Genomic DNA, 144,179 nt, shown 5'->3' on the forward strand with positions numbered 1-144,179 from the left:
TCTCTCAGATACCTACAGATCGGGAGATATTTGCCCTTTCAAAAATTGACTTTCGAATAATCTCGAAAAATTAAAATATCTCTATCCTCCAAACCCTTGGACATACATTGACGTGACTCTGACATGAAGTTGACATATACGTTCCCTCAAAGTGACATAAGTTTTGTCTCTCAGATTCCTACAGATCGGAAGATATTTGCTTCTTAAAAAATTGACTTTCGAATAATCTCGAAAAATTAAAATATCTCTATCCTCCAAACCCTTGGACATACATTGACGTGACTCTGACATGAAGTTGACATATACGTTCCCTCAATGTGACATAAGTGTTGTCTCTCAGATTCCTACAGATCGGGATATATTTGCCTTTTCAGAAATTGACTTTCGAATAATCTCGAAAAATTAAAATATATCTATCCTCCAAACCCTTGGACATACATTAACGTGACTCTGACATGAAGTTGACATATACGTTCCTTCAAAGTGACATAAGTTTTGTCTCTCAGATTCCAACAGATCGGGAGATATTTGCCTTTTCAAAAATTGACTTTCGAATAATCTCGCAAAATTAAAATGCCTCTGTCCTCCAAACACTTGGACATACATTGACGTGAATCTGACATGAAGTTGACATATACGTTCCCTCAAAGTGACATAAGTTTTGTCTCTCAGATTCCTACAGATCGGGAGATATTTGAATTTTCAAAAATTGACTTTCGAATAATCTCGAAAAATTAAAATATCTCTATCCTCCAAACCTTTGGACATACATTGACGTGACTCTGACATGAAGTTGACATATACGTTCCCTCAAAGCGACATAAGTGTTGTCTCTCAGATTCCTTCAGATCGGGAGATAATTGAATTTTCAAAAATTGACTTTCCAATAATCTCGCAAAATTAAAATGCCTCAGTCCTCCAAACCCTTGGACATACATTGACGTGACTCTGACATGAAGTTGACATATACATTCCCTCAAAGTGACATAAGTTTTGTCTCTCAGATTCCAACAGATCGGGAGATATTTCCCTTTTGAAAAATTGACTTTATAATAATTTCGAAACATTAAAATGTCTCTATCCTCCAAACCCTTCGACATACATTGACGTGACTCTGACATGAAGTTGACATATACGTTACCTCAAAGTGACATAAGTTTTGCCTCTCAAATTCCTACAGATCGGGAGATATTTGCCTTTTACAAAAATTTACTTTCGAATAATCTCGAAAAATTTAAATGTCTCTATCCTCCAAACCCTTGGACATACATTGACGTGACTCTGACATGAAGTTGACATATACGTTCCCTCAAAGTGACATAAGGTTTGTCTTTCAGATTCCTACAGATCGGAGGATATTTGCCTTTTCAGAAATTGACTTTCGAATAATCTCGAAAAAGTAAAATGTCTCTCTCCTCGAAACCCTTGGACATACATTGACGTGACTCTGACATGAAGTTAACATATACGTTACGTCAAAGTGACATACGTTTTGCCTCTCAAATTCCTACAGATCGGGAGATATTTGCCTTTTACAAAAATTGACTTTCGAATAATCTCGAAAAATTTAAATCTCTATTCTCCAAACCCTTGGACATACATTGACGTGACTCTGACATGAAGTTGACATATACGTTCCCTCAAAGTGACACAAGGTTTGTCTTTCAGATTCCTACAGATCGGAGGATATTTGCCTTTTCATAAATTGACTTTCGAATAATCTCGAAAAATTTAAATGTCTCTATCCTCCAAACCCTTGGACATACATTGACGTGACTCTGACATGAAGTTGACATATACGTTCCCTCAAAGTGACATAAGTGTTGTCTCTCAGATTCCTACAGATCGGGAGATATTTGCCTTTTCAAAAATTGACTTTCAAATAATCTCGAAAAATTAAAATATCTCTATCCTCCAAACCCTTGGACATACATTGACGTGCCTCTGACCTGAAGTTGACATATACGTTACCTCAAAGTGACATAAGTTTTGTCTCTCAGATTCCTACAGATCGGGAGATATTTGCCTTTTCAAAAATTGACTTTCGAATAATCTCGAAAAATTAAAATATCTCTATCCTCCAAACCCTTGGACATACATTGACGTGACTCTGACATGAAGTTGACATATACGTTCCCTCAAAGTGACATTAGTGTTGTCTCTCAGATTCCTACAGATCGGGATATATTTGCCTTTTCAAAAATTGATTTTCGAATAATCTCAAAAAATTAAAATGCCTCTATCCTCCAAACACTTGGACATACTTTGACGAGAATCTGACATGAAGTTGACATATACGTTCCCTCAAAGTGACATAAGTTTTGTCTCTCAGATACCTACAGATCGGGAGATATTTGCCCTTTCAAAAATTGACTTTCGAATAATCTCGAAAAATTAAAATATCTCTATCCTCCAAACCCTTGGACATACATTGACGTGACTCTGACATGAAGTTGACATATACGTTCCCTCAAAGTGACATAAGTTTTGTCTCTCAGATTCCTACAGATCGGAAGATATTTGCTTCTTAAAAAATTGACTTTCGAATAATCTCGAAAAATTAAAATATCTCTATCCTCCAAACCCTTGGACATACATTGACGTGACTCTGACATGAAGTTGACATATACGTTCCCTCAATGTGACATAAGTGTTGTCTCTCAGATTCCTACAGATCGGGATATATTTGCCTTTTCAGAAATTGACTTTCGAATAATCTCGAAAAATTAAAATATATCTATCCTCCAAACCCTTGGACATACATTAACGTGACTCTGACATGAAGTTGACATATACGTTCCTTCAAAGTGACATAAGTTTTGTCTCTCAGATTCCAACAGATCGGGAGATATTTGCCTTTTCAAAAATTGACTTTCGAATAATCTCGCAAAATTAAAATGCCTCTGTCCTCCAAACACTTGGACATACATTGACGTGAATCTGACATGAAGTTGACATATACGTTCCCTCAAAGTGACATAAGTTTTGTCTCTCAGATTCCTACAGATCGGGAGATATTTGAATTTTCAAAAATTGACTTTCGAATAATCTCGAAAAATTAAAATATCTCTATCCTCCAAACCTTTGGACATACATTGACGTGACTCTGACATGAAGTTGACATATACGTTCCCTCAAAGCGACATAAGTGTTGTCTCTCAGATTCCTTCAGATCGGGAGATAATTGAATTTTCAAAAATTGACATTCCAATAATCTCGCAAAATTAAAATGCCTCAGTCCTCCAAACCCTTGGACATACATTGACGTGACTCTGACATGAAGTTGACATATACATTCCCTCAAAGTGACATAAGTTTTGTCTCTCAGATTCCAACAGATCGGGAGATATTTCCCTTTTGAAAAATTGACTTTATAATAATTTCGAAACATTAAAATGTCTCTATCCTCCAAACCCTTCGACATACATTGACGTGACTCTGACATGAAGTTGACATATACGTTACCTCAAAGTGACATAAGTTTTGCCTCTCAAATTCCTACAGATCGGGAGATATTTGCCTTTTACAAAAATTTACTTTCGAATAATCTCGAAAAATTTAAATGTCTCTATCCTCCAAACCCTTGGACATACATTGACGTGACTCTGACATGAAGTTGACATATACGTTCCCTCAAAGTGACATAAGGTTTGTCTTTCAGATTCCTACAGATCGGAGGATATTTGCCTTTTCAGAAATTGACTTTCGAATAATCTCGAAAAAGTAAAATGTCTCTCTCCTCGAAACCCTTGGACATACATTGACGTGACTCTGACATGAAGTTGACATATACGTTACCTCAAAGTGACATATGGTTTGTCTCTCAGATTCTTACAGATCGGGAGATATTTGCCTTTCCAAAAATTGACTTTCGAATAATCTCGATAAATTAAAATGTCTCTATCCTCCAAACCCTTGGACATACATTGACGTGACTCTGACATAAAGTTGACATATACGTACCCTCAAAATGACATAAGTGTTGTGTCTCAGATTCCTACAGATCGGGAGATATTTGCCTTTTCAAAAATTGACTTTCAAATAATCTCGAAAAATTAAAATATCTCTATCCTCCAAACCCTTGGACATACATTGACGTGCCTCTGACGAGAAGTTGACATATACGTTACCTCAAAGGGACATAAGTTTTGTCTCTCAGATTCCTACAGATCGGGAGATATTTGCCTTTTCAAAAATTGACTTTCGAATAATCTCGAAAAATTAAAATATCTCTATCCTCCAAACCCTTGGAAGAACATTGACGTGACTTTGACATGAAGTTAACATATACGTTCCTTCAAAGTGACATTAGTGTTGTCTCTCAGATTCCTACAGATCGGGATATATTTGCCTTTTCAAAAATTGACTTTCGTATAATCTCAAAAAATTAAAATGCCTCTATCCTCCAAACCCTTGGACATACTTTGATGTGAATCTGACATGAAGTTGACATATACGTTCCCTCAAAGTGACATAAGTTTTGTCTCTCAGATACCTACAGATCGGGAGATATTTGCCTTTTCATAAATTGACTTTCGAATAATCTCGAAAAATTAAAATATCTCTATCCTCCAAACCCTTGGACATACATTGACGTGACTCTGACATGAAGTTGACATATACGTTCCTTCAAAGTGACATAAGTTTTGTCTCTCAGATTCCTACAGATCGGGAGATATTTGCCTTTTGAAAAATTGACTTTCGAATAATCTCGAAAAATTAAAATGTCTCTATCCTCCAAACCCTTGGATATACATTGACGTGACTCTGACATGAAGTTGACATATACGTTCCCTCAAAGTGACATAAGTTTTGTCTCTGAGATTATAGAGATCGGGAGATATTTGCCTTTTCAAAATTGACTTTCGAATAATCTCGAAACATTTAAATGTCTCTATCCTCCAAACTCTTGGACATACATTGACGTGACTCTGACATGAAGTTGACATATACGTTCCCTCAAAGTGACATAAGTTTTGTCTCTCAGATTCCTACAGATCGGAAGATATTTGCTTTTTAAAAAATTGACTTTCGAATAATCTCGAAAAATTAAAATATCTCTATCCTCCAAACCCTTGGACATACATTGACGTGACTCTGACATGAAGTTGACATATACGTTCCCTCAAAGTGACATAAGGTTTGTCTTTCAGATTCCTACAGTTCGGAGGATATTTGCCTTTTCAGAAATTGACTTTCGAATAATCTCGAAAAAGTAAAATGTCTCTCTCCTCGAAACCCTTGGACATACATTGACGTGACTCTGACATGAAGTTGACATATACGTTACCTCAAAGTGACATATGGTTTGTCTCTCAGATTCTTACAGATCGGGAGATATTTGCCTTTCCAAAAATTGACTTTCGAATAATCTCGATAAATTAAAATGTCTCTATCCTCCAAACCCTTGGACATACATTGACGTGACTCTGACATAAAGTTGACATATACGTACCCTCAAAATGACATAAGTGTTGTGTCTCAGATTCCTACAGATCGGGAGATATTTGCCTTTTCAAAAATTGACTTTCAAATAATCTCGAAAAATTAAAATATCTCTATCCTCCAAACCCTTGGACATACATTGACGTGCCTCTGACGAGAAGTTGACATATACGTTACCTCAAAGTGACATAAGTTTTGTCTCTCAGATTCCTACAGATCGGGAGATATTTGCCTTTTCAAAAATTGACTTTCGAATAATCTCGAAAAATTAAAATATCTCTATCCTCCAAACCCTTGGAAGAACATTGACGTGACTTTGACATGAAGTTAACATATACGTTCCTTCAAAGTGACATTAGTGTTGTCTCTCAGATTCCTACAGATCGGGATATATTTGCCTTTTCAAAAATTGACTTTCGTATAATCTCAAAAAATTAAAATGCCTCTATCCTCCAAACCCTTGGACATACTATGATGTGAATCTGACATGAAGTTGACATATACGTTCCCTCAAAGTGAAATAAGTTTTGTCTCTCAGATACCTACAGATCGGGAGATATTTGCCTTTCATAAATTGACTTTCGAATAATCTCGAAAAATTAAAATATCTCTATCCTCCAAACCCTTGGACATACATTGACGTGACTCTGACATGAAGTTGACATATACGTTCCTTCAAAGTGACATAAGTTTTGTCTCTCAGATTCCTACAGATCGGGAGATATTTGCCTTTTGAAAAATTGACTTTCGAATAATCTCGAAAAATTAAAATGTCTCTATCCTCCAAACCCTTGGACATACATTGACGTGACTCTGACATGAAGTTGACATATACGTTCCCTCAAAGTGACATAAGTTTTGTCTCTGAGATTATACAGATCGGGAGATATTTGCCTTTTCAAAATTGACTTTCGAATAATCTCGAAACATTTAAATGTCTCTATCCTCCAAACTCTTGGACATACATTGACGTGACTCTGACATGAAGTTGACATATACGTTCCTTCAAAGTGACATAAGTTTTGTCTCTCAGATTCCAACAGATCGGGAGATATTTGCCTTTTCAAAAATTGACTTTCGAATAATCTCGAAAAATTAAAATTTCTCTATCCTCCAAACTCTTGGACATACATTGACGTGACTCTGACATGAAGTTGACATATACGTTCCCTCAAAGTGACATAAGTTTTGTCTCTCAGATTCCTACAGATCGGAAGATATTTGCTTTTTAAAAAATTGACTTTCGAATAATCTCGAAAAATTAAAATATCTCTATCCTCCAAACCCTTGGACATACATTGACGTGACTCTGACATGAAGTTGACATATACGTTCCCTCAAAGTGACATAAGTGATGTCTCTCAGATTCCTACAGATCGGGATATATTTGCCTTTTCAAAAATTGACTTTGGAATAATATCGAAAAATTAAAATGTGTTTATCCTCTAAACCCTTGGACATACATTGACGTGACTCTGACATGAAGTTGGCATATACGTTCCCTCAAAGTGACATAAGTTTTGTCTCTCAGATTCCTACAGATCGGGAGATATTTGCCTTTTCAGAAATTGACTTTCGAATAATCTCGAAAAATTAAAATGCCTCTATCCTCCAAACCCTTGGACATACTTTGACGTGAATCTGACATGAAGTTGACATATACGTTTCCTCAAAGTGACATAAGTTTTGTCTCTCAGATACCTACAGATCGGGAGATATTTGCCTTTTCAAAAATTGACTTTCGAATAATCTCGAAAAATTAAAATATATCTATCCTCCAAACCCTTGGACATACATTCACGTGACTCTGACATGAAGTTGACATATATGTTCCTTCAAAGTGACATAAGTTTTGTCTCTCAGATTCCAACAGATCGGGAGATATTTGCCTTTTCAAAAATTGACTTTCGAATAATCTCGAAAAATTAAAATATCTCACTCCTCCAAACCCTTGGACATACATTGACGTGACTCTGACATGAAGTTGACATATACGTTCCCTCAAAGTGACATAAGTTTTGTCTCTCAGATTCCTACAGATCGGGAGATATTTGATTTTTCATAAATTGACTTTCGAATAATCTCGAAAATTTAAATGTCTCTATCCTCCAAACCCTTGGACATACATTGACGTGACTCTGACATGAAGTTGACATATACGTTCCCTCAAAGTGACATAAGTGTTGTCTCTCACGTTCCTACAGATCGGGAGATATTTGCCTTTTCAAAAATTGACTTTCGAATAATCTCGCAAAATTAAAATGCCTCTGTCCTCCAAACACTTGGACATACATTGACGTGAATCTGACATGAAGTTGACATATACGTTTCCTCAAAGTGACATATTGTTTGCCTCTCAGTTTCCTACAGATCGGGAGATATTTGCCTTTTCAATAATTGACTATCAAATAATCTCGAAGAATTAAAATATCTCTTTCCTCCAACCCCTTGGACATACATTGACGTGACTTTGACATGAAGTTGACATATACGTTCCCTCAAAGTGACATAAGTTTTGTCTCTCAGATTCCTACAGATCGGGAGATATTTGAATTTTCAAAAATTGACTTTGGAATAATATCGAAAAATTAAAATGTGTTTATCCTCTAAACCCTTGGACATACATTGACGTGACTCTGACATGAAGTTGGCATATACGTTCCCTCAAAGTGACATAAGTTTTGTCTCTCAGATTCCTACAGATCGGGAGATATTTGCCTTTTCAGAAATTGACTTTCGAATAATCTCGAAAAATTAAAATGCCTCTATCCTCCAAACCCTTGGACATACTTTGACGTGAATCTGACATGAAGTTGACATATACGTTTCCTCAAAGTGACATAAGTTTTGTCTCTCAGATACCTACAGATCGGGAGATATTTGCCTTTTCAAAAATTGACTTTCGAATAATCTCGAAAAATTAAAATATATCTATCCTCCAAACCCTTGGACATACATTCACGTGACTCTGACATCAAGTTGACATATATGTTCCTTCAAAGTGACATAAGTTTTGTCTCTCAGATTCCAACAGATCGGGAGATATTTGCCTTTTCAAAAATTGACTTTCGAATAATCTCGAAAAATTAAAATATCTCACTCCTCCAAACCCTTGGACATACATTGACGTGACTCTGACATGAAGTTGACATATACGTTCCCTCAAAGTGACATAAGTTTTGTCTCTCAGATTCCTACAGATCGGGAGATATTTGATTTTTCATAAATTGACTTTCGAATAATCTCGAAAATTTAAATGTCTCTATCCTCCAAACCCTTGGACATACATTGACGTGACTCTGACATGAAGTTGACATATACGTTCCCTCAAAGTGACATAAGTGTTGTCTCTCACGTTCCTACAGATCGGGAGATATTTGCCTTTTCAAAAATTGACTTTCGAATAATCTCGCAAAATTAAAATGCCTCTGTCCTCCAAACACTTGGACATACATTGACGTGAATCTGACATGAAGTTGACATATACGTTTCCTCAAAGTGACATATTGTTTGCCTCTCAGTTTCCTACAGATCGGGAGATATTTGCCTTTTCAATAATTGACTATCAAATAATCTCGAAGAATTAAAATATCTCTTTCCTCCAACCCCTTGGACATACATTGACGTGACTTTGACATGAAGTTGACATATACGTTCCCTCAAAGTGACATAAGTTTTGTCTCTCAGATTCCTACAGATCGGGAGATATTTGAATTTTCAAAAATTGACTTTCGAATAATCTCGAAAAATTAAAATATCTCTATCCTCCAAACCTTGGGACATGCATTGATGTGACTCTGACATGAAGTTGACATATACGTTCCCTCAAAGTGACATAAGTGTTGTCTCTCAGATTCCTTCAGATCGGGAGATAATTGAATTTTCAAAAATTGACTTTCCAATAATCTCGCAAAATTAAAATGCCTCAGTCCTCCAAACCCTTGGACATACATTGACGTGACTCTGACATGAAGTTGACATATACATTCCCTCAAAGTGACATAAGTTTTGTCTCTCAGATTCCTACAGATCGGGAGATATTTGCCTTTTGAAAAATTGACTTTAGAATAATTTCGAAAAATTAAAATGTCTCTATCCTCCAAACCCTTCGACATACATTGACGTGACTCTGACATGAAGTTGACATATACGTTACCTCAAAGTGACATAAGTTTTGCCTCTCAAATTCCTACAGATCAGGAGATATTTGCCTTTTACAAAAATTGACTTTCGAATAATCTCGAAAAATTTAAATCTCTATTCTCCAAACCCTTGGACATACATTGACGTGACTCTGGCATGAAGTTGACATATACGTTCCCTCAAAGTGACATAAGGTTTGTCTTTCAGATTCCTACAGATCGGAGGATATTTGCCTTTTCAGAAATTGACTTTCGAATAATCTCGAAAAATTAAAATGTCCCTCTCCTCGAAACCCTTGGACATACATTGACGTGACTCTGACATGAAGTTGACATATACGTTACCTCAAAGTGAAATATGGTTTGTCTCTCAGATTCTTACAGATCGGGAGATATTTGCCTTTTCAAAAATTGACTTTCGAATAATCTCGAAAAATTAAAATGTCTCTATAGTCCAAACCCTTTGACATACATTGACGTGACTCTGACATAAAGTTGACATATACGTACCCTCAAAATGACATAAGTTTTGTCTCTCAGATTCCTACAGATCGGGAGATATTTGCCTTTTCAAAAATTGACTTTCGAATAATCTCGAAAATTTAAAATATCTCTATCCTCCAAACCCTTGGACATACATTGACGTGACTCTGACATGAAGTTGACATATACGTTCCCTCAAAGTGACATTAGTGTTGTCTCTCAGATTCCTACAGATCGGGATATATTTGCCTTTTCAAAAATTGACTCTCGAATAATCTCAAAAAATTAAAATGCCTCTATCCTCCAAACCCTTGGACATACTTTGACGTGAATCTGACATGAAGTTGACATATAAGTTCCCTCAAAGTGACATAAGTTTTGTCTCTCAGATCCCTACAGATCGGGAGATATTTGCCTTTTCAAAAATTGACTTTCGAATAATCTCGAAGAATTAAAATATCTCTATCCTCCAAACCCTTGGACATACATTGACGTGACTCTGACATGAAGTTGACATATACGTTCCTTCAAAGTTACATAAGTTTTGTCTCTCAGATTCCAACAGATCGGGAGATATTTGCCTTTTCAAAAATTGACTTTCGAATAATCTCGAAAAATTAAAATGTCTCACTCCTCCAAACGCTTGGACATACATTGACATGACTCTGACATGAAGTTGACATATACGTTCCCTCAGAGTGACATCAGGTTTACTCTCAGATTCCTACAGATCGGGAGATATTTGCCTTTTCAAAAAAAGACTTTCGAATAAACTCGAAAAATTAAAATATATCTATCCTCCAAACCCTTGGACACACATTGACGTGCCTCTGACATGAAGTTGACATATACGTTCCCTCAAAGTGACATAAGTTTTGTCTCTCAGATTCCTACAGATCGGGAGATATTTGCCTTTTGAAAAATTGACTTTCGAATAATCTCGAAAAATTAAAATGTCTCTATTCTCCAAACCCTTGGACATACATTGACGTGACTCTGACATGAAGTTGACATATACGTTCCCTCAAAGTGACATAAGTTTTGTCTCTCAGATTATACAGATCGGGAGATATTTGCCTTTTCAAAAATTAACTTTCGAAAAATCTCGAAAAATTTAACTGTCTCTATCCTCCAAACTCTTGGACATACATTGACGTGACTCTGATATGAAGGTGGCATATACGTTCCCTCAAAGTGACATAAGTTTTGTCTCTCAGATTCCTACAGATCGGGAGATATTTGAATTTTCAAAAATTGACTTTCTATAATCTCGAAAAATTAAAATGTGTTTATCCTCCAAACTCTTCGACATACATTGACGTGACTCTGACACGAAATTGACATTTACGTTCCCTGAAAGTGACATAAGTTTTGTCTCTCAGATTCCTACAGATCGGGAGATATTTGCCTTTTCAGAAATTGACTTTCGAATAATCTTGAAAAATTAAAATGTCTCTATACTCCAAACCCTTTGACATACATTGACGTGCCTCTGACTTGAAGTTGACATATACGTTACCTCAAAGTGACATAAGTTTTGTCTCTCAGATTCCAACAGATCGGGAGATATTTGCCTTTTCAAAAATTGACTTTCGAATAATCTCGAAAAATTAAAATGTCTCTATCCTCCAAACTCTTGGACATACATTGACGTGACTCTGACATGAAGTTGACATATACGTTCCCTCAAAGTGACATAAGTTTTGTCTCTCAGATTCCTACAGATCGGGAGATATTTGCCTTTTCAAAAATTGACTTTCGAATAATATCGAAAAATTAAAAAGTCTCTATCCTCCAAACTCTTGGACATACATTGACGTGACTCTGACATGAAGTTGACATATACGTTCCCTCAAAGTGACATAAGTGTTGTCTCTCAGATTCCTACAGATCGGGATATATTTGCCTTTTCAAAAATTGACTTTGGAATAATATCGAAAAATTAAAATGTGTTTATCCTCTAAACCCTTGGACATACATTGACGTGACTCTGACATGAAGTTGACATATACGTTCCCTCAAAGTGACATAAGTTTTGTCTCTCAGATTCCTACAGATCGGGAGATATTTTTGCCTTTTCAGAAATTGACTTTCGAATAATCTCGAAAAATTAAAATGATTCTATCCTCCAAACCCTTGGACATACTTTGACGTGAATCTGACATGAAGTTTACATATACGTTCCCTCAAAGTGACATAAGTTTTGTCTCTCAGATACCTACAGATCGGGAGATATTTGCCTTTTCAAAAATTGACTTTCGAATAATCTCGAAAAATTAAAATATCTCTATCCTCCAAACCCTTGGACATACATTGACGTGACTCTGACATGAAGTTGACATATACGTTCCTTCAAAGTGACATAAGTTTTGTCTCTAAGATTCCAACAGATCGGGAGATATTTGCCTTTTCATAAATTGACTTTCGAATAATCTCGAAAAATTAAAATGTCTCTATCCTCCAAACCCTTGGACATACAATGACGTGACTCTGATATGAAGTTGACATATACGTTCCCTCAAAGTGACATAAGTGTTGTCTCTCAGATTCCTACAGATCGGGAGATATTTGCTTTTTCAAAAATTGACTATCAAATAATCTCGAAAAATTAAAATATCTCTTTCCTCCAACCCCTTGGACATACATTGACGTGACTCTGACATGAAGTTGACATATACGTTCCCTCAGAGTGACATCAGGTTTGTTCTCAGATTCCTACAGATCGGGAGATATTTGTCTTTTCAAAAATTGACTTTCGAATAAACTCGAAAAATTAAAATATATCTATCCTCCAAACCCTTGGACATACATTGACGTGCCTCTGACATGAAGTTGACATATACGTTCCCTCAAAGTGACATAAGTTTTGTCTCTCAGATTCCTACAGATCGGGAGATATTTGCCTTTTGAAAAATTGACTTTCGAATAATCTCGAAAAATTAAAATGTCTCTATTCTCCAAACCCTTTGACATACATTGACGTGACTCTGACATGAAGTTGACATATACGTTCCCTCAAAGTGACATAAGTTTTGTCTCTCAGATTATACAGATCGGGAGATATTTGCCTTTTCAAGTATTGACTTTCGAAAAATCTCGAAAAATTTAAATGTCTCTATCCTCCAAACTCTTTTACATACATTGACGTGACTCTGATATGAAGGTCACATATACGTTCCCTCAAAGTGACATAAGTTTTGTCTCTCAGATTCCTACAGATCGGGAGATATTTGAATTTTCAAAAATTGACTTTCTATAATCTCGAAAAATTAAAATTTGTTTATCCTCCATACCCTTCGACATACATTGACGTGACTCTGACATGAAGTTGACATATACGTTCCCTCAAAGTGACATAAGGTTTGTCTCTCAGATACCTACAGATCGGGAGATATTTGACTTTTCAGAAATTGACTTTCGAATAATCTCGAAAAATTAAAATGTCTCTATACTCCAAACCCTTGGACATACATTGACAAAATCTGACATGAAGTTGACATATACGTTCCCTCAAAGTGACATAAGTTTTGTCTCTCAGATTCCTACAGATCGGGAGTTATTTGCCTTTTCAGAAATTGACTTTCAAATAATCTCGAAAAAATAAAATATCTCTATTCTCCAAACCCTTGGACATACATTGACGTGCCTCTGACTTGAAGTTGACATATACGTTACCTCAAAGTGACATAAGTTTTGTCTCTCAGATTCCAACAGATCGGGAGATACTTGCCTTTTCAAAAATTGACTTTTTAATAATCTCGAAAAATTTAAATGTCTCTATCCTCCAAACTCTTGGACATACATTGATGTGACTCTGACATGAAGTTGACATATACGTTCCCTCAAAGTGACATAAGTTTTGTCTTTCAGATTCCTACAAGTCGGGAGATATTTGCCTTTTAAAAAATTGACTTTCGAATAATCTCGAAAAATTAAAATATCTCTATCCTCCAAACCCTTGGACATACATTGACGTGCCTCTGACGAGAAGTTGACATATACGTTACCTCAAAGTGACATAAGTTTTGTCTCTCAGATTCCTACAGATCGGGAGATATTTGCCTTTTCAAAAATTGACTTTCGAATAATCTCGAAAAATTAAAATATCTCTATCCTCCAAACCCTTGGACATACTTTGACGTGACTCTGACATGAAGTTGACATATACGTTCCCTCAAAGTGACATTAGTGTTGTCTCTCAGATTCCTACAGATCGGGATATATTTGCCTTTTCAAAAATTGACTTTCGAATAATCTCAAAAAATTAAAATGCCTCTATCCTCCAAACCCTTGGACATACTTTGACGTGAATCTGACAAGAAGTTGACATATACGTTCCCTCAAAGTGACATAAGTTTTGTCTCTCAGATACCTACAGATCGGGAGATATTTCCTTTTCAAAAATTGACTTTCGAATAATCTCGAAAAATTAAAATATCTCTATCCTCCAAACCCTAGGACATACATTGCTGTGACTCTGACATGAAGTTGACATATACGTTCCTTCAAAGTGACATAAGTTTTGTCTCTCAGATTCCAACAGATCGGGAGATATTTGCCTTTTCAAAAATTGACTTTCGAATAATCTCGAAAAATTAAAATGTCTCACTCCTCCAAACGCTTGGACATACATTGACATGACTCTGACATGAAGTTGACATATACGTTCCCTCAAAGTGACATATTGTTTGTCTCTCAGTATCCTACAGATCGGGAGATATTTGCCTTTTCAAAAATTGACTATCAAATAATATCGAAAAATTAAAATGTGTTTATCCTCTAAACCCTTGGACATACATTGACGTGAATCTGACATGAAGTTGACATATACGTTCCCTCAGAGTGACATAAGTTTTGTCTCTCAGATTCCTACAGATCGAGAGATATTTGCCTTTTGAAAAATTGACTTTCGAATAATCTCGAAAAATTAAAAAGTCTCTATCCTCCAAACCCTTGGACATACATTTACGTGACTCTGACATGAAGTTGACATATACGTTCCCTCAAAGTGACATAAGTTTTGTCTCTCAGATTATACAGATCGGGAGATATTTGCCTTTTCAAAAATTGACTTTCGAATAATCTCGAAACATTTAAATGTCTCTATCCTCCAAACTCTTGGACATACATTGACGTGACTCTGACATGAAGGTGACATATACGTTCCCTCAAAGTTACATAAGTTTTGTCTCTCAGATTCCTACAGATCGGGAGATATTTGAATTTTCAAAAATTGACTTTCTATAATCTCGAAAAATTTAAATGTGTGTATCCTCCAAACCCTTGGACATACATTGACGTGACTCTGACATGAAGTTGACATATACGTTCCCTCAAAGTGACATAAGTTTTGTCTCTCAGATTCCTACAGATCGGGAGATATTTGCCTTTTCAGAAATTGACTTTCGAATAATCTTGAAAAATTAAAATGTCTCTATACTCCAAACCCTTGGACATACATTGACGTGCCCTGACTTGAAGATGACATATACGTTACCTCAAAGTGACATAAGTTTTGTCTCTCAGATTCCAACAGATCGGGAGATATTTGCCTTTTCATAAATTGACTTTCGAATAATCTCGAAAAATTAAAATGTCTCACTCCTCCAAACCCTTGGACATACATTGACGTGACTCTGACATGAAGTTGACATATACGTTCCCTCAAAGTGACATAAGTTTTGTCTCTCAGATTCCTACAGATCGGGAGATATTTTCCTTTTCATAAATTGACTTTCGAATAATCTCGAAAAATTAAAATGTCTCTATCCTCCAAACCCTTGGACATACATTGACGTGACTCTGATATGAAGTTGACATATACGTTCCCTCAAAGTGACATAAGTGTTGTCTCTCAGATTCCTACAGATCGGGAGATATTTGCCTTTTTAAAAATTGACTATCAAATAATCTCGAAAAATTAAAATATCTCTTTCCTCCAACCCCTTGGACATAAATTGACGTGACTCTGACATGAAGTTGACATATACGTTCCCTCAAAGTGACATAAGTTTTGTCTCTGAGATTATAGAGATCGGGAGATATTTGCCTTTTCAAAATTGACTTTCGAATAATCTCGAAAAATTAAAATATCTCTATCCTCCAAACCCTTGGACATTCATTGACGTGACTCTGACATGAAGTTGACATATACGTTCCTTCAAAGTGACATAAGTTTTGTCTCTCAGATTCCTACAGATCGGGAGATATTTGCCTTTTGAAAAATTGACTTTCGAATAATCTCGAAAAATTAAAATGTCTCTATCCTCCAAACCCTTGGATATACATTGACGTGACTCTGACATGAAGTTGACATATACGTTCCCTCAAAGTGACATAAGTTTTGTCTCTGAGATTATAGAGATCGGGAGATATTTGCCTTTTCAAAATTGACTTTCGAATAATCTCGAAACATTTAAATGTCTCTATCCTCCAAACTCTTGGACATACATTGACGTGACTCTGACATGAAGTTGACATATACGTTCCCTCAAAGTGACATAAGTTTTGTCTCTCAGATTCCTACAGATCGGAAGATATTTGCTTTTTAAAAAATTGACTTTCGAATAATCTCGAAAAATTAAAATATCTCTATCCTCCAAACCCTTGGACATACATTGACGTGACTCTGACATGAAGTTGACATATACGTTCCCTCAAAGTGACATAAGGTTTGTCTTTCAGATTCCTACAGTTCGGAGGATATTTGCCTTTTCAGAAATTGACTTTCGAATAATCTCGAAAAAGTAAAATGTCTCTCTCCTCGAAACCCTTGGACATACATTGACGTGACTCTGACATGAAGTTGACATATACGTTACCTCAAAGTGACATATGGTTTGTCTCTCAGATTCTTACAGATCGGGAGATATTTGCCTTTCCAAAAATTGACTTTCGAATAATCTCGATAAATTAAAATGTCTCTATCCTCCAAACCCTTGGACATACATTGACGTGACTCTGACATAAAGTTGACATATACGTACCCTCAAAATGACATAAGTGTTGTGTCTCAGATTCCTACAGATCGGGAGATATTTGCCTTTTCAAAAATTGACTTTCAAATAATCTCGAAAAATTAAAATATCTCTATCCTCCAAACCCTTGGACATACATTGACGTGCCTCTGACGAGAAGTTGACATATACGTTACCTCAAAGTGACATAAGTTTTGTCTCTCAGATTCCTACAGATCGGGAGATATTTGCCTTTTCAAAAATTGACTTTCGAATAATCTCGAAAAATTAAAATATCTCTATCCTCCAAACCCTTGGAAGAACATTGACGTGACTTTGACATGAAGTTAACATATACGTTCCTTCAAAGTGACATTAGTGTTGTCTCTCAGATTCCTACAGATCGGGATATATTTGCCTTTTCAAAAATTGACTTTCGTATAATCTCAAAAAATTAAAATGCCTCTATCCTCCAAACCCTTGGACATACTATGATGTGAATCTGACATGAAGTTGACATATACGTTCCCTCAAAGTGAAATAAGTTTTGTCTCTCAGATACCTACAGATCGGGAGATATTTGCCTTTCATAAATTGACTTTCGAATAATCTCGAAAAATTAAAATATCTCTATCCTCCAAACCCTTGGACATACATTGACGTGACTCTGACATGAAGTTGACATATACGTTCCTTCAAAGTGACATAAGTTTTGTCTCTCAGATTCCTACAGATCGGGAGATATTTGCCTTTTGAAAAATTGACTTTCGAATAATCTCGAAAAATTAAAATGTCTCTATCCTCCAAACCCTTGGACATACATTGACGTGACTCTGACATGAAGTTGACATATACGTTCCCTCAAAGTGACATAAGTTTTGTCTCTGAGATTATACAGATCGGGAGATATTTGCCTTTTCAAAATTGACTTTCGAATAATCTCGAAACATTTAAATGTCTCTATCCTCCAAACTCTTGGACATACATTGACGTGACTCTGACATGAAGTTGACATATACGTTCCTTCAAAGTGACATAAGTTTTGTCTCTCAGATTCCAACAGATCGGGAGATATTTGCCTTTTCAAAAATTGACTTTCGAATAATCTCGAAAAATTAAAATTTCTCTATCCTCCAAACTCTTGGACATACATTGACGTGACTCTGACATGAAGTTGACATATACGTTCCCTCAAAGTGACATAAGTTTTGTCTCTCAGATTCCTACAGATCGGAAGATATTTGCTTTTTAAAAAATTGACTTTCGAATAATCTCGAAAAATTAAAATATCTCTATCCTCCAAACCCTTGGACATACATTGACGTGACTCTGACATGAAGTTGACATATACGTTCCCTCAAAGTGACATAAGTGATGTCTCTCAGATTCCTACAGATCGGGATATATTTGCCTTTTCAAAAATTGACTTTGGAATAATATCGAAAAATTAAAATGTGTTTATCCTCTAAACCCTTGGACATACATTGACGTGACTCTGACATGAAGTTGGCATATACGTTCCCTCAAAGTGACATAAGTTTTGCCTCTAAAATTCCTACAGATCGGGAGATATTTGCCTTTTACAAAAATTTACTTTCGAATAATCTTGAAAAATTTAAATCTCTATTCTTCAAACCCTTGGACATACATTGACGTGACTTTGACATGAAGTTGACAAATACGTTTCCTCAAAGTGACATAAGTTTTGTCTCTCAGATACCTACAGATCGGGAGATATTTGCCTTTTCAAAAATTGACTTTCGAATAATCTCGAAAAATTAAAATATATCTATCCTCCAAACCCTTGGACATACATTCACGTGACTCTGACATGAAGTTGACATATATGTTCCTTCAAAGTGACATAAGTTTTGTCTCTCAGATTCCAGCAGATCGGGAGATATTTGCCTTTTCAAAAATTGACTTTCGAATAATCTCGAAAAATTAAAATATCTCACTCCTCCAAACCCTTGGACATACATTGACGTGACTCTGACATGAAGTTGACATATACGTTCCCTCAAAGTGACATAAGTTTTGTCTCTCAGATTCCTACAGATCGGGAGATATTTGATTTTTCATAAATTGACTTTCGAATAATCTCGAAAATTTAAATGTCTCTATCCTCCAAACCCTTGGACATACATTGACGTGACTCTGACATGAAGTTGACATATACGTTCCCTCAAAGTGACATAAGTGTTGTCTCTCACGTTCCTACAGATCGGGAGATATTTGCCTTTTCAAAAATTGACTTTCGAATAATCTCGCAAAATTAAAATGCCTCTGTCCTCCAAACACTTGGACATACATTGACGTGAATCTGACATGAAGTTGACATATACGTTTCCTCAAAGTGACATATTGTTTGCCTCTCAGTTTCCTACAGATCGGGAGATATTTGCCTTTTCAATAATTGACTATCAAATAATCTCGAAGAATTAAAATATCTCTTTCCTCCAACCCCTTGGACATACATTGACGTGACTTTGACATGAAGTTGACATATACGTTCCCTCAAAGTGACATAAGTTTTGTCTCTCAGATTCCTACAGATCGGGAGATATTTGAATTTTCAAAAATTGACTTTCGAATAATCTCGAAAAATTAAAATATCTCTATCCTCCAAACCTTGGGACATGCATTGATGTGACTCTGACATGAAGTTGACATATACGTTCCCTCAAAGTGACATAAGTGTTGTCTCTCAGATTCCTTCAGATCGGGAGATAATTGAATTTTCAAAAATTGACTTTCCAATAATCTCGCAAAATTAAAATGCCTCAGTCCTCCAAACCCTTGGACATACATTGACGTGACTCTGACATGAAGTTGACATATACATTCCCTCAAAGTGACATAAGTTTTGTCTCTCAGATTCCTACAGATCGGGAGATATTTGCCTTTTGAAAAATTGACTTTAGAATAATTTCGAAAAATTAAAATGTCTCTATCCTCCAAACCCTTCGACATACATTGACGTGACTCTGACATGAAGTTGACATATACGTTACCTCAAAGTGACATAAGTTTTGCCTCTCAAATTCCTACAGATCAGGAGATATTTGCCTTTTACAAAAATTGACTTTCGAATAATCTCGAAAAATTTAAATCTCTATTCTCCAAACCCTTGGACATACATTGACGTGACTCTGGCATGAAGTTGACATATACGTTCCCTCAAAGTGACATAAGGTTTGTCTTTCAGATTCCTACAGATCGGAGGATATTTGCCTTTTCAGAAATTGACTTTCGAATAATCTCGAAAAATTAAAATGTCCCTCTCCTCGAAACCCTTGGACATACATTGACGTGACTCTGACATGAAGTTGACATATACGTTACCTCAAAGTGAAATATGGTTTGTCTCTCAGATTCTTACAGATCGGGAGATATTTGCCTTTTCAAAAATTGACTTTCGAATAATCTCGAAAAATTAAAATGTCTCTATAGTCCAAACCCTTTGACATACATTGACGTGACTCTGACATAAAGTTGACATATACGTACCCTCAAAATGACATAAGTTTTGTCTCTCAGATTCCTACAGATCGGGAGATATTTGCCTTTTCAAAAATTGACTTTCGAATAATCTCGAAAATTTAAAATATCTCTATCCTCCAAACCCTTGGACATACATTGACGTGACTCTGACATGAAGTTGACATATACGTTCCCTCAAAGTGACATTAGTGTTGTCTCTCAGATTCCTACAGATCGGGATATATTTGCCTTTTCAAAAATTGACTCTCGAATAATCTCAAAAAATTAAAATGCCTCTATCCTCCAAACCCTTGGACATACTTTGACGTGAATCTGACATGAAGTTGACATATAAGTTCCCTCAAAGTGACATAAGTTTTGTCTCTCAGATCCCTACAGATCGGGAGATATTTGCCTTTTCAAAAATTGACTTTCGAATAATCTCGAAGAATTAAAATATCTCTATCCTCCAAACCCTTGGACATACATTGACGTGACTCTGACATGAAGTTGACATATACGTTCCTTCAAAGTTACATAAGTTTTGTCTCTCAGATTCCAACAGATCGGGAGATATTTGCCTTTTCAAAAATTGACTTTCGAATAATCTCGAAAAATTAAAATGTCTCACTCCTCCAAACGCTTGGACATACATTGACATGACTCTGACATGAAGTTGACATATACGTTCCCTCAGAGTGACATCAGGTTTACTCTCAGATTCCTACAGATCGGGAGATATTTGCCTTTTCAAAAAAAGACTTTCGAATAAACTCGAAAAATTAAAATATATCTATCCTCCAAACCCTTGGACACACATTGACGTGCCTCTGACATGAAGTTGACATATACGTTCCCTCAAAGTGACATAAGTTTTGTCTCTCAGATTCCTACAGATCGGGAGATATTTGCCTTTTGAAAAATTGACTTTCGAATAATCTCGAAAAATTAAAATGTCTCTATTCTCCAAATCCTTGGACATACATTGACGTGACTCTGACATGAAGTTGACATATACGTTCCCTCAAAGTGACATAAGTTTTGTCTCTCAGATTATACAGATCGGGAGATATTTGCCTTTTCAAAAATTAACTTTCGAAAAATCTCGAAAAATTTAACTGTCTCTATCCTCCAAACTCTTGGACATACATTGACGTGACTCTGATATGAAGGTGGCATATACGTTCCCTCAAAGTGACATAAGTTTTGTCTCTCAGATTCCTACAGATCGGGAGATATTTGAATTTTCAAAAATTGACTTTCTATAATCTCGAAAAATTAAAATGTGTTTATCCTCCAAACTCTTCGACATACATTGACGTGACTCTGACACGAAATTGACATATACGTTCCCTGAAAGTGACATAAGTTTTGTCTCTCAGATTCCTACAGATCGGGAGATATTTGCCTTTTCAGAAATTGACTTTCGAATAATCTTGAAAAATTAAAATGTCTCTATACTCCAAACCCTTTGACATACATTGACGTGCCTCTGACTTGAAGTTGACATATACGTTACCTCAAAGTGACATAAGTTTTGTCTCTCAGATTCCAACAGATCGGGAGATATTTGCCTTTTCAAAAATTGACTTTCGAATAATCTCGAAAAATTAAAATGTCTCTATCCTCCAAACTCTTGGACATACATTGACGTGACTCTGACATGAAGTTGACATATACGTTCCCTCAAAGTGACATAAGTTTTGTCTCTCAGATTCCTACAGATCGGTAGATATTTGCCTTTTCAAAAATTGACTTTCGAATAATCTCGAAAAATTTAAATGTCTCTATTCTCCAAACTCTTGGACATACATTGACGTGACTCTGACATGAAGTTGACGTATACGTTCCCTCAAAGTGACATAAGTTTTGTATCTCAGATTCCTACAGATCGGGAGATATTTGCCTTTTCAAAAATTGACTTTCGAATAATCTCGAAAAATTAAAATGTCTCACTACTCCAAACCCTTGGACATACATTGACGTGACTCTGACATGAAGTTGACATATACGTTCCCTCAAAGTGACATAAGTTTTGTCTCTCAGATTCCTACAGATCGGGAGATATTTTTGCCTTTTCAGAAATTGACTTTCGAATAATCTCGAAAAATTAAAATGATTCTATCCTCCAAACCCTTGGACATACTTTGACGTGAATCTGACATGAAGTTTACATATACGTTCCCTCAAAGTGACATAAGTTTTGTCTCTCAGATACCTACAGATCGGGAGATATTTGCCTTTTCAAAAATTGACTTTCGAATAATCTCGAAAAATTAAAATATCTCTATCCTCCAAACCCTTGGACATACATTGACGTGACTCTGACATGAAGTTGACATATACGTTCCTTCAAAGTGACATAAGTTTTGTCTCTAAGATTCCAACAGATCGGGAGATATTTGCCTTTTCATAAATTGACTTTCGAATAATCTCGAAAAATTAAAATGTCTCTATCCTCCAAACCCTTGGACATACAATGACGTGACTCTGATATGAAGTTGACATATACGTTCCCTCAAAGTGACATAAGTGTTGTCTCTCAGATTCCTACAGATCGGGAGATATTTGCTTTTTCAAAAATTGACTATCAAATAATCTCGAAAAATTAAAATATCTCTTTCCTCCAACCCCTTGGACATACATTGACGTGACTCTGACATGAAGTTGACATATACGTTCCCTCAGAGTGACATCAGGTTTGTTCTCAGATTCCTACAGATCGGGAGATATTTGTCTTTTCAAAAATTGACTTTCGAATAAACTCGAAAAATTAAAATATATCTATCCTCCAAACCCTTGGACATACATTGACGTGCCTCTGACATGAAGTTGACATATACGTTCCCTCAAAGTGACATAAGTTTTGTCTCTCAGATTCCTACAGATCGGGAGATATTTGCCTTTTGAAAAATTGACTTTCGAATAATCTCGAAAAATTAAAATGTCTCTATTCTCCAAACCCTTTGACATACATTGACGTGACTCTGACATGAAGTTGACATATACGTTCCCTCAAAGTGACATAAGTTTTGTCTCTCAGATTATACAGATCGGGAGATATTTGCCTTTTCAAGTATTGACTTTCGAAAAATCTCGAAAAATTTAAATGTCTCTATCCTCCAAACTCTTTTACATACATTGACGTGACTCTGATATGAAGGTCACATATACGTTCCCTCAAAGTGACATAAGTTTTGTCTCTCAGATTCCTACAGATCGGGAGATATTTGAATTTTCAAAAATTGACTTTCTATAATCTCGAAAAATTAAAATTTGTTTATCCTCCATACCCTTCGACATACATTGACGTGACTCTGACATGAAGTTGACATATACGTTCCCTCAAAGTGACATAAGGTTTGTCTCTCAGATACCTACAGATCGGGAGATATTTGACTTTTCAGAAATTGACTTTCGAATAATCTCGAAAAATTAAAATGTCTCTATACTCCAAACCCTTGGACATACATTGACAAAATCTGACATGAAGTTGACATATACGTTCCCTCAAAGTGACATAAGTTTTGTCTCTCAGATTCCTACAGATCGGGAGTTATTTGCCTTTTCAGAAATTGACTTTCAAATAATCTCGAAAAAATAAAATATCTCTATTCTCCAAACCCTTGGACATACATTGACGTGCCTCTGACTTGAAGTTGACATATACGTTACCTCAAAGTGACATAAGTTTTGTCTCTCAGATTCCAACAGATCGGGAGATACTTGCCTTTTCAAAAATTGACTTTTTAATAATCTCGAAAAATTTAAATGTCTCTATCCTCCAAACTCTTGGACATACATTGATGTGACTCTGACATGAAGTTGACATATACGTTCCCTCAAAGTGACATAAGTTTTGTCTTTCAGATTCCTACAAGTCGGGAGATATTTGCCTTTTAAAAAATTGACTTTCGAATAATCTCGAAAAATTAAAATATCTCTATCCTCCAAACCCTTGGACATACATTGACGTGCCTCTGACGAGAAGTTGACATATACGTTACCTCAAAGTGACATAAGTTTTGTCTCTCAGATTCCTACAGATCGGGAGATATTTGCCTTTTCAAAAATTGACTTTCGAATAATCTCGAAAAATTAAAATATCTCTATCCTCCAAACCCTTGGACATACTTTGACGTGACTCTGACATGAAGTTGACATATACGTTCCCTCAAAGTGACATTAGTGTTGTCTCTCAGATTCCTACAGATCGGGATATATTTGCCTTTTCAAAAATTGACTTTCGAATAATCTCAAAAAATTAAAATGCCTCTATCCTCCAAACCCTTGGACATACTTTGACGTGAATCTGACAAGAAGTTGACATATACGTTCCCTCAAAGTGACATAAGTTTTGTCTCTCAGATACCTACAGATCGGGAGATATTTCCTTTTCAAAAATTGACTTTCGAATAATCTCGAAAAATTAAAATATCTCTATCCTCCAAACCCTAGGACATACATTGCTGTGACTCTGACATGAAGTTGACATATACGTTCCTTCAAAGTAACATAAGTTTTGTCTCTCAGATTCCAACAGATCGGGAGATATTTGCCTTTTCAAAAATTGACTTTCGAATAATCTCGAAAAATTAAAATGTCTCACTCCTCCAAACGCTTGGACATACATTGACATGACTCTGACATGAAGTTGACATATACGTTCCCTCAAAGTGACATATTGTTTGTCTCTCAGTATCCTACAGATCGGGAGATATTTGCCTTTTCAAAAATTGACTATCAAATAATATCGAAAAATTAAAATGTGTTTATCCTCTAAACCCTTGGACATACATTGACGTGAATCTGACATGAAGTTGACATATACGTTCCCTCAGAGTGACATAAGTTTTGTCTCTCAGATTCCTACAGATCGAGAGATATTTGCCTTTTGAAAAATTGACTTTCGAATAATCTCGAAAAATTAAAAAGTCTCTATCCTCCAAACCCTTGGACATACATTTACGTGACTCTGACATGAAGTTGACATATACGTTCCCTCAAAGTGACATAAGTTTTGTCTCTCAGATTATACAGATCGGGAGATATTTGCCTTTTCAAAAATTGACTTTCGAATAATCTCGAAACATTTAAATGTCTCTATCCTCCAAACTCTTGGACATACATTGACGTGACTCTGACATGAAGGTGACATATACGTTCCCTCAAAGTTACATAAGTTTTGTCTCTCAGATTCCTACAGATCGGGAGATATTTGAATTTTCAAAAATTGACTTTCTATAATCTCGAAAAATTTAAATGTGTGTATCCTCCAAACCCTTGGACATACATTGACGTGACTCTGACATGAAGTTGACATATACGTTCCCTCAAAGTGACATAAGTTTTGTCTCTCAGATTCCTACAGATCGGGAGATATTTGCCTTTTCAGAAATTGACTTTCGAATAATCTTGAAAAATTAAAATGTCTCTATACTCCAAACCCTTGGACATACATTGACGTGCCCTGACTTGAAGATGACATATACGTTACCTCAAAGTGACATAAGTTTTGTCTCTCAGATTCCAACAGATCGGGAGATATTTGCCTTTTCATAAATTGACTTTCGAATAATCTCGAAAAATTAAAATGTCTCACTCCTCCAAACCCTTGGACATACATTGACGTGACTCTGACATGAAGTTGACATATACGTTCCCTCAAAGTGACATAAGTTTTGTCTCTCAGATTCCTACAGATCGGGAGATATTTTCCTTTTCATAAATTGACTTTCGAATAATCTCGAAAAATTAAAATGTCTCTATCCTCCAAACCCTTGGACATACATTGACGTGACTCTGATATGAAGTTGACATATACGTTCCCTCAAAGTGACATAAGTGTTGTCTCTCAGATTCCTACAGATCGGGAGATATTTGCCTTTTTAAAAATTGACTATCAAATAATCTCGAAAAATTAAAATATCTCTTTCCTCCAACCCCTTGGACATAAATTGACGTGACTCTGACATGAAGTTGACATATACGTTCCCTCAGAGTGACATCAGGTTTGTTCTCAGATTCCTACAGATCGGGAGATATTTGCCTTTTCAAAAATTGACTTTCGAATAATCTCTAAAAATTTAAATGTCTCTATCCTCCAAACCCTTGGACATACATTGACGTGCCTCTGACAGCAAGTTGACATATACGTTCCCTCAAAGTGACATAAGTTTTGTCTCTCAGATTCCTACAGATCGGCAGATATTTGCCTTTTGAAAAATTGACTTTCGAATAATCTCGAAAAATTAAAATGTCTCTATTCTCCAAACCCTTGGACATACATTGACGTGACTCTGACATGAAGTTGACATATACGTTCCCTCAAAGTGATATAAGTTTTGTCTCTCAGATTATACAGATCGGGAGATAATTGACTTTTCAAAAATTGACTTTCGAATAATCTCGAAAATTTAAAATATCTCTATCCTCCAAACCCTTGGACATACATTGACGTGACTCTGACATGAAGTTGACATATACGTTCCCTCAAAGTGACATTAGTGTTGTCTCTCAGATTCCTACAGATCGGGATATATTTGCCTTTTCAAAAATTGTCTCTCGAATAATCTCAAAAAATTAAAATGCCTCTATCCTCCAAACCCTTGGACATACTTTGACGTGAATCTGACATGAAGTTGACATATAAGTTCCCTCAAAGTGACATAAGTTTTGTCTCTCAGATCCCTACAGATCGGGAGATATTTGCCTTTTCAAAAATTGACTTTCGAATAATCTCGAAGAATTAAGATATCTCTATCCTCCAAACCCTTGGACATACATTGACGTGACTCTGACATGAAGTTGACATATACGTTCCTTCAAAGTTACATAAGTTTTGTCTCTCAGATTCCTACAGATCGGGAGATATTTGCCTTTTCAAAAATTGACTTTCGAAAAATCTCGAAAAATTAAAATGTCTCACTCCTCCAAAAGCTTGGACATACATTGACATGACTCTGACATGAAGTTGACATATACGTTCCCTCAAAGTGACATAAGTGTTGTCTCTCAGATTCCTACAGATCGGGAGATATTTGCCTTTTGAAAAATTGACTTTCGAATAATCTCGAAAAATTAAAATGTCTCTATCCTCCAAACCCTTGGACATACATTGACGTGACTCTGACATGAAGGTGACATATACGTTCCCTCAAAGTGACATAAGTTTTGTCTCTCAGGTTATACAGATCGGGAGATATTTGCCTTTTCAAAAATTGACTTTCGAATAATCTCGAAACATTTAAATGTCTCTATCCTCCAAACTCTTGGACATACATTGACGTGACTCTGACATGAAGTTGACATATACGTTCCCTCAGAGTGACATCAGGTTTACTCTCAGATTCCTACAGATCGGGAGATATTTGCCTTTTCAAAAAAAGGCTTTCGAATAAACTCGAAAAATTAAAATATATCTATCCTCCAAACCCTTGGACATACATTGACGTGCCTCTGACATGAAGTTGACATATACGTTCCCTCAAAGTGACATAAGTTTTGTCTCTCAGATTCCTACAGATCGGGAGATATTTGCCTTTTGAAAAATTGACTTTCGAATAATCTCGAAAAATTAAAATATCTCTATTCTCCAAACCCTTGGACATACATTGACGTGACTCTGACATGAAGTTGACATATACGTTCCCTCAAAGTGACATAAGTTTTGTCTCTCAGATTATACAGATCGGGAGATATTTGCCTTTTCAAAAATTGACTTTCGAAAAATCTCGAAAAATTTAAATGTCTCTATCCTCCAAACTCTTGGACATACACTGACGTGACTCTGATATGAAGGTGGCATATACGTTCCCTCAAAGTGACATAAGTTTTGTCTCTCAGATTCCTACAGATCGGGAGATATTTGAATTTTCAAAAATTGACTTTCTATAATCTCGAAAAATTTAAATGTGTTTATCCTCCAAACCCTTTGACATACATTGACGTGACTCTGACATGAAGTTGACATATACGTTCCCTGAAAGTGACATAAGTTTTGTCACTCAGATTCCTACAGATCGGGAGTTATTTGCCTTTTCAGAAATTGACTTTCGAATAATCTTGAAAAATTAAAATGTCTCTATACTCCAAACCCTTTGACATACATTGACGTGCCTCTGACTTGAAGTTGACATATACGTTACCTCAAAGTGACATAAGTTTTGTCTCTCAGATTTCTACAGATCGGGAGATATTTGCCTTTTCAAAAATTGACTTTCGAATAATCTCGAAAAATTAAAATGTCTCTATCCTCCAAACTCTTGGACATACATTGACGTGACTCTGACATGAAGTTGACATATACGTTCCCTCAAAGTGACATAAGTTTTGTCTCTCAGATTCCTACAGATCGGGAGATATTTGCCTTTTCAAAAATTGACTTTCGAATAATATCGAAAAATTAAAAAGTCTCTATCCTCCAAACTCTTGGACATACATTGACGTGACTCTGACATGAAGTTGACATATACGTTCCCTCAAAGTGACATAAGTGTTGTCTCTCAGATTCCTACAGATCGGGATATATTTGCCTTTTCAAAAATTGACTTTGGAATAATATCGAAAAATTAAAATGTGTTTATCCTCTAAACCCTTGGACATACATTGACGTGACTCTGACATGAAGTTGACATATACGTTCCCTCAAAGTGACATAAGTTTTGTCTCTCAGATTCCTACAGATCGGGAGATATTTATGCCTTTTCAGAAATTGACTTTCGGATAATCTCGAAAAATTAAAATGCCTCTTTCCTCCAAACCCTTGGACATACTTTGACGTGAATCTGACATGAAGTTTACATATACGTTCCCTCAAAGTGACATAAGTGTTGTCTCTCAGATTCCTACAGATCGGGAGATATTTGCCTTTTTAAAAATTGACTATCAAATAATCTCGAAAAATTAAAATATCTCTTTCCTCCAACCCCTTGGACATAAATTGACGTGACTCTGACATGAAGTTGACATATACGTTCCCTCAGAGTGACATCAGGTTTGTTCTCAGATTCCTACAGATCGGGAGATATTTGCCTTTTCAAAAATTGACTTTCGAATAAACTCGAAAAATTAAAATATAACTATCCTCCAAACCCTTGGACATACATTGACGTGCCACTGACATGAAGTTGACATATACGTTCCCTCAAAGTGACATAAGTTTTGTCTCTCAGATTCCTACAGATCGGCAGATATTTGCCTTTTGAAAAATTGACTTTCGAATAATCTCGAAAAATTAAAATGTCTCTATTCTCCAAACCCTTGGACATACATTGACGTGACTCTGACATGAAGTTGACATATACGTTCCCTCAAAGTGACATAAGTGTTGTCTCTCAGATTCCTACAGATCGGGAGATATTTGCCTTTTTATAAATTGACTATCAAATAATCTCGAAAAATTAAAATATCTCTTTCCTCCAACCCCTTGGACATAAATTGACGTGACTCTGACATGAAGTTGACATATACGTTCCCTCAGAGTGACATCAGGTTTGTTCTCAGATTCCTACAGATCGGGAGATATTTGCCTTTTCAAAAATTGACTTTCGAATAAACTCGAAAAATTAAAATATATCTATCCTCCAAACCCTTGGACATACATTGACGTGCCACTGACATGAAGTTGACATATACGTTCCCTCAAAGTGACATAAGTTTTGTCTCTCAGATTCCTACAGATCGGCAGATATTTGCCTTTTGAAAAATTGACTTTCGAATAATCTCGAAAATTTAAAATATCTCTATCCTCCAAACCCTTGGACATACATTGACGTGACTCTGACATGAAGTTGACATATACGTTCCCTCAAAGTGACATTAGTGTTGTCTCTCAGATTCCTACAGATCGGGATATATTTGCCTTTTCAAAAATTGTCTCTCGAATAATCTCAAAAAATTAAAATGCCTCTATCCTCCAAACCCTTGGACATACTTTGACGTGAATCTGACATGAAGTTGACATATAAGTTCCCTCAAAGTGACATAAGTTTTGTCTCTCAGATCCCTACAGATCGGGAGATATTTGCCTTTTCAAAAATTGACTTTCGAATAATCTCGAAGAATTAAGATATCTCTATCCTCCAAACCCTTGGACATACATTGACGTGACTCTGACATGAAGTTGACATATACGTTCCTTCAAAGTTACATAAGTTTTGTCTCTCAGATTCCAACAGATCGGGAGATATTTGCCTTTTCAAAAATTGACTTTCGAAAAATCTCGAAAAATTAAAATGTCTCACTCCTCCAAAAGCTTGGACATACATTGACATGACTCTGACATGAAGTTGACATATACGTTCCCTCAAAGTGACATAAGTGTTGTCTCTCAGATTCCTACAGATCGGGAGATATTTGCCTTTTGAAAAATTGACTTTCGAATAATCTCGAAAAATTAAAATGTCTCTATCCTCCAAACCCTTGGACATACATTGACGTGACTCTGACATGAAGTTGACATATACGTTCCCTCAAAGTGACATAAGTTTTGTCTCTCAGGTTATACAGATCGGGAGATATTTGCCTTTTCAAAAATTGACTTTCGAATAATCTCGAAACATTTAAATGTCTCTATCCTCCAAACTCTTGGACATACATTGACGTGACTCTGACATGAAGTTGACATATACGTTCCCTCAGAGTGACATCAGGTTTACTCTCAGATTCCTACAGATCGGGAGATATTTGCCTTTTCAAAAAAAGGGTTTCGAATAAACTCGAAAAATTAAAATATATCTATCCTCCAAACCCTTGGACATACATTGACGTGCCTCTGACATGAAGTTGACATATACGTTCCCTCAAAGTGACATAAGTTTTGTCTCTCAGATTCCTACAGATCGGGAGATATTTGCCTTTTGAAAAATTGACTTTCGAATAATCTCGAAAAATTAAAATATCTCTATTCTCCAAACCCTTGGACATACATTGACGTGACTCTGACATGAAGTTGACATATACGTTCCCTCAAAGTGACATAAGTTTTGTCTCTCAGATTATACAGATCGGGAGATATTTGCCTTTTCAAAAATTGACTTTCGAAAAATCTCGAAAAATTTAAATGTCTCTATCCTCCAAACTCTTGGACATACACTGACGTGACTCTGATATGAAGGTGGCATATACGTTCCCTCAAAGTGACATAAGTTTTGTCTCTCAGATTCCTACAGATCGGGAGATATTTGAATTTTCAAAAATTGACTTTCTATAATCTCGAAAAATTTAAATGTGTTTATCCTCCAAACCCTTTGACATACATTGACGTGACTCTGACATGAAGTTGACATATACGTTCCCTGAAAGTGACATAAGTTTTGTCACTCAGATTCCTACAGATCGGGAGTTATTTGCCTTTTCAGAAATTGACTTTCGAATAATCTTGAAAAATTAAAATGTCTCTATACTCCAAACCCTTTGACATACATTGACGTGCCTCTGACTTGAAGTTGACATATACGTTACCTCAAAGTGACATAAGTTTTGTCTCTCAGATTTCTACAGATCGGGAGATATTTGCCTTTTCAAAAATTGACTTTCGAATAATCTCGAAAAATTAAAATGTCTCTATCCTCCAAACTCTTGGACATACATTGACGTGACTCTGACATGAAGTTGACATATACGTTCCCTCAAAGTGACATAAGTTTTGTCTCTCAGATTCCTACAGATCGGGAGATATTTGCCTTTTCAAAAATTGACTTTCGAATAATATCGAAAAATTAAAAAGTCTCTATCCTCCAAACTCTTGGACATACATTGACGTGACTCTGACATGAAGTTGACATATACGTTCCCTCAAAGTGACATAAGTGTTGTCTCTCAGATTCCTACAGATCGGGATATATTTGCCTTTTCAAAAATTGACTTTGGAATAATATCGAAAAATTAAAATGTGTTTATCCTCTAAACCCTTGGACATACATTGACGTGACTCTGACATGAAGTTGACATATACGTTCCCTCAAAGTGACATAAGTTTTGTCTCTCAGATTCCTACAGATCGGGAGATATTTATGCCTTTTCAGAAATTGACTTTCGGATAATCTCGAAAAATTAAAATGCCTCTTTCCTCCAAACCCTTGGACATACTTTGACGTGAATCTGACATGAAGTTTACATATACGTTCCCTCAAAGTGACATAAGTGTTGTCTCTCAGATTCCTACAGATCGGGAGATATTTGCCTTTTTAAAAATTGACTATCAAATAATCTCGAAAAATTAAAATATCTCTTTCCTCCAACCCCTTGGACATAAATTGACGTGACTCTGACATGAAGTTGACATATACGTTCCCTCAGAGTGACATCAGGTTTGTTCTCAGATTCCTACAGATCGGGAGATATTTGCCTTTTCAAAAATTGACTTTCGAATAAACTCGAAAAATTAAAATATAACTATCCTCCAAACCCTTGGACATACATTGACGTGCCACTGACATGAAGTTGACATATACGTTCCCTCAAAGTGACATAAGTTTTGTCTCTCAGATTCCTACAGATCGGCAGATATTTGCCTTTTGAAAAATTGACTTTCGAATAATCTCGAAAAATTAAAATGTCTCTATTCTCCAAACCCTTGGACATACATTGACGTGACTCTGACATGAAGTTGACATATACGTTCCCTCAAAGTGACATAAGTGTTGTCTCTCAGATTCCTACAGATCGGGAGATATTTGCCTTTTTATAAATTGACTATCAAATAATCTCGAAAAATTAAAATATCTCTTTCCTCCAACCCCTTGGACATAAATTGACGTGACTCTGACATGAAGTTGACATATACGTTCCCTCAGAGTGACATCAGGTTTGTTCTCAGATTCCTACAGATCGGGAGATATTTGCCTTTTCAAAAATTGACTTTCGAATAAACTCGAAAAATTAAAATATATCTATCCTCCAAACCCTTGGACATACATTGACGTGCCACTGACATGAAGTTGACATATACGTTCCCTCAAAGTGACATAAGTTTTGTCTCTCAGATTCCTACAGATCGGCAGATATTTGCCTTTTGAAAAATTGACTTTCGAATAATCTCGAAAAATTAAAATGTCTCTATTCTCCAAACCCTTGGACATACATTGACGTGACTCTGACATGAAGTTGACATATACGTTCCCTCAAAGTGATATAAGTTTTGTCTCTCAGATTATACAGATCGGGAGATAATTGACTTTTCAAAAATTGACTTTCGAATAATCTCGAAAATTTAAAATATCTCTATCCTCCAAACCCTTGGACATACATTGACGTGACTCTGACATGAAGTTGACATATACGTTCCCTCAAAGTGACATTAGTGTTGTCTCTCAGATTCCTACAGATCGGGATATATTTGCCTTTTCAAAAATTGTCTCTCGAATAATCTCAAAAAATTAAAATGCCTCTATCCTCCAAACCCTTGGACATACTTTGACGTGAATCTGACATGAAGTTGACATATAAGTTCCCTCAAAGTGACATAAGTTTTGTCTCTCAGATCCCTACAGATCGGGAGATATTTGCCTTTTCAAAAATTGACTTTCGAATAATCTCGAAGAATTAAGATATCTCTATCCTCCAAACCCTTGGACATACATTGACGTGACTCTGACATGAAGTTGACATATACGTTCCTTCAAAGTTACATAAGTTTTGTCTCTCAGATTCCAACAGATCGGGAGATATTTGCCTTTTCAAAAATTGACTTTCGAAAAATCTCGAAAAATTAAAATGTCTCACTCCTCCAAAAGCTTGGACATACATTGACATGACTCTGACATGAAGTTGACATATACGTTCCCTCAAAGTGACATAAGTGTTGTCTCTCAGATTCCTACAGATCGGGAGATATTTGCCTTTTGAAAAATTGACTTTCGAATAATCTCGAAAAATTAAAATGTCTCTATCCTCCAAACCCTTGGACATACATTGACGTGACTCTGACATGAAGTTGACATATACGTTCCCTCAAAGTGACATAAGTTTTGTCTCTCAGGTTATACAGATCGGGAGATATTTGCCTTTTCAAAAATTGACTTTCGAATAATCTCGAAACATTTAAATGTCTCTATCCTCCAAACTCTTGGACATACATTGACGTGACTCTGACATGAAGTTGACATATACGTTCCCTCAGAGTGACATCAGGTTTACTCTCAGATTCCTACAGATCGGGAGATATTTGCCTTTTCAAAAAAAGGGTTTCGAATAAACTCGAAAAATTAAAATATATCTATCCTCCAAACCCTTGGACATACATTGACGTGCCTCTGACATGAAGTTGACATATACGTTCCCTCAAAGTGACATAAGTTTTGTCTCTCAGATTCCTACAGATCGGGAGATATTTGCCTTTTGAAAAATTGACTTTCGAATAATCTCGAAAAATTAAAATATCTCTATTCTCCAAACCCTTGGACATACATTGACGTGACTCTGACATGAAGTTGACATATACGTTCCCTCAAAGTGACATAAGTTTTGTCTCTCAGATTATACAGATCGGGAGATATTTGCCTTTTCAAAAATTGACTTTCGAAAAATCTCGAAAAATTTAAATGTCTCTATCCTCCAAACTCTTGGACATACACTGACGTGACTCTGATATGAAGGTGGCATATACGTTCCCTCAAAGTGACATAAGTTTTGTCTCTCAGATTCCTACAGATCGGGAGATATTTGAATTTTCAAAAATTGACTTTCTATAATCTCGAAAAATTTAAATGTGTTTATCCTCCAAACCCTTTGACATACATTGACGTGACTCTGACATGAAGTTGACATATACGTTCCCTGAAAGTGACATAAGTTTTGTCACTCAGATTCCTACAGATCGGGAGTTATTTGCCTTTTCAGAAATTGACTTTCGAATAATCTTGAAAAATTAAAATGTCTCTATACTCCAAACCCTTTGACATACATTGACGTGCCTCTGACTTGAAGTTGACATATACGTTACCTCAAAGTGACATAAGTTTTGTCTCTCAGATTTCTACAGATCGGGAGATATTTGCCTTTTCAAAAATTGACTTTCGAATAATCTCGAAAAATTAAAATGTCTCTATCCTCCAAACTCTTGGACATACATTGACGTGACTCTGACATGAAGTTGACATATACGTTCCCTCAAAGTGACATAAGTTTTGTCTCTCAGATTCCTACAGATCGGGAGATATTTGCCTTTTCAAAAATTGACTTTCGAATAATATCGAAAAATTAAAAAGTCTCTATCCTCCAAACTCTTGGACATACATTGACGTGACTCTGACATGAAGTTGACATATACGTTCCCTCAAAGTGACATAAGTGTTGTCTCTCAGATTCCTACAGATCGGGATATATTTGCCTTTTCAAAAATTGACTTTGGAATAATATCGAAAAATTAAAATGTGTTTATCCTCTAAACCCTTGGACATACATTGACGTGACTCTGACATGAAGTTGACATATACGTTCCCTCAAAGTGACATAAGTTTTGTCTCTCAGATTCCTACAGATCGGGAGATATTTATGCCTTTTCAGAAATTGACTTTCGGATAATCTCGAAAAATTAAAATGCCTCTTTCCTCCAAACCCTTGGACATACTTTGACGTGAATCTGACATGAAGTTTACATATACGTTCCCTCAAAGTGACATAAGTGTTGTCTCTCAGATTCCTATAGATCGGGAGATATTTGCCTTTTTAAAAATTGACTATCAAATAATCTCGAAAAATTAAAATATCTCTTTCCTCCAACCCCTTGGACATAAATTGACGTGACTCTGACATGAAGTTGACATATACGTTCCCTCAGAGTGACATCAGGTTTGTTCTCAGATTCCTACAGATCGGGAGATATTTGCCTTTTCAAAAATTGACTTTCGAATAAACTCGAAAAATTAAAATATAACTATCCTCCAAACCCTTGGACATACATTGACGTGCCACTGACATGAAGTTGACATATACGTTCCCTCAAAGTGACATAAGTTTTGTCTCTCAGATTCCTACAGATCGGCAGATATTTGCCTTTTGAAAAATTGACTTTCGAATAATCTCGAAAAATTAAAATGTCTCTATTCTCCAAACCCTTGGACATACATTGACGTGACTCTGACATGAAGTTGACATATACGTTCCCTCAAAGTGATATAAGTTTTGTCTCTCAGATTATACAGATCGGGAGATAATTGACTTTTCAAAAATTGACTTTCGAATAATCTCGAAAATTTAAAATATCTCTATCCTCCAAACCCTTGGACATACATTGACGTGACTCTGACATGAAGTTGACATATACGTTCCCTCAAAGTGACATTAGTGTTGTCTCTCAGATTCCTACAGATCGGGATATATTTGCCTTTTCAAAAATTGTCTCTCGAATAATCTCAAAAAATTAAAATGCCTCTATCCTCCAAACCCTTGGACATACTTTGACGTGAATCTGACATGAAGTTGACATATAAGTTCCCTCAAAGTGACATAAGTTTTGTCTCTCAGATCCCTACAGATCGGGAGATATTTGCCTTTTCATAAATTGACTTTCGAATAATCTCGAAGAATTAAGATATCTCTATCCTCCAAACCCTTGGACATACATTGACGTGACTCTGACATGAAGTTGACATAAACGTTCCTTCAAAGTTACATAAGTTTTGTCTCTCAGATTCCAACAGATCGGGAGATATTTGCCTTTTCAAAAATTGACTTTCGAAAAATCTCGAAAAATTAAAATGTCTCACTCCTCCAAAAGCTTGGACATACATTGACATGACTCTGACATGAAGTTGACATATACGTTCCCTCAAAGTGACATAAGTGTTGTCTCTCAGATTCCTACAGATCGGGAGATATTTGCCTTTTGAAAAATTGACTTTCGAATAATCTCGAAAAATTAAAATGTCTCTATCCTCCAAACCCTTGGACATACATTGACGTGACTCTGACATGAAGTTGACATATACGTTCCCTCAAAGTGACATAAGTTTTGTCTCTCAGGTTATACAGATCGGGAGATATTTGCCTTTTCAAAAATTGACTTTCGAATAATCTCGAAACATTTAAATGTCTCTATCCTCCAAACTCTTGGACATACATTGACGTGACTCTGACATGAAGTTGACATATACGTTCCCTCAGAGTGACATCAGGTTTACTCTCAGATTCCTACAGATCGGGAGATATTTGCCTTTTCAAAAAAAGGGTTTCGAATAAACTCGAAAAATTAAAATATATCTATCCTCCAAACCCTTGGACATACATTGACGTGCCTCTGACATGAAGTTGACATATACGTTCCCTCAAAGTGACATAAGTTTTGTCTCTCAGATTCCTACAGATCGGGAGATATTTGCCTTTTGAAAAATTGACTTTCGAATAATCTCGAAAAATTAAAATATCTCTATTCTCCAAACCCTTGGACATACATTGACGTGACTCTGACATGAAGTTGACATATACGTTCCCTCAAAGTGACATAAGTTTTGTCTCTCAGATTATACAGATCGGGAGATATTTGCCTTTTCAAAAATTGACTTTCGAAAAATCTCGAAAAATTTAAATGTCTCTATCCTCCAAACTCTTGGACATACACTGACGTGACTCTGATATGAAGGTGGCATATACGTTCCCTCAAAGTGACATAAGTTTTGTCTCTCAGATTCCTACAGATCGGGAGATATTTGAATTTTCAAAAATTGACTTTCTATAATCTCGAAAAATTTAAATGTGTTTATCCTCCAAACCCTTTGACATACATTGACGTGACTCTGACATGAAGTTGACATATACGTTCCCTGAAAGTGACATAAGTTTTGTCACTCAGATTCCTACAGATCGGGAGTTATTTGCCTTTTCAGAAATTGACTTTCGAATAATCTTGAAAAATTAAAATGTCTCTATACTCCAAACCCTTTGACATACATTGACGTGCCTCTGACTTGAAGTTGACATATACGTTACCTCAAAGTGACATAAGTTTTGTCTCTCAGATTTCTACAGATCGGGAGATATTTGCCTTTTCAAAAATTGACTTTCGAATAATCTCGAAAAATTAAAATGTCTCTATCCTCCAAACTCTTGGACATACATTGACGTGACTCTGACATGAAGTTGACATATACGTTCCCTCAAAGTGACATAAGTTTTGTCTCTCAGATTCCTACAGATCGGGAGATATTTGCCTTTTCAAAAATTGACTTTCGAATAATATCGAAAAATTAAAAAGTCTCTATCCTCCAAACTCTTGGACATACATTGACGTGACTCTGACATGAAGTTGACATATACGTTCCCTCAAAGTGACATAAGTGTTGTCTCTCAGATTCCTACAGATCGGGATATATTTGCCTTTTCAAAAATTGACTTTGGAATAATATCGAAAAATTAAAATGTGTTTATCCTCTAAACCCTTGGACATACATTGACGTGACCTTGACATGAAGTTGACATATACGTTCCCTCAAAGTGACATAAGTTTTGTCTCTCAGATTCCTACAGATCGGGAGATATTTATGCCTTTTCAGAAATTGACTTTCGGATAATCTCGAAAAATTAAAATGCCTCTTTCCTCCAAACCCTTGGACATACTTTGACGTGAATCTGACATGAAGTTTACATATACGTTCCCTCAAAGTGACATAAGTGTTGTCTCTCAGATTCCTACAGATCGGGAGATATTTGCCTTTTTAAAAATTGACTATCAAATAATCTCGAAAAATTAAAATATCTCTTTCCTCCAACCCCTTGGACATAAATTGACGTGACTCTGACATGAAGTTGACATATACGTTCCCTCAGAGTGACATCAGGTTTGTTCTCAGATTCCTACAGATCGGGAGATATTTGCCTTTTCAAAAATTGACTTTCGAATAAACTCGAAAAATTAAAATATAACTATCCTCCAAACCCTTGGACATACATTGACGTGCCACTGACATGAAGTTGACATATACGTTCCCTCAAAGTGACATAAGTTTTGTCTCTCAGATTCCTACAGATCGGCAGATATTTGTCTTTTGAAAAATTGACTTTCGAATAATCTCGAAAAATTAAAATGTCTCTATTCTCCAAACCCTTGGACATACATTGACGTGACTCTGACATGAAGTTGACATATACGTTCCCTCAAAGTGACATAAGTGTTGTCTCTCAGATTCCTACAGATCGGGAGATATTTGCCTTTTTATAAATTGACTATCAAATAATCTCGAAAAATTAAAATATCTCTTTCCTCCAACCCCTTGGACATAAATTGACGTGACTCTGACATGAAGTTGACATATACGTTCCCTCAGAGTGACATCAGGTTTGTTCTCAGATTCCTACAGATCGGGAGATATTTGCCTTTTCAAAAATTGACTTTCGAATAAACTCGAAAAATTAAAATATATCTATCCTCCAAACCCTTGGACATACATTGACGTGCCACTGACATGAAGTTGACATATACGTTCCCTCAAAGTGACATAAGTTTTGTCTCTCAGATTCCTACAGATCGGCAGATATTTGCCTTTTGAAAAATTGACTTTCGAATAATCTCGAAAAATTAAAATGTCTCTATTCTCCAAACCCTTGGACATACATTGACGTGACTCTGACATGAAGTTGACATATACGTTCCCTCAAAGTGATATAAGTTTTGTCTCTCAGATTATACAGATCGGGAGATAATTGACTTTTCAAAAATTGACTTTCGAATAATCTCGAAAATTTAAAATATCTCTATCCTCCAAACCCTTGGACATACATTGACGTGACTCTGACATGAAGTTGACATATACGTTCCCTCAAAGTGACATTAGTGTTGTCTCTCAGATTCCTACAGATCGGGATATATTTGCCTTTTCAAAAATTGTCTCTCGAATAATCTCAAAAAATTAAAATGCCTCTATCCTCCAAACCCTTGGACATACTTTGACGTGAATCTGACATGAAGTTGACATATAAGTTCCCTCAAAGTGACATAAGTTTTGTCTCTCAGATCCCTACAGATCGGGAGATATTTGCCTTTTCAAAAATTGACTTTCGAATAATCTCGAAGAATTAAGATATCTCTATCCTCCAAACCCTTGGACATACATTGACGTGACTCTGACATGAAGTTGACATATACGTTCCTTCAAAGTTACATAAGTTTTGTCTCTCAGATTCCAACAGATCGGGAGATATTTGCCTTTTCAAAAATTGACTTTCGAAAAATCTCGAAAAATTAAAATGTCTCACTCCTCCAAAAGCTTGGACATACATTGACATGACTCTGACATGAAGTTGACATATACGTTCCCTCAAAGTGACATAAGTGTTGTCTCTCAGATTCCTACAGATCGGGAGATATTTGCCTTTTGAAAAATTGACTTTCGAATAATCTCGAAAAATTAAAATGTCTCTATCCTCCAAACCCTTGGACATACATTGACGTGACTCTGACATGAAGTTGACATATACGTTCCCTCAAAGTGACATAAGTTTTGTCTCTCAGGTTATACAGATCGGGAGATATTTGCCTTTTCAAAAATTGACTTTCGAATAATCTCGAAACATTTAAATGTCTCTATCCTCCAAACTCTTGGACATACATTGACGTGACTCTGACATGAAGTTGACATATACGTTCCCTCAGAGTGACATCAGGTTTACTCTCAGATTCCTACAGATCGGGAGATATTTGCCTTTTCAAAAAAAGGGTTTCGAATAAACTCGAAAAATTAAAATATATCTATCCTCCAAACCCTTGGACATACATTGACGTGCCTCTGACATGAAGTTGACATATACGTTCCCTCAAAGTGACATAAGTTTTGTCTCTCAGATTCCTACAGATCGGGAGATATTTGCCTTTTGAAAAATTGACTTTCGAATAATCTCGAAAAATTAAAATATCTCTATTCTCCAAACCCTTGGACATACATTGACGTGACTCTGACATGAAGTTGACATATACGTTCCCTCAAAGTGACATAAGTTTTGTCTCTCAGATTATACAGATCGGGAGATATTTGCCTTTTCAAAAATTGACTTTCGAAAAATCTCGAAAAATTTAAATGTCTCTATCCTCCAAACTCTTGGACATACACTGACGTGACTCTGATATGAAGGTGGCATATACGTTCCCTCAAAGTGACATAAGTTTTGTCTCTCAGATTCCTACAGATCGGGAGATATTTGAATTTTCAAAAATTGACTTTCTATAATCTCGAAAAATTTAAATGTGTTTATCCTCCAAACCCTTTGACATACATTGACGTGACTCTGACATGAAGTTGACATATACGTTCCCTGAAAGTGACATAAGTTTTGTCACTCAGATTCCTACAGATCGGGAGTTATTTGCCTTTTCAGAAATTGACTTTCGAATAATCTTGAAAAATTAAAATGTCTCTATACTCCAAACCCTTTGACATACATTGACGTGCCTCTGACTTGAAGTTGACATATACGTTACCTCAAAGTGACATAAGTTTTGTCTCTCAGATTTCTACAGATCGGGAGATATTTGCCTTTTCAAAAATTGACTTTCGAATAATCTCGAAAAATTAAAATGTCTCTATCCTCCAAACTCTTGGACATACATTGACGTGACTCTGACATGAAGTTGACATATACGTTCCCTCAAAGTGACATAAGTTTTGTCTCTCAGATTCCTACAGATCGGGAGATATTTGCCTTTTCAAAAATTGACTTTCGAATAATATCGAAAAATTAAAAAGTCTCTATCCTCCAAACTCTTGGACATACATTGACGTGACTCTGACATGAAGTTGACATATACGTTCCCTCAAAGTGACATAAGTGTTGTCTCTCAGATTCCTACAGATCGGGATATATTTGCCTTTTCAAAAATTGACTTTGGAATAATATCGAAAAATTAAAATGTGTTTATCCTCTAAACCCTTGGACATACATTGACGTGACTCTGACATGAAGTTGACATATACGTTCCCTCAAAGTGACATAAGTTTTGTCTCTCAGATTCCTACAGATCGGGAGATATTTATGCCTTTTCAGAAATTGACTTTCGGATAATCTCGAAAAATTAAAATGCCTCTTTCCTCCAAACCCTTGGACATACTTTGACGTGAATCTGACATGAAGTTTACATATACGTTCCCTCAAAGTGACATAAGTGTTGTCTCTCAGATTCCTACAGATCGGGAGATATTTGCCTTTTTAAAAATTGACTATCAAATAATCTCGAAAAATTAAAATATCTCTTTCCTCCAACCCCTTGGACATAAATTGACGTGACTCTGACATGAAGTTGACATATACGTTCCCTCAGAGTGACATCAGGTTTGTTCTCAGATTCCTACAGATCGGGAGATATTTGCCTTTTCAAAAATTGACTTTCGAATAAACTCGAAAAATTAAAATATAACTATCCTCCAAACCCTTGGACATACATTGACGTGCCACTGACATGAAGTTGACATATACGTTCCCTCAAAGTGACATAAGTTTTGTCTCTCAGATTCCTACAGATCGGCAGATATTTGCCTTTTGAAAAATTGACTTTCGAATAATCTCGAAAAATTAAAATGTCTCTATTCTCCAAACCCTTGGACATACATTGACGTGACTCTGACATGAAGTTGACATATACGTTCCCTCAAAGTGATATAAGTTTTGTCTCTCAGATTATACAGATCGGGAGATAATTGACTTTTCAAAAATTGACTTTCGAATAATCTCGAAAATTTAAAATATCTCTATCCTCCAAACCCTTGGACATACATTGACGTGACTCTGACATGAAGTTGACATATACGTTCCCTCAAAGTGACATTAGTGTTGTCTCTCAGATTCCTACAGATCGGGATATATTTGCCTTTTCAAAAATTGTCTCTCGAATAATCTCAAAAAATTAAAATGCCTCTATCCTCCAAACCCTTGGACATACTTTGACGTGAATCTGACATGAAGTTGACATATAAGTTCCCTCAAAGTGACATAAGTTTTGTCTCTCAGATCCCTACAGATCGGGAGATATTTGCCTTTTCATAAATTGACTTTCGAATAATCTCGAAGAATTAAGATATCTCTATCCTCCAAACCCTTGGACATACATTGACGTGACTCTGACATGAAGTTGACATAAACGTTCCTTCAAAGTTACATAAGTTTTGTCTCTCAGATTCCAACAGATCGGGAGATATTTGCCTTTTCAAAAATTGACTTTCGAAAAATCTCGAAAAATTAAAATGTCTCACTCCTCCAAAAGCTTGGACATACATTGACATGACTCTGACATGAAGTTGACATATACGTTCCCTCAAAGTGACATAAGTGTTGTCTCTCAGATTCCTACAGATCGGGAGATATTTGCCTTTTGAAAAATTGACTTTCGAATAATCTCGAAAAATTAAAATGTCTCTATCCTCCAAACCCTTGGACATACATTGACGTGACTCTGACATGAAGTTGACATATACGTTCCCTCAAAGTGACATAAGTTTTGTCTCTCAGGTTATACAGATCGGGAGATATTTGCCTTTTCAAAAATTGACTTTCGAATAATCTCGAAACATTTAAATGTCTCTATCCTCCAAACTCTTGGACATACATTGACGTGACTCTGACATGAAGTTGACATATACGTTCCCTCAGAGTGACATCAGGTTTACTCTCAGATTCCTACAGATCGGGAGATATTTGCCTTTTCAAAAAAAGGCTTTCGAATAAACTCGAAAAATTAAAATATATCTATCCTCCAAACCCTTGGATATACATTGACGTGCCTCTGACATGAAGTTGACATATACGTTCCCTCAAAGTGACATAAGTTTTGTCTCTCAGATTCCTACAGATCGGGAGATATTTGCCTTTTGAAAAACTGACTTTCGAATAATCTCGAAAAATTAAAATATCTCTATTCTCCAAACCCTTGGACATACATTGACGTGACTCTGACATGAAGTTGACATATACGTTCCCTCAAAGTGACATAAGTTTTGTCTCTCAGATTATACAGATCGGGAGATATTTGAATTTTCAAAAATTGACTTTCTATAATCTCGAAAAATTAAAATGTGTTTATCCTCCAAACCCTTTGACATACATTGACGTGACTCTGACATGAAGTTGACATATACGTTCCCTGAAAGTGACATAAGTTTTGTCTCTCAGATTCCTACAGATCGGGAGTTATTTGCCTTTTCAGAAATTGACTTTCGAATAATCTTGAAAAATTAAAATGTCTCTATACTCCAAACCCTTTGACATACATTGACGTGCCTCTGACTTGAAGTTGACATATACGTTACCTCAAAGTGACATAAGTTTTGTCTCTCAGATTCCTACAGATCGGGAGATATTTGCCTTTTCAAAAATTGGCTTTAGAATAATCTCGAAAAATTAAAATGTCTCTATCCTCCAAACTCTTGGACATACATTGACGTGACTCTGACATGAAGTTGACATATACGTTCCCTCAAAGTGACATAAGTGTTGTCTCTCAGATTCCTACAGATCGGGATATATTTGCCTTTTCAAAAATTGACTTTGGAATAATATCGAAAAATTAAAATGTGTTTATCCTCTAAACCCTTGGACATACATTGACGTGACTCTGACATGAAGTTGACATATACGTTCCCTCAAAGTGACATAAGTTTTGTCTCTCAGATTCCTACAGATCGGGAGATATTTATGCCTTTTCAGAAATTGACTTTCGGATAATCTCGAAAAATTAAAATGCCTCTTTCCTCCAAACCCTTGGACATACTTTGACGTGAATCTGACATGAAGTTTACATATACGTTCCCTCAAAGTGACATAAGTTTTGTCTCTCAGATACCTACAGATCGGGAGATATTTGAATTTTCAAAAATTGACTTTCGAATAATCTCGAAAAATTAAAATATCTCTATCCTCCAAACCCTTGGACATACATTGACGTGACTCTGACATGAAGTTGACATATACGTTCCTTCAAAGTGACATAAGTTTTGTCTCTAAGATTCCAACAGATCGGGAGATATTTGCCTTTTCATAAATTGACTTTCGAATAATCTCGAAAAATTAAAATGTCTCATTCCTCCAAACCCTTGGACATACATTGACGTGACTCTGACATGAAGTTGACATATACGTTCCCTCAAAGTGACATAAGTTTTGTCTCTCAGATTCCTACAGATCGGGAGATATTTGCCTTTTCATAAATTGACTTTCGAATAATCTCGAAAAATTAAAATGTCTCTATCCTCCAAACCCTTGGACATACATTGACGTGACTCTGATATGAAGTTGACATATACGTTCCCTCAAAGTGACATAAGTGTTGTCTCTCAGATTCCTACAGATCGGGAGATATTTGCCTTTTCAAAAATTGACTTTCGAATAATCTCGCAAAATTAAAATGCCTCTGTCCTCCAAACACTTGGACATACATTGACGAGAATCTGACATGAAGTTGACATATACATTCCCTCAAAGTGCCATTTTGTTTGTCTCTCAGTTTCCTACAAATCGGGAGATATTTGCCTTTTCAAAAATTGACTATCAAATAATCTCGAAAAATTAAAATATCTCTTTCCTCCAACCCCTTGGACATACATTGACGTGACTCTGACATGAAGTTGACATATACGTTCCCTCAGAGTGACATCAGGTTTGTTCTCAGATTCCTACAGATCGGGAGATATTTGTCTATTCAAAAATTGACTTTCGAATAAACTCGAAAAATTAAAATATATCTATCCTCCAAACCCTTGGACATACATTGACCTGCCTCTGACATGAAGTTGACATATACGTTCCCTCAAAGTGACATAAGTTTTGTCTCTCAGATTCCTACAGATCGGGAGATATTTGCCTTTTGAAAAATTGACTTTCGAATAATCTCGAAAAATTAAAATGTCTCTATTCTCCAAACCCTTTGACATACATTGACGTGACTCTGACATGAAGTTGACATATACGTTCCCTCAAAGTGACATAAGTTTTGTCTCTCAGATTATACAGATCGGGAGATATTTGCCTTTTCAAATATTGACTTTCGAAAAATCTCGAAAAATTTAAATGTCTCTATCCTCCAAACTCTTTTACATACATTGACGTGACTCTGATATGAAGGTCACATATACGTTCCCTCAAAGTGACATAAGTTTTGTCTCTCAGATTCCTACAGATCGGGAGATATTTGAATTTTCAAAAATTGACTTTCTATAATCTCGAAAAATTAAAATTTGTTTATCCTCCATACCCTTCGACATACATTGACGTGACTCTGACATGAAGTTGACATATACGTTCCCTCAAAGTGACATAAGGTTTGTCTCTCAGATACCTACAGATCGGGAGATATTTGACTTTTCAGAAATTGACTTTCGAATAATCTCGAAAAATTAAAATGTCTCTATACTCCAAACCCTTGGACATACATTGACGTGAATCTGACATGAAGTTGACATATACGTTCCTTCAAAGTGACATAAGTTTTGTCTCTAAGATTCCAACAGATCGGGAGATATTTGCCTTTTCATAAATTGACTTTCGAATAATCTCGAAAAATTAAAATGTCTCATTCCTCCAAACCCTTGGACATACATTGACGTGACTCTGACATGAAGTTGACATATACGTTCCCTCAAAGTGACATAAGTTTTGTCTCTCAGATTCCTACAGATCGGGAGATATTTGCCTTTTCATAAATTGACTTTCGAATAATCTCGAAAAATTAAAATGTCTCTATCCTCCAAACCCTTGGACATACATTGACGTGACTCTGATATGAAGTTGACATATACGTTCCCTCAAAGTGACATAAGTGTTGTCTCTCAGATTCCTACAGATCGGGAGATATTTGCCTTTTCAAAAATTGACTTTCGAATAATCTCGCAAAATTAAAATGCCTCTGTCCTCCAAACACTTGGACATACATTGACGAGAATCTGACATGAAGTTGACATATACATTCCCTCAAAGTGCCATTTTGTTTGTCTCTCAGTTTCCTACAAATCGGGAGATATTTGCCTTTTCAAAAATTGACTATCAAATAATCTCGAAAAATTAAAATATCTCTTTCCTCCAACCCCTTGGACATACATTGACGTGACTCTGACATGAAGTTGACATATACGTTCCCTCAGAGTGACATCAGGTTTGTTCTCAGATTCCTACAGATCGGGAGATATTTGTCTATTCAAAAATTGACTTTCGAATAAACTCGAAAAATTAAAATATATCTATCCTCCAAACCCTTGGACATACATTGACCTGCCTCTGACATGAAGTTGACATATACGTTCCCTCAAAGTGACATAAGTTTTGTCTCTCAGATTCCTACAGATCGGGAGATATTTGCCTTTTGAAAAATTGACTTTCGAATAATCTCGAAAAATTAAAATGTCTCTATTCTCCAAACCCTTTGACATACATTGACGTGACTCTGACATGAAGTTGACATATACGTTCCCTCAAAGTGACATAAGTTTTGTCTCTCAGATTATACAGATCGGGAGATATTTGCCTTTTCAAATATTGACTTTCGAAAAATCTCGAAAAATTTAAATGTCTCTATCCTCCAAACTCTTTTACATACATTGACGTGACTCTGATATGAAGGTCACATATACGTTCCCTCAAAGTGACATAAGTTTTGTCTCTCAGATTCCTACAGATCGGGAGATATTTGAATTTTCAAAAATTGACTTTCTATAATCTCGAAAAATTAAAATTTGTTTATCCTCCATACCCTTCGACATACATTGACGTGACTCTGACATGAAGTTGACATATACGTTCCCTCAAAGTGACATAAGGTTTGTCTTTCAGATACCTACAGATCGGGAGATATTTGACTTTTCAGAAATTGACTTTCGAATAATCTCGAAAAATTAAAATGTCTCTATACTCCAAACCCTTGGACATACATTGACGTGAATCTGACATGAAGTTGACATATACGTTCCCTCAAAGTGACATAAGTTTTGTCTCTCAGATTCCTACAGATCGGGAGTTATTTGCCTTTTCAGAAATTGACTTTCAAATAATCTCGAAAAAATAAAATATCTCTATTCTCCAAACCCTTGGACATACATTGACGTGCCTCTGACTTGAAGTTGACATATACGTTACCTCAAAGTGACATAAGTTTTGTCTCTCAGATTCCTACAGATCGGGAGATACTTGCCTTTTCAAAAATTGACTTTTTAATAATCTCGAAAAATTTAAATGTCTCTATCCTCCAAACTCTTGGACATACATTGACGTGACTCTGACATGAAGTTGACATATACGTTCCCTCAAAGTGACATAAGTTTTGTCTTTCAGATTCCTACAAGTCGGGAGATATTTGCCTTTTAAAAAATTGACTTTCGAATAATCTCGAAAAATTTAAATATCTCTATCCTCCAAACCCTTGGACATACATTGACGTGCCTCTGACGAGAAGTTGACATATACGTTACCTCAAAGTGACATAAGTTTTGTCTCTCAGATTCCTACAGATCGGGAGATATTTGCCTTTTCAAAAATTGACTTTCGAATAATCTCGAAAAATTAAAATATCTCTATCCTCCAAACCCTTGGACATACTTTGACGTGACTCTGACATGAAGTTGACATATACGTTCCCTCAAAGTGACATTAGTGTTGTCTCTCAGATTCCTACAGATCGGGATATATTTGCCTTTTCAAAAATTGACTTTCGAAAAATCTCGAAAAATTTAAATGTCTCTATCCTCCAAACTCTTTTACATACTTTGACGTGAATCTGACATGAAGTTGACATATACGTTCCCTCAAAGTGACATAAGTTTTGTCTCTCAGATACCTACAGATCGGGAGATATTTCCTTTTCAAAAATTGACTTTCGAATAATCTCGAAAAATTAAAATATCTCTATCCTCCAAACCCTAGGACATACATTGACGTGACTATGACATGAAGTTGACATATACGTTCCTTCAAAGTGACATAAGTTTTGTCTCTCAGATTCCTACAGATCGGGAGATATTTGCCTTTTCAAAAATTGACTTTCGAATAATCTCGAAAAATTAAAATGTCTCACTCCTCCAAACGCTTGGACATTCATTGACATGACTCTGACATGAAGTTGACATATACGTTCCCTCAAAGTGACATATTGTTTGTCTCTCAGTTTCCTACAGATCGGGAGATATTTGCCTTTTCAAAAATTGACTATCAAATAATATCGAAAAATTAAAAAGTGTTTATCCTCTAAACCCTTGGACATACATTGACGTGACTCTGACATGAAGTTGACATATACGTTCCCTCAGAGTGACATAAGTTTTGTCTCTCAGATTCCTACAGATCGGGAGATATTTGCCTTTTCATAAATTGACTTTCGAATAATCTCGAAAAATTAAAATGTCTCTATCCTCCAAACCCTTGGACATACATTGACGTGACTCTGATATGAAGTTGACATATACGTTCCCTCAAAGTGACATAAGTGTTGTCTCTCAGATTCCTACAGATCGGGAGATATTTGCCTTTTCAAAAATTGACTTTCGAATAATCTCGCAAAATTAAAATGCCTCTGTCCTCCAAACACTTGGACATACATTGACGAGAATCTGACATGAAGTTGACATATACATTCCCTCAAAGTGCCATTTTGTTTGTCTCTCAGTTTCCTACAAATCGGGAGATATTTGCCTTTTCAAAAATTGACTATCAAATAATCTCGAAAAATTAAAATATCTCTTTCCTCCAACCCCTTGGACATACATTGACGTGACTCTGACATGAAGTTGACATATACGTTCCCTCAGAGTGACATCAGGTTTGTTCTCAGATTCCTACAGATCGGGAGATATTTGTCTATTCAAAAATTGACTTTCGAATAAACTCGAAAAATTAAAATATATCTATCCTCCAAACCCTTGGACATACATTGACGTGCCTCTGACATGAAGTTGACATATACGTTCCCTCAAAGTGACATAAGTTTTGTCTCTCAGATTCCTACAGATCGGGAGATATTTGCCTTTTGAAAAATTGACTTTCGAATAATCTCGAAAAATTAAAATGTCTCTATTCTCCAAACCCTTTGACATACATTGACGTGACTCTGACATGAAGTTGACATATACGTTCCCTCAAAGTGACATAAGTTTTGTCTCTCAGATTATACAGATCGGGAGATATTTGCCTTTTCAAATATTGACTTTCGAAAAATCTCGAAAAATTTAAATGTCTCTATCCTCCAAACTCTTTTACATACATTGACGTGACTCTGATATGAAGGTCACATATACGTTCCCTCAAAGTGACATAAGTTTTGTCTCTCAGATTCCTACAGATCGGGAGATATTTGAATTTTCAAAAATTGACTTTCTATAATCTCGAAAAATTAAAATTTGTTTATCCTCCATACCCTTGGACATACATTGACGTGACTCTGACATGAAGTTGACATATACGTTCCCTCAAAGTGACATAAGGTTTGTCTCTCAGATACCTACAGATCGGGAGATATTTGACTTTTCAGAAATTGACTTTCGAATAATCTCGAAAAATTAAAATGTCTCTATCCTCCAAACCCTTGGACATACATTGACGTGAATCTGACATGAAGTTGACATATACGTTCCCTCAAAGTGACATAAGTTTTGTCTCTCAGATTCCTACAGATCGGGAGTTATTTGCCTTTTCAGAAATTGACTTTCAAATAATCTCGAAAAAATAAAATATCTCTATTCTCCAAACCCTTGGACATACATTGACGTGCCTCTGACTTGAAGTTGACATATACGTTACCTCAAAGTGACATAAGTTTTGTCTCTCAGATTCCAACAGATCGGGAGATACTTGCCTTTTCAAAAATTGACTTTTTAATAATCTCGAAAAATTTAAATGTCTCTATCCTCCAAACTCTTGGACATACATTGACGTGACTCTGACATGAAGTTGACATATACGTTCCCTCAAAGTGACATAAGTTTTGTCTTTCAGATTCCTACAAGTCGGGAGATATTTGCCTTTTAAAAAATTGACTTTCGAATAATCTCGAAAAATTAAAATATCTCTATCCTCCAAACCCTTGGACATACATTGACGTGCCTCTGACGAGAAGTTGACATATACGTTACCTCAAAGTGACATAAGTTTTGTCTCTCAGATTCCTACAGATCGGGAGATATTTGCCTTTTCAAAAATTGACTTTCGAATAATCTCGAAAAATTAAAATATCTCTATCCTCCAAACCCTTGGACATACTTTGACGTGACTCTGACATGAAGTTGACATATACGTTCCCTCAAAGTGACATTAGTGTTGTCTCTCAGATTCCTACAGATCGGGATATATTTGCCTTTTCAAAAATTGACTTTCGAAAAATCTCGAAAAATTTAAATGTCTCTATCCTCCAAACTCTTTTACATACTTTGACGTGAATCTGACATGAAGTTGACATATACGTTCCCTCAAAGTGACATAAGTTTTGTCTCTCAGATACCTACAGATCGGGAGATATTTCCTTTTCAAAAATTGACTTTCGAATAATCTCGAAAAATTAAAATATCTCTATCCTCCAAACCCTAGGACATACATTGACGTGACTATGACATGAAATTGACATATACGTTCCTTCAAAGTGACATAAGTTTTGTCTCTCAGATTCCTACAGATCGGGAGATATTTGCCTTTTCAAAAATTGACTTTCGAATAATCTCGAAAAATTAAAATGTCTCACTCCTCCAAACGCTTGGACATTCATTGACATGACTCTGACATGAAGTTGACATATACGTTCCCTCAAAGTGACATATTGTTTGTCTCTCAGTTTCCTACAGATCGGGAGATATTTGCCTTTTCAAAAATTGACTATCAAATAATATCGAAAAATTAAAAAGTGTTTATCCTCTAAACCCTTGGACATACATTGACGTGACTCTGACATGAAGTTGACATATACGTTCCCTCAGAGTGACATAAGTTTTGTCTCTCAGATTCCTACAGATCGGGAGATATTTGCCTTTTGAAAAATTGACTTTCGAATAATCTCGAAAAATTAAAATGTCTCTATCCTCCAAACCCTTGGACATACATTTACGTGACTCTGACATGAAGTTGACATATACGTTCCCTCAAAGTGACATAAGTTTTGTCTCTCAGATTATACAGATCGGGAGATATTTGCCTTTTCAAAAATTGACTTTCGAATAATCTCGAAACATTTAAATGTCTCTATCCTCCAAACTCTTGGACATACATTGACGTGACTCTGACATGAAGGTGACATATACGTTCCCTCAAAGTTACATAAGTTTTGTCTCTCAGATTTCTACAGATCGGGAGATATTTGAATTTTCAAAAATTGACTTTCTATAATCTCGAAAAATTAAAATGTGTTTATCCTCCAAACCCTTGGACATACATTGACGTGACTCTGACATGAAGTTGACATATACGTTCCCTGAAAGTGACATAAGTTTTGTCTCTCAGATTCCTACAGATCGGGAGATATTTGCCTTTTCAAAAATTGACTTTCGAATAATCTTGAAAAATTAAAATGTCTCTATACTCCAAACCCTTGGACATACATTGACGTGCCTCTGACTTGAAGATGACATATACGTTACCTCAAAGTGACATAAGTTTTGTCTCTCAGATTCCAACAGATCGGGAGATATTTGCCTTTTCAAAAATTGACTTTCGAATAATCTCGAAAAATTAAAATATATCTATTCTCCAAACCCTTGGACATACATTGACGTGACTCTCACATGAAGTTGACATATACGTTCCTTCGAAGTGACATAAGTTTTGTCTCTCAGATTCCTACAGATCGGGAGATATTTTCCTTTTCATAAATTGACTTTCGAATAATCTCGAAAAATTAAAATGTCTCTATCCTCCAAACCCTTGGACATACATTGACGTGACTCTGATATGAAGTTGACATATACGTTCCCTCAAAGTGACATAAGTGTTGTCTCTCAGATTCCTACAGATCGGGAGATATTTGCCTTTTCAAAAATTGACTATCAAATAATCTCGAAAAATTAAAATATCTCTTTCCTCCAACCCCTTGGACATAAATTGACGTGACTCTGACATGAAGTTGACATATACGTTCCCTCAGAGTGACATCAGGTTTGTTTTCAGATTCCTACAGATCGGGAAATATTTGCCTTTTCAAAAATTGACTTTCGAATAAACTCGAAAAAATAAAATATATCTATCCTCCAAACCCTTGGACATACATTGACGTGCCACTGACATGAAGTTGACATATACGTTCCCTCAAAGTGACATAAGTTTTGTCTCTCAGATTCCTACAGATCGGGAGATATTTGCCTTTTGAAAAATTGACTTTCGAATAATCTCGAAAAATTAAAATGTCTCTATTCTCCAAACCCTTGGACATACATTGACGTGACTCTGACATGAAGTTGACATATACGTTCCCTCAAAGTGACATAAGTTTTGTCTCTCAGATTATACAGATCGGGAGATAATTGACTTTTCAAAAATTGACTTTCGAAAAATCTCGAAAAATTTAAATGTCTCTATCCTCCAAACTCTTGGACATACATTGACGTGACTCTGATATGAAGGTGACATATACGTTCCCTCAAAGTGACATAAGTTTTGTCTCTCAGATTCCTACAGATCGGGAGATATTTAAATTTTCAAAAATTGACTTTCAATAATCTCGAAAAATTAAAATGTGTTTATCCTCCAAACCCTTCGACATACATTGACGTGAATCTGACATGAAGTTGAAATATACGTTCCCTCAAAGTGACATAAGCTTTGTCTCTCAGATTCCTACAGATCGGGAGATATTTGCCTTTTCAGAAATTGACTTTCGAATAATCTTGAAAAATTTAAATGTCTCTATACTCCAAACCCTTGGACATACATTGGCGTGCCTCTGACTTGAAGTTGACATATACGTTACCTCAAAGTGACATAAGTTTTGTCTCTCAGATTCTTACAGATCGGGAGATATTTGCCTTTTCAAAAATTGACTTTCGAATAATCTGGAAAAATTAAAATATCTCTATCCTCCAAACCCTTGGACATACATTGACGTGACTCTGACATGAAGTTGACATATACGTTCCCTCAAAGTGACATAAGTGTTGCCTCTCAGATTCCTACAGATCGGGATATATTTGCCTTTTCAAAAATTGGCTTTGGAATAATATCGAAAAATTAAAATGTATTTATCCTCTAAACCCTTGGACATACATTGACGTGACTCTGACATGAAGTTGACATATACGTTCCCTCAAAGTGACATAAGTTTTGTCTCTCAGATTCCTACAGATCGGGAGATATTTGCCTTTTCAGAAATTGACTTTCGAATAATCTCGAAAAATTAAAATGCCTATATCCTCCAAACCCTTGGACATACTTTGACGTGAATCTGACATGAAGTTGACATATACGTTCCCTCAAAGTGACATAAGTTTTGTCTCTCAGATACCTACAGATCGGGAGATATTTGCCTTTTCAAAAATTGACTATCGAATAATCTCGAATAATTTAAATGTCTCATTCCTCCAAACGCTTGGACATACATTGACGTGACTCTGACATGAAGTTGACACATACGTTCCCTCAAAGTGACATAAGTTTTGTCTCTCAGATTTCTACAGATCGGGAGATATTTGCCTTTTCATAAATTGACTTTCGAATAATCTCGAAAAATTTAAATGTCTCTATCCTCCAAACCCTTGGGCATACATTGACGTGACTCTGACATGAAGTTGACATATACGTTCCCTCAACGTGACATATTGTTTGCCTCTCAGTTTGATACAGATCGGGAGATATTTGCCTATTCAATAATTGACTATCAAATAATCTCGAAAAATTAAAATATCTCTTTCCTCCAACCCCTTGGACATACATTGACGTGACTTTGACATGAAGTTGACATATACGTTCCCTCAAAGTGACATAAGTTTTGTCTCTCAGATTCCTACAGATCGGGAGATATTTGAATTTTCTAAAATTGACTTTCGAATAATCTCGAAAAATTAAAATATCTCTATCCTCCAAACCTTGGGACATACATTGACGTGACTCTGACATGAAGTTGACATATACGATCCCTCAAAGTGACATAAGTGTTGTCTCTCAGATTCCTTCAGATCGGGAGATAATTGAATTTTCAAAAATTGACTTTCCAATAATCTCGCAAAATTAAAATGTCTCTATCCTCCAAACCCTTCGACATACATTGACGTGACTCTGACATGAAGTTGAAATATACGTTACCTCAAAGTGACATAAGTTTTGCCTCTCAAATTCCTACAGATCGGGAGATTTTGCCTTTTACAAAAATTGACTTTCGAATAATCTCGAAAAATTTAAATCTCTATTCCCCAAACCCTTGGACATACATTGACGTGACTCTGACATGAAGTTGACATATACGTTCCCTCAAAGTGACATAAGGTTTGTCTTTCAGATTCCTACAGATCGGAGGATATTTGCCTTTTCATAAATTGACTTTCGAATAATCTCGAAAAATTTAAATGTCTCTATCCTCCAAACCCTTGGACATACATTGACGTGACTCTGACATGAAGTTGACATATACGTTCCCTCAAAGTGACATAAGGTTTGTCTCTCAGATTCCTACAGATCGGGAGATATTTGCCTTTTCAAAAATTGACTTTTTAATAATCTCGAAAAATTAAAATGTCTCTATCCTCGAAACCCTTGGACATACATTGACGTGACTCTGACATGAAGTTGACATATACGTTACCTCAAAGTGACATAAGGTTTGTCTCTCAGATTCTTACAGATCGGGAGATATTTGCCTTTTCAAAAATTGATTTTCGAAGAATCTCGAAAAATTAAAATGTCTCTATCCTTCAAACCCTTGGACATACATTGACGTGACTCTGACATGAAGTTGACATGTACGTACCCTCAAAGTGACATAAGTGTTGTCTCACAAATTCTTACAGATCGGGAGATATTTGCCTTTTCAAAAATTGACTTTCAAATAATCTCGAAAAATTAAAATATCTCTATCCTCCAAACACTTGGACATACCTTGACGTGCCTCTGACTTGAAGTTGACATATACGTTCCCTCAAAGTGACATAAGTTTTGTCTCTCAGATTCCTACAGATCGGGAGATATTTGCCTTTTCAAAAATTGACTTTCGAATAATCTCTAAGAATTAAAATATCTCTATCCTCCAAACCCTTGGACATACATTGACGTGACTCTGACATGAAGTTGACATATACGTTCCCTCAAAGTGACATAAGTGTTGTCTCTCAGATTCCTACAGATCGGGATATATTTACCTTTTCAAAAATTGACTTTGGAATAATATCGAAAAATTAAAATGTGTTTATCCTCTAAACCCTTGGACGTACATTGACGTGACTCTGACATGAAGTTTACATATACGTTCCCTCAAAGTGACATACGTTTTGTCTCTCAGATTCCTACAGATCGAGAGATATTTGCCTTTTCAAAAATTGACTTTCGAATAATCTCGAAACATTTAAATGCCTTTATCCTCCAAACCCTTGGACATACTTTGACGTGAATCTGACATGAAGTTGACATATACGTTCCCTGAAAGTGGCATAAGTTTTGTCTCTCAGATTCCTACAGATCGGGAGATATTTGCCTTTTCAGAAATGGACTTTCGAATAATCTTGAAAAATTAAAATGTCTCTATACTCCAAACCCTTATACATACATTGACGTGCCTCTGACTTGAAGATGACATATACGTTACCTCAAAGTGACATAAGTTTTGTCTCTCAGATTCCAACAGATCGGGAGATATTTGCCTTTTCAAAAATTGACTATCAAATAATCTCGAAAAATTAAAATATCTCTTTCCTCCAACCCCTTGGACATAAATTGACGTGACTCTGACATGAAGTTGACATATACGTTCCCTCAGAGTGACATCAGGTTTGTTCTCAGATTCCTACAGATCGGGAGATATTTGCCTTTTCAAAAATTGACTTTCGAATAAACTCGAAAAAATAAAATATATCTATCCTCCAAACCCTTGGACATACATTGACGTGCCACTGACATGAAGTTGACATATACGTTCCCTCAAAGTGACATAAGTTTTGTCTCTCAGATTCCTACAGATCGGGAGATATTTGCCTTTTGAAAAATTGACTTTCGAATAATCTCGAAAAATTAAAATGTCTCTATTCTCCAAACCCTTGGACATACATTGACGTGACTCTGACATAAAGTTGACATATACGTTCCCTCAAAGTGACATAAGTTTTGTCTCTCAGATTATACAGATCGGGAGATAATTGAATTTTCAAAAATTGACTTTCGAAAAATCTCGAAAAATTTAAATGTCTCTATCCTCCAAACTCTTGGACATACATTGACGTGACTCTGATATGAAGGTGACATATACGTTCCCTCAAAGTGACATAAGTTTTGTCTCTCAGATTCCTACAGATCGGGAGATATTTAAATTTTCAAAAATTGACTTTCTATAATCTCGAAAAATTTAAATGTGTTTATCCTCCAAACCCTTCGACATACATTGACGTGACTCTGACATGAAGTTGAAATATACGTTCCCTCAAAGTGACATAAGCTTTGTCTCTCAGATTCCTACAGATCGGGAGATATTTGCCTTTTCAGAAATTGACTTTCGAATAATCTTGAAAAATTTAAATGTCTCTATACTCCAAACCCTTGGACATACATTGGCGTGCCTCTGACTTGAAGTTGACATATACGTTCCCTCAAAGTGACATAAGTTTTGTCTCTCAGATTCCTACAGATCGGGAGATATTTGCCTTTTCAAAAATTGACTTTCGAATAATCTCGAAAAATTAAAATGCCTATATCCTCCAAACCCTTGGACATACTTTGACGTGAATCTGACATGAAGTTGACATATACGTTCCCTCAAAGTGACATAAGTTTTGTCTCTCAGATACCTACAGATCGGGAGATATTTGCCTTTTCAAAAATTGACTATCGAATAATCTCGAATAATTTAAATGTCTCATTCCTCCAAACCCTTGGACATACATTGACGTGACTTTGACATGAAGTTGACACATAAGTTCCCTCAAAGTGACATAAGTTTTGTCTCTCAGATTTCTACAGATCGGGAGATATTTGCCTTTTCATAAATTGACTTTCGAATAATCTCGAAAAATTTAAATGTCTCTATCCTCCAAACCCTTGGACATACATTGACGTGACTCTGACATGAAGTTGACATATACGTTCCCTCAACGTGACATATTGTTTGCCTCTCAGTTTGATACAGATCGGGAGATATTTGCCTTTTCAATAATTGACTATCAAATAATCTCGAAAAATTAAAATATCTCTTTCCTTCAACCCCTTGGACATACATTGACGTGACTTTGACATGAAGTTGACATATACGTTCCCTCAAAGTGACATAAGTTTTGTCTCTCAGATTCCTACAGATCGGGAGATATTTGAATTTTCTAAAATTGACTTTCGAATAATCTCGAAAAATTAAAATATCTCTATCCTCCAAACCTTGGGACATACATTGACGTGACTCTGACATGAAGTTGACATATACGTTCCCTCAAAGTGACATAAGTGTTGTCTCTCAGATTCCTTCAGATCGGGAGATAATTGAATTTTCAAAAATTGACCTTCCAATAATCTCGCAAAATTAAAATGCCTCATTCCTCCAAACCCTTGGACATACATTGACGTGACTCTGACATGAAGTTGACATATACATTCCCTCAAAGTGACATAAGTTTTGTCTCTCAGATTCCTACAGATCGGGAGATATTTGCCTTTTGAAAAATTGACTTCAGAATAATTTCGAAAAATTAAAATGTCTCTATCCTCCAAACCCTTCGACATACATTGACGTGACTCTGACATGAAGTTGACATATACGTTACCTCAAAGTGACATAAGTTTTGCCTCTCAAATTCCTACAGATCGGGAGATTTTGCCTTTTACAAAAATTGACTTTCGAATAATCTCGAAAAATTTAAATCTCTATTCCCCAAACCCTTGGACATACATTGACGTGACTCTGACATGAAGTTGACATATACGTTCCCTCAAAGTGACATAAGGTTTGTCTTTCAGATTCCTACAGATCGGAGGATATTTGCCTTTTCATAAATTGACTTTCGAATAATCTCGAAAAATTTAAATGTCTCTATCCTCCAAACCCTTGGACATACATTGACGAGACTCTGACATGAAGTTGACATATACGTTCCCTCAAAGTGACATAAGGTTTGTCTCTCAGATTCCTACAGATCGGGAGATATTTGCCTTTTCAAAAATTGACTTTTTAATAATCTCGAAAAATTAAAATGTCTCTATCCTCGAAACCCTTGGACATACATTGACGTGACTCTGACATGAAGTTGACATATACGTTACCTCAAAGTGACATAAGGTTTGTCTCTCAGATTCTTACAGATCGGGAGATATTTGCCTTTTCAAAAATTGATTTTCGAAGAATCTCGAAAAATTAAAATGTCTCTATCCTTCAAACCCTTGGACATACATTGACGTGAATCTGACATGAAGTTGACATGTACGTACCCTCAAAGTGACATAAGTGTTGTCTCACAAATTCTTACAGATCGGGAGATATTTGCCTTTTCAAAAATTGACTTTCAAATAATCTCGAAAAATTAAAATATCTCTATCCTCCAAACCCTTGGACATACCTTGACGTGCCTCAGACTTGAAGTTGACATATACGTTCCCTCAAAGTGACATAAGTTTTGTCTCTCAGATTCCTACAGATCGGGAGATATTTGCCTTTTCAAAAATTGACTTTCGAATAATCTCGAAGAATTAAAATATCTCTATCCTCCAAACCCTTGGACATACATTGACGTGACTCTGACATGAAGTTGACATATACGTTCCCTCAAAGTGACATAAGTGTTGTCTCTCAGATTCCTACAGATCGGGATATATTTACCTTTTCAAAAATTGACTTTGGAATAATATCGAAAAATTAAAATGTGTTTATCCTCTAAACCCTTGGACGTACATTGACGTGACTCTGACATGAAGTTTACATATACGTTCCCTCAAAGTGACATAAGTTTTGTCTCTCAGATTAATACAGATCGAGAGATATTTGCCTTTTCAAAAATTGACTTTCGAATAATCTCGAAACATTTAAATGCCTTTATCCTCCAAACCCTTGGACATACTTTGACGTGAATCTGACATGAAGTTGACATATACGTTCCCTGAAAGTGACATAAGTTTTGTCTCTCAGATTCCTACAGATCGGGAGATATTTGCCTTTTCAGAAATTGACTTTCGAATAATCTTGAAAAATTAAAATGTCTCTATACTCCAAACCCTTATACATACATTGACGTGCCTCTGACTTGAAGATGACATATACGTTACCTCAAAGTGACATAAGTTTTGTCTCTCAGATTCCAACAGATCGGGAGATATTTGCCTTTCCAAAAATTGACTATCGAATAATCTCGAAAAATTAAAATGTCTCTATCCTCCAAACTCTTGGACATACATTGACGTGACTCTGACATGAAGTTGACATATCGTTCCCTCAAAGTGACATAAGTTTTGTCTCTCAGATTCCTACAGATCGGGAGATATTTGCCGTTTCAAAAATTGACTTTCGAATAATCTCGAAAAATTAAAATATCTCTATCCTCCAAACCCTTGGACATACATTGACGTGACTCTGACATGAAGTTGACGTATACGTTCCCTCAAAGTGACATAAGTTTTGTCTCTCAGATTCCTACAGATCGGGATATATTTGCCTTTTCAAAAATTGACTTTGGAATAATATCGAAAAATTAAAATGTGTTTATCCTCTAAACCCTTGGACATACATTGACGTGACTCTGACATAAAGTTGACATATACGTTCCCTCAAAGTGACATAAGTTTTGTCTCTCAGATACCTACAGATCGGGAGATATTTCCCTTTTCAAAAATTGACTTTCGAATAATCTCGAAAAATTAAAATATCTCTATCCTCCAAACCCTTGGACATACATTGACGTGACTCTGACATGAAGTTGACATATACGTTCCTTCAAAGTGACATAAGTTTTGTCTCTAAGATTCCAACAGATCGGGAGATATTTGCCTTTTCAAAAATTGACTTTCGAATAATCTCGAAAAATTAAAATGTCTCACTCCTCCAAACCCTTGGACATACATTGACGTGGCTCTGACATGAAGTTGACATATACGTTCCCTCAAAGTGACATAAGTTTTGTCTCTCAGATTCCTACAGATCGGGAGATATTTTCCCTTTTCATAAATTGACTTTCGAATAATCTCGAAAAATTAAAATGTCTCTATCCTCCAAACCCTTGGACATACATTGACGTGACTCTGATATGAAGTTGACATATACGTTCCCTCAAAGTGACATAAGTGTTGTCTCTCAGATTCCTACAGATCGGGAGATATTTGCCTTTTCAAAAATTGACTTTCGAATAATCTCGCAAAATTAAAATGCCTCTGTCCTCCAAACACTTCTACATACATTGACGTGAATCTGACATGAAGTTGACATATACATTCCCTCAAAGTGACATATTGTTTGTCTCTCAGTTTCCTACAGATCGGGAGATATTTGCCTTTTCAAAAATTGACTATCAAATAATCTCGAAAAATTAAAATATCTCTTTCCTCCAACCCCTAGGACATACATTGACGTGACTCTGACATGAAGTTGACATATACGTTCCCTCAGAGTGACATCAGGTTTGTTCTCAATTTCCTACAGATCGGGAGATATTTGCCTTTTCAAAAATTGACTTTCGAATAAACTCGAAAAATTAAAATATATCTATCCTCCAAACCCTTGGACATACATTGACGTGCCACTGACATGAAGTTGACATATACGTTCCCTCAAAGTGACATAAGTTTTGTCTCTCAGATTCCTACAGATCGGGAGATATTTTCCTTTTCATAAATTGACTTTCGAATAATCTCGAAAAATTAAAATGTCTCTATCCTCCAAACCCTTGGACATACATTGACGTGACTCTGATATGAAGTTGACATATACGTTCCCTCAAAGTGACATAAGTGTTGTCTCTCAGATTCCTACAGATCGGGAGATATTTGCCTTTTCAAAAATTGACTATCAAATAATCTCGAAAAATTAAAATATCTCTTTCCTCCAACCCCTTGGACATAAATTGACGTGACTCTGACATGAAGTTGACATATACGTTCCCTCAGAGTGACATCAGGTTTGTTCTCAGATTCCTACAGATCGGGAGATATTTGCCTTTTCAAAAATTGACTTTCGAATAAACTCGAAAAATTAAAATATATTTATCCTCCAAACCCTTGGACATACATTGACGTGCCACTGACATGAAGTTGACATATACGTTCCCTCAAAGTGACATAAGTTTTGTCTCTCAGATTCATACAGATCGGGAGATATTTGCCTTTTGAAAAATTGACTTTCGAATAATCTCGAAAAATTAAAATGTCTCTATTCTCCAAACCCTTGGACATACATTGACGTGACTCTGACATGAAGTTGACATATACGTTCCCTCAAAGTGACATAAGTTTTGTCTCTCAGATTATACAGATCGGGAGATATTTGACTTTTCAAAAATTGACTTTCGAAAAATCTCGAAAAATTTAAATGTCTCTATCCTCCAAACTCTTGGACATACATTGACGTGACTCTGATATGAAGGTGACATATACGATCCCTCAAAGTGACATAAGTTTTGTCTCTCAGATTCCTACAGATCGGGAGATATTTAAATTTTCAAAAATTTACTTTCTATAATCTCGAAAAATTAAAATGTGTTTATCCTCCAAACCCTTCGACATACATTGACGTGACTCTGACATGAAGTTGACATATACGTTCCCTCAAAGTGACATAAGCTTTGTCTTTCAGATTCCTACAGATCGGGAGACATTTGCCTTTTCAGAAATTGACTTTCGAATAATCTTGAAAAATTTAAATGTCTCTATACTCCAAACCCTTGGACATACATTGGCGTGCCTCTGTCTTGAAGTTGACATATACGTTACCTCAAAGTGACATAAGTTTTGTCTCTCAGATTCCTACAGATCGGGAGATATTTGCCTTTTCAAAAATTGACTTTCGAATAATCTCGAAAAATTAAAATATCTCTATCCTCCAAACCCTTGGACATACATTGACGTGACTCTGACATGAAGTTGACATATACGTTCCCTCAAAGTGACATAAGTGTTGTCTCTCAGATTCCTACAGATCGGGAGATATTTGAATTTTCTGAAATTGACTTTCGAATAATCTCGAAAAATTAAAATATCTCTATCCTCCAAACCTTGGGACATACATTGACGTGACTCTGACATGAAGTTGACATATACGTTCCCTCAAAGTGACATAAGTGTTGTCTCTCAGATTCCTTCAGATCGGGAGATAATTGAATTTTCAAAAATTGACTTTCCAATAATCTCGCAAAATTAAAATGCCTCATTCCTCCAAACCCTTGGACATACATTGACGTGACTCTGACATGAAGTTGACATATACATTCCCTCAAAGTGACATAAGTTTTGTCTCTCAGATTCCTACAGATCGGGAGATATTTGCCTTTTGAAAAATTGACTTTCGAATAATCTCGAAAAATTAAAATATCTCTATCCTCCAAACCCTTGGACATACATTGACGTGACTCTGACATGAAGTTGACATATACGTTCCCTCAAAGTGACATAAGTGTTGTCTCTCAGATTCCTTCAGATCGGGAGATAATTGAATTTTCAAAAATTGACTTTCCAATAATCTCGCAAAATTAAAATGCCTCATTCCTCCAAACCCTTGGACATACATTGACGTGACTCTGACATGAAGTTGACATATACATTCCCTCAAAGTGACATAAGTGTTGTCTCTCAGATTCCTACAGATCGGGATATATTTGCCTTTTCAAAAATTGGCTTTGCAATAATATCGAAAAATTAAAATGTATTTATCCTCTAAACCCTTGGACATACATTGACGTGACTCTGACATGAAGTTGACATATACGTTCCCTCAAAGTGACATAAGTTTTGTCTCTCAGATTCCTACAGATCGGGAGATATTTGCCTTTTCAGAAATTGACTTTCGAATAATCTCGAAAAATTAAAATGCCTATATCCTCCAAACCCTTGGACATACTTTCACGTGAATCTGACATGAAGTTGACATATACGTTCCCTCAAAGTGACATAAGTTTTGTCTCTCAGATTCCTTCAGATCGGGAGATAATTGAATTTTCAAAAATTGACTTTCCAATAATCTCGCAAAATTAAAATGCCTCATTCCTCCAAACCCTTGGACATACATTGACGTGACTCTGACATGAAGTTGACATATACATTCCCTCAAAGTGACATAAGTGTTGTCTCTCAGATTCCTTCAGATCGGGAGATAATTGAATTTTCAAAAATTGACTTTCCAATAATCTCGCAAAATTAAAATGCCTCATTCCTCCAAACCCTTGGACATACATTGACGTGACTCTGACATGAAGTTGACATATACATTCCCTCAAAGTGACATAAGTGTTGTCTCTCAGATTCCTACAGATCGGGATATATTTGCCTTTTCAAAAATTGGCTTTGCAATAATATCGAAAAATTAAAATGTATTTATCCTCTAAACCCTTGGACATACATTGACGTGACTCTGACATGAAGTTGACATATACGTTCCCTCAAAGTGACATAAGTTTTGTCTCTCAGATTCCTACAGATCGGGAGATATTTGCCTTTTCAGAAATTGACTTTCGAATAATCTCGAAAAATTAAAATGCCTATATCCTCCAAACCCTTGGACATACTTTCACGTGAATCTGACATGAAGTTGACATATACGTTCCCTCAAAGTGACATAAGTTTTGTCTCTCAGATACCTACAGATCGGGAGATATTTGCCTTTTCAAAAATTGACTATCGAATAATCTCGAATAATTTAAATGTCTCATTCCTCCAAACCCTTGGACATACATTGACGTGACTTTGACATGAAGTTGACACATAAGTTCCCTCAAAGTGACATAAGGTTTGTCTCTCAGATTTCTACAGATCGGGAGATATTTGCCTTTTCATAAATTGACTTTCGAATAATCTCGAAAAATTTAAATGTCTCTATCCTCCAAACCCTTGGACATACATTGACGTGACTCTGACATGAAGTTGACATATACGTTCCCTCAACGTGACATATTGTTTGCCTCTCAGTTTGATACAGATCGGGAGATATTTGCCTTTTCAATAATTGACTATCAAATAATCTCGAAAAATTAAAATATCTCTTTCCTTCAACCCCTTGGACATACATTGACGTGACTTTGACATGAAGTTGACATATACGTTCCCTCAAAGTGACATAAGTTTTGTCTCTCAGATTCCTACAGATCGGGAGATATTTGAATTTTCTAAAATTGACTTTCGAATAATCTCGAAAAATTAAAATATCTCTATCCTCCAAACCTTGGGACATACATTGACGTGACTCTGACATGAAGTTGACATATACGTTCCCTCAAAGTGACATAAGTGTTGTCTCTCAGATTCCTTCAGATCGGGAGATAATTGAATTTTCAAAAATTGACCTTCCAATAATCTCGCAAAATTAAAATGCCTCATTCCTCCAAACCCTTGGACATACATTGACGTGACTCTGACATGAAGTTGACATATACGTTACCTCAAAGTGACATAAGTTTTGCCTCTCAAATTCCTACAGATCGGGAGATTTTGCCTTTTACAAAAATTGACTTTCGAATAATCTCGAAAAATTTAAATCTCTATTCCCCAAACCCTTGGACATACATTGACGTGACTCTGACATGAAGTTGACATATACGTTCCCTCAAAGTGACATAAGGTTTGTCTTTCAGATTCCTACAGATCGGAGGATATTTGCCTTTTCATAAATTGACTTTCGAATAATCTCGAAAAATTTAAATGTCTCTATCCTCCAAACCCTTGGACATACATTGACGTGACTCTGACATGAAGTTGACATATACGTTCCCTCAAAGTGACATAAGGTTTGTCTCTCAGATTCCTACAGATCGGGAGATATTTGCCTTTTCAAAAATTGACTTTTTAATAATCTCGAAAAATTAAAATGTCTCTATCCTCGAAACCCTTGGACATACATTGACGTGACTCTGACATGAAGTTGACATATACGTTACCTCAAAGTGACATAAGGTTTGTCTCTCAGATTCTTACAGATCGGGAGATATTTGCCTTTTCAAAAATTGATTTTCGAAGAATCTCGAAAAATTAAAATGTCTCTATCCTTCAAACCCTTGGACATACATTGACGTGAATCTGACATGAAGTTGACATGTACGTACCCTCAAAGTGACATAAGTGTTGTCTCACAAATTCTTACAGATCGGGAGATATTTGCCTTTTCAAAAATTGACTTTCAAATAATCTCGAAAAATTAAAATATCTCTATCCTCCAAACCCTTGGACATACCTTGACGTGCCTCTGACTTGAAGTTGACATATACGTTCCCTCAAAGTGACATAAGTTTTGTCTCTCAGATTCCTACAGATCGGGAGATATTTGCCTTTTCAAAAATTGACTTTCGAATAATCTCTAAGAATTAAAATATCTCTATCCTCCAAACCCTTGGACATACATTGACGTGACTCTGACATGAAGTTGACATATACGTTCCCTCAAAGTGACATAAGTGCTGTCTCTCAGATTCCTACAGATCGGGATATATTTACCTTTTCAAAAATTGACTTTGGAATAATATCGAAAAATTAAAATGTGTTTATCCTCTAAACCCTTGGACGTACATTGACGTGACTCTGACATGAAGTTTACATATACGTTCCCTCAAAGTGACATAAGTTTTGTCTCTCAGATTAATACAGATCGAGAGATATTTGCCTTTTCAAAAATTGACTTTCGAATAATCTCGAAACATTTAAATGCCTTTATCCTCCAAACCCTTGGACATACTTTGACGTGAATCTGACATGAAGTTGACATATACGTTCCCTGAAAGTGACATAAGTTTTGTCTCTCAGATTCCTACAGATCGGGAGATATTTGCCTTTTCAGAAATTGACTTTCGAATAATCTTGAAAAATTAAAATGTCTCTATACTCCAAACCCTTATACATACATTGACGTGCCTCTGACTTGAAGATGACATATACGTTACCTCAAAGTGACATAAGTTTTGTCTCTCAGATTCCAACAGATCGGGAGATATTTGCCTTTCCAAAAATTGACTATCGAATAATCTCGAAAAATTAAAATGTCTCTATCCTCCAAACTCTTGGACATACATTGACGTGACTCTGACATGAAGTTGACATATCGTTCCCTCAAAGTGACATAAGTTTTGTCTCTCAGATTCCTACAGATCGGGAGATATTTGCCGTTTCAAAAATTGACTTTCGAATAATCTCGAAAAATTAAAATATCTCTATCCTCCAAACCCTTGGACATACATTGACGTGACTCTGACATGAAGTTGACGTATACGTTCCCTCAAAGTGACATAAGTTTTGTCTCTCAGATTCCTACAGATCGGGATATATTTGCCTTTTCAAAAATTGACTTTGGAATAATATCGAAAAATTAAAATGTGTTTATCCTCTAAACCCTTGGACATACATTGACGTGACTCTGACATAAAGTTGACATATACGTTCCCTCAAAGTGACATAAGTTTTGTCTCTCAGATACCTACAGATCGGGAGATATTTCCCTTTTCAAAAATTGACTTTCGAATAATCTCGAAAAATTAAAATATCTCTATCCTCCAAACCCTTGGACATACATTGACGTGACTCTGACATGAAGTTGACATATACGTTCCTTCAAAGTGACATAAGTTTTGTCTCTAAGATTCCAACAGATCGGGAGATATTTGCCTTTTCAAAAATTGACTTTCGAATAATTTCGAAAAATTAAAATGTCTCACTCCTCCAAACCCTTGGACATACATTGACGTGGCTCTGACATGAAGTTGACATATACGTTCCCTCAAAGTGACATAAGTTTTGTCTCTCAGATTCCTACAGATCGGGAGATATTTTCCCTTTTCATAAATTGACTTTCGAATAATCTCGAAAAATTAAAATGTCTCTATCCTCCAAACCCTTGGACATACATTGACGTGACTCTGATATGAAGTTGACATATACGTTCCCTCAAAGTGACATAAGTTTTGTCTCTCAGATTCCTACAGATCGGGAGATATTTGCCTTTTCAAAAATTGACTTTCGAATAATCTCGCAAAATTAAAATGCCTCTGTCCTCCAAACACTTCTACATACATTGACGTGAATCTGACATGAAGTTGACATATACATTCCCTCAAAGTGACATATTGTTTGTCTCTCAGTTTCCTACAGATCGGGAGATATTTGCCTTTTCAAAAATTGACTATCAAATAATCTCGAAAAATTAAAATATTTCTTTCCTCCAACCCCTAGGACATACATTGACGTGACTCTGACATGAAGTTGACATATACGTTCCCTCAGAGTGACATCAGGTTTGTTCTCAATTTCCTACAGATCGGGAGATATTTGCCTTTTCAAAAATTGATTTTCGAATAAACTCGAAAAATTAAAATATATCTATCCTCCAAACCCTTGGACATACATTGACGTGCCACTGACATGAAGTTGACATATACGTTCCCTCAAAGTGACATAAGTTTTGTCTCTCAGATTCCTACAGATCGGGAGATATTTTCCTTTTCATAAATTGACTTTCGAATAATCTCGAAAAATTAAAATGTCTCTATCCTCCAAACCCTTGGACATACGTTGACGTGACTCTGATATGAAGTTGACATATACGTTCCCTCAAAGTGACATAAGTGTTGTCTCTCAGATTCCTACAGATCGGGAGATATTTGCCTTTTCAAAAATTGACTATCAAATAATCTCGAAAAATTAAAATATCTCTTTCCTCCAACCCCTTGGACATAAATTGACGTGACTCTGACATGAAGTTGACATATACGTTCCCTCAGAGTGACATCAGGTTTGTTCTCAGATTCCTACAGATCGGGAGATATTTCCCTTTTCAAAAATTGACTTTCGAATAAACTCGAAAAATTAAAATATATTTATCCTCCAAACCCTTGGACATACATTGACGTGCCACTGACATGAAGTTGACATATACGTTCCCTCAAAGTGACATAAGTTTTGTCTCTCAGATTCATACAGATCGGGAGATATTTGCCTTTTGAAAAATTGACTTTCGAATAATCTCGAAAAATTAAAATGTCTCTATTCTCCAAACCCTTGGACATACATTGACGTGACTCTGACATGAAGTTGACATATACGTTCCCTCAAAGTGACATAAGTTTTGTCTCTCAGATTATACAGATCGGGAGATATTTGACTTTTCAAAAATTGACTTTCGAAAAATCTCGAAAAATTTAAATGTCTCTATCCTCCAAACTCTTGGACATACATTGACGTGACTCTGATATGAAGGTGACATATACGATCCCTCAAAGTGACATAAGTTTTGTCTCTCAGATTCCTACAGATCGGGAGATATTTAAATTTTCATAAATTGACTTTCTATAATCTCGAAAAATTAAAATGTGTTTATCCTCCAAACCCTTCGACATACATTGACGTGACTCTGACATGAAGTTGACATATACGTTCCCTCAAAGTGACATAAGCTTTGTCTTTCAGATTCCTACAGATCGGGAGATATTTGCCTTTTCAGAAATTGACTTTCGAATAATCTTGAAAAATTTAAATGTCTCTATACTCCAAACCCTTGGACATACATTGGCGTGCCTCTGACTTGAAGTTGATATATACGTTACCTCAAAGTGACATAAGTTTTGTCTCTCAGATTCCTACAGATCGGGAGATATTTGCCTTTTCAAAAATTGACTTTCGAATAATCTCGAAAAATTAAAATATCTTTATCCTCCAAACCCTTGGACATACATTGACGTGACTCTGACATGAAGTTGACATATACGTTCCCTCAAAGTGACATAAGTGTTGTCTCTCAGATTCCTACAGATCGGGAGATATTTGAATTTTCTAAAATTGACTTTCGAATAATCTCGAAAAATTAAAATATCTCTATCCTCCAAACCTTGGGACATACATTGACGTGACTCTGACATGAAGTTGACATATACGTTCCCTCAAAGTGACATAAGTGTTGTCTCTCAGATTCCTTCAGATCGGGAGATAATTGAATTTTCAAAAATTGACTTTCCAATAATCTCGCAAAATTAAAATGCCTCATTCCTCCAAACCCTTGGACATACATTGACGTGACTCTGACATGAAGTTGACATATACATTCCCTCAAAGTGACATAAGTTTTGTCTCTCAGATTCCTACAGATCGGGAGATATTTGCCTTTTGAAAAATTGACTTTAGAATAATTTCGAAAAATTAAAATGTCTCTATCCTCCAAACCCTTCGACATACATTGACGTGACTCTGACATGAAGTTGACATATACGTTACCTCAAAGTGACATAAGTTTTGCCTCTCAAATTCCTACAGATCGGGAGATATTTGCCTTTTACAAAAATTGACTTTCGAATAATCTCGAAAAATTTAAATCTCTATTCCCCAAACCCTTGGACATACATTGACGTGCCTCTGACCTGAAGTTCACATATACGTTACCTCAAAGTGACATAAGTTTTGTCTCTCAGATTCCTACAGATCGGGAGATATTTGCCTTTTCAAAAATTGACTTTCGAATAATCTCGAAAAATTAAAATATCTCTATCCTCCAAACCCTTGGAAATACATTGACGTGACTCTGACATGAAGTTGACATATACGTTCCCTCAAAGTGACATTAGTGTTGTCTCTCAGATTCCTACAGATCGGGATATATTTGCCTTTTCAAAAATTGACTTTCGAATAATCTCAAAAAATTAAAATGCCTCTATCCTCCAAACCCTTGGACATACTTTGACGTGAATCTGACATGAAGTTGACATATACGTTCCCTCAAAGTGACATAAGTTTTGTCTCTCAGATTAATACAGATCGGAAGATATTTGCTTTTTAAAAAATTGACTTTCGAATATTCTCGAAAAATTAAAATATCTCTATCCTCCAAACCCTTGGACATACATTGACGTGACTCTGACATGAAGTTGACATATACGTTCCCTCAAAGTGACATAAGTGTTGTCTCTCAGATTCCTACAGATCGGGATATATTTGCCTTTTCAAGAATTGACTTTCGAATAATCTCGAAAAATTAAAATGTCTCTATCCTCCAAACTCTTGGACATACATTGACGTGACTCTGACATGAAGTTGACATATACGTTCCCTCAAAGTGACATAAGTTTTGTCTCTCAGATTCCTACAGATCGGGAGATATTTGCCTTTTCAAAAATTGACTTTAGATTAATTTCGAAAAATTGAAATGTCTCTATCCTCCAAACCCTTCGACATACATTGACGTGACTCTGACATGAAGTTGACATATACGTTACCTCAAAGTGACATAAGATTTGTCTCTCAGATTCTTACAGATCGGGAGATATTTGCCTTTTCAAAAATTGACTTTCGAATAATCTCGAAAAATTTAAATGTCTCTATCCTCCAAACCCTTGGACATACATTGACGTGACTCTGAAATGAAGTTGACATATACGTTCCCTCAAAGTGACATAAGGTTTGTCTCTCAGATTCCTACAGATCGGGAGATATTTGCCTTTTCAAAAATTGACTTTTTAATAATCTCGAAAAATTAAAATGTCTCTATCCTCGAAACCCTTGGACATACATTGACGTGACTCTGACATGAAGTTGACATATACGTTACCTCAAAGTGACATAAGGTTTGTCTCTCAGATTCTTACAGATCGTGAGATATTTGCCTTTTCAAAAATTGATTTTCGAAGAATCTCGAAAAATTCAAATGTCTCTATCCTTCAAACCCTTGGACATACATTGACGTGACTCTGACATGAAGTTGACATGTACGTACCCTCAAAGTGGCATAAGTGTTGTCTCACAAATTCTTACAGATCGGGAGATATTTGACTTTTCAAAAATTGACTTTCAAATAATCTCGAAAAATTAAAATATCTCTATCCTCCAAACCCTTGGACATACCTTGACGTGCCTCTGACTTGAAGTTGACATATACGTTCCCTCAAAGCGACATAAGTTTTGTATATCAGATTCCTACAGATCGGGAGATATTTGCCTTTTCAAAAATTGACTTTCGAATAATCTCTAAAAATTAAAATATCTCTATCCTCCAAACCCTTGGACATACATTGACGTGACTCTGACATGAAGTTGACATATACGTTCCCTCAAAGTGACATAAGTGTTGTCTCTCAGATTCCTACATATCGGGATATATTTACCTTTTCAATTATTGACTTTGGAATAATATCGAAAAATTAAAATGTGTTTATCCTCTAAACCCTTGGACATACATTGACGTGACTCTGACATGAAGTTTACATATACGTTCCCTCAAAGTTACATAAGTTTTGTCTCTCAGATTCCTACAGATCGGGAGATATTTGCCTTTTCAAAAATTGACTTTCGAATAAACTCGAAAAATTAAAATATATCTATCCTCCAAACCCTTGGACATACATTGACGTGCCACTGACATGAAGTTGACATATACGTTCCCTCAAAGTGACATAAGTTTTGTCTCTCAGATTCCTACAGATCGGGAGATATTTTCCTTTTCATAAATTGACTTTCGAATGATCTCGAAAAATTAAAATGTCTCTATCCTCCAAACCCTTGGACATACATTGACGTGACTCTGATATGAAGTTGACATATACGTTCCCTCAAAGTGACATAAGTGTTGTCTCTCAGATTCCTACAGATCGGGAGATATTTGCCTTTTCAAAAATTGACTATCAAATAATCTCGAAAAATTAAAATATCTCTTTCCTCCAACCCCTTGGACATAAATTGACGTGACTCTGACATGAAGTTGACATATACGTTCCCTCAGAGAGACATCAGGTTTGTTCTCAGATTCCTACAGATCGGGAGATATTTGCCTTTTCAAAAATTGACTTTCGAATAAACTCGAAAAATTAAAATATATCTATCCTCCAAACCCTTTGACATACATTGACGTGCCACTGACATGAAGTTGACATATACGTTCCCTCAAAGTGACATAAGTTTTGTCTCTCAGATTCATACAGATCGGGAGATATTTGCCTTTTGAAAAATTGACTTTCGAATAATCTCGAAAAATTAAAATGTCTCTATTCTCCAAACCCTTGGACATACATTGACGTGACTCTGACATGAAGTTGACATATACGTTCCCTCAAAGTGACATAAGTTTTGTCTCTCAGATTATACAGATCGGGAGATATTTGACTTTTCAAATATTGACTTTCGAAAAATCTCGAAAAATTTAAATGTCTCTATCCTCCAAACTCTTGGACATACATTGACGTGACTCTGATATGAAGGTGACATATACGATCCCTCAAAGTGACATAAGTTTTGTCTCTCAGATTCCTACAGATCGGGAGATATTTAAATTTTCAAAAATTGACTATCAAATAATCTCGAAAAATTAAAATATCTCTTTCCTCCAACCCCTTGGACATAAATTGACGTGACTCTGACATGAAGTTGACATATACGTTCCCTCAGAGAGACATCAGGTTTGTTCTCAGATTCCTACAGATCGGGAGATATTTGCCTTTTCAAAAATTGACTTTCGAATAAACTCGAAAAATTAAAATATATCTATCCTCCAAACCCTTTGACATACATTGACGTGCCACTGACATGAAGTTGACATATACGTTCCCTCAAAGTGACATAAGTTTTGTCTCTCAGATTCATACAGATCGGGAGATATTTGCCTTTTGAAAAATTGACTTTCGAATAATCTCGAAAAATTAAAATGTCTCTATTCTCCAAACCCTTGGACATACATTGACGTGACTCTGACATGAAGTTGACATATACGTTCCCTCAAAGTGACATAAGTTTTGTCTCTCAGATTATACAGATCGGGAGATATTTGACTTTTCAAATATTGACTTTCGAAAAATCTCGAATAATTTAAATGTCTCTATCCTCCAAACTCTTGGACATACATTGACGTGACTCTGATATGAAGGTGACATATACGATCCCTCAAAGTGACATAAGTTTTGTCTCTCAGATTCCTACAGATCGGGAGATATTTAAATTTTCAAAAATTGACTTTCTATAATCTCGAAAAATTAAAATGTGTTTATCCTCCAAACCCTTTGACATACATTGACGTGCCACTGACATGAAGTTGACATATACGTTCCCTCAAAGCGACATAAGTTTTGTATATCAGATTCCTACAGATCGGGAGATATTTGCCTTTTCAAAAATTGACTTTCGAATAATCTCTAAAAATTAAAATATCTCTATCCTCCAAACCCTTGGACATACATTGACGTGACTCTGACATGAAGTTGACATATACGTTCCCTCAAAGTGACATAAGTGTTGTCTCTCAGATTCCTACAGATCGGGATATATTTGCCTTTTCAAGAATTGACTTTCGAATAATCTCGAAAAATTAAAATGTCTCTATCCTCCAAACTCTTGGACATACATTGACGTGACTCTGACATGAAGTTGACATATACGTTCCCTCAAAGTGACATAAGCTTTGTCTCTCAGATTCCTACAGATCGGGAGATATTTGCCTTTTCAGAAATTGACTTTCGAATAATCTTGAAAAATTTAAATGTCTCTATACTCCAAACCCTTGGACATACATTGGCGTGCCTCTGACTTGAAGTTGACATATACGTTACCTCAAAGTGACATAAGTTTTGTCTCTCAGATTCCTACAGATCGGGAGATATTTGCCTTTTCAAAAATTGACTTTCGAATAATCTCGAAAAATTAAAATATCTCTATCCTCCAAACCCTTGGACATACATTGACGTGACTCTGACATGAAGTTTACATATACGTTCCCTCAAAGTTACATAAGTTTTGTCTCTCAGATTCCTACAGATCGGGAGATATTTGCCTTTTCAAAAATTGACTTTCGAATAAACTCGAAAAATTAAAATATATCTATCCTCCAAACCCTTGGACATACATTGACGTGCCACTGACATGAAGTTGACATATACGTTCCCTCAAAGTGACATAAGTTTTGTCTCTCAGATTCCTACAGATCGGGAGATATTTTCCTTTTCATAAATTGACTTTCGAATGATCTCGAAAAATTAAAATGTCTCTATCCTCCAAACCCTTGGACATACATTGACGTGACTCTGATATGAAGTTGACATATACGTTCCCTCAAAGTGACATAAGTGTTGTCTCTCAGATTCCTACAGATCGGGAGATATTTGCCTTTTCAAAAATTGACTATCAAATAATCTCGAAAAATTAAAATATCTCTTTCCTCCAACCCCTTGGACATAAATTGACGTGACTCTGACATGAAGTTGACATATACGTTCCCTCAGAGAGACATCAGGTTTGTTCTCAGATTCCTACAGATCGGGAGATATTTGCCTTTTCAAAAATTGACTTTCGAATAAACTCGAAAAATTAAAATATATCTATCCTCCAAACCCTTTGACATACATTGACGTGCCACTGACATGAAGTTGACATATACGTTCCCTCAAAGTGACATAAGTTTTGTCTCTCAGATTCATACAGATCGGGAGATATTTGCCTTTTGAAAAATTGACTTTCGAATAATCTCGAAAAATTAAAATGTCTCTATTCTCCAAACCCTTGGACATACATTGACGTGACTCTGACATGAAGTTGACATATACGTTCCCTCAAAGTGACATAAGTTTTGTCTCTCAGATTATACAGATCGGGAGATATTTGACTTTTCAAATATTGACTTTCGAAAAATCTCGAAAAATTTAAATGTCTCTATCCTCCAAACTCTTGGACATACATTGACGTGACTCTGATATGAAGGTGACATATACGATCCCTCAAAGTGACATAAGTTTTGTCTCTCAGATTCCTACAGATCGGGAGATATTTAAATTTTCAAAAATTGACTATCAAATAATCTCGAAAAATTAAAATATCTCTTTCCTCCAACCCCTTGGACATAAATTGACGTGACTCTGACATGAAGTTGACATATACGTTCCCTCAGAGAGACATCAGGTTTGTTCTCAGATTCCTACAGATCGGGAGATATTTGCCTTTTCAAAAATTGACTTTCGAATAAACTCGAAAAATTAAAATATATCTATCCTCCAAACCCTTTGACATACATTGACGTGCCACTGACATGAAGTTGACATATACGTTCCCTCAAAGTGACATAAGTTTTGTCTCTCAGATTCATACAGATCGGGAGATATTTGCCTTTTGAAAAATTGACTTTCGAATAATCTCGAAAAATTAAAATGTCTCTATTCTCCAAACCCTTGGACATACATTGACGTGACTCTGACATGAAGTTGACATATACGTTCCCTCAAAGTGACATAAGTTTTGTCTCTCAGATTATACAGATCGGGAGATATTTGACTTTTCAAATATTGACTTTCGAAAAATCTCGAATAATTTAAATCTCTATTCCCCAAACCCTTCTACATACATTGACGTGACTCTGACATGAAGTTGACATATACGTTCCCTCAAAGTGACATAAGGTTTGTCTTTCAGATTCCTACAGATCGGAGGATATTTGCCTTTTCATAAATTGACTTTCGAATAATCTCGAAAAATTTAAATGTCTCTATCCTCAAACCCTTGGACATACATTGACGTGACTCTGACATGAAGTTGACATATACGTTCCCTCAAAGTGACATAATTGTTGCCTCTCAGATTCCTACAGATCGGGAGATATTTGCCTTTTCAAAAATTGACTTTCGAATAATCTCGAAAAATTAAAATGTCTCTATTCCCCAAACCCTTGGACATACATTGACGTGCCTCTGACCTGAAGTTCACATATACGATCCCTCAAAGTGACATAAGTTTTGTCTCTCAGATTCCTACAGATCGGGAGATATTTAAATTTTCAAAAATTGACTTTCTATAATCTCGAAAAATTAAAATGTGTTTATCCTCCAAACCCTTTGACATACATTGACGTGCCACTGACATGAAGTTGACATATACGTTCCCTCAAAGCGACATAAGTTTTGTATATCAGATTCCTACAGATCGGGAGATATTTGCCTTTTCAAAAATTGACTTTCGAATAATCTCTAAAAATTAAAATATCTCTATCCTCCAAACCCTTGGACATACATTGACGTGACTCTGACATGAAGTTGACATATACGTTCCCTCAAAGTGACATAAGTGTTGTCTCTCAGATTCCTACAGATCGGGATATATTTGCCTTTTCAAGAATTGACTTTCGAATAATCTCGAAAAATTAAAATGTCTCTATCCTCCAAACTCTTGGACATACATTGACGTGACTCTGACATGAAGTTGACATATACGTTCCCTCAAAGTGACATAAGCTTTGTCTCTCAGATTCCTACAGATCGGGAGATATTTGCCTTTTCAGAAATTGACTTTCGAATAATCTTGAAAAATTTAAATGTCTCTATACTCCAAACCCTTGGACATACATTGGCGTGCCTCTGACTTGAAGTTGACATATACGTTACCTCAAAGTGACATAAGTTTTGTCTCTCAGATTCCTACAGATCGGGAGATATTTGCCTTTTCAAAAATTGACTTTCGAATAATCTCGAAAAATTAAAATATCTCTATCCTCCAAACCCTTGGACATACATTGACGTGACTCTGACATGAAGTTGACATATACGTTCCCTCAAAGTGACATAAGTGTTGTCTCTCAGATTCCTACGGATCGGGAGATATTTGCCTTTTCAAAAATTGACTTTCGAATAATCTCGAAAAATTTAAATATCTCTATCCTCCAAACCTTGGGACATACATTGACGTGACTCTGACATGAAGTTGACATATACGTTCCCTCAAAGTGACATAAGTGTTGTCTCTCAGATTCCTTCAGATCGGGAGATAATTGAATTTTCAAAAATTGACTTTCCAATAATCTCGCAAAATTAAAATGCCTCATTCCTCCAAACCCTTGGACATACATTGACGTGACTCTGACATGAAGTTGACATATACATTCCCTCAAAGTGACATAAGTTTTGTCTCTCAGATTCCTACAGATCGGGAGATATTTGCCTTTTGAAAAATTGACTTTAGAATAATTTCGAAAAATTAAAATGTCTCTATCCTCCAAACCCTTCTACATACATTGACGTGACTCTGACATGAAGTTGGCATATACGTTACCTCAAAGTGACATAAGTTTTGCCTCTCAAATTCCTACAGATCGGGAGATATTTGCCTTTTACAAAAATTGACTTTCGAATAATCTCGAAAAATTTAAATCTCTATTCCCCAAACCCTTCTACATACATTGACGTGACTCTGACATGAAGTTGACATATACGTTCCCTCAAAGTGACATAAGGTTTGTCTTTCAGATTCCTACAGATCGGAGGATATTTGCCTTTTCATAAATTGACTTTCGAATAATCTCGAAAAATTTAAATGTCTCTATCCTCAAACCCTTGGACATACATTGACGTGACTCTGACATGAAGTTGACATATACGTTCCCTCAAAGTGACATAATTGTTGCCTCTCAGATTCCTACAGATCGGGAGATATTTGCCTTTTCAAAAATTGACTTTCAAATAATCTCGAAAAATTAAAATATCTCTATCCTCCAAACCCTTGGACATACATTGACGTGCCTCTGACCTGAAGTTGACATATACGTTACCTCAAAGTGACATAAGTTTTGTCTCTCAGATTACTACAGATCGGGAGATATTTGCCTTTTCAAAAATTGACTTTCGAATAATCTCGAAAAATTAAAATATCTCTATCCTCCAAACCCTTGGAAATACATTGACGTGACTCTGACATGAAGTTGACATATACGTTCCCTCAAAGTGGCATAAGTGTTGTCTCTCAGATTCCTACAGATCGGGATATATTTGCCTTTTCAAGAATTGACTTTCGAATAATCTCGAAAAATTTAAATGTCTCTATCCTCCAAACTCTTGGACATACATTGACGTGACTCTGACATGAAGTTGACATATACGTTCCCTCAAAGTGACATAAGTTTTGTCTCTCAGATTCCTACAGATCGTGAGATATTTGCCTTTTCAAAAATTGACTTTAGATTAATTTCGAAAAATTGAAATGTCTCTATCCTCCAAACCCTTCGACATACATTGACGTGACTCTGACATGAAGTTGACATATACGTTACCTCAAAGTGACATAAGATTTGTCTCTCAGATTGCTACAGATCGGGAGATATTTGCCTTTTCAAAGATTGACTTTCGAATAATCTCGAAAAATTTAAATGTCTCTATCCTCCAAACCCTTGGACATACATTGACGTTGACTCTGACATGAAGTTGACATATACGTTCCCTCAAAGTGACATAAGCTTTGTCTCTCAGATTCCTACAGATCGGGAGATATTTGCCTTTTCAGAAATTGACTTTCGAATAATCTTGAAAAATTTAAATGTCTCTATACTCCAAACCCTTGGACATACATTGGCGTGCCTCTGACTTGAAGTTGACATATACGTTACCTCAAAGTGACATAAGTTTTGTCTCTCAGATTCCTACAGATCGGGAGATATTTGCCTTTTCAAAAATTGACTTTCGAATAATCTCGAAAAATTAAAATATCTCTATCCTCCAAACCCTTGGACATACATTGACGTGACTCTGACATGAAGTTGACATATACGTTCCCTCAAAGTGACATAAGTGTTGTCTCTCAGATTCCTACGGATCGGGAGATATTTGCCTTTTCAAAAATTGACTTTCGAATAATCTCGAAAAATTTAAATATCTCTATCCTCCAAACCTTGGGACATACATTGACGTGACTCTGACATGAAGTTGACATATACGTTCCCTCAAAGTGACATAAGTGTTGTCTCTCAGATTCCTTCAGATCGGGAGATAATTGAATTTTCAAAAATTGACTTTCCAATAATCTCGCAAAATTAAAATGCCTCATTCCTCCAAACCCTTGGACATACATTGACGTGACTCTGACATGAAGTTGACATATACATTCCCTCAAAGTGACATAAGTTTTGTCTCTCAGATTCCTACAGATCGGGAGATATTTGCCTTTTGAAAAATTGACTTTAGAATAATTTCGAAAAATTAAAATGTCTCTATCCTCCAAACCCTTCTACATACATTGACGTGACTCTGACATGAAGTTGGCATATACGTTACCTCAAAGTGACATAAGTTTTGCCTCTCAAATTCCTACAGATCGGGAGATATTTGCCTTTTACAAAAATTGACTTTCGAATAATCTCGAAAAATTTAAATCTCTATTCCCCAAACCCTTCTACATACATTGACGTGACTCTGACATGAAGTTGACATATACGTTCCCTCAAAGTGACATAAGGTTTGTCTTTCAGATTCCTACAGATCGGGAGATATTTGCCTTTTCAGAAATTGACTTTCGAATAATCTTGAAAAATTTAAATGTCTCTATACTCCAAACCCTTATACATACATTGACGTGCCTCTGACTTGAAGATGACATATACGTTACCTCAAAGTGACATAAGTTTTGTCTCTCAGATTCCAACAGATCGGGAGATATTTGCCTTTCCAAAAATTGACTTTCGAATAATCTCGAAAAATTAAAATGTCTCTATTCTCCAAACTCTTGGACATACATTGACGTGACTCTGACATGAAGTTGACATATACGTTCCCTCAAAGTGACATAAGTTTTGCCTCTCAGATTCCTACAGATCGGGAGATATTTGCCGTTTCAAAAATTGACTTTCGAATAATCTCGAAAAATTAAAATATCTCTATCCTCCAAACCCTTGGACATACATTGAAGTGACTCTGACATGAAGTTGACATATACGTTCCCTCAAAGTGACATAAGTGTTGTCTCTCAGATTCCTACAGATCGGGATATATTTGCCTTTTCAAAAATTGACTTTGGAATAATATCGAAAAATTAAAATGTGTTTATCCTCCAAACCCTTGGACATACATTGACGTGACTCTGACATAAAGTTGACATTTACGTTCCCTCAAAGTGACATAAGTTTTGTCTCTCAGATACCTACAGATCGGGAGATATTTGCCTTTTCAAAAATTGACTTTCGAATAATCTCGAAAAATTAAAATATCTCTATTCTCCAAACCCTTGGACATACATTGACGTGACTCTGACATGAAGTTGACATATACGTTCCTTCAAAGTGACATAAGTTTTGTCTCTAAAATTCCAACAGATCGGGAGATATTTGCCTTTTCAAAAATTGACTTTCGAATAATCTCGAAAAATTAAAATGTCTCACTCCTCCAAACCCTTGGACATACATTGACGTGACTCTGACATGAAGTTGACATATACGTTCCCTCAAAGTGACATAAGTTTTGTCTCTCAGATTCCTACAGATCGGGAGATATTTTCCTTTTCATAAATTGACTTTCGAATAATCTCGAAAAATTAAAATGTCTCTATCCTCCAAACCCTTGGACATACATTGACGTGACTCTGATATGAAGTTGACATATACGTTCCCTCAAAGTGACATATGTGTTGTCTCTCAGATTCCTACAGATCGGGAGATATTTGCCTTTTCAAAAATTGACTTTCGAATAATCTCGCAAAATTTAAATGCCTCTGTCCTCCAAACACTTCTACATACATTGACGTGAATCTGACATGAAGTTGACATATACATTCCCTCAAAGTGACATATTGTTTGTCTCTCAGTTTCCTACAGATCGGGAGATATTTGCCTTTTCAAAAATTGACTATCAAATAATCTCGAAAAATTAAAATATCTCTTTCCTCCAACCCCTAGGTCATACATTGACGTGCCACTGACATGAAGTTGACATATACGTTCCCTCAAAGTGACATAAGTTTTGTCTCTCAGATTCCTACAGATCGGGAGATACTTGCCTTTTGAAAAATTGACTTTCGAATAATCTCGAAAAATTAAAATGTCTCACTCCTCCAAACCCTTGGACATACATTGACGTGACTCTGACATGAAGTTGACATATACGTTCCCTCAAAGTGACATAAGTTTTGTCTCTCAGATTCCTACAGATCGGGAGATATTTTCCTTTTCATAAATTGACTTACGAATAATCTCGAAAAATTAAAATGTCTCTATCCTCCAAACCCTTGGACATACATTGACGTGACTCTGATATGAAGTTGACATATACGTTCCCTCAAAGTGACATAAGTGTTGTCTCTCAGATTCCTACAGATCGGGAGATATTTGCCTTTTCAAAAATTGACTTTCGAATAATCTCGCAAAATTAAAATGCCTCTGTCCTCCAAACACTTCTACATACATTGACGTGAATCTGACATGAAGTTGACATATACGTTCCCTCAGAGTGACATCAGGTTTGTTCTCAGATTCCTACAGATCGGGAGATATTTGCCTTTTCAAAAATTGACTTTCGAATAAACTCGAAAAATTAAAATATATCTATCCTCCAAACCCTTGGACATACATTGACGTGCCACTGACATGAAGTTGACATATACGTTCCCTCAAAGTGACATAAGTTTTGTCTCTCAGATTCCTACAGATCGGGAGATATTTGTCTTTTAAAAAATTGACTTTCGAATAATCTCGAAAAATTAAAATGTCTCTATTCTCCAAACCCTTGGACATACATTGACGTGACTCTGACATGAAGTTGACATATACGTTCCCTCAAAGTGACATAAGTTTTGTCTCTCAGATTATACAGATCGGGAGATATTTGCCTTTTCAAAAATTTAGTTTCGAAAAATCTCGAAAAATTTAAATGTCTCTATCCTCCAAACTCTTGGACATACATTGACGTGACTCTGATATTAAAGGTGACATATACGTTCCCTCAAAGTGACATAAGTTTTGTGTCTCAGATTCCTACAGATCGGGAGATATTTAAATTTTCAAAAATTGACTTTCTATAATCTCGAAAAATTAAAATATCTCTTTCCTCCAACCCCTTGGACATACATTGACGTGACTTTGACATGAAGTTGACATATACGTTCCCTCAAAGTGACATAAGTTTTGTCTCTCAGATTCCTACAGATCGGGAGATATTTGAATTTTCAAAAATTGACTTTCGAATAATCTTGAAAAATTAAAATGTCTCTATACTCCAAACCCTTGGACATACATTGACGTGCCTCTGACTTGAAGTTGACATATACGTTACCTCAAAGTGACATAAGTTTTGTCTCTCAGATTCCAACAGATCGGGAGATATTTGCCTTTTCAAAAATTGACTTTCGAATAATCTCGAAAAATTAAAATGTCTCTATCCTCCAAACTCTTGGACATACATTGACGTGACTCTGACATGAAGTTGACATATACGGTCCCTCAAAGTGACATAAGTTTTGTCTCTCAGATTCCTACAGATCGGGAGATATTTGCCTTTTCAAAAATTGACTTTCGAATAATCTCGAAAAATTAAAATATCTCTATCCTCCAAACCCTTGGGCATACATTGACGTGACTCTGACATGAAGTTGACATATACGTTCCCTCAAAGTGACATACGTGTTGTCTCTCAGATTCCTACAGATCGGGATATATTTGCCTTTTCAAAAATTGACTTTGGAATAATCTCGAAAAATTTAAATGTCTCTATCCTCCAAACCCTTGGACATACATTGACGTGACTCTGACATGAAGTTGACATATACGTTCCCTCAAAGTGACATATTGTTTGCCTCTCAGTTTCCTACAGATCGGGAGATATTTGCCTTTTCAATAATTGACTATCAAATAATCTCGAAAAATTAAAATATCTCTTTCCTCCAACCCCTTGGACATACATTGACGTGACTTTGACATGAAGTTGACATATACGTTCCCTCAAAGTGACATAAGTTTTGTCTCTCAGATTCCTACAGATCGGGAGATATTTGAATTTTCAAAAATTGACTTTCGAATAATCTCGAAAAATTAAAATATCTCTATCCTCCAAACCTTGGGACATACATTGACGTGACTCTGACATGAAGTTGACATATACGTTCCCTCAAAGTGACATAAGTGTTGTCTCTCAGATTCCTTCAGATCGGGAGATAATTGAATTTTCAAAAATTGACTTTCCAATAATCTCGCAAAATTAAAATGCCTCAGTCCTCCAAACCCTTGGACATACATTGACGTGACTCTGACATGAAATTGACATATACATTCCCTCAAAGTGACATAAGTTTTGTCTCTCAGATTCCTACAGATCGGGAGATATTTGCCTTTTGAAAAATTGACTTTCCAATAATCTCGGAAAATTTAAATTGTTCTATCCTCCAAACAGTTAGACATACATTGACGTGACTCTGACATGAAGTTGACATATACGTTACCTCAAAGTGACATAAGTTTTGCCTCTCAAATTCCTACAGATCGGGAGATATTTGCCTTTTACAAAAATTGACTTTCGAATAATCTCGAAAAATTTAAATCTCTATTCTCCAAACCCTTGGACATACATTGACGTGACTCTGACATGAAGTTGACATATACGTTCCCTCAAAGTGACATAAGGTTTGTCTTTCAGATTCCTACAGATCGGAGGATATTTGCCTTTTCAAAAATTTACTTTCGAAAAATCTCGAAAAATTTAAATGTCTCTATCCTCCAAACTCTTGGACATACATTGACGTGACTCTGATATGAAGGTGACATATACGTTCCCTCAAAGTGACATAAGTTTTGTCTCTCAGATTCCTACAGATCGGGAGATATTTAAATTTTCAAAAATTGACTTTCTATAATCTCGAAAAATTAAAATGTGTTTATCCTCCAAACCCTTCGACATACATTGACGTGACTCTGACATGAAGTTGACATATACGTTCCCTCAAAGTGACATAAGCTTTGTCTCTCAGATTCCTACAGATCGGGAGATATTTGCCTTTTCAAAAATTGACTTTCGAATAATCTTGAAAAATTAAAATGTCTCTATACTCCAAACCCTTGGACATACATTGACGTGCCTCTGACTTGAAGTTGACATATACGTTACCTCAAAGTGACATAAGTTTTGTCTCTCAGATTCCAACAGATCGGGAGATATTTGCCTTTTCAAAAATTGACTTTCGAATAATCTCGAAAAATTAAAATGTCTCTATCCTCCAAACTCTTGGACATACATTGACGTGACTCTGACATGAAGTTGACATATACGGTCCCTCAAAGTGACATAAGTTTTGTCTCTCAGATTCCTACAGATCGGGAGATATTTGCCTTTTCAAAAATTGACTTTCGAATAATCTCGAAAAATTAAAATATCTCTATCCTCCAAACCCTTGGACATACATTGACGTGACTCTGACATGAAGTTGACATATACGTTCCCTCAAAGTGACATACGTGTTGTCTCTCAGATTCCTACAGATCGGGATATATTTGTCTTTTCAAAAATTGACTTTGGAATAATCTCGAAAAATTTAAATGTCTCTATCCTCCAAACCCTTGGACATACATTGACGTGACTCTGACATGAAGTTGACATATACGTTCCCTCAAAGTGACATATTGTTTGCCTCTCAGTTTCCTACAGATCGCGAGATATTTGCCTTTTCAATAATTGACTATCAAATAATCTCGAAAAATTAAAATATCTCTTTCCTCCAACCCCTTGGACATACATTGACGTGACTTTGACATGAAGTTGACATATACGTTCCCTCAAAGTGACATAAGTTTTGTCTCTCAGATTCCTACAGATCGGGAGATATTTGAATTTTCAAAAATTGACTTTCGAATAATCTCGAAAAATTAAAATATCTCTATCCTCCAAACCTTGGGACATACATTGACGTGACTCTGACATGAAGTTGACATATACGTTCCCTCAAAGTGACATAAGTGTTGTCTCTCAGATTATTTCAGATCGGGAGATAATTGAATTTTAAAAAATTGACTTTCCAATAATCTCGCAAAATTAAAATGCCTCAGTCCTCCAAACCCTTGGACATACATTGACGTGACTCTGACATGAAATTGACATATACATTCCCTCAAAGTGACATACGTTTTGTCTCTCAGATTCCTACAGATCGGGAGATATTTGCCTTTTGAAAAATTGACTTTCCAATAATCTCGGAAAATTTAAATTGTTCTATCCTCCAAACAGTTAGACATACATTGACGTGACTCTGACATGAAGTTGACATATACGTTACCTCAAAGTGACATAAGTTTTGCCTCTCAAATTCCTACAGATCGGGAGATATTTGCCTTTTACAAAAATTGACTTTCGAATAATCTCGAAAAATTTAAATCTCTATTCTCCAAACCCTTGGACATACATTGACGTGACTCTGACATGAAGTTGACATATACGTTCCCTCAAAGTGACATAAGGTTTGTCTTTCAGATTCCTACAGATCGGAGGATATTTGCCTTTTCATAAATTGACTTTCGAATAATCTCGAAAAATTTAAATGTCTCTATCCTCCAAACCCTTGGACATACATTGACGTGACTCTGACATGAAGTTGACATACACGTTCCCTCAAAGTGACATAAGTGTTGTCTCTCAGATTCCTACAGATCGGGAGATATTTGCCTTTTCAAAAATTGACTTTCAAATAATCTCGAAAAATTAAAATATCTCTATCCTCCAAACCCTTGGACATACATTGACGTGCCTCTGACCTGAAGTTGACATATACGTTACCTCAAAGTGACATAAGTTTTGTCTCTCAGATTCCAACAGATCGGGAGATATTTGCCTTTTCAAAAATTGACTTTCGAATAATCTCGAAAAATTAAAATTTCTCTATCCTCCAAACTCTTGGACATACATTGACGTGACTATGACATGAAGTTCACATATACGTTCCCTCAAAGTGACATAAGTTTTGTCTCTCAGATTCCTACAGATCGGAAGATATTTGCTTTTAAAAAAATTGACTTTCGAATAATCTCGAAAAATTAAAATATCTCTATCCTCCAAACCCTTGGACATACATTGACGTGACTCTGACATGAAGTTGACATATACGTTCCCTCAAAGTGACATAAGTGTTGTCTCTCAGATTCCTACAGATCGGGATATATTTGCCTTTTCAAAAATTTACTTACGAATAATCTCAAAAAATTAAAATGTCTCTATACTCCAAACCCTTGGACATACATTGACGTGCCTCTGAATTGAAGTTGACATATACGTTACCTCAAAGTGACATAAGTTTCGTCTCTCAGATTCCAACAGATCGGGAGATATTTGCCTTTTCAAAAATTGACTTTCGAATAATCTCGAAAAATTAAAATGTCTCTATCCTCCAAACTCTTGGACATACATTGACGTGACTCTGACATGAAGTTGACATATACGTTCCATCAAAGTGACATAAGTTTTGTCTCTCAGATTCCTACAGATCGGGAGATATTTGCCTTTTCAAAAATTGACTTTAGTTTAATTTCGAAAAATTGAAATGTCTCTATCCTCCAAACCCTTCTACATACATTGACGTGATTCTGACATGAAGTTGACATATACGTTACCTCAAAGTGACATAAGTTTTGTCTCTCAGATTCCTACAGATCGGGAGATATTTGCCTTTTCAAAAATTGATTTTCGAATAATCTCGAAAAATTTAAATGTCTCTATCCTCCAAACCCTTGGACATACATTGACGTGACTCTGAAATGAAGTTGACATATACGTTCCCTCAAAGTGACATAAGGTTTGTCTCTCAGATTCCTACAGATCGGGAGATATTTGCCTTTTCAAAAATTGACTTTTTAATAATCTCGAAAAATTAAAATGTCTCTATCCTCGAAACCCTTGGACATACATTGACGTGACTCTGACATGAAGTTGACATATACGTTACCTCAAAGTAACATAAGGTTTACCTCTCAGATTCTTACAGATCGGGAGATATTTGCCTTTTCAAAAATTGATTTTCGAAGAATCTCGAAAAATTAAAATGTCTCTATCCTTCAAACCCTTGGACATACATTGACGTGACTCTGACATGAAGTTGACATGTACGTACCCTCAAAGTGACATAAGTGTTGTCTCTCAAATTCCTACAGATCGGGAGATATTTGCCTTTTAAAAAATTGACTTTCAAATAATCTCGAAAAATTGAAATATCTCTATCCTCCAAACCCTTAGACATACATTGACGTGCCTCTGACTTGAAGTTGACATATACGTTACCTCAAAGTGACATAAGTTTTGTCTCTCAGATTCCAACAGATTGGGAGGTATTTGCCTTTTCAAAAATTGACTTTCGAATAATCACGAAAAATTAAAATGTCTCTATCCTCCAAATCCTTAGACATACATTGACGTGACTCTGACATGAAGTTGACATATACGTTCCTTCAAAGTGACATAAGTTTTGTCTCTCAGATTCCTACAGATCGAAAGATATTTGCCTTTTAAAAAATTGACTTTCAAATAATCTCGAAAAATTGAAATATCTCTATCCTCCAAACCCTTAGACATACATTGACGTGCCTCTGACTTGAAGTTGACATATACGTTACCTCAAAGTGACATAAGTTTTGTCTCTCAGATTCCAACAGATTGGGAGGTATTTGCCTTTTCAAAAATTGACTTTCGAATAATCACGAAAAATTAAAATGTCTCTATCCTCCAAATCCTTAGACATACATTGACGTGACTCTGACATGAAGTTGACATATAAGTTCCTTCAAAGTGACATAAGTTTTGTCTCTCAGATTCCTACAGATCGAAAGATATTTTCCTTTTCAAAAATTGTCTTTCGAATAATCTCGAAAAATTTAAATGTCTCTATCCTCCAAACCCTTGGACATACATTGACGTGACTCTGACATGAAGTTGACATATACGTTCCCTCAAAGTGACATAAGTGTTGTCTCTCAGATTCCTACAGATCGGGAGATATTTGCCTTTTCAAAAATTGAATTTCGAATAATCTCCCAAAATTAAAATGCCTCTGTCCTCCAAACACTTGGACATACATTGACGTGAATCTGACATGAAGTTGACATATACATTCCCTCAAAGTGACATAAGTGTTGTCTCTCAGATTCCTTCAGATCGGGAGATAATTGAATTTTCAAAAATTGACTTTCCAATAATCTCGCAAAATTAAAATGCCTCAGACCTCCAAACCCTTGGACATACATTGACGTGACTCTGACATAAAATTGACATATACATTCCCTCAAAGTGACATAAGTTTTGTCTCTCAGATTCCTACAGATCGGGAGATATTTGCCTTTTGAAAAATTGACTTTAGAATAATTTCGAAAAATTAAAATGTCTCTATCCTCCAAACCCTTCGACATACATTGACGTGACTCTGACATGAAGTTGACATATACGTTACCTCAAAGTGACATAAGTTTTGCCTCTCAAATTCCTACAGATCGGGAGATATTTGCCTTTTACAAAAATTGACTTTCGAATAATCTCGAAAAATTTAAATCTCTATTCTCCAAACCCTTGGACATACATTGACGTGACTCTGACATGAAGTTGACATATACGTTCCCTCAAAGTGACATAAGGTTTGTCTTTCAGATTCCTACAGATCGGAGGATATTTGCCTTTTCATAAATTGACTTTCGAATAATCTCGAAAAATTTAAATGTCTATATCCTCCAAACCCTTGGACATACATTGACGTGACTCTGACATGAAGTTGACATACACGTTCCCTCAAAGTGACATAAGTGTTGTCTCTCAGATTCCTACAGATCGGGAGATATTTGCCTTTTTAAAAATTGACTTTCAAATAATCTCGAAAAATTAAAATATCTCTATCCTCCAAACCCTTGGACATACATTGACGTGCCTCTGACCTGAAGTTGACATATACGTTACCTCAAAGTGACATAAGTTTTGTCTCTCAGATTCCAACAGATCGGGAGATATTTGCCTTTTCAAAAATTGACTTTCGAATAATCTCGAAAAATTAAAATTTCTCTATCCTCCAAACTCTTGGACATACATTGACGTGACTATGACATGAAGTTCACATATACGTTCCCTCAAAGTGACATAAGTTTTGTCTCTCAGATTCCTACAGATCGGAAGATATTTGCTTTTAAAAAAATTGACTTTCGAATAATCTCGAAAAATTAAAATATCTCTATCCTCCAAACCCTTGGACATACATTGACGTGACTCTGACATGAAGTTGACATATACGTTCCCTCAAAGTGACATAAGTGTTGTCTCTCAGATTCCTACAGATCGGGATATATTTGCCTTTTCAAAAATTTACTTACGAATAATCTCAAAAAATTAAAATGTCTCTATACTCCAAACCCTTGGACATACATTGACGTGCCTCTGAATTGAAGTTGACATATACGTTACCTCAAAGTGACATAAGTTTCGTCTCTCAGATTCCAACAGATCGGGAGATATTTGCCTTTTCAAAAATTGACTTTCGAATAATCTCGAAAAATTAAAATGTCTCTATCCTCCAAACTCTTGGACATACATTGACGTGACTCTGACATGAAGTTGACATATACGTTCCATCAAAGTGACATAAGTTTTGTCTCTCAGATTCCTACAGATCGGGAGATATTTGCCTTTTCAAAAATTGACTTTAGTTTAATTTCGAAAAATTGAAATGTCTCTATCCTCCAAACCCTTCTACATACATTGACGTGACTCTGACATGAAGTTGACATATACGTTACCTCAAAGTGACATAAGTTTTGTCTCTCAGATTCCTACAGATCGGGAGATATTTGCCTTTTCAAAAATTGATTTTCGAATAATCTCGAAAAATTTAAATGTCTCTATCCTCCAAACCCTTGGACATACATTGACGTGACTCTGAAATGATGTTGACATATACGTTCCCTCAAAGTGACATAAGGTTTGTCTCTCAGATTCCTACAGATCGGGAGATATTTGCCTTTTCAAAAATTGACTTTTTAATAATCTCGAAAAATTAAAATGTCTCTATCCTCGAAACCCTTGGACATACATTGACGTGACTCTGACATGAAGTTGACATATACGTTACCTCAAAGTGACATAAGGTTTACCTCTCAGATTCTTACAGATCGGGAGATATTTGCCTTTTCAAAAATTGATTTTCGAAGAATCTCGAAAAATTAAAATGTCTCTATCCTTCAAACCCTTGGACATACATTGACGTGACTCTGACATGAAGTTGACATGTACGTACCCTCAAAGTGACATAAGTGTTGTCTCTCAAATTCCTACAGATCGGGAGATATTTGCCTTTTAAAAAATTGACTTTCAAATAATCTCGAAAAATTGAAATATCTCTATCCTCCAAACCCTTAGACATACATTGACGTGCCTCTGACTTGAAGTTGACATATACGTTACCTCAAAGTGACATAAGTTTTGTCTCTCAGATTCCAACAGATTGGGAGGTATTTGCCTTTTCAAAAATTGACTTTCGAATAATCACGAAAAATTAAAATGTCTCTATCCTCCAAATCCTTAGACATACATTGACGTGACTCTGACATGAAGTTGACATATACGTTCCTTCAAAGTGACATAAGTTTTGTCTCTCAGATTCCTACAGATCGAAAGATATTTGCCTTTTAAAAAATTGACTTTCAAATAATCTCGAAAAATTGAAATATCTCTATCCTCCAAACCCTTAGACATACATTGACGTGCCTCTGACTTGAAGTTGACATATACGTTACCTCAAAGTGACATAAGTTTTGTCTCTCAGATTCCAACAGATTGGGAGGTATTTGCCTTTTCAAAAATTGACTTTCGAATAATCACGAAAAATTAAAATGTCTCTATCCTCCAAATCCTTAGACATACATTGACGTGACTCTGACATGAAGTTGACATATAAGTTCCTTCAAAGTGACATAAGTTTTGTCTCTCAGATTCCTACAGATCGAAAGATATTTTCCTTTTCAAAAATTGTCTTTCGAATAATCTCGAAAAATTTAAATGTCTCTATCCTCCAAACCCTTGGACATACATTGACGTGACTCTGACATGAAGTTGACATATACGTTCCCTCAAAGTGACATAAGTGTTGTCTCTCAGATTCCTACAGATCGGGAGATATTTGCCTTTTCAAAAATTGAATTTCGAATAATCTCCCAAAATTAAAATGCCTCTGTCCTCCAAACACTTGGACATACATTGACGTGAATCTGACATGAAGTTGACATATACATTCCCTCAAAGTGACATAAGTGTTGTCTCTCAGATTCCTTCAGATCGGGAGATAATTGAATTTTCAAAAATTGACTTTCCAATAATCTCGCAAAATTAAAATGCCTCAGACCTCCAAACCCTTGGACATACATTGACGTGACTCTGACATAAAATTGACATATACATTCCCTCAAAGTGACATAAGTTTTGTCTCTCAGATTCCTACAGATCGGGAGATATTTGCCTTTTGAAAAATTGACTTTAGAATAATTTCGAAAAATTAAAATGTCTCTATCCTCCAAACCCTTCGACATACATTGACGTGACTCTGACATGAAGTTGACATATACGTTACCTCAAAGTGACATAAGTTTTGCCTCTCAAATTCCTACAGATCGGGAGATATTTGCCTTTTACAAAAATTGACTTTCGAATAATCTCGAAAAATTTAAATCTCTATTCTCCAAACCCTTGGACATACATTGACGTGACTCTGACATGAAGTTGACATATACGTTCCCTCAAAGTGACATAAGGTTTGTCTTTCAGATTCCTACAGATCGGAGGATATTTGCCTTTTCATAAATTGACTTTCGAATAATCTCGAAAAATTTAAATGTCTATATCCTCCAAACCCTTGGACATACATTGACGTGACTCTGACATAAAGTTGACATATACGTTCCCTCAAAGTGACATAAGTGTTGTCTCTCAGATTCCTACAGATCGGGAGATATTTGCCTTTTCAAAAATTGACTTTCAAATAATCTCGAAAAATTAAAATATCTCTATCCTCCAAACCCTTGGACATACATTGACGAGCCTCTGACATGAAGTTGACATATACGTTCCCTCAAAGTGACATTAGTGTTGTCTCTCAGATTCCTACAGATCGGGATATATTTGCCTTTTCAAAAATTGACTTTCGAATAATCTCAATAAATTAAAATGCCTCTATCCTCCAAACCCTTGGACATACTTTGACGTGACTCTGACATGAAGTTGACATATACGTTCCCTCAAAGTGACATTAGTGTTGTCTCTCAGATACTTACAGATCGGAAGATATTTGCCTTTTCAAAAATTGACTTTCGAATAATCTCGAAAAATTCAAATATCTCTATCCTCCAAACCCTTGGACATACATTGACGTGACTCTGACATGAAGTTGACATATACGTTCCTTCAAAGTGACATAAGTTTTGTCTTTTAGATTTCAACAGATCGGGAGATATTTGCCTTTTCAAAAATTGACTTTCGAATAATCTCGAAAAATTAAAATTTCTCTATCCTCCAAACTCTTGCACATACATTGACGAGACTATGACATGAAGTTCACATATACGTTCCCTCAAAGTGACATAAGTTTTGTCTCTCAGATTCCTAGAGATCGGAAGATATTTGCTTTTTAAAAAATTGACTTTCGAATAATCTCGAAAAATTAAAATATCTCTATCCTCCAAACCCTTCGACATACATTGACGTGACTCTGACATGAAGTTGACATATACGTTCCCTCAAAGTGACATAAGTGTTGTCTCTCAGATTCCTACAGATCGGGATATATTTGCCTTTTCAAAAATTTACTTACGAATAATCTCAAAAAATTAAAATGTCTCTATACTCCAAACCCTTGGACATACATTGACGTGCCTCTGAATTGAAGTTGACATATACGTTACCTCAAAGTGACATAAGTTTCGTCTCTCAGATTCCAACAGATCGGGAGATATTTGAATTTTCAAAAATTGACTTTCGAATAATCTCGAAAAATTAAAATGTCTCTATCCTCCAAACTCTTGGACATACATTGACGTGACTCTGACATGAAGTTGACATATACGTTCCCTCAAAGTTACATAAGTTTTGCCTCTCAGATTCCTACAGATCGGGAGATATTTGCCTTTTCAAAAATTGACTTTAGATTAATTTCGAAAAATTGAAATGTCTCTATCCTCCAAACCCTTCTACATACATTGACGTGACTCTGACATGAAGTTGACATATACGTTACCTCAAAGTGACATAAGTTTTCTCTCTCAGATTCCTACAGATCGGGAGATATTTGCCTTTTCAAAAATTGATTTTCGAATAATCTCGAAAAATTTAAATGTCTCTATCCTCCAAAACATTGGACATACTTTGACGTGACTCTGAAATGAAGTTGACATATACGTTCCCTCAAAGTGACATAAAGTTTGTCTCTCAGATTCCTACAGATCGGGAGATATTTGCCTTTTCAAAAATTGACTTTTTAATAATCTCGAAAAATTAAAATGTCTCTATCCTCGAAACCCTTGGACATACATTGACGTGACTCTGACATGAAGTTGACATATACGTTACCTCAAAGTGACATAAGGTTTACCTCTCAGATTCTTACAGATCGGGAGATATTTGCCTTTTCAAAAATTGATTTTCGAAGAATCTCGAAAAATTAAAATGTCTCTATCCTTCAAACCCTTGGACATACATTGACGTGACTCTGACATGAAGTTGACATGTACGTACCCTCAAAGTGACATAAGTGTTGTCTCTCAAATTCCTACAGATCGGGAGATATTTGCCTTTTAAAAAATTGACTTTCAAATAATCTCGAAAAATTTAAATATCTCTATCCTCCAAACCCTTGGACATACATTGACGTGCCTCTGACTTGAAGTTGACATATACGTTACCTCAAAGTGACATAAGTTTTGTCTCTCAGATTCCAACAGATTGGGAGATATTTGCCTTTTCAAAAATTGACTTTCGAATAATCACGAAAAATTTAAATGTCTCTATCCTCCAAATTCTTGGACATACATTGACGTGACTCTGACATGAAGTTGACATATACGTTCCCTCAAAGTGACATAAGGTTTGTCTCTCAGATTCCTACAGATCGGGAGATATTTGCCTTTTCAAAAATTGACTTTCGAATAATCTCTAAAAATTAAAATATCTCTATCCTCCAAACCCTTGGACATACATTGACGTGACTCTGACATGAAGTTGACATATGCGTTCCCTCAAAGTGACATAAGTGTTGTCTCTCAGATTCCTACAGATCGGGATATATTTGCCTTTTCAAAAATTGACTTTGGAATAATATCGAAAAATTAAAATGTGTTTATCCTCTAAACCCTTGGACGTTACATTGACGTGACTCTGACATGAAGTTTACATATACGTTCCCTCAAAGTGACATAAGTTTTGTCTCTCAGATTCCTACAGATCGAGAGATATTTGCCTTTTCAGAAATTGACTTTCGAATAATCTCGAAACATTTAAATGCCTTTATCCTCCAAATCCTTAGACATACATTGACGTGACTCTGACATGAAGTTGACATATACGTTCCTTCAAAGTGACATAAGTTTTGTCTCTCAGATTCCTACAGATCGAAAGATATTTTCCTTTTCAAAAATTGTCTTTTGAATAATCTCGAAAAATTAAAATGTTTCACTCCTCCAAATCCTTGGACATACATTGATGTGACTCTGACATGAAGTTGACATATACGTTCCCTCAATGTGACATAAGTGTTGTCTCTCAGATTCCTACAGATTGGGAGATATTTGCCTTTTCATAAATTGACTTTCGAATAATCTCCCAAAATTAAAATGCCTCTGTCCTCCAAACACTTGGACATACATTGACGTGAATCTGACATGAAGTTGACATATACGTTCCCTCAAAGTGACATATTGTTTGTCTCTCAGTTTCCTACAGATCGGGAGATATTTGCCTTTTCAAAAATTGACTATCAAATAATCACAAAAAATTAAAATATTTCTTTCCTCCAACCCCTTGGACATACATTGACGTGACTCTGACATGAAGTTGACATATACGTTCCCTCAGAGTGACATAAGTTTTGCCTCTCAGATTAATACAGATCGGGAGATATTTGACTTTTGAAAAATTGACTTTCGAATAATCTCGAAAAATTTAAATGTCTCTATCCTCCATAACCTTGGACATACATTGAAGTGACTCTGACATGAAGTTGACATATACGTTCCCTCAAAGTGACATAAGTTTTGTTTCTTAGATTATACAGATCGGGAGATATTTGCATTTTCAAAAATTGACTTTCGAATAATCTCGAAAAATTTAAATGTCTCTATCCTCCAAACTCTTGCACATACATTGACGTGACTCTGACATGAAGGTGACATATACGTTCCCTCAAAGCGATATTAGTTTTGTCTCTCAGATTCCTACAGATCAGAAGATATTTGCCTTTTAAAAATTGACTTTCGAATAATCTCGAAGAATTTCAATGTCTCTATCCTCCAAACCCTTGGATATACATTGACGCGACTCTGACAGGAAGTTGACATATACGTTCCCTCAAAGTGATATAAGTTTTGTCTCTCAGATTCCTACAGATCGGAAGATATTTGCTTTTTAAAAAATTGACTTTCGAATAATCTCGAAAAATTAAAATATCTCTATCCTCCAAACCCTTGGACATACATTGACGTGACTCTGACATGAAGTTGACATATACGTTCCCTCAAAGTGACATAAGTGTTGTCTCTCAGATTCCTACAGATCGGGATATATTTGCCTTTTCAAAAATTTTCTTACGAATAATCTCAAAAAATTAAAATGTCTCTATACTCCAAACCCTTGGACATACATTGACGTGCCTCTGACTTGAAGTTGACATATACGTTACCTCAAAGTGACATAAGTTTCGTCTCTCAGATTCCAACAGATCGGGAGATATTTGTCTTTTCAAAAATTGACTTTCGAATAATCTCGAAAAATTAAAATGTCTCTATCCTCCAAACTCTTGGACATACATTGACGTGACTCTGACATGAAGTTGACATATACGTTCCCTCAAAGTGACATAAGTTTTGTCTCTCAGATTCCTACAGATCGGGAGATATTTGCCTTTTCAAAAATTGACTTTAGATTAATTTCGAAAAATTGAAATGTCTCTATCCTCCAAACCCTTCGACATACATTGACGTGACTCTGACATGAAGTTGACATATACGTTACCTCAAAGTGACATAAGTTTTGTCTCTCAGATTCCTACAGATCGGGAGATATTTGCCTTTTCAAAAATTGATTTTCGAATAATCTCGAAAAATTTAAATGTCTCTATCCTTCAAACCCTTGGACATACATTGACGTGACTCTGAAATGAAGTTGACATATACGTTCCCTCAAAGTGACATAAGGTTTGTGTCTCAGATTCCTACAGATCGGGAGATATTTGCCTTTTCAAAAATTGACTTTTTAATAATCTCGAAAAATTAAAATGTCTCTATCCTCGAAACCCTTGGACATACATTGACGTGACTCTGACATGAAGTTGACATATATGTTACCTCAAAGTGACATAAGTTTTGTCTCTCAGATTCCTACAGATCGGGAGATATTTGCCTTTTCAAAAATTGATTTTCGAATAATCTCGAAAAATTTAAATGTCTCTATCCTCCAAACCCTTGGACATACATTGACGTGACTCTAAAATGAAGTTGACATATACGTTCCCTCAAAGTGACATAAGGTTTGTCTCTCAGATTCCTACAGATCGGGAGATATTTGCCTTTTCAAAAATTGACTTTTTAATAATCTCGAAAAATTAAAATGTCTCTATCCTCGAAACCCTTGGACATACATTGACGTGACTCTGACATGAAGTTGACATATACGTTACCTCAAAGTGACATAAGGTTTACCTCTCAGATTCTTACAGATCGGGAGATATTTGCCTTTTCAAAAATTGATTTTCGAAGAATCTCGAAAAATTAAAATGTCTCTATCCTTCAAACCCTTGGACATACATTGACGTGACTCTGACATGAAGTTGACATGTACGTACCCTCAAAGTGACATAAGTGTTGTCTCTCAAATTCCTACAGATCGGGAGATATTTGCCTTTTAAAAAATTGACTTTCAAATAATCTCGAAAAATTGAAATATCACTATCCTCCAAACCCTTGGACATACATTGACGTGCCTCTGACTTGAAGTTGACATATACGTTACCTCAAAGTGACATAAGTTTTGTCTCTCAGATTCCAACAGATTGGGAGATATTTGCCTTTTCAAAAATTGACTTTCGAATAATCACGAAAAATTTAAATGTCTCTATCCTCCAAATTCTTGGACATACATTGACGTGACTCTGACATGAAGTTGACATATACGTTCCCTCAAAGTGACATAAGGTTTGTCTCTCAGATTCCTACAGATCGGGAGATATTTGCCTTTTCAAAAATTGACTTTCGAATAATCTCTAAAAATTAAAATATCTCTATCCTCCAAACCCTTGGACATACATTGACGTGACTCTGACATGAAGTTGACATATGCGTTCCCTCAAAGTGACATATGTGTTGTCTCTCAGATTCCTACAGATCGGGATATATTTGCCTTTTCAAAAATTGACTTTGGAATAATATCGAAAAATTAAAATGTGTTTATCCTCTAAACCCTTGGACGTTACATTGACGTGACTCTGACATGAAGTTTACATATACGTTCCCTCAAAGTGACATAAGTTTTGTCTCTCAGATTCCTACAGATCGAGAGATATTTGCCTTTTCAGAAATTGACTTTCGAATAATCTCGAAACATTTAAATGACTTTATCCTCCAAACCCTTGGACATACTTTGACGTGAATCTGACATGAAGTTGGCATATACGTTCCCTCAAAGTGACATTAGTTTTGTCTCTCAGATACCTACAGATCGGGAGATATTTGCCTTTTCAAAAATTGACTTTCGAATAATCTCGAAAAATTAAAATATCTCTATCCTCCAAATCCTTAGACATACATTGACGTGACTCTGACATGAAGTTGACATATACGTTCCTTCAAAGTGACATAAGTTTTGTCTCTCAGATTCCTACAGATCGAAAGATATTTTCCTTTTCAAAAATTGTCTTTTGAATAATCTCGAAAAATTAAAATGTTTCACTCCTCCAAACCCTTGGACATACATTGATGTGACTCTGACATGAAGTTGACATATACGTTCCCTCAATGTGACATAAGTGTTGTCTCTCAGATTCCTACAGATTGGGAGATATTTGCCTTTTCATAAATTGACTTTCGAATAATCTCGAAAAATTAAAATGTCTCTATCCTCCAAACCCTTGGACATACATTGACGTGACTCTGACATGAAGTTGACATATACGTTCCCTCAAAGTGACATAAGTGTTGTCTCTCAGATTCCTACAGATCGGGAGATATTTGCCTTTTCAAAAATTGACTTTCGAATAATCTCCCAAAATTTAAATGCCTCTGTCCTCCAAACACTTGGACATACATTGACGTGAATCTGACATGAAGTTGACATATACGTTCCCTCAAAGTGACATATTGTTTGTCTCTCAGTTTCCTACAGATCGGGAGATATTTGCCTTTTCAAAAATTGACTATCAAATAATCACAAAAAATTAAAATATTTCTTTCCTCCAACCCCTTGGACATACATTGACGTGACTCTGACATGAAGTTGACATATACGTTCCCTCAGAGTGACATAAGTTTTGCCTCTCAGATTAATACAGATCGGGAGATATTTGACTTTTGAAAAATTGACTTTCGAATAATCTCGAAAAATTTAAATGTCTCTATCCTCCAAAACCTTGGACATACATTGAAGTGACTCTGACATGAAGTTGACATATACGTTCCCTCAAAGTGACATAAGTTTTGTTTCTTAGATTATACAGATCGGGAGATATTTGCATTTTCAAAAATTGACTTTCGAATAATCTCGAAAAATTTAAATGTCTCTATCCTCCAAACTCTTGCACATACATTGACGTGACTCTGACATGAAGGTGACATATACGTTCCCTCAAAGCGATATTAGTTTTGTCTCTCAGATTCCTACAGATCGGAAGATATTTGCCTTTTAAAAATTGACTTTCGAATAATCTCGAAGAATTTCAATGTCTCTATCCTCCAAACCCTTGGATATACATTGACGCGACTCTGACAGGAAGTTGACATATACGTTCCCTCAAAGTGATATAAGTTTTGTCTCTCAGATTCCTACAGATCGGAAGATATTTGCTTTTTAAAAAATTGACTTTCGAATAATCTCGAAAAATTAAAATATCTCTATCCTCCAAACCCTTGGACATACATTGACGTGACTCTGACATGAAGTTGACATATACGTTCCCTCAAAGTGACATAAGTGTTGTCTCTCAGATTCCTACAGATCGGGATATATTTGCCTTTTCAAAAATTTTCTTACGAATAATCTCAAAAAATTAAAATGTCTCTATACTCCAAACCCTTGGACATACATTGACGTGCCTCTGACTTGAAGTTGACATATACGTTACCTCAAAGTGACATAAGTTTCGTCTCTCAGATTCCAACAGATCGGGAGATATTTGCCTTTTCAAAAATTGACTTTCGAATAATCTCGAAAAATTAAAATGTCTCTATCCTCCAAACTCTTGGACATACATTGACGTGACTCTGACATGAAGTTGACATATACGTTCCCTCAAAGTGACATAAGTTTTGTCTCTCAGATTCCTACAGATCGGGAGATATTTGCCTTTTCAAAAATTGACTTTAGATTAATTTCGAAAAATTGAAATGTCTCTATCCTCCAAACCCTTCGACATACATTGACGTGACTCTGACATGAAGTTGACATATACGTTACCTCAAAGTGACATAAGTTTTGTCTCTCAGATTCCTACAGATCGGGAGATAATTGCCTTTTCAAAAATTGATTTTCGAATAATCTCGAAAAATTTAAATGTCTCTATCCTCCAAACCCTTGGACATACATTGACGTGACTCTGAAATGAAGTTGACATATACGTTCCCTCAAAGTGACATAAGGTTTGTGTCTCAGATTCCTACAGATCGGGAGATATTTGCCTTTTCAAAAATTGACTTTTTAATAATCTCGAAAAATTAAAATGTCTCTATCCTCGAAACCCTTGGACATACATTGACGTGACTCTGACATGAAGTTGACATATATGTTACCTCAAAGTGACATAAGTTTTGTCTCTCAGATTCCTACAGATCGGGAGATATTTGCCTTTTCAAAAATTGATTTTCGAATAATCTCGAAAAATTTAAATGTCTCTATCCTCCAAACCCTTGGACATACATTGACGTGACTCTGAAATGAAGTTGACATATACGTTCCCTCAAAGTGACATAAGGTTTGTCTCTCAGATTCCTACAGATCGGGAGATATTTGCCTTTTCAAAAATTGACTTTTTAATAATCTCGAAAAATTAAAATGTCTCTATCCTCGAAACCCTTGGACATACATTGACGTGACTCTGACATGAAGTTGACATATACGTTACCTCAAAGTGACATAAGGTTTACCTCTCAGATTCTTACAGATCGGGAGATATTTGCCTTTTCAAAAATTGATTTTCGAAGAATCTCGAAAAATTAAAATGTCTCTATCCTTCAAACCCTTGGACATACATTGACGTGACTCTGACATGAAGTTGACATGTACGTACCCTCAAAGTGACATAAGTGTTGTCTCTCAAATTCCTACAGATCGGGAGATATTTGCCTTTTAAAAATTGACTTTCAAATAATCTCGAAAAATTGAAATATCTCTATCCTCCAAACCCTTAGACATACATTGACGTGCCTCTGACTTGAAGTTGACATATACGTTACCTCAAAGTGACATAAGTTTTGTTTCTCAGATTCCAACAGATTGGGAGGTATTTGCCTTTTCAATTATTGACTTTCGAATAATCACGAAAAATTAAAATGTCTCTATCCTCCAAATCCTTAGACATACATTGACGTGACTCTGTCATGAAGTTGACATATACGTTCCTTCAAAGTGACATAAGTTTTGTCTCTCAGATCCCTACAGATCGAAAGATATTTTCCTTTTCAAAAATTGTCTTTCGAATAATCTCGAAAAATTAAAATGTTTCACTCCTCCAAACCCTTGGACATACATTGATGTGACTCTGACATGAAGTTGACATATACGTTCCCTCAAAGTGACATAAGTTTTGTCTCTCAGATTCCTACAGATCGGGAGATATTTGCCTTTTCATAAATTGACTTACGAATAATCTCGAAAAATTTAAATGTCTCTATCCTCCAAACCCTTGGACATACATTGACGTGACTCTGACATGAAGTTGACATATACGTTCCCTCAAAGTGACATAAGTGTTGTCTCTCAGATTCCTACAGATCGGGAGATATTTGCCTTTTCAAAAATTGACTTTCGAATAATCTCCCAAAATTAAAATGCCTCTGTCCTCCAAACACTTGGACATACATTGACGTGAATCTGACATGAAGTTGACATATACATTCCCTCAAAGTGACATAAGTGTTGTCTCTCAGATTCCTTCAGATCGGGAGATAATTGAATTTTCAAAAATTGACTTTCCAATAATCTCGCAAAATTAAAATGCCTCAGACCTCCAAACCCTTGGACATACATTGACGTGACTCTGACATGAAATTGACATATACATTCCCTCAAAGTGACATAAGTTTTGTCTCTCAGATTCCTACAGATCGGGAGATATTTGCCTTTTGAAAAATTGACTTTAGAATAATTTCGAAAAATTAAAATGTCTCTATCCTCCAAACTCTTCGACATACATTGACGTGACTCTGACATGAAGTTGACATATACGTTACCTCAAAGTGACATAAGTTTTGCCTCTCAAATTCCTACAGATCGGGAGATATTTGCCTTTTACAAAAATTGACTTTCGAATAATCTCGAAAAATTTAAATCTCTATTCTCCAAACCCTTGGACATACATTGACGTGACTCTGACATGAAGTTGACATATACGTTCCCTCAAAGTGACATAAGGTTTGTCTTTCAGATTCCTACAGATCGGAGGATATTTGCCTTTTCATAAATTGACTTTCGAATAATCTCGAAAAATTTAAATGTCTCTATCCTCCAAACCCTTGGACATACATTGACGTGACTCTGACATGAAGTTGACATATACGTTCCCTCAAAGTGACTTAAGTGTTGTCTCTCAGATTCCTACAGATCGGGAGATATTTGCCTTTTCAGAAATTGACTTTCAAATAATCTCGAAAAATTAAAATATCTCTATCCTCCAAACCCTTGGACATACATTGACGAGCCTCTGACCTGAAGTTGACATATACGTTACCTCAAAGTGACATAAGTTTTGTCTCTCAGATTCCTACAGATCGGGAGATATTTGCCTTTTCAAAAATTGACTTTCGAATAATCTCGAAAAATTAAAATATCTCTATCCTCCAAACACTTGGACATACATTGACGTGACTCTGACATGAAGTTGACATATACGTTCCCTCAAAGTGACATTAGTGTTGTCTCTCAGATTCCTACAGATCGGGATATATTTGCCTTTTCAAAAATTGACTTTCGAATAATCTCAAAAAATTAAAATGCCTCTATCCTCCAAACCCTTGGACATACTTTGACGTGAATCTGACATGAAGTTGACATATACGTTCCCTCAAAGTGACATAAGTTTTGTCTCTCAGATACTTACAGATCGGAAGATATTTGCCTTTTCAAAAATTGACTTTCGAATAATCTCGAAAAATTAAAATATCTCTATCCTCCAAACCCTTGGACATACATTGACGTGACTCTGACATGAAGTTGACATATACGTTCCTTCAAAGTGACATAAGTTTTGTCTTTCAGATTCCAACAGATCGGGAGATATTTGCCTTTTCAAAAATTGACTTTCGAATAATCTCGAAAAATTTAAATTTCTCTATCCTCCAAACTCTTGGACATACATTGACGTGACTATGACATGAAGTTCACATATGCGTTCCCTCAAAGTGACATAAGTTTTGTCTCTCAGATTCCTACAGATCGGAAGATATTTGCTTTTTAAGAAATTGACTTTCGAATAATCTCGAAAAATTAAAATATCTCTATCCTCCAAACCCTTGGACATACATTGACGTGACTCTGACATGAAGTTGACATATACGTTCCCTCAAAGTGACATAAGTGTTGTCTCTCAGATTCCTACAGATCGGGATATATTTGCCTTTTTAAGAATTTACTTACGAATAATCTCAAAAAATTAAAATGTCTCTATACTCCAAACCCTTGGACATACATTGACGTGCCTCTGAATTGAAGTTGACATATACGTTACCTCAAAGTGAAATAAGTTTCGTCTCTCAGATTCCAACAGATCGGGAGATATTTGCCTTTTCAAAAATTGACTTTCGAATAATCTCGAAAAATTAAAATGTCTCTATCCTCCAAACTCTTGGACATACATTGACGTGACTCTGACATGAAGTTGACATATACGTTCCCTCAAAGTGACATAAGTTTTGTCTCTCAGATTCCTACAGATCGGGAGATATTTGCCTTTTCAAAAATTGACTTTAGATTAATTTCGAAAAATTGAAATGTCTCTATCCTCCAAACCCTTCTACATACATTGACGTGACTCTGACATGAAGTTGACATATACGTTACCTCAAAGTGACATAAGTTTTGTCTCTCAGATTCCTACAGATCGGGAGATATTTGCCTTTTCAAAAATTGATTTTCGAATAATCTCGAAAAATTTAAATGTCTCTATCCTCCAAACCCTTGGACATACATTGACGTGACTCTGAAATGAAGTTGACATATACGTTCCCTCAAAGTGACATAAGGTTTGTCTCTCAGATTCCTACAGATCGGGAGATATTTGCCTTTTCAAAAATTGACTTTTTAATAATCTCGAAAAATTAAAATGTCTCTATCCTCGAAACCCTTGGACATACATTGACGTGACTCTGACATGAAGTTGACATATACGTTACCTCAAAGTGACATAAGGTTTACCTCTCAGATTCTTACAGATCGGGAGATATTTGCCTTTTCAAAAATTGATTTTCGAAGAATCTCGAAAAATTAAAATGTCTCTATCCTTCAAACCCTTGGACATACATTGACGTGACTCTGACATGAAGTTGACATGTACGTACCCTCAAAGTGACATAAGTATTGTCTCTCAAATTCCTACAGATCGGGAGATATTTGCCTTTTAAAAAATTGACTTTCAAATAATCTCGAAAAATTGAAATATCTCTATCCTCCAAACCCTTGGACATACATTGACGTGCCTCTGACTTGAAGTTGACATATACGTTACCTCAAAGTGACATAAGTTTTGTCTCTCAGATTCCAACAGATTGGGAGATATTTGCCTTTTCAAAAATTGACTTTCGAATAATCACGAAAAATTAAAATGTCTCTATCCTCCAAACTCTTGGACATACATTGACGTGACTCTGACATGAAGTTGACATATACGTTCCCTCAAAGTGACATAAGGTTTGTCTCTCAGATTCCTACAGATCGAGAGATATTTGCCTTTTCAGAAATTGACTTTCGAATAATCTCGAAACATTTAAATGCCTTTATCCTCCAAACCCTTGGACATACTTTGACGTGAATCTGACATGAAGTTGGCATATACGTTCCCTCAAAGTGACATAAGTTTTGTCTCTCAGATACCTACAGATCGGGAATATTTGCCTTTTCAGAAATTGACTTTCGAATAATCTCGAAAAATTAAAATATCTCTATCCTCCAAATCCTTAGACATACATTGACGTGACTCTAACATGAAGTTGACATATACGTTCCTTCAAAGTGACATAAGTTTTGTCTCTCAGATTCCTACAGATCGAAAGATATTTTCCTTTTCAAAAATTGTCTTTCGAATAATCTCGAAAAATTAAAATGTTTCACTCCTCCAAACCCTTGGACATACATTGATGTGACTCTGACATGAAGTTGACATATACGTTCCCTCAAAGTGACATAAGTTTTGTCTCTCAGATTCCTACAGATCGGGAGATATTTGCCTTTTCATAAATTGACTTACGAATAATCTCGAAAAATTTAAATGTCTCTATCCTCCAAACCCTTGGACATACATTGACGTGACTCTGACATGAAGTTGACATATACGTTCCCTCAAAGTGACATAAGTGTTGTCTCTCAGATTCCTACAGATCGGGAGATATTTGCCTTTTCAAAAATTGACTTTCGAATAATCTCCCAAAATTAAAATGCCTCTGTCCTCCAAACACTTGGACATACATTGACGTGAATCTGACATGAAGTTGACATATACGTTCCCTCAAAGTGACATATTGTTTGTCTCTCAGTTTCCTACAGATCGGGAGATATTTGCCTTTTCAAAAATTGACTATCAAATAATCACAAAAAATTAAAATATTTCTTTCCTCCAACCCCTTGGACATACATTGACGTGACTCTGACATGAAGTTGACATATACGTTCCCTCAGAGTGACATAAGTTTTGCTTCTCAGATTAATACAGATCGGGAGATATTTGCCTTTTGAAAAATTGACTTTCGAATAATCTCGAAAAATTTAAATGTCTCTATCCTCCAAAACCTTGGACATACATTGAAGTGACTCTGACATGAAGTTGACATATACGTTCCCTCAAAGTGACATAAGTTTTGTTTCTTAGATTATACAGATCGGGAGATATTTGCATTTTCAAAAATTGACTTTCGAATAATCTCGAAAAATTTAAATGTCTCTATCCTCCAAACTCTTGCACATACATTGACGTGACTCTGACATGAAGGTGACATATACGTTCCCTCAAAGTGACATAAGTTTTGTCTCTCAGATTAGTAAGATCGGGAGATATTTGCCTTTTAAAAATTGACTTTCTAATAATCTATAAAAAATTAAATGTCTCTATCATCCAAACCCTTGGACATACATTGACGTGACTCTGACAGGAATTTGACATATACGTTCCCTCAAAGCGATATTAGTTTTGTCTCTCAGATTCCTACAGATCGGAAGATATTTGCCTTTTAAAAATTGACTTTCGAATAATCTCGAAGAATTTCAATGTCTCTATCCTCCAAACCCTTGGATATACATTGACGCGACAATGACAGGAAGTTGACATATACGTTCCCTCAAAGTGATATAAGTTTTGTCTCTCAGATTCCTACAGATCGGAAGATATTTGCTTTTTAAAAAATTGACTTTCGAATAATCTCGAAAAATTAAAATATCTCTATCCTCCAAACCCTTGGACATACATTGACGTGACTCTGACATGAAGTTGACATATACGTTCCCTCAAAGTGACATAAGTGTTGTCTCTCAGATTCCTACAGATCGGGATATATTTGCCTTTTCAAAAATTTTCTTACGAATAATCTCGAAAAATTAAAATGTCTCTATCCTCCAAACTCTTGGACATACATTGACGTGACTCTGACATGAAGTTGACATATACGTTCCCTCAAAGTGACATAAGTTTTGTCTCTCAGATTCCTACAGATCGGGAGATATTTGCCTTTTCAAAAATTGACTTTAGATTAATTTCGAAAAATTGAAATGTCTCTATCCTCCAAACCCTTCGACATACATTGACGTGACTCTGACATGAAGTTGACATATACGTTACCTCAAAGTGACATAAGTTTTTGTCTCTCAGATTCCTACAGATCGGGAGATATTTGCCTTTTCAAAAATTGATTTTCGAATAATCTCGAAAAATTTAAATGTCTCTATCCTCCAAACCCTTGGACATACATTGACGTGACTCTGAAATGAAGTTGACATATACGTTCCCTCAAAGTGACATAAGGTTTGTGTCTCAGATTCCTACAGATCGGGAGATATTTGCCTTTTCAAAAATTGACTTTTTAATAATCTCGAAAAATTAAAATGTCTCTATCCTCGAAACCCTTGGACATACATTGACGTGACTCTGACATGAAGTTGACATATACGTTACCTCAAAGTGACATAAGGTTTGTCTCTCAGATTCTTACAGATCGGGAGATATTTGCCTTTTCAAAAATTGATTTTCGAAGAATCTCGAAAAATTAAAATGTCTCTATCCTTCAAACCCTTGGACATACATTGACGTGACTCTGACATGAAGTTGACATGTACGTACCCTCAAAGTGACATAAGTGTTGTCTCTCAAATTCCTACAGATCGGGAGATATTTGCCTTTTAAAAAATTGACTTTCAAATAATCTCGAAAAATTGAAATATCTCTATCCTCCAAACCCTTGGACATACATTGACGTGCCTCTGACTTGAAGTTGACATATACGTTACCTCAAAGTGACATAAGTTTTGTCTCTCAGATTCCAACAAATTGGGAGATATTTGCCTTTTAAAAAATTGACTTTCGAATAATCTCGAAAAATTAAAATGTCTCTATCCTCCAAACTCTTGGACATACATTGACGTGACTCTGACATGAAGTTGACATATACGTTCCCTCAAAGTGTCATAAGTTTTGTCTCTCAGATTCCTACAGATCGGAAGATATTTGCCTTTTCAAAAATTGACTTTCGAATAATCTCTAAAAATTAAAATATCTCTATCCTCCAAACCCTTGGACATACATTGACGTGACTCTGACATGAAGTTGACATATACGTTCCCTCAAAGTGACATAAGTGTTGTCTCTCAGATTCCTACAGATCGGGATATATTTGCCTTTTCAAAAATTGACTTTGGAATAATATCGAAAAATTAAAATGTGTTTATCCTCTAAACTCTTGGACATACATTGACGTGACTCTGACATGAAGTTGACATATACGTTCCCTCAAAGTGACATAAGTTTTGTCTCTCAGATTCCTACAGATCGGGAGATATTTGCCTTTTCAGAAATTGACTTTCGAATAATCTCGAAAAATTAAAATGTCTCTATACTCCAAACCCTCGGACATACAATAACATGAATCTGACATGAAGTTGACATATACGTTCCCTCAAAGTGACATAAGTTTTGTCTCTCAGATTCCTACAGATCGGGAGATATTTGCCTTTTCAGAAATTGACTTTCGAATAATCTCGAAAAATTAAAATGCCTCTATCCTCCAAACCCTTGGACATACTTTGACGTGAATATGACATGAAGTTGACATATACGTTCCCTCAAAGTGACATAAGTGTTGTCTCTCAGATTCCTTCAGATCGGGAGATATTTGAATTTTCAAAAATTTACTTTCCAATAATCTCGCAAAATTTAAATGCCTCAGTCCTCCAAACCCTTGGACATACATTGACGTGACTCTGACATGAAGGTGACATAAACGTTCCCTCAAAGTGACATAAGTTTTGTCTCTAAGATTCCAACAGATCGGGAGATATTTGCCTTTTCAAAAATTGACTTTCGAATAATCTCGAAAAATTAAAATGTCTCACTCCTCCAAACCCTTGGACATATATTGACGTGACTCTGACATGAAGTTGACATATACGTTCCCTCAAAGTGACATAAGTTTTGTCTCTCAGATTCCTACAGATCGGGAGATATTTTCCTTTTCATAAATTGACTTTCGAATAATCTCGAAAAATTAAAATGTCTCTATCCTCCAAACCCTTGGACATACATTGACGTGACTCTGACATGAAGTTGACATATACGTTCCCTCAAAGTGACATAAGTGTTGTCTCTCAGATTCCTACAGATCGGGAGATATTTGCCTTTTCAAAAATTGACTTTCGAATAATCTCGCAAAATTAAAATGCCTCAGTCCTCCAAACCCTTGGACATACATTGACGTGACTCTGACATGAAATTGACATATACATTCCCTCAAAGTGACATAAGTTTTGTCTCTCAGATTCCTACAGATCGGGAGATATTTGCCTTTTCAGAAATTGATTTTCGAATAATCTTGAAAAATTAAAATGTCTCTATACTCCAAACCCTTGGACATACATTGACGTGCCTCTGACTTGAAGTTGACATATACGTTACCTCATAGTGACATAAGTTTTGTCTCTCAGATTCCAACAGATCGGGAGATATTTGCCTTTTCAAAAATTGACTTTCGAATAATCTCGAAAAATTCAAATGTCTCTATCCTCCAAACTCTTGGACATACATTGACGTGACTCTGACATGAAGTTGACATATACATTCCCTCAAAGTGACATAAGTTTTGTCTCTCAGATTCCTACAGATCGGGAGATATTTGCCTTTTCAAAAATTGACTTTCGAATAATCTCGAAAAATTAAAATATTTCTATCCTCCAAACCCTTGGACATACATTGACGTGACTCTGACATGAAGTTGACATATACGTTCCCTCAAAGTGACATACGTGTTGTCTCTCAGATTCCTACAGATCGGGATATATTTGCTTTTCAAAAATTGACTTTGGAATAATCTCGAAAAATTTAAATGTCTCTATCCTCCAAACCCTTGGACATACATTGACGTGACTCTGACATGAAGTTGACATATACGTACCCTCAAAGGGACATAAGTTTTGTCTCTCAGATTCCTTCAGATCGGGAGATATTTGCCTTTTCAAAAATTGACTTTCTATAATCTCGAAAAATTAAAATTTGTTTATCCTCCAAACCCTTGGACATACATTGACGTGACTCTGACATGAAGTTGACATTTACGATCCCTCAAAGTGACATAAGTTTTGTCTCTCAGATACTTACAGATCGGGAGATATTTGCCTTTTCAATAATTGACTTTCGAATAATCTCGAAAAATTTAAATATCTCTATCCTCCAAACCCTTGGACATACATTGACGTGACTCTGACATGAAGTTGACATATACGTTCCTTCAAAGTGACATAAGTTTTGTCTTTCAGATTCCAACAGATCGGGAGATATTAGCCTTTTCAAAAATTGACTTTCGAATAATCTCGAAAAATTAAAATTTCTCTATCCTCCAAACTCTTGGACATACATTGACGTGACTCTGACATGAAGTTGACATATACGTTCCCTCAAAGTGACATAAGTTTTGTATCTCAGATTCCTACAGATCGGAAGATATTTGCTTTTTAAAAAATTGACTTTCGAATAATCTCGAAAAATTAAAGTATCTCTATCCTCCAAACCCTTGGACATACATTGACGTGACTCTGACATGAAGTTGACATATACGTTCCCTCAAAGTGACATAAGTGTTGTATCTCAGATTCCTACAGATCGGGATATATTTGCCTTTTCAAAAATTTACTTACGAATAATCTCAAAAAATTAAAATGTCTCTATACTCCAAACCCTTGGACATACATTGACGTGCCTCTGACTTGAAGTTGACATATACGTTACCTCAAAGTGACATAAGTTTCGTCTCTCAGATTCCAACAGATCGGGAGATATTTGCCTTTTCAAAAATTGACTTTCGAATAATCTCGAAAAATTAAAATGTCTCTATCCTCCAAACTCTTGGACATACATTGACGTGACTCTGACATGAAGTTGACATATACGTTCCCTCAAAGTGACATAATTTTTGTCTCTCAGATTCCTACAGATCGGGAGATATTTGCCTTTTCAAAAATTGACTTTAGATTAATTTCGAAAAATTGAAATGTCTCTATCCTCCAAACCCTTCGACATACATTGACGTGACTCTGACATGAAGTTGACATATACGTTACCTCAAAGTGACATAAGTTTTGTCTCTCAGATTCCTACAGATCGGGAGATATTTGCCTTTTCAAACATTGACTTTTTAATAATCTCGAAAAATTAAAATGTCTTTATCCTCGAAACCCTTGGACATACATTGACGTGACTCTGACATGAAGTTGACATATACGTTACCTCAAAGTGACATAAGGTTTGTCTCTCAGATTCTTACAGATCGGGAGATATTTGCCTTTTCAAAAATTGATTTTCGAAGAATCTCGAAAAATTAAAATATCTCTATCCTCCAAACCCTTGGACATACATTGACGTGACTCTGACATGAAGTTGACATGTACGTACCCTCAAAGTGACATAAGTTTTGTCTCTCAGATTAATACAGATCGGGAGATATTTGACTTTTCAGAAATTGACTTTCGAATTATCTCGAAAAATTAAAATGTGTTTATCCTCTAAATCCTTGGACATACGTTGACGTGACTCTGACATGAAGTTGACATATACGTTCCCTCAAAGTGACATAAGTTTTGTCTCTCAGATTCCTACAGATCGGGAGATATTTGACTTTTCAGAAATTGACTTTCGAATTATCTCGAAAAATTAAAATGCCTCTATCCTCCAAACCCTTGGACATACTTTGACGTGAATCTGACATGAAGTTGACATATACGTTCCCTCAAAGTGACATAAGTTTTGTATCTCAGATACCAACAGATCGGGAGATATTTGCCTTTTCAAAAATTGACTTTCGAATAATCTCGAAAAATTAAAATATCTCTATCCTCCAAACCCTTGGACATACATTGACGTGACTCTGACATGAAGTTGAAATATACGTTCCCTCAAAGTGACATAAGTGTTGTCTCTCAGATTCCTACAGATCGGGAGATATTTGCCTTTTCAAAAATTGACTTTCGAATAATCTCGCAAAATTGAAATGCCTCTGTCCTCCAAACACTTGGACATACATTGACGTGAATCTGACATGAAGTTGACATATACGTTCCCTCAAAGTGACATATTGTTTGTCTCTCAGTTTCCTACAGATCCGGAGATATTTGCCTTTTCAAATATTGATTATCAAATAATCTCGAAAAATTAAAATGTCTCTATTCTCCAAACTCTTGGACATACATTGACGTGAATCTGACATGAAGTTGACATATACGTTCCCTCAAAGGGACATAAGTCTTGTCTCTCAGATTCCTACAGATCGGGAGATATTTGCCTTTTCAGAAAATGACTTTCGAATAATCTCGAAAAATTAAAATATCTCTATCCTCCAAACCCTTGGACATACATTGACGTGCCTCTGGCATGAAGTTGACAAATACGTTCCCTCAAAGTGACATAAGTTTTGTCTCTCAGATTCCTACAGATCCGGAGATATTTGCCTTTTGAAAAATTGACTTTCGAATAATTTCGAAAAATTAAAATGTCTCTATCCTCCAAACCCTTGGACATACATTGACGTGACTCTGACATAACGTTGACATATACGTTACCTCAAAGTGACATAAGATTTGTCTCTCAGATTCCTACAGATCGGGAGATATTTGCCTTTTCAAAAATTGACTTTCGAATAATCTCGAAAAATTTAAATGACTCTATACTCCAAACCCTTGGACATACAATGACGTGACTCTGACATGAAGTTGACATATACGTTCCCTCAAAGTGACATAAGGTTTGTCTCTCAGATTCCTACAGATCGGGAGGTATTTGCCTTTTAAAATTGACTTTCGAATAATCTCGAAAAATTTCAATGTCTCTTTCCTCCAAACCCTTGGATATACATTGACGTGACTCTGACAGGAAGTTGGCATATACGTTCCCTCAAAGTGATATAAGTTTTGTCTCTCAGATTCCTACAGATCGGGAGATATTTGAATTTTCAAAAATTGACTTTCTATAATCTCGAAACATTGAAATGTGTTTATCCTCCAAACCCTTGGACATACATTGACGTGACTCTGACATGAAGGTGACATATACGTTCCCTCAAAGTGACATAAGTTTTGTTTCTCAGATTCCTACAGATCGGTAGATATTTGCCTTTTAAAAAATTGACTTTCGAATAATCTCGAAAAATTAAAATGTCTCTATCCTCCAAACCCTTGGACATACATTGACGTGAATCTGACATGAAGTTGACATATACGTTCCCTCAAAGTGACATAAGTTTTGTCTCTCAGATTCCTACAGATCGGGAGATATTTGCCTTTTCAAAAATTGACTTTCAAATAATCTCGAAAAATTTAAATATCTCTATCCTCCAAACCCTAGGACATACATTGACGTGTCTCTGACTTGAAGTTGACATATACGTTACCTCAAAGTGACATAAGTTTTGTCTCTCAGATTCCAGCAGATCGGGAGATATTTGCCTTTTCAAAAATTGACTTTCGAATAATCTCGAAAAATTTAAATGTCTCTATCCTCCAAACTCTTGGACATACATTGACGTGACTCTGACATGAAGTTGACATATACGTGCCCTCAAAGTGACATAAGTTTTGTCTCTCAGATTATACAGATCGGGAGATATTTGCCTTTCAAAAATTGACTTTCGAATAATCTCGAAAAATTTAAATATCTCTATCCTCCAAACTCTTGGACATACATTGACATGACTCTGACATGAAGGTGACATATACGTTCCCTCAAAGTGACATAAGTTTTATCACTCAGATTCCTACAGATCGGGAGATATTTGAATTTCCATAAATTGACTTTCTATAATCTCGAAAAATTAAAATGTGTTTATCCTCCAAACCCTTGGACATACATTGACGTGACTCTGACATGAAGTTGACATATACGTTCCCTCAAAGTGACGTAAGTTTTGTCTCTCAGATTCCTACAGATCGGGAGATATTTGCCTTTTCAGAAATTGACTTTCGAATAATCTCGAAAAATTAAAATGTCTCTATACTCCAAACCCTTGGACATACATTGACGTGAATCTGACATGAAGTTGACATATACGTTCCCTCAAAGCGACATAAGTTTTGTCTCTCAGATTCCTACAGATCGGGAGATATTTGCCTTTTCAAAAATTGACTTTCAAATAATCTCGAAAAATTAAAATATCTCTATCCTCCAATCCCTTGGACATACATTGACGTGCCTCTGACTTGAAGTTGACATATACGTTACCTCAAAGTGACATAAGTTTTGTCTCTCAGATTCCTACAGATCGGGAGATATTTGCCTTTTCAAAAATTGACTTTCGAATAATCTCGAAAAATTAAAATGTCTCTATCCTCCAAACTCTTGGACATACATTGACGTGACTCTGACATGAAGTTGACATATACGTTCCCTCAAAGTGACATAAGTTTTGTCTCTCAGATTCCTACAGATCGGGAGATATTTGCCTTTTCAATAATTGACTTTCGAATAATCTCGAAAAATTAAAATATCTCTATCCTCCAAACCCTTGGACATACATTGACGTCACTCTGACATGAAGTTGACATATACGTTCCCTCAAAGTGACATAAGTGTTGTCTCTCAGATTCCTACAGATCGGGATATATTTGCCTTTTCAAAAATTGACTTTGGAATAATATCGAAAAATTTAAATGTGTTTATCCTCTAAACCCTTGGACATACATTGTCGTGACTCTGACATGAAGTTGACATATACGTTCCCTCAAAGTGACATCAATTTTGTCTCTCAGATTCCTACAGATCTGGAGATATTTGCCTTTTCAGAAATTGACTTTCGAATAATCTCGAAAAATTAAAATGTCTCTATCCTCCAAACCCTTGGACATACATTGACGTGACTCTGACATGAAGTTGACATATACGTTCCCTCAAAGTGACATAAGTTTAGTCTCTCAGATTCCTACAGATCGGGAGATATTTGCCTTTACATAAATTGACTTTCGAATAATCTCGAAAAATTAAAATGTCTCTATCCTCCAAACCCTTGGACATACATTAACGTGACTCTGACATGAAGTTGACATATACGTTCCCTCAAAGTGACATAAGTGGTGTCTCTCAGATTCCTACAGATCGGGAGATATTAGCCTTTTCAAAAATTGACTTTCGAATAATCTCGCAAAATTAAAATGCCTCTGTCCTCCAAACACTTGGACATACATTGACGTGAATCTGACATGAAGTTGACATATACGTTCCCTCAAAGTGACATATTGTTTGTCTCTCAGTTTAAAACAGATCGGGAGATATTTGCCTTTTCAAAAATTGACTATCAAATAATCTCGAAAAATTAAAATATCTCTCTCCTCCAACCCCTTGGACATACATTGACGTGACTCTGACATGAAGTTGACATATACGTTCCCTCAAAGTGACATAAGTTTTGTCTCTCAGATTCCTACAGATCGGGAGATATTTGAATTTTCAAAAATTGACTTTCGAATAATCACGAAAAATTAAATTATCTGTATCCTCCAAACCTTTGGTCATACATTGACGTGACTCTGACATGAAGTTGACATATACGTTCCCTCAAAGTGACAAAAGTTTTGTCTCTCAGATTCCTACAGATCGGGAGATATTTGCCTTTTCAGAATTTGACTTTCGAATAATCTCGAAAAATTAAAATGCCTCTATCCTCCAAACCCTTGGACATACTTTGACGTGAATCTGACATGAAGTTGACATATACGTTCCCTCAAAGTGACATAAGTTTTGTCTCTCAGATACCTACAGATCGGGAGATATTTGCCTTTTCAAACATTGACTTTCGAATAATCTCGAAAAATTAAAATATCTCTATCCTCCAAACCCTTGGACATACATTGACGTGACTCTGACATGAAGTTGACATATACGTTCTTTCAAAGTGACATAAGTTTTGTCTCTCAGATTCCAACAGATCGGGAGATATTTGCCTTTTCAAAAATTGACTTTCGAATAATCTCGAAAAATTAAAATGTCTCACTCCTCCAAACCCTTGGATATACATTGACGTGACTCTGACATGAAGTTGACATATACGTTCCCTCAAAGTGACACAAGTTTTGTCTCTCAGATTCCTACAGATCGGGAGATATTTGCCTATTCAAAAATTGATTTTCGAATAATCTCGAAAAATTTAAATGTCTCTATCCTCCAAACCCTTGGTCATACATTAACGTGAATCTGACATGAAGTTGACATATACGTTCCCTCAAAGTGACATAAGTCTTGTCAATCAGATTCCTACAGATCGGGAGATATTTGCCTTTTCAAAAATTGATTTTTGAATAATCTCGAAAAATTAAAATTTCTCTATCCTCCAAACCCTTGGACATACATTGACGTGACTCTGACATGAAGTTGACATTTACGATCCCTCAAAGTGACATAAGTTTTGTCTCTCAGATTCCTACAGATCGGGAGATATTTGCCTTTTCAGAAAATGACTTTCGAATAATCTCGAAAAATTAAAATATCTCTATCCTCCAAACCCTTGGACATACATTGACGTGCCTCTGACATGAAGTTGACATATACGTTCCCTCAAAGTGACATAAGTCTTGTCAATCAGATTCCTACAGATCGGGAGATATTTGCCTTTTCAAAAATTGATTTTTGAATAATCTCGAAAAATTAAAATTTCTCTATCCTCCAAACCCTTGGACATACATTGACGTGACTCTGACATGAAGTTGACATATACGTACCCTCAAAGGGACATAAGTTTTGTCTCTCAGATTCCTACAGATCGGGAGATATTTGAATTTTCAAAAATTGACTTTCTATAATCTCGAAAAATTAAAATTTGTTTATCCTCCAAACCCTTGGACATACATTGACGTGACTCTGACATGAAGTTGACATTTACGATCCCTCAAAGTGACATAAGTTTTGTCTCTCAGATTCCTACAGATCGGGAGATATTTGCATTTTCAGAAAATGACTTTCGAATAATCTCGAAAAATTAAAATATCTCTATCCTCCAAACCCTTGGACACACATTGACGTGCCTCTGACATGAAGTTGACATATACGTTCCCTCAAAGTGACAAAAGTTTTGTCTCACAGATTCCTACAGATCGGGAGTTATTTGCCTTTTGAAAAATTGTTTTTCGAATAATTTCGAAAAATTAAAATGTCTCTATCCTCCAAACCCTTGGACATACATTGACGTGACTCTGACATAAAGTTGACATATACGTTACCTCAAAGTGACATAAGATTTGTCTCTCAGATTCCTACAGATCGGGAGATATTTGCCTTTTCAAAAATTGACTTTCGAATAATCTCGAAAAATTTAAATGTCTCTATACTCCAAACCCTTGGACATACAATGACGTGACTCTGACATGAAGTTGACATATACGTTCCCTCAAAGTGACAAAAGGTTTGTCTCTCAGATTCCTACAGATCGGGAGGTATTTGCCTTTTCAGAAATTGACTTTCGAATAATCTCGAAAAATTTAAATGTCTCTATCCTCCAAACCCTTGGACATACATTGACGTGAATCTGACATGAAGTTGACATATACGTTCCCTCAAAGTGACATAAGTCTTGTCTCTCAGATTCCTACAGATCGGGAGATATTTGCCGTTTCAAAAATTGATTTTCGAATAATCTTGAAAAATTTAAATGTCTCTATCCTCCAAACCCTTGGTCATACATTAACGTGAATCTGACATAAAGTTGACATATGCGTTCCCTCAAAGTGACATAAGTCTTGTCTCTCAGATTCCTACAGATCGGGAGATATTTGCCTTTTCAAAAATTGATTTTTGAATAATCTCGAAAAATTAAAATTTCTCTATCCTCCAAACCCTTGGACATACATTGACGTGACTCTGACATGAGGTTGACATTTACGATCCCTCAAAGTGACATAAGTTTTGTCTCTCAGATTCCTACAGATCGGGAGATATTTGCCTTTTCAGAAAATGACTTTCGAATATTCTCGAAAAATTAAAATATCTCTATCCTCCAAACCCTTGGACATACATTGACGTGCCTCTGACATGAAGTTGACATATACGTTACCTCAAAGTGACATAAGTTTTGTCTCTCAGATTCAAACAGATCGGGAGATGTTTGCCTTTTCAAAAATTAACTTTCGAATAATCTCGAAAAATTAAAATGTGTTTATCCTCTAAATCCTTGGACATACGTTGACGTGACTCTGACATGAAGTTGACATATACGTTCCCTCAAAGTGACATAAGTTTTGTCTCTCAGATTCCTACAGATCGGGAGATATTTGACTTTTCAGAAATTGACTTTCGAATTATCTCGAAAAATTAAAATGCCTCTATCCTCCAAACCCTTGGACATACTTTGACGTGAATCTGACATGAAGTTGACATATACGTTCCCTCAAAGTGACATAAGTTTTGTATCTCAGATACCAACAGATCGGGAGATATTTGCCTTTTCAAAAATTGACTTTCGAATAATCTCGAAAAATTAAAATATCTCTATCCTCCAAACCCTTGGACATACATTGACGTGACTCTGACATGAAGTTGACATATACGTTCCCCAAATTGACATAAGATTTGTCTCTCAGATTCCTACAGATCGGGAGATATTTGACTTTTCAGAAATTGACTTTCGAATAATCTCGAAAAATTAAAATGCCTCTATCCTCCAAACCCTTGGACATACTTTGACGTGAATCCGACATGAAGTTGACATATACGTTCCCTCAAAGTGACATAAGTTTTGTCTCTCAGTTTCCTACAGATCGGGAGATATTTGCCTTTTCAAAAATTGACTTTCTTTAATCTCGAAAAATTAAAATGTGTTTATCCTCCAAACCCTTGGACATACATTGACGTGACTCTGACATGAAGTTGACATATACGTTCCCTCAAAGTGACATAAGTTTTGTCTCTCAGATTCCTACAGATCGGGAGATATTTGCCTTTTCAGAAATTGACTTTCGAATAATCTCGAAAAATTAAAATATCTCTATCCTCCAAAACCTTGGACATACATTGACGTGCCTCTGACATGAAGTTGACATATACGTTACCTCAAAGTGACATAAGTTTTGTCTCTCAGATTCTAACAGATCGGGAGATATTTGCCTTTTCAAAAATTGACTTTCGAATAATCTTGAAAAATTAAAATGTCTCTATCCTCCAAACTCTTGGACATACATTGACGTGACTCTGACATGAAGTTGACATATACGTTCCCTCATAGTGACATAAGTGTTGTCACTCAGATTCCTACAGATCGGGATATATTTGCCTTTTCAAAAATTGACTTTGGAATAATCTCGAAAAATTAAAATGTGTTTATCCTCTAAACCCTTCGACATACATTGACGTGACTCTGACATGAAGTTGACATATACGTTCCCTCAAAGTGACATAAGTTTTGTCTCTCAGATTCCTACAGATCGGGAGATATTTGCCTTTTCAGATATTGACTTTCAAATAATCTCGAAAAATTATAATGCCTCTATCATCCAAACCCTTGGGCATACATTGACGTGAATCTGACATGAAGTTGACATATACGTTTCCTCATAGTGACATAAGTTTTGTCTCTCAGATACCTACAGATCGGGAGATATTTGAATTTTCAAAAATTGACTTTCGAATAATCTCGAAAAATTTAAATATCTCTATCCTCCAAACCCTTGGACATACATTGACGTGACTCTGACATGAAGTTGACATATACGTTCCCTCAAAGTGACATAAGTTTTCGCTCTCAGATTCCAACAGATCGCTAGATATTTGCCTTTTCAAGAATTGACTTTCGAATAATCTCGAAAAATTAAAATGCCTCTATCCTCCAAACCCTTGGACATACTTTGACGTGAATCTGACATGAAGTTGACATATACGTTTCCTCAAAGTGACATAAGTTTTGTCTCTCAGATACCTACAGATCGGAAGATATTTGAATTTTCAAAAATTGACTTTCGAATAATCTCGAAAAATTTAAATATCTCTATCCTCCAAACCCTTGGACATACATTGACGTGACTCTGACATGAAGTTGACATATACGTTCCCTCAAAGTGACATAAGTGTTGTCTCTCAGATTCCTACAGATCGGGAGATATTTGCCTTTTCAAAAATTGACTTTCGAATAATCTCGCAAAATTAAAATATCTCTATCCTGCAACCACTTGGACATACATTGACGTGACTCTGACATAAAGTTGACATATACGTTCCCTCAAAGCGACATAAGTTTTGTCTCTCACGTTCCTACAGATCGGGAGATATTTGCCTTTTCAGAAATTGACTTTCGAATAATCTCGAAAAATTTAAATGTCTCTATCCTCCAAACTCTTTAACATACGTTGACGTGACTCTGACATGATGTTGACATATACGTTCCCTCAAAGTGACATAAGTTTTGTCTCTCAGTTTCCTACAGATCGGGAGATATTTGCCTTTTCAAAAATTGACTTTCTTTAATCTCGAAAAATTAAAATGTGTTTATCCTCCAAACCCTTGGACATACATTGACGTGACTCTGACATGAAGTTGACATATACGTTCCCTCAAAGTAACATAAGTTTTGTCTCTCAGATTCCTACAGATCGGGAGATATTTGCCTTTTCAAAAATTGACTTTCGAATAATCTCGAAAAATTAAAATATCTCTATCCTCCAAACCCTTGGACATACATTGACGTGACTCTGACATGAAGTTGACATATACGTTCCCTCAAAGTGACATAAGTTTTGGCTCTCAGATTCCAACAGATCGCTAGATATTTGCCTTTTCAAAAATTGACTTTCGAATAATCTCGAGAAATTAAAATGTCTCACTCCTCCAAACCCTTGGACATACATTGACGTGACTCTGACATGAAGTTGACATATACGTTCCCTCAAAGTGACATAAGTTTTGTCTCTCAGATTCCTACAGATCGGGAGATATTTGCCATTTCATAAATTGACTTTGGAATAATATCGAAAAATTAAAATGTGTTTATCCTCTAAACCCTTGGACATACATTGACGAGACTCTGACATGAAGTTGACATATACGTTCCCTCAAAGTGACATAAGTTTTGTCTCTCAGATTCCTACAGATCGGGAGATATTTGCCTTTTCATAAATTGACTTTCGAATAATCTCGAAAGATTTAAATGTCTCTATCCTCCAAACCCTTGGACATACATTGACGTGACACTGACATGAAGTTGACATATACGTTCCCTCAAAGTGACATAAGTGTTGTCTCTCAGATTCCTACAGATCGGGAGATATTTGCCTTTTCAAAAATTGACTTTCGAATAATATCGAAAAATTAAAATATCTCTATCCTCCAACCCCTAGGACATACATTGACGTGACTCTGACATGAAGTTGACATATACGTTCCCTCAAAGTGACATAAGTTTTGCCTCTCACGTTCCAACAGATCGGGAGATATTTGCCTTTTGAAAAATTGACTTTCGAATAATCTCGAAAAATTAAAATGCCTCTATCCGCCAAACCCTTGGACATACATTGACGTGACTCTGACATGAAGTTGACATATACGTTCCCTCAAAGTGGCATAAGATTTGCTCTCAGATTCCTACAGATCGGGAGATATTTGACTTTTCAGAAATTGACTTTCGAATAATCTCGAAAAATTAAAATGCCTCTATCCTCCAAACCCTTGGACATACTTTGACGTGAATCTGACATGAAGTTGACATATACGTTCCCTCAAAGTGACATAAGTTTCGTCTCTCAGGTTCCTACAAATCGGGAGATATTTGCCTTTTCAAAAATTGACTTTCGAATAATCTCGAATAATTAAAATGTCTTTATCCTCCAAACCCTTGGACATACATTGACGTGCCATTGACATGAAGTTGACATATACGTTACCTCAAAGTGACATAAGTTTTGTCTCTCAGATTCAAACAGATCGGGAGATGTTTGCCTTTTCAAAAATTAACTTTCGAATATTCTCGAAAAATTAAAATGTGTTTATCCTCTAAATCCTTGGACATACATTGACGTAAATCTGACATGAAGTTAACATATACGTTCCCTCAAAGTGACATAAGTTTTGTCTCTTAGATTCCTACAGATCGGGAGATATTTGACTTTTCAAAAATTGACTTTCGAATTATCTCGAAAAATTAAAATGCCTCTATCCTCCAAACCCTTGGACATACTTTGACGTGAATCTGACATGAAGTTGACATATACGTTCCCTCAAAGTGACATAAGTTTTGTATCTCAGATACCAACAGATCGGGAGATATTTGCCTTTTCAAAAATTGACTTTCGAATAATTTCGAAAAATTAAAATATCTCTATCCTCCAAACCCTTGGACATACATTGACGTGACTCTGACATGAAGTTGACATATACGTTCCCTCAAAGTCTCATAAGTTTTGTCTCTCAGATTCTACCAGATCGGGAGATATTTGCCTTTTCAAAAATTGACTTTCGAATAATCTCCAAAAATTAAAATGTCTCTATCCTCCAAACTCTTGGACATACATTGACGTGCCTCTGACGTGAAGTTGACATATACGTTCCCTCAAAGTGACACAAGTTTTGTCTCTCAGATTCCTACAGATCGGGAGATATTTGCCTTTTAAAAAATTGACTTAGGAATAATCTCGAAAAATTAAAATATCTCTATCCTCCAAACCCTTGGACATACATTGACATGACTCTGACATGAAGTTGACATATACGTTCCCTCAAAGTGACATAAGTGTTGTCACTCAGATTCCTACAGATCGGGATATATTTGCCTTTTCAAAAATTGACTTTGGAATAATATCGAAAAATTAAAATGTGTTTATCCTCTAAACCCTTGGACATACATTGACGTGACTCTGAGATGAAGTTGACATATACGTTTCCTCAAAGTGACATAAGTTTTGTCTCTCAAATACCTACAGATCGGGAGATATTTGCCTTTTAAAAAATTGACTTAGGAATAATCTCGAAAAATTAAAATATATCTATCCTCCAAACCCTTGGACACACATTGACATGACTCTGACATGAAGTTGACATATACGTTCCCTCAAAGTGACATAAGTTTTGTCTCTCAGATTCCTACAGATCGGGAGATATTTGCCTTTTCAGAAATTGACTTTCGAATAATCTCGAAAAATTGAAATGCCTCTATCCTCCAAACGTTTGGACATACTTTGACGTGAATCTGACATGAAGTTGACATATATGTTTCCTCAAAGTGACATAAGTTTTGTCTCTCAGATACCTACAGATCGGGAGATATTTGCCTTTTCAAAAATTGACTTTCGAATAATCTCGAAAAATTAAAATATATCTATCCTCCAAACCCTTGGACATACATTGACGAGACTCTCACATGAAGTTGACATATACGTTCCCTCAAAGTGACATAAGTTTTGTCTCTCAGTTTACTACAGATCGGGAGATATTTGCCTTTTCAAAAATTGACTTTCGAATAATCTCGAAAAATTAAAATGTCTCTATCCTCCAAACCCTTGGACATACATTTACGTGACTCTGACATGACTATGACAAGTACGTTCCCTTAAAGTGACATAAGTTTTGTCTCTCAGATTCTACAGATCGGGAGATATTTGCCTTTTTAAAATTGACTTTCGAATAATCTCGAAAAATTAAAATGTCTCTATCCTCCAAACCCTTGTACATACATTGACGTGACTCTGACATGAAGTTGACATATACGTTCCCTCAAAGTGACATAAGTTTTGGCTCTCAGATTCCAACAGATCGCTAGATATTTGCCTTTTCAAAAATTGACTTTCGAATTATCTCGAAAAATTAAAATGTCTCACTCCTCCAAACCCTTGGACATACATTGACGTGACTCTGACATGAAGTTGACATATACGTTCCCTCAAAGTGACATAAGTGTTGTCTCTCAGATTCCTACAGATCGGGAGATATTTGCCTTTTCAAAAATTGACTTTCGAATAATCTCGCAAAATTAAAATATCTCTATCCTCCAACCCCTTTTACATACATTGACGTGACTCTGACATGAAGTTGACATATACGTTCCCTCAAAGTGACATAAGTTTTGTCTCTCACGTTCCTACAGATCGGGAGATATTTGCCTTTTGAAAAATTGGCTTTCGTATAATCTCGATAAATTAAAATGTCTCTATCCTCCAAACCCTTGGACATACATTGACGTGACTCTGACATGAAGTTGACATATACGTTCCCTCAAAGTGACATAAGATTTGTCCCTCAGATTCCTACAGATCGGGAGATATTTGACTTTTCAGAAATTGACTTTCGAATAATCTCGAAAAATTTAAATGCCTCTATCCTCCAAACCCTTGGACATACTTTGACGTGAATCTGACATGAAGTTGACATATACGTTCCCTCAAAGTGACATAAGTTTTGTCTCTCAGATTCAAACAGATCGGGAGATGTTTGCCTTTTCAAAAATTAACTTTCGAATAATCTCGAAAAATTTAAATGTGTTTATCCTCTAAATCCTTGGACATACATTGACGTGACTCTGACATGAAGTTGACATATACGTTCCCTCAAAGTGACATAAGTTTTGTCTCTCAGATTCCTACAGATCGGGAGATATTTGACTTTTCAGAAATTGACTTTCGAATTATCTCGAAAAATTTAAATGCCTCTCTCCTCCAAACCCTTGGACATACTTTGACGTGAATCTGACATGAAGTTGACATATACATTCCCTCAAAGTGACATAAGTTTTGTATCTCAGATACTAACAGATCGGGAGATATTTGCCTTTTCAAAAATTGACTTTCGAATAATCTCGAAAAATTAAAATATCTCTATCCTCCAAACCCTTGGGCATACCTTGACGTGAATCTGACATGAAGTTGACATATACGTTTCCTCATAGTGACATAAGTTTTGTCTCTCAGATACCTACAGATCGGGAGATATTTGAATTTTCAAAAATTGACTTTCGAATAATCTCGAAAAATTTAAATATCTCTATCCTCCAAACCCTTGGACATACATTGACGTGACTCTGACATGAAGTTGACATATACGTTCCCTCAAAGTGACATAAGTTTTCGCTCTCAGATTCCAACAGATCGCTAGATATTTGCCTTTTCAAAAATTGACTTTCGAATAATCTCGAAAAATTAAAATGCCTCTATCCTCCAAACCCTTGGACATACTTTGACGTGAATCTGACATGAAGTTGACATATACGTTTCCTCAAAGTGACATAAGTTTTGTCTCTCAGATACCTACAGATCGGAAGATATTTGAATTTTCAAAAATTGACTTTCGAATAATCTCGAAAAATTTAAATATCTCTATCCTCCAAACCCTTGGACATACATTGACGTGACTCTGACATTAAGTTGACATATACGTTCCCTCAAAGTGACATAAGTGTTGTCTCTCAGATTCCTACAGATCGGGAGATATTTGCCTTTTCAAAAATTGACTTTCGAATAATCTCGCAAAATTAAAATATCTCTATCCTGCAACCACTTGGACATACATTGACGTGACTCTGACATAAAGTTGACATATACGTTCCCTCAAAGTGACATAAGTTTTGTCTCTCACGTTCCTACAGATCGGGAGATATTTGCCTTTTCAGAAATTGACTTTCGAATAATCTCGAGATATTAAAATGTCTCACTCCTCCAAACCCTTGGACATACATTGACGTGACTCTGACATGAAGTTGACATATACGTTCCCTCAAACTGACATAAGTTTTGTCTCTCAGATTCCTACAGATCGGGAGATATTTGCCATTTCATAAATTGACTTTGGAATAATATCGAAAAATTAAAATGTGTTTATCCTCTAAACCTTTGGACATACATTGACGTGACTCTGACATGAAGTTGACATATACGTTCCCTCAAAGTGACATAAGTTTTGTCTCTCAGATTAATACAGATCGGGAGATATTTGCCTTTTCATAAATTGACTTTCGAATAATCTCGAAAAATTAAAATGTCTCTATCCTCCAAACCCTTGGACATACATTGACGTGACACTGACATTAAGTTGACATATACGTTCCCTCAAAGTGACATAAGTGTTGTCTCTCAGATTCCTACAGATCGGGAGATATTTGCCTTTTCAAAAATTGACTTTCGAATAATATCGAAAAATTAAAATATCTCTATCCTCCAACCCCTAGGACATACATTGACGTGACTCTGATATGAAGTTGACATATACGTTCCCTCAAAGTGACATAAGTTTTGTCTCTCACGTTCCAACAGATCGGGAGATATTTGCCTTTTGAAAAATTGACTTTCGAATAATCTCGAAAAATTTAAATGCCTCTATCCTCCAAACCCTTGGACATACATTGACGTGACTCTGACATGAATTTGACATATACGTTCCCTCAAAGTGGCATAAGATTTGCTCTCAGATTCCTACAGATCGGGAGATATTTGACTTTTCAGAAATTGACTTTCGAATAATCTCGAAAAATTAAAATGCCTCTATCCTCCAAACCCTTGGACATACTTTGACGTGAATCTGACATGAAGTTGACATATACGTTCCCTCAAAGTGACATAAGTTTCGTCTCTCAGGTTCCTACAGATCGGGAGATATTTGCCTTTTCAAAAATTGACTTTCGAATAATCTCGAATAATTAAAATGTCTTTATCCTCCAAACCCTTGGACATACATTGACGTGCCATTGACATGAAGTTGACATATACGTTTCCTCAAAGTGACATAAGTTTTGTTTCTCAGATTCAAACAGATCGGGAGATGTTTGCCTTTTCAAAAATTAACTTTCGAATATTCTCGAAAAATTAAAATGTGTTTATCCTCTAAATCCTTGGACATACATTGACGTAACTCTGACATGAAGTTAACATATACGTTCCCTCAAAGTGACATAAGTTTTGTCTCTTAGATTCCTACAGATCGGGAGATATTTGACTTTTCAAAAATTGACTTTCGAATTATCTCGAAAAATTAAAATGCCTCTATCCTCCAAACCCTTGGACATACTTTGACGTGAATCTGACATGAAGTTGACATATACGTTCCCTCAAAGTGACATAAGTTTTGTATCTCAGATACCAACAGATCGGGAGATATTTGCCTTTTCAAAAATTGACTTTCGAATAATTTCGAAAAATTAAAATATCTTTATCCTCCAAACCCTTGGACATACATTGACGTGACTCTGACATGAAGTTGACATATACGTTCCCTCAAAGTGACATAAGTTTTGTCTCTGAGATTCCTACAGATCGGGAGATATTTGCCTTTTCAAAAATTGACTTTCGAAAAATCTCCAAAAATTAAAATATCTCTATCCTCCAAACCGTTGGACATACATTGACGTGAATCTGACATGAAGTTGACATATACGTTACCTCAAAGTCTCATAAGTTTTGTCTCTCAGATTCTAACAGATCGGGAGATATTTGCCTTTTCAAAAATTGACTTTCGAATAATCTCGAAAAATTAAAATGTCTCTATCCTCCAAACTCTTGGACATACATTGACGTGCCTCTGACGTGAAGTTGACATATACGTTCCCTCAAAGTGACACAAGTTTTGTCTCTCAGATTATTACAGATCGGGAGATATTTGCCTTTTAAAAAATTGACTTAGGAATAATCTCGAAAAATTAAAATATCTCTAAACTCCAAACCCTTGGACATACATTGACATGACTCTGACATGAAGTTGACATATACGTTCCCTCAAAGTGACATAAGTGTTGTCACTCAGATTCCTACAGATCGGGATATATTTGCCTTTTCAAAAATTGACTTTGGAATAATATCGAAAAATTAAAATGTGTTTATCCTCTAAACCCTTGGACATACATTGACGTGACTCTGACATGAAGTTGACATATACGTTTCCTCAAAGTGACATAAGTTTTGTCTCTCAGATACCTACAGATCGGGAGATATTTGCCTTTTAAAAAATTGACTTAGGAATAATCTCGAAAAATTAAAATATCTCTATCCTCCAAACCCTTGGACACACATTGACATGACTCTGACATGAAGTTGACATATACGTTCCCTCAAAGTGACATAAGTTTTGTCTCTCAGATTCCTACAGATCGGGAGATATTTGCCTTTTCAGAAATTGACTTTCGAATAATCTCGAAAAATTAAAATGCCTCTATCCTCCAAACGTTTGGACATACTTTGACGTGAATCTGACATGAAGTTGACATATATGTTTCCTCAAAGTGACATAAGTTTTGTCTCTCAGATACCTACAGATCGGGAGATATTTGCCTTTAAAAAATTGACTTTCGAATAATCTCGAAAAATTAAAATATATCTATCCTCCAAACCCTTGGACATACATTGACGAGACTCTCACATGAAGTTGACATATACGTTCCCTCAAAGTGACATAAGTTTTGTCTCTCAGTTTACTACAGATCGGGAGATATTTGCCTTTTCAAAAATTGACTTTCGAATAATCTCGAAAAATTAAAATGTCTCTATCCTCCAAACCCTTGGACATACATTTACGTGACTCTGACATGACTATGACAAGTACGTTCCCTTAAAGTGACATAAGTTTTGTCTCTCAGATTCTACAGATCGGGAGATATTTGCCTTTTCAAAAATTGACTTTCGAATAATCTCGAAAAATTAAAATGTCTCTATCCTCCAAACCCTTGTACATACATTGACGTGACTCTGACATGAAGTTGACATATACGTTCCCTCAAAGTGACATAAGTTTTGGCTCTCAGATTCCAACAGATCGCTAGATATTTGACTTTTCAGAAATTGACTTTCGAATTATCTCGAAAAATTTAAATGCCTCTCTCCTCCAAACCCTTGGACATACTTTGACGTGAATCTGACATGAAGTTGACATATACATTCCCTCAAAGTGACATAAGTTTTGTATCTCAGATACTAACAGATCGGGAGATATTTGCCTTTTCAAAAATTGACTTTCGAATAATCTCGAAAAATTAAAATATCTCTATCCTCCAAACCCTTGGACATACATTGACGTGACTCCGACATGAAGTTGACATATACGTTCCCTCAAAGTGACATAGGATATGTCTCTCAGATTCCTACAGATCGGGAGATATTTGACTTTTCAGAAATTGACTTTCGAATAATCTCGAAAAATTAAAATGCCTCTATCCTCCAAACCCTTGGACATACTTTGACGTGAATCTGACATGAAGTGGACATATACGTAAACTCAAAGTGACATAAGTTTCGTCTCTCAGGTTCCTACAGATCGGGAGATATTTGCCTTTTCAAAAATTGACTTTCGAATAATCTCGAATAATTAAAATGTCTTTATCCTCCAAACTCTTGGACATACATTGACGTGACTCTGACATGAAGTTGACATATACGTTCCCTCAATGTGACATAAGTGGTGTCTCTCAGATTCTTACAGATCGGGAGATATTTGCCTTTTCAAAAATTGACTTTCGAATAATCTCGAAAAATTAAAATGCCTCTGTCCTTCACACCCTTGGACATACATTGACGTGACTCTGACATGAAGTTGACATATACGTTCCCTTAGAGTGACATAAGTTTTGTCTCTCAGATTCCTACAGATTGGGAGATATTTGCCTTTTGAAAAATTGACTTTCGAATAATCTCGAAAAATTAAAATGTCTCTATCCTCCAAACCCTTGGACATACATTGACGAGACTCTGACATGAAGTTGACATATACGTTCCCTCAAAGTGACATAAGTTTTGTCTCTCAGATTCCTACAGATCGGGAGATATTTGCCTTTTCAGAAATTGACTTTCGAATAATCTCGAAAAATTAAAATGCCTCTATCCTCCAAACCTTTGGACATACTTTGACGTGAATCTGACATGAAGTTGACATATACGTTTCCTCAAAGTGACATAAGTTTTGTCTCTCAGATACCTACAGATCGGGAGATATTTGCCTTTTCAAAAATTGACTTTCGAATAATCTCGAAAAATTGAAATATATCTATCCTCCAAACCCTTGGACATACATTGACGTGACTCTGTCATGAAGTTGACATATACGTTCCCTCAAAGTGACATAAGATTTGGCTCTCAGATTCCAACAGATCGCTAGATATTTGCCTTTTCAAAAATTGACTTTCGAATAATCTCGAAAAATTAAAATGTCTCACTCCTCCAAACCCTTCGACATACATTGACTTGACTCTGACATGAAGTTGACATATACGTTCCCTCAAAGTGACATAAGGTTTGTCTCTCAGATTCCTACAGATCGGGAGATATTTGCCTTTTCATAAATTGACTTTCGAATAATCTCGAAAAATTAAAATGTCTCTATCCTCCAAACCCTTGTACATACATTGACGTGACTCTGACATGAAGTTGACATATACGTTCCCTCAAAGTGACATAAGTTTTGGCTCTCAGATTCCAACAGATCGCTAGATATTTGCCTTTTCAAAAATTGACTTTCGAATTATCTCGAAAAATTAAAATGTCTCACTCCTCCAAACCCTTGGACATACATTGACAAGACTCTGACATGAAGTTGACATATACGTTCCCTCAAAGTGACATAAGTGTTGTCTCTCAGATTCCTACAGATCGGGAGATATTTGCCTTTTCAAAAATTGACTTTCGAATAATCTCGCAAAATTAAAATATCTCTATCCTCCAACCCCTTGGAAATACATTGACGTGACTCTGACATGAAGTTGACATATACGTTCCCTCAAAGTGACATAAGTTTTGTCTCTCACGTTCCTACAGATCGGGAGATATTTGCCTTTGGAAAAATTGGCTTTCGTATAATCTCGATAAATTAAAAAGCCTCTATCCTCCAAACCCTTGGACATACATTGACGTGACTCTGACATGAAGTTGACATATACGTTCCCTCAAAGTGACATAAGATTTGTCTCTCAGATTCCTACAGATCGGGAGATATTTGACTTTTCAGAAATTGACTTTCGAATAATCTCGAAAAATTAAAATGCATCTATCCTAAAAACCCTTGGACATACTTTGACGTGAATCTGACATGAAGTTGACATATACGTTCCCTCAAAGTGACATAAGTTTCGTCTCTCAGGTTCCTACAGATCGGGAGATATTTGCCTTTTCAAAAATTGACTTTCGAATAATCTCGAATAATTAAAATGTCTTTATCCTCCAAACCCTTGGACATACATTGACGTGCCATTGACATGAAGTTGACATATACGTTTCCTCAAAGTGACATAAGTTTTGTTTCTCAGATTCAAACAGATCGGGAGATGTTTGCCTTTTCAAAAATTAACTTTCGAATATTCTCGAAAAATTAAAATGTGTTTATCCTCTAAATCCTTGGACATACATTGACGTAACTCTGACATGAAGTTAACATATACGTTCCCTCAAAGTGACATAAGTTTTGTCTCTTAGATTCCTACAGATCGGGAGATATTTGACTTTTCAAAAATTGACTTTCGAATTATCTCGAAAAATTAAAATGCCTCTATCCTCCAAACCCTTGGACATACTTTGACGTGAATCTGACATGAAGTTGACATATACGTTCCCTCAAAGTGACATAAGTTTTGTATCTCAGATACCAACAGATCGGGAGATATTTGCCTTTTCAAAAATTGACTTTCGAATAATTTCGAAAAATTAAAATATCTTTATCCTCCAAACCCTTGGACATACATTGACGTGACTCTGACATGAAGTTGACATATACGTTCCCTCAAAGTGACATAAGTTTTGTCTCTGAGATTCCTACAGATCGGGAGATATTTGCCTTTTCAAAAATTGACTTTCGAAAAATCTCCAAAAATTAAAATATCTCTATCCTCCAAACCGTTGGACATACATTGACGTGAATCTGACATGAAGTTGACATATACGTTACCTCAAAGTCTCATAAGTTTTGTCTCTCAGATTCTAACAGATCGGGAGATATTTGCCTTTTCAAAAATTGACTTTCGAATAATCTCGAAAAATTAAAATGTCTCTATCCTCCAAACTCTTGGACATACATTGACGTGCCTCTGACGTGAAGTTGACATATACGTTCCCTCAAAGTGACACAAGTTTTGTCTCTCAGATTCCTACAGATCGGGAGATATTTGCCTTTTAAAAAATTGACTTAGGAATAATCTCGAAAAATTAAAATATCTCTAAACTCCAAACCCTTGGACATACATTGACATGACTCTGACATGAAGTTGACATATACGTTCCCTCAAAGTGACATAAGTGTTGTCACTCAGATTCCTACAGATCGGGATATATTTGCCTTTTCAAAAATTGACTTTGGAATAATATCGAAAAATTAAAATGTGTTTATCCTCTAAACCCTTGGACATACATTGACGTGACTCTGACATGAAGTTGACATATACGTTTCCTCAAAGTGACATAAGTTTTGTCTCTCAGATACCTACAGATCGGGAGATATTTGCCTTTTAAAAAATTGACTTAGGAATAATCTCGAAAAATTAAAATATCTCTATCCTCCAAACCCTTGGACACACATTGACATGACTCTGACATGAAGTTGACATATACGTTCCCTCAAAGTGACATAAGTTTTGTCTCTCAGATTCCTACAGATCGGGAGATATTTGCCTTTTCAGAAATTGACTTTCGAATAATCTCGAAAAATTAAAATGCCTCTATCCTCCAAACGTTTGGACATACTTTGACGTGAATCTGACATGAAGTTGACATATATGTTTCCTCAAAGTGACATAAGTTTTGTCTCTCAGATACCTACAGATCGGGAGATATTTGCCTTTTCAAAAATTGACTTTCGAATAATCTCGAAAAATTAAAATATATCTATCCTCCAAACCCTTGGACATACATTGACGAGACTCTCACATGAAGTTGACATATACGTTCCCTCAAAGTGACATAAGTTTTGTCTCTCAGTTTACTACAGATCGGGAGATATTTGCCTTTTCAAAAATTGACTTTCGAATAATCTCGAAAAATTAAAATGTCTCTATCCTCCAAACCCTTGGACATACATTTACGTGACTCTGACATGACTATGACAAGTACGTTCCCTTAAAGTGACATAAGTTTTGTCTCTCAGATTCTACAGATCGGGAGATATTTGCCTTTTCAAAAATTGACTTTCGAATAATCTCGAAAAATTAAAATGTCTCTATCCTCCAAACCCTTGTACATACATTGACGTGACTCTGACATGAAGTTGACATATACGTTCCCTCAAAGTGACATAAGTTTTGGCTCTCAGATTCCAACAGATCGCTAGATATTTGCCTTTTCAAAAATTGACTTTCGAATTATCTCGAAAAATTAAAATGTCTCACTCCTCCAAACCCTTGGACATACATTGACGTGACTCTGACATGAAGTTGACATATACGTTCCCTCAAAGTGACATAAGTGTTGTCTCTCAGATTCCTACAGATCGGGAGATATTTGCCTTTTCAAAAATTGACTTTCGAATAATCTCGCAAAATTAAAATATCTCTATCCTCCAACCCCTTGGACATACATTGACGTGACTCTGACATGAAGTTGACATATACGTTCCCTCAAAGTGACATAAGTTTTGTCTCTCACGTTCCTACAGATCGGGAGATATTTGCCTTTTCAAAAATTGACTTTCGAATAATCTCGAATAATTAAAATGTCTTTATCCTCCAAACCCTTGGACATACATTGACGTGCCATTGACATGAAGTTGACATATACGTTTCCTCAAAGTGACATAAGTTTTGTTTCTCAGATTCAAACAGATCGGGAGATGTTTGCCTTTTCAAAAATTAACTTTCGAATATTCTCGAAAAATTAAAATGTGTTTATCCTCTAAATCCTTGGACATACATTGACGTAACTCTGACATGAAGTTAACATATACGTTCCCTCAAAGTGACATAAGTTTTGTCTCTTAGATTCCTACAGATCGGGAGATATTTGACTTTTCAAAAATTGACTTTCGAATTATCTCGAAAAATTAAAATGCCTCTATCCTCCAAACCCTTGGACATACTTTGACGTGAATCTGACATGAAGTTGACATATACGTTCCCTCAAAGTGACATAAGTTTTGTATCTCAGATACCAACAGATCGGGAGATATTTGCCTTTTCAAAAATTGACTTTCGAATAATTTCGAAAAATTAAAATATCTTTATCCTCCAAACCCTTGGACATACATTGACGTGACTCTGACATGAAGTTGACATATACGTTCCCTCAAAGTGACATAAGTTTTGTCTCTGAGATTCCTACAGATCGGGAGATATTTGCCTTTTCAAAAATTGACTTTCGAAAAATCTCCAAAAATTAAAATATCTCTATCCTCCAAACCGTTGGACATACATTGACGTGAATCTGACATGAAGTTGACATATACGTTACCTCAAAGTCTCATAAGTTTTGTCTCTCAGATTCTAACAGATCGGGAGATATTTGCCTTTTCAAAAATTGACTTTCGAATAATCTCGAAAAATTTAAATGTGTTTATCCTCTAAATCCTTGGACATACATTGACGTGACTCTGACATGAAGTTGACATATACGTTCCCTCAAAGTGACATAAGTTTTGTCTCTCAGATTCCTACAGATCGGGAGATATTTGACTTTTCAGAAATTGACTTTCGAATTATCTCGAAAAATTTAAATGCCTCTCTCCTCCAAACCCTTGGACATACTTTGACGTGAATCTGACATGAAGTTGACATATACATTCCCTCAAAGTGACATAAGTTTTGTATCTCAGATACTAACAGATCGGGAGATATTTGCCTTTTCAAAAATTGACTTTCGAATAATCTCGAAAAATTAAAATATCTCTATCCTCCAAACCCTTGGACATACATTGACGTGACTCCGACATGAAGTTGACATATACGTTCCCTCAAAGTGACATAGGATATGTCTCTCAGATTCCTACAGATCGGGAGATATTTGACTTTTCAGAAATTGACTTTCGAATAATCTCGAAAAATTAAAATGCCTCTATCCTCCAAACCCTTGGACATACTTTGACGTGAATCTGACATGAAGTGGACATATACGTAAACTCAAAGTGACATAAGTTTCGTCTCTCAGGTTCCTACAGATCGGGAGATATTTGCCTTTTCAAAAATTGACTTTCGAATAATCTCGAATAATTAAAATGTCTTTATCCTCCAAACTCTTGGACATACATTGACGTGACTCTGACATGAAGTTGACATATACGTTCCCTCAATGTGACATAAGTGGTGTCTCTCAGATTCTTACAGATCGGGAGATATTTGCCTTTTCAAAAATTGACTTTCGAATAATCTCGAAAAATTAAAATGCCTCTGTCCTTCACACCCTTGGACATACATTGACGTGACTCTGACATGAAGTTGACATATACGTTCCCTTAGAGTGACATAAGTTTTGTCTCTCAGATTCCTACAGATTGGGAGATATTTGCCTTTTGAAAAATTGACTTTCGAATAATCTCGAAAAATTAAAATGTCTCTATCCTCCAAACCCTTGGACATACATTGACGAGACTCTGACATGAAGTTGACATATACGTTCCCTCAAAGTGACATAAGTTTTGTCTCTCAGATTCCTACAGATCGGGAGATATTTGCCTTTTCAGAAATTGACTTTCGAATAATCTCGAAAAATTAAAATGCCTCTATCCTCCAAACCTTTGGACATACTTTGACGTGAATCTGACATGAAGTTGACATATACGTTTCCTCAAAGTGACATAAGTTTTGTCTCTCAGATACCTACAGATCGGGAGATATTTGCCTTTTCAAAAATTGACTTTCGAATAATCTCGAAAAATTGAAATATATCTATCCTCCAAACCCTTGGACATACATTGACGTGACTCTGTCATGAAGTTGACATATACGTTCCCTCAAAGTGACATAAGGTTTGGCTCTCAGATTCCAACAGATCGCTAGATATTTGCCTTTTCAAAAATTGACTTTCGAATAATCTCGAAAAATTAAAATGTCTCACTCCTCCAAACCCTTCGACATACATTGACTTGACTCTGACATGAAGTTGACATATACGTTCCCTCAAAGTGACATAAGGTTTGTCTCTCAGATTCCTACAGATCGGGAGATATTTGCCTTTTCATAAATTGACTTTCGAATAATCTCGAAAAATTAAAATGTCTCTATCCTCCAAACCCTTGTACATACATTGACGTGACTCTGACATGAAGTTGACATATACGTTCCCTCAAAGTGACATAAGTTTTGGCTCTCAGATTCCAACAGATCGCTAGATATTTGCCTTTTCAAAAATTGACTTTCGAATTATCTCGAAAAATTAAAATGTCTCACTCCTCCAAACCCTTGGACATACATTGACAAGACTCTGACATGAAGTTGACATATACGTTCCCTCAAAGTGACATAAGTGTTGTCTCTCAGATTCCTACAGATCGGGAGATATTTGCCTTTTCAAAAATTGACTTTCGAATAATCTCGCAAAATTAAAATATCTCTATCCTCCAACCCCTTGGACATACATTGACGTGACTCTGACATGAAGTTGACATATACGTTCCCTCAAAGTGACTTAAGTTTTGTCTCTCACGTTCCTACAGATCGGGAGATATTTGCCTTTGGAAAAATTGGCTTTCGTATAATCTCGATAAATTAAAAAGCCTCTATCCTCCAAACCCTTGGACATACATTGACGTGACTCTGACATGAAGTTGACATATACGTTCCCTCAAAGTGACATAAGATTTGTCTCTCAGATTCCTACAGATCGGGAGATATTTGACTTTTCAGAAATTGACTTTCGAATAATCTCGAAAAATTAAAATGCCTCTATCCTAAAAACCCTTGGACATACTTTGACGTGAATCTGACATGAAGTTGACATATACGTTCCCTCAAAGTGACATAAGTTTTGTCTCTCAGATTCAAACAGATCGGGAGATGTTTGCCTTTTCAAAAATTAACTTTCGAATAATCTCGAAAAATTTAAATGTGTTTATCCTCTAAATCCTTGGACATACATTGACGTGACTCTGACATGAAGTTGACATATACGTTCCCTCAAAGTGACATAAGTTTTGTCTCTCAGATTCCTACAGATCGGGAGATATTTGACTTTTCAGAAATTGACTTTCGAATTATCTCGAAAAATTTAAATGCCTCTCTCCTCCAAACCCTTGGACATACTTTGACGTGAATCTGACATGAAGTTGACATATACATTCCCTCAAAGTGACATAAGTTTTGTATCTCAGATACTAACAGATCGGGAGATATTTGCCTTTTCAAAAATTGACTTTCGAATAATCTCGAAAAATTAAAATATCTCTATCCTCCAAACCCTTGGACATACATTGACGTGACTCTGACACGAAGTTGACATATACGTTCCCTCAAAGTGACATAAGATTTGTCTCTCAGATTCCTACAGATCGGGAGATATTTGACTTTTCAGAAATTGACTTTCGAATAATCTCGAAAAATTAAAATGCCTCTATCCTCCAAACCCTTGGACATACTTTGACGTGAATCTGACATGAAGTGGACATATACGTAAACTCAAAGTGACATAAGTTTCGTCTCTCAGGTTCCTACAGATCGGGAGATATTTGCCATTTCAAAAATTGACTTTCGAATAATCTCGAATAATTAAAATGTCTTTATCCTCCAAACTCTTGGACATACATTGACGTGACTCTGACATGAAGTTGACATATACGTTCCCTCAAAGTGACATAAGTGGTGTCTTTCAGATTCTTACAGATCGGGAGATATTTGCCTTTTCAAAAATTGACTTTCGAATAAACTCGAAAAATTAAAATGCCTCTGTCCTTCACACCCTTGGACATACATTGACGTGACTCTGACATGAAGTTGACATATACGTTCCCTTAGAGTGACATAAGTTTTGTCTCTCAGATTCCTACAGATTGGGAGATATTTGCCTTTTGAAAAATTGACTTTCGAATAATCTCGAAAAATTAAAATGTCTCTATCCTCCAAACCCTTGGACATACATTGACGAGACTCTGACATGAAGTTGACATATACGTTCCCTCAAAGTGACATAAGTTTTGTCTCTCAGATTCCTACAGATCGGGAGATATTTTCCTTTTCAAAAATTGACTTTCGAATAATCTCAGAAAATTTAAATGTCTCTATCCTCCAAACTCTTTTACATACATTGACGTGACTCTGACATGAAGTTGACATATACGTTCCCTCAAAGTGACATAAGTTTTGTCTCTCAGTTTCCTACAGATCGGGAGATATTTTCCTTTTCAAAAATTGACTTTCTTTAATCTCGAAAAATTAAAATGTGTTTATCCTCCAAACCCTTGGACATACATTGACGTGACTCTGACATGAAGTTGACATATACGTTCCCTCAAAGTGACACAAGTTTTGTCTCTCAGATTCCTACAGATCGGGAGATATTTGAATTTTCAAAAATTGACTTTCGAATAATCTTGAAAAATTAAAATATCTCTATCCTCCAAACCCTTGGACATACATTGACATGACACTGACATGAAGTTGACATATACGTTCCCTCAAAGTGACATAAGTGTTGTCACTCAGATTCCTACAGATCGGGATATATTTGCCTTTTCAAAAATTGACTTTCGAATAATCTCGCAAAATTAAAATATCTCTATCCTCCAACCCCTTGGACATACATTGACGTGACTCTGACATGAAGTTGACATATACGTTCCCTCAAAGTGACATAAGTTTTGTCTCTCACGTTCCTACAGATCGGGAGATATTTGCCTTTTGAAAAATTGGCTTACGTATAATCTCGATAAATTAAAATGCATCTATCCTCCAAACCCTTGGACATACATTGACGTGACTCTGACATGAAGTTGACATATACGTTCCCTCAAAGTGACATAAGTTTTGTATCTCAGATACCAACAGATCGGGAGATATTTGCCTTTTCAAAAATTGACTTTCGAATAATCTCGAAAAATTAAAATATCTCTATCCTCCAAACCCTTGGACATACATTGACGTGACTCTGACATGAAGTTGACATATACGTTCCCTCAAAGTGACATAAGATTTGTCTCTCAGATTCCTACAGATCGGGAGATATTTGACTTTTCAGAAATTGACTTTCGAATAATCTCGAAAAATTAAAATGCCTCTATCCTCCAAACCCTTGGACATACTTTGACGTGAATCTGACATGAAGTGGACATATACGTAAACTCAAGGTGACATAAGTTTCGTCTCTCAGGTTCCTACAGATCGGGAGATATTTGCCTTTTCAAAAATTGACTTTCGAGTAATCTCGAATAATTAAAATGTCTTTATCCTCCAAACTCTTGGACATACATTGACGTGACTCTGACATGAAGTTGACATATACGTTCCCTCAAAGTGACATAAGTGGTGTCTCTCAGAATCTTACAGATCGGGAGATATTTGCCTTTTCAAAAATTGACTTTCGAATAATCTCGAAAAATTAAAATGCCTCTGTCCTTCAAACCCTTGGACATTCATTGACGTGACTCTGACATGAAGTTGACATATACGTTCCCTTAGAGTGACATAAGTTTTGTCTCTCAGATTCCTACAGATCGGGAGATATTTGCCTTTTCAAAAATTGACTTTCGAATAATCTCGAAAAATTTAAATGTCTCTATCCTCCAAACCCTTGGACATACATTGACGAGACTCTGACATGAAGTTGACATATACGTTCCCTCAAAGTGACATAAGTTTTGTCTCTCAGATTCCTACAGATCGGGAGATATTTTCCTTTTCAAAAATTGACTTTCGAATAATCTCAAAAAATTTAAATGTCTCTATCCTCCAAACTCTTTTACATACATTGACGTGACTCTGACATGAAGTTGACATATACGTTCCCTCAAAGTGACATAAGTTTTGTCTCTCAGTTTCCTACAGATCGGGAGATATTTTCCTTTTAAAAAATTGACTTTTTTTAATCTCGAAAAATTAAAATGTCTCTATCCTCCAAACCCTTGGACACATATTGACGAGACTCTGACATGAAGTTGACATATACGTTCCCTCTAAGTGACATAAGTTTTGTCTCTCAGATTCCTACAGATCGGGAGATATTTTCCTTTTCAAAAATTGACTTTCGAATAATCTCAAAAAATTTAAATGTCTCTATCCTCCAAACTCTTTTACATACATTGACGTGACTCTGACATGAAGTTGACATATACGTTCCCTCAAAGTGACATAAGTTTTGTCTCTCAGTTTCCTACAGATCGGGAGATATTTTCCTTTTCAAAAATTGACTTTCTTTAATCTCGAAAAATTAAAATGTGTTTATCCTCCAAACCCTTGGACATACATTGACGTGACTCTGACATGAAGTTGACATATACGTTCCCTCAAAGTGACATAAGTTTTGTCTCTCAGATTCTAACAGATCGGGAGATATTTGCCTTTTCAAAAATTGACTTTCGAATAATCTCGAAATATTAAAATGTCTCTATCCTCCAAACTCTTGGACTTACATTGACGTGACTCTGACATGAAGTTGACATATACATTCCCTCAAAGTGACACAAGTTTTGTCTCTCAGATTCTTACAGATCGGGAGATATTTGCCTTTAAAAAATTGACTTAGGAATAATCTCGAAAAATTAAAATATCTCTATCCTCCAAACCCTTGGACATACATTGACATGACTCTGACATGAAGTTGACATATACGTTTCCTCAAAGTGGCATAAGTTTTGTCTCTCAGATTCCTACAGATCGGGAGATATTTTCCTTTTCAAAAATTGACTTTCGAATAATCTCAAAAAATTTAAATGTCTCTATCCTCCAAACTCTTTTACATACATTGACGTGACTCTGACATGAAGTTGACATATACGTTCCCTCAAAGTGACATAAGTTTTGTCTCTCAGTTTCCTACAGATCGGGAGATATTTTCCTTTTCAAAAATTGACTTTTTTTAATCTCGAAAAATTAAAATGTGTTTATCCTACAAACCCTTGGACATACATTGACGTGACTCAGACATGAAGTTGATATATACGTTCCCTCAAAGTGACATAAGTTTTGTCTCTCACATTCCTACAGATCGGGAGATATTTGCCTTTTCAGAAATTGACTTTCGAATAATCTCGAAAAATTAAAATATCTCTATCCTCCAAACCCTTGGACATACATTGACGTGCCTCTGACATGAAGTTGACATATACGTTACCTCAAAGTGACATAAGTTTTGTCTCTCAGATTCTAACAGATCGGGAGATATTTGCCTTTTCAAAAATTGACTTTGGAATAATATCGAAAAATTTAAATGTGTTTATCCTCTAAAACCTTGGACATACATTGACGTGACTCTGACATGAAGTTGACATATACGTTCCCTCAAAGTGACATAAGTTTTGTCTCTCAAATTCCTACAGATCGGGAGATATTTGCCTTTTCAGAAATTGACTTTCGAATAATCTCGAAAAATTTAAATATCTCTATCCTCCAAACCCTTGGACATACATTGACGTGACTCTGACATGAAGTTGACATATACGTTCCCTCAAAGTGACATAAGTTTTGGCTCTCAGATTCCAACAGATCGCTAGATATTTGCCTTTTCAAAAATTGACTTTCGAATAATCTCGAAAAATTTAAATGTCTCACTCCTCCAAACCCTTTTACATACATTGACGTGACTCTGACATGAAGTTGACATATACGTTCCCTCAAACTGACATAAGTTTTGTCTCTCAGATTCCTACAGATCGGGAGATATTTGCCTTTTCATAAATTGACTTTCGAATAATCTCGAAAAATTAAAATGTCTCTATCCTCCAAACCCTTGGACATACATTGACGTGACTCTAACATGAAGTTGACAAAGACGTTCCCTCAAAGTGACATAAGTTTTGGCTCTCAGATTCCAACAGATCGCTAGATATTTGCCTTTTCAAAACTTGACTTTCGAATAATCTCGAAAAATTAAAATGTCTCACTCCTCCAAACCCTTGGACATACATTGACGTGACTCTGACATGAAGTTGACATATACGTTCCCTCAATGTGACATAAGTGTTGTCTCTCAGATTCCTACAGATCGGGAGATATTTGCCTTTTCAAAAATTGACTTTCGAATAATCTCGCAAAATTAAAATATCTCTATCCTCCAACCCCTTGGACATACATTGATGTGACACTGACATGAAGTTGACATATACGTTCCCTCAAAGTGACATAAGTTGTGTCTCTCACGGTCCTACAGATCGGGAGATATTTGCCTTTACAAAAATTGACTTTCGAATAACTCGAAAAATTAAAATGTGTTTATCCTCCAAACCCTTGGACATACTTTGACGTGAATCTGACATGAGGTTGACATATACGTTTCCTCAAAGTGACATAAGTTTTGTCTCTCAGATACCTACAGATCGGGAGATATTTGCCTTTTCAAAAATTGACTTTCGAATAATCTCGAAAAATTAAAATATCTCTATCCTCCAAACCCTTGGACATACATTGACGTGACTCTGACATGAAGTTGACATATACGTTCCCTCAAAGTGACATAAGTTTTGGCTCTCAGATTCCAACAGATCGCTAGATATTTGCCTTTTCAAAAATTGACTTTCGAATAATCTCGAAAAATTAAAATGCCTCTATCCTCCAAACCCTTGGACATACATTGACGTGACTCTGACATGAAGTTGACATATACGTTCCCTCAAAGTGACATAAGTTTTGTCTCTCAGATTTCTACAGATCGGGAGATATTAGCCTTTTCAAAAATTGACTTTCGAATAATCTCCAAAAATTAAAATATCTCTATCCTCCAAACCCTTGGACATACATTGACGTGCCTCTGACATGAAGTTGACATATACGTTACCTCAAAGTGACATAAGTTTTGTCTCTCAGATTATAACAGATCGGGGATATTTGCCTTTTCAAAAATTGACTTTCGAATAATCTCGAAAAATTAAAATGTCTCTATCCTCCAAACTCTTGGACATACATTGACGTGACTATGACATGAAGTTGACATATACGTTCCCTCAAAGTGACACAAGCTTTGTCTCTCAGATTCCTACAGATCGGGAGATATTTGCCTTTTAAAAAATTGACTTAGGAATAATCTCGAAAAATTAAAATATCTCTATCCTCCAAACCCTTGGACATACATTGACATGACTCTGACATGAAGTTGACATATACGTTCCCTCAAAGTGACATAAGTGTTGTCACTCAGATTCCTACAGATCGGGATATATTTGCCTTTTCAAAAATTGACTTTGGAATAATATCGAAAAATTAAAA

The sequence above is a fragment of the Zootermopsis nevadensis genome, unplaced genomic scaffold (genome assembly GCF_977971745.1).
Source record: "Zootermopsis nevadensis isolate Lab colony 2312 unplaced genomic scaffold, Znev_1.0 Znev_ptg000227l, whole genome shotgun sequence".
Taxonomy (NCBI): Eukaryota; Metazoa; Arthropoda; class Insecta; order Blattodea; family Termopsidae; genus Zootermopsis; species Zootermopsis nevadensis.